At 36.3% G+C, this 144,179-nt stretch overlaps 1 protein-coding gene and 1 pseudogene across 2 annotated transcripts; one reads left to right on the forward strand and one right to left on the reverse strand.

The window, feature by feature from the left end:
* Positions 1 to 11,620: 11,620 nt before the first annotated feature.
* Positions 11,621 to 97,038, forward strand: UGT8 (UDP glycosyltransferase 8). Of its 2 annotated transcripts, none has more exons than XM_025385461.1 (6): positions 11,621 to 12,274; positions 39,836 to 40,659; positions 81,654 to 81,796; positions 83,317 to 83,393; positions 85,982 to 86,201; positions 94,751 to 97,038. In XM_025385461.1, exons 2-6 carry the CDS (start codon positions 39,838 to 39,840, stop codon positions 95,112 to 95,114), a joined length of 1,626 nt encoding a protein of 541 aa, XP_025241246.1. In that variant the 5' UTR covers positions 11,621 to 12,274; positions 39,836 to 39,837; the 3' UTR covers positions 95,115 to 97,038. The 2 variants fall into 2 exon arrangements, with proteins under 2 accessions (XP_025241246.1, XP_025241245.1); XM_025385460.1 differs by having other exon boundaries at positions 11,621 to 12,192.
* Positions 97,039 to 134,651: 37,613 nt separating this feature from the next.
* LOC112625414 lies at positions 134,652 to 136,020 on the reverse strand (annotated as a pseudogene).
* Positions 136,021 to 144,179: the final 8,159 nt, after the last annotated feature.

Here is a 144,179-nt window from a genome sequence, read left to right on the forward strand (position 1 = left end):
AAATTATTCCCTCTAATTGAATTTTCCTTCTTTTTTTGACTTATAGAACTTTTATTCATCCTTCAAAACACTGTTCCAGTGTCAATTATTTGTGAAGTCTTCTGAAACTTTCTCACACAATTATCTTACTTCCTCTGTATTACTTCCATGCTTTCATCATCTTCTATTTTTACATGTATAATATATTTACCCTTATTTCCCACAATTCTGAGTTCCTTGGGGATCAGAGGATCATGACACATTCATATTTGTGGCTGGACTATCTAGCAGGGCCTACACCTATAGGTGCTCAACTGTTTATTCATTTGGATTGAAACAGTATGAAAAGTACAATTTAACAAAGCAATACATTTCAAGTTTAATATATAGAAGGTACTTTTAAAATTGTAATATTATGTATTTTACAGTAGTAGGTTTATTCACTTGATTTATAAAATTGTCCAAGAAGTATTACTAATACATTATTTTATTCTCAGACAAAATATCCTTTAGTTCTTGAAGAACTAAAAAACTTACCTGTTCTTCATGCTCTGGTCAAGTACAATCTTTCCCAATATCCTTTGTCTAACAAGTCTAGCTAATATTAATCTCACCTTCTCTTCTTTCTTACTACTTGTTTTTATTACATGTTTGACAGTTGATTACATTTAATTACAGTATGATTATATACTTATATTTTTTTCAAAATATTTGTAAGATACTTCTTTCCCCAGCTTGTTAAGGGCAGAATCAATGAAATAATTTTTGTTGGGGGTTAAGGGAGCAAATTCTCTACAGTGTTTATTAAAATTGAGCATAAATTGGGTGTTTAACAAACATTTGCTAGACGGATGAATGCAGTACAGCTAGTGAGATGAATAAAATGAATGTAAGAACTGTTTTAAAGAAACACTAGGTTACTTACTATAATAAAAGGCAAAGTATTAGAAGAACTTGGTCTTGTCGGAACACTGTATGAAAAATCAGTACTGCAGTCAAAAAAAGGTAGCAAGAAAGCTTAAAAAAAGGACATTTTCCATTATGCTGTGCTGCCTCCAGTAATAGAAAAATCCCCATATAAATCTGCCAGTAAATATAACAACCCCAACAAAACTTAGAAAGCTGGATAACTTTCTCCATCACCAGTTAGAGTTGTAGATAGAGAATGCTGTTAACATGTATTGAGCACTACTAGGTGCCAAGGGGCTATGTCCTGCTTTATGAAGTAGGCATTATTATAATATTCATTTCACAGATAAAGAAATCAAAACACAGAGAAGTTAGGTAACATGGCAAAAAATCACACAGCTAACAAATTGTGAGGCAGAAGTTCAATTTGTTGCGGGACAATCAGAGACCAGAGAGACCAAAAAAGTTTCAGGAGAGTCTATTAAGGTCATCACCAGCCCAGCCAGACATATGTCCAGAAAGTCCAAGCCCCAAACAAACGGCTTTTCCTACTTTTAAACATCTTAAGGTGGGAACTACGTGAGTCGGGAAGCAAGTTACAGAAGTGAGAAACAAAGGCAGTTAATCAAGCATTACAACATTTTTTACGTCTTGAGAAAGACATGTCTCGCAACCTAAACTTAACGGTCTTGTGACCCTGCAGCCATTCAGGAGCTCACTGGCCTGTAATAAACTTGAAGAATTTGGAGTTGGGGAGTATAGATAAGGTCCACTGTCAACAGAGACAAGACAGCCTGTTAATACTCTCTTTTGAGTGTAAGGCCGGGGATGGGGGGATGGTGTCACACTTTGCAGCAACTTTAAGAGGATTTTAAAATATCTGTTACTACTACTATTAGTTTATAGTTGATTTCATTAATTCCTTTTTCATTCTCCCCTTTTGGTGCTCAACACAAATGTAGCTTTTCCATTGTCATCAAGTAGTAATTTGTTAGATTAAGTTTTCCACAAACTCCTCCTTCTGAAGCTAAAAGATAATCCGGTGCTAACCTGTTCTGATAAATGATATCTCTCATCTGGATCACCTGTAGGGCTAGCAAGTCCAAGGCTCGGACTGTTTCATTGACAATAATTTCCAGAACTGCTGGCAACCTTATGATGTGGTTTAACATACAAATAGGTGTACGGTATCCTCATAACACATCCTGGGCCCAGGTGGCAGGTCCATAGTATTTGATAATTCTTTCAGGAGAGCATTCATTATTTTTCCAGTTCCCCATTTCAATGTCCTTTTTAATGTTAGTATTTATTTTTTCCACAGTGCTTATTTTTGTAAACACATTTCTTCTGACTCTTTTTCTGCCTTCATCATAGACTGGACAGCTTAGATTTTCCCCTTGCTGCAGTGGGAGTAGGAAAAGGATGGCTGTATTTTTCCTAATACACATGCCCCTGTCCATTTATTGGGTAGTAATTGATAAGCCTTCGCTCCACAGATCCAATATAACCCTGCAGGTGCTCTCCAAACAGTTGGAGGATCTAATTGGTACCATGATTGATTTAGTGTTGGGAACTGCAAAAAGGGATTAAAATTTGATACAGAGGAATTGTCTGTAAAGCTTCTCCATTGTGTTCTGTTCTTGGATTCTTCAAAATATTGTTGACCTAGGCAAGTTGTTTCCCCTGCCTGGTTCTGAAAGGCCTTGTCCCAGTGGGTGATACAGTATTTTGTGATGATGGGGTTCCTTAATAGCCAAACACTTGGATTTGCATTGAAATTTGTAACAAATTCAGGAAAGGTAAAATTGTCTTGTGGCATCAATTCTCTGACATCCCAGGGCCAATGATCTCCCATATTAGTACCTCCATATACATAACATGAAGTAACTCCTAAATTATTAGCAATACTTTTGGCTAGCTGGGCAAGCAGATTTTCAGCTAATATAGGAGGAATTTGAATTTCTGATACTTCAGGATTAAAGTGTTCATTGAAAGATTTATAAAACCTCAACTGTTGTATTGGACTAACTTGAATTTGGGTCCTTTGGATTTTCTTTGGGTTGACTAGAGGAATACCAAGTCCTAGGAGAGCTCCCGCCTGATCAAAAGTTAGTAACCCTTTATGCCCTTCAGTCCAGAAAGGCATATTTGGCTTTAGTATTGTCAGATTGAGTGGGTTGCACATTCCAGTCGTGTACCCTATATTCGCCTCTTGGCTGGCAAATAGAGCAACGCTTCCTGTGTATAGGTGCTGATTAAATTCATGTGTGGTCCACTGATTATCACGATCAGCAGTCTTTTTTGGACTCTCCTATTATGGCCTTGGCGGCTCTGCTGCTGACTTTTTCTTGTCCTAGATTTTTACAGATAGTCCCAATATTATTTAGTTTTGAGATGTGCAGCTTGGCAGGCATCAAAATGCATGAAGATAGTCTCTTTATGTAAATAAGGGAATAATTCCATTTTGTTTACAAGTTTACTGACCCCAGTTTCTGTGGGGTTTGTGTATGGTGGCATTAGGGGTTTGCCAATTTGGACTTCAAACCAGAAGTCATAGGACAAGAACTCTGGGTCATAACATACTTTGGGCTGCCCGTTTCCAGGATCACAGACTGAGTAACTAGTCTGGTTATAGACACAAGTTTCTGTATGAGTCCCTGTACACTCATAGTAGGTCTGGTATAACAGAGTTTTAGTCACACCTTTTCTGGACCAGGCTTCTATCATACAGTGATGACAGTCATCCTGCTCCCCTTTTATAACCATAGGTGAAAGTGTCAGTGGCTTCAATATTGCTAATATGATTAAACTTATACTATGCATGGGCACCCTTCTGGGCAACAAGCTTGGCAGCATTTGCAAAGATAACATGACAGCAAAATAATCAGTACAAGTAGGAGTATAACTATGTTTGTAAATTCAATCCACATTTACTTATCTATCATTGACTTCCTCAGGCTTTGGCCGTGAGTAGACCAGTCAGCTTCCGGTTGTGTGACTAGAGCAGGGCTTGATGTTTTCTCAAGCTTCAGTTGTGCGTGGACCAACCAGCTTCTGGTGTGATTGGAGCAGGGCAGCTGTCCTTGTTAGCTGTGGCTTGGTTTCACTACAAAATCAGCTGTGTCGGGTGGTCTGGATTTTGTTGACTGGTCCACTGGTCCCAGGCAGTGGCTGCTGCTGGTTTCAGCTGGCTATGATGAACCCAAAGTGTGACACCTGCAACTTTAACATCAGTGGTGGTAGACAAGATCACAAAATGGGGACTATCCCATAAAGGCCCTAAAGTGGTTAGGTTTCATCATTTGACCTAGACAGAATCTTCAGGTTGGAAGGGATGTACTGCATCTGTGAGGCTAACAGGTATTCTTTTTCTTACCCACCCTTGTATTTCCTGCATGGCATCACCTAAGGCTTGCATTTTCCTTCTTAAGGTTAATTCCCCAATTTCTTTTTTTCTTTTCTTTTCTTTCTTTTTTTTTTTTGAGACAGAGTCTCGCTTTAATCACCTTTTATCTGAGTTATGATTGTGGGTGGTCGGCCAAATACTATCTCATAGGGTGAATACCCAGTTAATTTAGTAGGGATGCACCTGACTCAGAGAAGGACCATGGGCAGCACCTGATCCCACCTTAGATAAGTTTCTTGGCAAAACTTCTTTAACAGCTGTTTGAATGTCCGGTTCATTTTTTCAACTTTTCCAGAACTCTGTGGGCGATAAGCTGTATGCAGTTTCCATTTGATTTTTAACATCTGCATTAGCTGTTGTACTATTTTCTGCCACAAATCCTGGGCCATTGTCAGATTCTAAAGTTAGACATAGTCCAAATCTAGGAATAATATCCTTTAGTAAGATCCTGGTTACTTCCTGAGCTTTCTCTGTCCTGGTGGGAAATGCCTCAACCTATCCTGAGAAAGTACAGACAAACATTAGCATGTACCGGTAGCCTCCAGCTCGAGGCAGCTCGGTAAAGTCCACAAGCAGGTTTTCACAAGGTGTAGCTTCAGTTTCTTGAATCCCTGGGGGCTGTGTTGGCCCCTGCTGTGGCTCACAAATGGTTCAAGTGATGGCCAGTTAGACGTGGCACATAGAAATGCCATCCTACAAGAGTCTGTAATGCAGTTTTCCCCATATGCGATCCCTGATGAAACTGCCTTATGAACTGGGGTCGGGGTGTTGGGGGCTTCTATTGCTTCTGGGATGGCTAGCCTCCCATCGGAGAACTTCTACAAACCTCCTTTCTGGTAACTTCCACTCTCCTGCTCAAGCCACTAACTTCCACTCTGCTGCTCAAACCAAGCCTTTTCATTAGAGGAGTAGTTAGGGAGTTCTGTAAGGGGAGCTCCAGTAAAGGCATGGTAAGGGTTTCCTCTTCTTTCTTAGTTACCTCTGTCATTGCAGCTCTTTTGGCTTCTCTGTCCATCTTTCTGTTTCCTCTAGCCTTATCACCTCCTTCTGTTTGATGCCCTTTGCAATAGATGACTGCTACTTCTTTTGGAGCCCTTACGGCTTCTAAGAGCTGCTCTATTTCCTTTTGATTTTTCATTCCCTTTCCTTCAGTAGTTAATAACCCTCTTTCCTTATATATGGCTCCATGGGCATGCAAAGTAGCAAAAACATATCTTGAGTCAGTATAGATGTTTACTGATTGTCCTTTTGCCAAGAGCAATGCTCTAGTGAGAGTTATTAGCTCAGCAATTTGGGTCAAAGTTCTGACTAGCAGAGGGTGGGCTTCAGATACTGAATTCAGTGTTACCACTGCATATCCAGCTCATATGACACCTTCAGATATGAAGCTGTTCCCAGCAGTAAAGTATTTGACATCTGAGTCTTTTAAGGGCTGGTCGTTTAAGTCTTTTCAGCTTGAGAAAACTCATCCACCATTTCCACACAACTGTCATACCCTGGGCCAAACAACGGGGACTTTCCATGCTCTGCCCATTCTATTGGCAGCAGTGTGGCTGGATTTAGAGTATTCACAATATCCAAGGTTATGCACGGGTTTTCACACAAAAGCCCTTGATATCTTAACATCCTAGGATTAGAAAACCAGTAATGTCCCCCCTGCTCCATCAGGGTGACGACCATGTGGGGCACCCGAATTATCAACCTTTGTCCTAATTTGAGCTTGTTAGCATCTTCTGCTAACAGGGCAGTGGCTGCCAATGCCTTGAAACAGGGTGGCCATCCCATAGCCACCAAGTCTAGTTAATTGGACTAATAAGCCATGTGCCAATACCATGACCCTAGTATTTGTACCAAGATTCCTTTACTTTCATGAACATACAGGTAAAAAGGCTTTGTCATGTCTGGCAGTCCTAATGTCGGGGCCTGGATCAAAGTCTTCTTGATTTCTTTGAAGGCCATGTCCTGCTCTTTTCCCCATAGGAGAGGTTCCTTTTGCCCTTCTTTGTGGCTTCATATAATGGCTTAGCCATGAGCAAGAAATTTAGGGTCCAAATGCAGAAGAACCCTGCTGCCTCTAGGAACTTTGTTATCTGGCGCAGGGCGGTTGGAGTAGGAAGCGCACAAACAGCCTGCTTTCATTCATCACCGAGCCATCTTTTCCCTTGGCTTATACAGAAGCCTAAATACTGGACACTTTTAAAGCAGATTTGAGCCTTTTTTCCTGACACTTTATATCCTGCCGTCCACAGCAGGCCCAGAAGGTTGTGGGTTTTTCCCAGGTGCAGTAGCCCTTGGCCGGTGGCTTTCTTATACTATGGTCCTGACCATTTTCCTTATTCTCCTTACATTCATCCTTTCAGAGTCCTTTCCTTTTGCACCATGCACATTAATCTTTTTCTAGCCTCGGCCAGCTCTTATATCCCTGTCCAGACTGGCCTTTATCACGAATGCACCCACACCTCCTTGCAAAGTAAGTTTCCCTTCCTGTGCAGGCTGCTGCTAGCAAATCTGCCTTTCCTTAAGCTTCCAATTAGCTTCCTTCTTTGCCTCCTGATCTCTTTGCCTCCAGATCTCGGTTAATGTACACCTTCGCAGCCAGTTTAATAAGTGAGTAGCACTCACACCTGTGGAGCTTCTAATTTCTGCAATTTATGCCTGGTGTTTCCCTGGGCCTGCCCTACAAATGCCATATTTACCATGTACTGTTTTTCAGCAGCCTCAGGGTCAAATGGCATATAAAGCCGATAAGCCTCGCAGAGTCTCTTCACTGGGACTTTCATCTGGCCTCTGGCTGACCTCAGACCTTTCTGATATTGGTGGCCTTTTCCCCTCCAGCCTTTATTCCATTTAGGAGTGACTCTCAATACTGCTGCAAACTTTGTAGCCCTTGAGCCTGGTTAGGGTCCCAGCCTGGGTCAGCCTCTATCAGGAGTACTCGTTGGGCATACTGCTTGATATCTCCTGTGCCTGCAGGCGCATTGTTCTCCAGCCTCTGGAAAGCGGCTTGTATAACTCTTCGGTGCTCTACCGTATTAAATAATGACAGAGTTGTTTGCAATCAGCCCAGGTAGGATTGTGAGTTAGGAAAATGGGCTGCATTAGATCTATAAGAGCCTGAGGCTTTTCTGTACAGGAGGGAGTATGTTGTCTCCAATTTCAGAGATCAGTAGTAGAGAAGGGCTGATAAACGAAGAGCCATTCTCCCCCTTGGACTTTATTCTGTGCATTCAAATAAATGTGTCCCCATGTTTCTCAGAGGGGCATCTGCATTGCTCGGGCACGACCCGACCTAAGGTGGCCAACCTCATCCCCCTGGAATTCCTCCTTTGGCTTTTCAGGCAATGGCTCTGACTTCTCTCTGTGTGGTGTTGCCTGAGGGATGCTTTCTTCTGAGTCTGAACCTCCGGAGGCAGCTGGGGCAGCCTCCTGTCTAAGCCTTGCCAGGGATGGATAAATTGGTGCATAGGGGGGTGGACTTTCCAAGTCTTCAGGTGGGGCCTGTAGGACAGGTTTTTTCTGCTTTTCCTGTGACTCCTTTTCTTTTCTGATGCCTTGCAGTCTTTTTCTATGGTTCCTGGTTTTGTCCAGGCCATTAGAGTCTTACAGTAGGCCTCAAAGCAGGTCTGCAGCCACTGAGGGTGGGTCTGAATTACATTTAACCAGGAGTCTATATACAGGAACTGATCTGGGTGCCTGAGCTGTTCTCCAAGCCCGGTGACCACCTGAAACACTCGGCCAATTATCTCCTTGTCTATTGTCCCCTCGGCTGGCCACCCTACGTTAAAAGACAGCTAGCTGGTTTATCTCACAAAGGGTTCTTGGTTTCTGTGGAGTTAGCTTAACACTGTAATCACCATTAAAACCTTTTTAAAAGTTTTTCAGCATGCACTCCAGTGGAGTAGGCTTTGATGCTTTTCCTCCCATTTCCTCCCTCATGGCATGCCTTCACTCTCACTTTCACTCTTGGATCCACCAGACTGGGTCCTATCACGGGAGATTCGGATGCTGCTTAGCCAGGAAAGTGCCTTAATTCCTGTTACAGCTAACTGCAGCCATGGCGGATACTGCTTAGCCAGGAGAGTGCCTTAATTCCTGTTACAGCTAGCTGCAGCCAGAGCTGGTCCTATGGGCTGTATGCAGTGTTCTAGGTCTGGTTTTTCCCACACTTGCCTCAGAGCACACAGTCCACGCTAGGAAATCTGTGCCTCCCCACGTCATGCCCTGCGTTGGTCTCTCCCGAGTGTCTCTTTCACACACTTTCACACACCTCCCCTGTCCCTGGACTGGTTTTCCTTTCTGACCAACTTGCGAGCCCCACCCACATTTGATGTCGGTTAGGGTATGAATTTCGTCTGAATCAATGGGACTCTCCCATTGTCCCAGTCCCCTTGGGTCAGACTAGTCATCATGCCCTGGGAGGTGATCAGGCTCCCCTTCTGTCCTTATGGGACGGGTCTTGCATTAGGACCCAAACCTTAACGTGGTTCAGATGTCTGCGCACTGCTCCCGTGACTGTCCTGCAACCCTTTCCACCGGTTCCATTTGTGCTGTTGGGGGAAGGCCCCAGAATGTGGGAGGGCAGTTCTCTTTCCGGACTGAAACTCTCGTGGGGGCACCAAGGACCCCAGATTTCCTGTGTCCTGGGGCTCTAGTCTACAGGCAAAGGAGAGAAAATCTGCCGTCTCCAATCCCAGACGAGCTCCCAGAAATGTTACAGACAATCAAAGACTGGAGAGACTGAAAACGGTTCAGGAGAGTCTGTTAAGGTGATTACTGGCCCAGCTGGACATATGTCCAGAAAGTCTGAGCTCCGAACAAAGGGTTTTTCTTACTTTTAAACATCTTAAGGCAGGAACTACGTGAGGCAGGAAGCAAGTTACAAAAGCGAGAAACAAAGGCAGTTAATCAAGCATTACAACTTTTCTTACATCTTGAGAAAAACATATCTTGCAACCCAAACTTATCAGTCTTATGACTGCAGCCGTGCAGGAGTTTGCTGGCCTATAATAAACTTGAGGAATTTGGAGTTGGGGAGTATAGTTTAGGTCCACTGTCCACAGAGACAAGACAGGCTGTTAATATTCTCCTTTAACTTGAGTGTAAGAGGGGGTGGTCACACTTTGCAGCAACTTTAAGAGGATTTAAAAATTTCTATTACTACTACTATTAGTTTGTAGTTGATTTCATTAATTCCTTCTTCAAATTCTAGGGAGTCTGATCCCAGAGTTAATGGTGAATGATTACAAAGCTTATATAATATCTCGCATATGGTTGTTTATATTTTCCAATAAAGTTATATGCGGTGAATGATTATAACAAGTATTTCTGGGGGAAAAAAAACAATTGAGAATACTGATATATAGGGTCCATATAAATAATGAGAGAATTTTAATAGCATACTCTACATTGGCTGAAACTTTCTCACTACAGCCTATGCTGTCCCATTCAACATTCTATAAACTAAAGATGACAGGGAGACTCTTGTTTAATCTGTATGGGAACTTGAAGGATGCATTAAATATGAAAAATATGCAGCCTTCCTTAAAGACAAGTAGTAAATGTTTCCATTATTCATTTATTCTACTACTTAATCAATAATGTTAACAATTAAAGGTGGGAGCATTAAAAAAAGGAAAAGTGGAGTGAGGCAGTGAAGTGAATCTCACTGATTTCTTGCTTTTATCATTTCAAACTCCAAAAGTGTATTTCAACTATTCATACGATGATTGACTAAACTTGTTTTACCTTATTGAACACCCTTACTGTGTAGAGCTGTGAGAAATTCAATAATCATTATTTAATGTGGACAACAACAGATAGATCAGAGAAACAACAAACATGGACATATCTACACATAATATACACTCCTTTTCTATCCAAAAATCTGACAAAAACCTTACACAATGATCAGTTAACACCATTTTAAGGACAAGGATGTGGCGAAACAATTTTAAAGATTTTTGTAAAATAAAAGAAAAAAGTTGTTTTAATTGCTAATGATCAAGTTTTAACCAAGAATTTACATATGCATCATCAAAACAGTAGCTTGAAACTGAAGTTTGATCCTTGAGAAATAAAGCTTTTAAAGTACATGTCTAAATTCTCTTTTCTTTATTATGTTACATTTCATTTACTTTAGGTTTTCTAGTGCAATTTAAATAAGAAATAAATAGAGAATATGGTAATCTCCTTAGATCAGGTACAAAGGCTGTGAAAATATTCTCTGCATTTTGCACAGGGAATATGTTCAAATTTCTAATCTGCAAAGAAAAGTGCATTATCTTTTTTGAAATGGCATTTGAAGATCTCTCCATCAGTGAACATTCTTGGGCATATGGATTTTATAATAACAGCAGTGTATATTGGTTTTTTTATTTATCACTAACTGATAACATATACAGTAAAATATAATTTCCGTTTTCTTATCTAAGGGCAGAAAATCCCAATCTATTTCTGAATCTCACTTTTGAACAAGGAAAGAACGACCCAACATGGCATTTTTGATTTCCAACGTTTAAACACATAACGTTTGTGTGCTGTGGCAGCATCTTAGCTTCTGGAATTTACGCTCGACATGAAACATAAACAATAAACAATTCAGTTCACGTTATAATAACGTTATATATAATATAAATTATATATATTATATATAACGTTATATATAATATAAAAATTATATATATTATATATAATATCTCACACACGCACACTCTTAGACTTTCTCAGTGTTCATGAAACTCACAATCTACCTCAGGCGCTCAAAGGCGCTCAAAGGTCTGAGGCGCCACAGAGAGGCTGCTCCAGCAAGCCTTGGGCACAGTTGCTTGCTGGACAAGACGCCAACTTGGCAAGGTTATGCCTCTGGCAAAGGCAGATTCGTCAGAATAAAGTCGCCACAGGCTCAACCAGGCAAAGCATGAATGGCCCTTTCAGCAGGAGCCTGAGACGAGGGATGTTATTCTGTCCAGCAACCCTATTTACTTTTTTTCGGTATCCCCAAACTCCCGTTTTTTAAGGCTTTCCGCTTCAAGAGAGCCAGAATTGAAGCCTGGGTTGGCGGCAGTGCAGGTACCTGCTCACCTAAGCATCACCCTCTTCATTTTCCAGACTCCTCCATCCGCTTGTCCAAGTATAACTTTTGAATAGATTCAGCAGGAGTGAGGCAGGAAAGGTAGGAAGGTGAGAAAACGCGCGATATCAACTCGCAAAGCTCACTGAACTGCCTTGATGATAAAAGGCGGGCACGGGGACTACGTGGGTGGTGGCGGAAAGGGCGCGGGACACGCCTCGCAGAGAGAGAACAGTGGGCGGGGCCACGTGCCGGTATCAGAGTTCGCAACTCGAGCGCCCAGTGGGCTAGCTAAAAGTCCCAGCCTGCAAGCCAACCGCGCTCAGCGGGCGACTGGCCGGATCCCAGCGCTCTGCCCCTCGCCCAGCCTGCGAGCGCGTGGTACGAAAGCGCGTCTGCATCCATGCCCCAGCCGGGGGAGCTGGAGGCGCTCGCAGTCCGAGGCGAGTGATGCTAGGCTGAGCGCGTGGCGGCCCGTGTCGTGCCCCGCTGAGCCAAGTGCGGAAGGACAGCGGCGCGCTTCAACTCTGCTCGCCGCGCGTAGGGCGGGGCGCGGCTGGGGGGCGGGGGGCCTGGCCGCCCGCGGGGAGCTGTGGACGAGCAGGCGCGCTGCGGACCCGAGGGAGGACACGGTTAAAGCATTGCTATCAACTGTGAACCCAGAGAGTCCTCCTTAGTGAACACGCTAACTCGGAAGCCTCCCTTACGCCCCCGAACCACCGAAGGCGGCGACACCTGATTCAGCGCACAAACACGGGTCCCTTCTGTCCCGGATACAATTACGCGGCAGAGACACACTCAAACTCGCGCGGGGCAGCCAAGAGACGAGGTGAGCGGAGGGAACACGCCGTTCCAGCGGGCGGAAGAGGGGCGGGCTGGGTGGAGGAGAGGGGCGTTGTTTGCTCCCTGAGGTGAGTGCCGGGCGAATGGCTGCTATCCAGGGCGGGGGGTGGGGGGGTAGGAATTAGAAAGCACAGATGGGGTTGGGCTGAGGAAGTTAGGAGTGGATAGAGGGGGCTGACGGGGTAGGGAGAAAGGCTAGGGGTTGAGGGGATGTGAAGGAGATCTTTTTAAGCTGGCCCCTGTTAGCGCCCGCAATCCTGTTTCTCCCATATGGCATCCGTTTGAGGGTTCTCTCGCGTATGTGCGTTCAAGGCAGAGGGAGGGTATAACAGGGAGGCGATTCGGCCGAGGGCCTTGTACTTGACCCCTGAAGGGATGGGCACCGCGGCGCCCAGAGGCCGGAGCCAGCTGCCACGGCAGGGATAGAGATGGGGGACCAGGAAGAGCTTCGGAACCTCTTCAACTCCCCCTTACTCTTCCCCCTAAGGAGGAACAAGAGCGGGAGTGTTGGGGGTGGTGAATGTCTCAGGGCTGTACAAGCTCGGTGAGACCTTTCGGGGCCCGCCGTTTCCGCGTGCCCTCGCGACCCTCGACAATGGACAGTGTACAGTGGTGGCAGGGTTTCACGGGTCCCCGCGCCGATCTGGGAGTGGTACCGGGTGCCCTTGTATTAGAGAAGCCTGTGTGGGCCCCTGGGATTAGAGAAGAGGTGAGCGCCTGCGGGCGGGGAGAGAAGGACGCGCTGCTGGCAAAAAGAAGGGCGCCTTCCACGGACTGGAGGAGCGGCGAGGGAGCTTGGGATGTGTGTTTTGGATTTGAAGGAGGCAAACCGCATCGGAGAGTGCAAGTAGATGCAGTGCGTCGGGGCGGAAGGACAATCCGAGGAGGCGGGCCGGGTACCCACTCTCTATATGCAAACTCGCTGGTTTAATTGAGGATTTATAAAATTGAGTACGGTAAACGTGCCATTGTGCAGCACTCCCTTAGGAAAGGAATAGCCTTTGTACCTGTACCGCGAGTTCCCATCACCTTTCAGCATCTAGGCGGGGAGAGGAGAGAGGGTAGAGAACTTCTGAGAGCGTCCTGAGAACTAATGTGAATGGCTGGATTGCGCTAACTAGGCGTTCTCAGCGGAGAATGTCGCCAAGGGAAGGAGTGGGTGGCTGTATCAAACCAGGCGTGCTCTGGAGAATCACCTTTATTATGAGCCAGTGTTAACAGTGACGATAGAGTCTTTTATTTCTGGTGGGTCCTATTGGTAAAAATTAGAAAAAAAACCCACACTACTCCAAATACTCCAAAAATCTTCAGTCCCCTCAGGCTGTTACCTTGTACTACCAGTTCTTCAGGATCAGTATCGTGAATGTTAGCAATTTGGCTAGATGCCAAATCGTTGTTATAATTTCTGATAATTTCACGTTCAAAAACGTCTATATTCATTCAGAATTGGCGTGCTTCTGACGTATCCCCAGAAAAAAATTTGGAGGAAGGACAGACAGTGTCTTTTTTTCTGTTCTTTTTAAAAAACGTTTATTTTAGGTTTTGGGGTTGTTACATAGGTAAACACATGTCACGGGGGTTTGTTGTACACATTATTTCATCACTCAGTTATTAAGCCCAGTACCCAATAGTTACCTTTTTTTTTTTTTGAGACGTTGTCTCGCTCTGTCGCCCAGGCTGGAGTGCAGTGGCCGGATCTCAGCTCACTGCAAGCTCCGCCTCCCGGGTTTACGCCATTCTCCTGCCTCAGCCTCCCGAGTAGCTGGGACTACAGGCGCCTGTCACCTCGCCCGGCTAGTTTTTTTTTTTTTTTTTGTATTTTTTAGTAGAGACGGAGTTTCACCGTGTTAGCCAGGATGGTCTTGATCTCCTGACCTCGTGATCCGCCCGTCCCGGCCTCCCAAAGTGCTGGGATTACAGGCTTGAGCCACCGCGCCCGACCCCAATAGTTATCTTTAACCAATATTTTAATAGTGTTAAGAGTAACCGCACTTTGTCCCCAGGAGATTTTAAAGAGTCATGCATCTCAATGTTATATAGCAAAGGAGACCAGAAGTTTGTGTTAATTGAATTAAATCTTAGCCAGCTTAGTTTTCTCCTATAGAAACTATCTCTTGGTGTTTTGAGGTTTTGCTTTAGGAATGTGTCTGTGTTCAGCAACTATTCTAGATAATGCCACGTAAGAACACTCTAGTATTGTATTATTTGCCTGCCACCTACAAGGTTAAGTTGACATCTAGTGTTGTGTGTCTTAGTATTATACGAGTCTTTATAAACTACAGTAAATCATAGTGCCCCGATATTTAGTAAAAGCTTGATTCTCCATTAGGAGGTTGGGCATAACTGAGCCAAAACTATACTTCTGCCTTTTTCCAGGCAATACTACTATACAGATTCAAACTCTTTTTAAATCTAAGATTTCTGGTCCAGGACTGTGCTTGTTGTATTTAAGCTTGGTATGCATCTTAGAATAAATAAACCAATGTAGTAAATAAAGATGCTTATCACAATTTTTTTTGGATAAAAACTACTTTTTGTTTAAAGATTTTGACAGTTTACATTTCCCAATAATTTAAATTAAAACATTTTATTGCACCTTATGAACAACTGTCAGTTTCATTACCGTTTAAACATTGCTGAAAATCCCACCTTCAATCCTCAAATCCTTTTTAAAATCATGCTCCTGTTTATCAAGTAATATCAATTTGTTGCTTTTTAATTCATGCTAGGATTTTCCAACATACACCTGGGAATTTCTAAGATACACTTGGAGAGTGAGAACTTTTGATTATTTATGCAAAGTATCCCATTTATTTGACATCATCTGCAATGGTACTTATTTACATAAGCACATTTTCTAGGTAGCTGACTCTTCACACCATTAATTACTGAAACTTAAAAAAAAAAAATGAGCCATTGTAACCCACAAGCAATTTCTAAATCTTACTGTCTTCCTTGTTCCCTTGGAGAATATTGGATGTAAGTTATTCTTTCTTTTTGGGTTGTCTTTATGAATTCATAAAGAATTGAATAGTGCTATTCGCTGAGGTGTATAGAGCTGTTTTTGTTTATAGTAAATGGTCTCAGCCTGCTGGGTTGAAATACTAGAATGGAGACAGAAGTACCATTCTTCTTTTTATGTTTTTTTTTCTGGGTCCTCTTTCTGTTATCGGCTATCACTTTCTGCTGCTGTCAGACCGTGAGCGGGCCCTGCTGCTATATTATCTGTTGTCTTTTGTTTTCCATTAAATGATGTGGGCTATTGCCTGAGTATAAATCCTGTAAACTTTGTGACAGATACTTTCTGTTTACGTGCTTTATTTGTGGTTTGAACTGAGAACTGAAATGTTTAGGTTTCCAGAAGGGTGGCCTCTATATAAAAGGTTTTAATGTATTTTTTATAGAAAAATTTGTGTATGAGATCTTTAGGAGGGTGTCTTAATTTCAGACAGTTAAGTCTTCTGGAAAAGCTTGGTGTTTCTGAGAAACTGAAGCAGCCCTTAAAAAAGGTTTACTTTTTTATGATAGGCCCAGATTGTCTTTGTTTAGGAATATGTACACTAGGATATTTTACATATTACTTTCTGCCATTGAAACTTACTAACCATAATGTAGTGTAGTTAATATTTTTCTACCCTGGAAGTCCGGAATAAGAAGTATTATTTGACAACCCTGCTACTTGAGGCTACGTTAATTATTTAAATATTATTTTGCAAATGTACTTATGGAGGAGGTACATAATAAATATGATTAAAATGATTTAATTTGGTCTTGAAAACAGCGGTAATCATATCTCCTTAAACTGAAGCATTTCATAAACATTCATTCTTTTATTCAACAAATATTTGTTGAAAGTATACTATGTGCCGAGCACTGTGCTCTGGGGATGTGCATACAGTTAAGGCCCGGGGAGGGCTCTAGGCTTAAAAGGGGGAGATAAGAAGGAAACAGGCTATTTTCAATATCTGCAGTATAGTGCTGACTGTTCTGTAAGTGCCATGATAGAGATATACACACAGTACCCTGAGCAGAAAGTTGGAAGTGGTCAATTCTGTGTGGGAATGGGAGATTTGAGGGTTTCTTAGAGGGTGACATAAAAAATGAATCACTGGAGGCAGGAGCAAGATCGTGGAGGGCTGTTTGCCATCCTCAGGAGTATGAACTATTTTCAGTTCAAGGTTGTTTTAAACTAAGGAGTGATGTGATGAGAAAACAGCTCTTAGAGCAATCTAGAAGGAGGGATCTGAGGAACGTGAGATTTGAATGGTAGTTTAGAAGGTATTGCGGTGGCCTTGGTGAGAGAGTTTGAGGTCCTTGTACCAAAGTGTTTGCAGTGGGATGAAGAAAAGGGTTTGGTTACAATTATATTCAGGTGGTAGAACCTCTAAGATTAGGTGACCGATTTGGTGGAGGATTGCGAGTGGGTGGTATAGGAGGATGGGATAGGAACTTAAAAGGAGATCCAGATTTGAGAGCAAGCGTGATAGTTCAGTTTTAGACATGTGGAACATGAAGTGCTTATAGAAAATCGAACTAGAGATGTGTGTCCAATGAATCATTGCATGTGAGTTCTGAGCAGCGAGGTTCTGGGCTAAATAGGCAGGTAGATAAATGGTGGGTAGATAAAAGGATAGACACACAGAAACATTTAGGATTTTTCAGTGTATAGGTAATTATAAACCATGAAAGTTGATAGGTTTTCCAGGGCAAGTACCAAAAGTTAATAGGGAAACAGAGGCCTGGGGAGATCCTAAAATTTAATAGTTAGGTAGAGAAATAGGGAGCAATAAAGAAAAATGAGAAGGTACAGAACAAGAGGCAAGAGGAGAATTAGGGGGGTGTAACTTTTAAAAGCAGCTGAAAAATGAGAAAATTTCAGAAAGTGAGAAGGTCAGGTACTGAAATGAGGGGTATTAGACAGTCTCGGTTCCCACCCCGTCCCAAGCCCCGAATAGCTCTGTGACCTTGAGCTCACAATTTAGTTTCATTTCCTCATTTTCCAAATGGGGTGAGAAGCACCTACATTATAGGGCTACTGCAAGGAGGATCGGATGAGATAAAAGCTGTCAAGCACAATGCCTGGGAGGTTACTGGTTTGTGTTTAACAAATGCTAACTGTTTTATGGAAACCAGGACTTGAATTTGTGTTTAGAAGGTCCGTAGTCATTTTTGCTTTCACAAGTACTCGCTCTCAGAATTCACGGAGATTGATTGAAAATATGTGTTTAAGATGAAAACTTGATCATACTTTAAACTTTTTTAAAGCCAGTAGAATAGCAGCCATTGAAAATTTTGAAGGGAGCAGATGGAGTCAATTGAACAAAATCCTTGAAGAGAGAGTGGAAATTGCCTCAAGAGCGTTGCAGAGATGTTGGGTTTCTCAGGACAATCCATGCTTCCACCAGTCTGGAGGATCTGGTGGTATATACATTGTGTTTATAAAGCACCCGGTAATTAAACCTACAGGTTTCTAATGTCCTGTTTAAAGTACTCTTAGTATTTTAAGTGTGTTCTAGTTCCTTAGGTAATCTATAAGGACGTTGATTATTCATTTTAGTAGTAGCTGAAAACAAACTCAGAAAACAATACAGATGATTTCAAAATTTAACAAAATGTAATTTAATATTTGATGATTCCTAAGAAACTTCTATACCTCATAGGTCTTAAAAATCAACATGTGAAAAATAATTATTAGCCTGTGTGATAGGGGAAGGACTGATTTGTAGAGGTTTGTTTGCCTTTTTTTTTGTCAAATTTAGATTACTGTGGTAATATTTAAATATACCTACTTTTTTCCTAGGATTTTCTGTTTGAATGAAGTGATGCTTTATATTAGAAATAAACATTTTAAATTAGATTTCTATTTTAATATGTATATAATTTTATTACTCTGTAATTAGTGCATGATTTGAGAAAATGTTTACATCTTTGCACTGGTGTGGGAATCAACAATTGAACATACTGTTTACTAATAGGTCATAAGCCATATTATAAATAATTGTTGTCTCATTACATATTTGTTGAACAAAACAAAATTAGATGTTCCATATTTTTAAGATGAAATGAATTTTTTATCTGTAGTTTTAATATTTGATTATATTCTTTACCTGAAAATCGCTAGCCACACTCTTTGTTATCAGCACCTCTCTATTTTACAGTTGCGTTTCGGTGCTTTTATTTTTTCCCCCACTGTGCTTAGTCCTTCATGATTTATGGTCCTGTTATTTGTAAAGCATAGTAATCTGAGCAGGTGATTTTCAGTTTAGGATTTCTTCTAGTTCCATGTTATATATTCACCAACTCAGTTTTAGACTGTATATTGCCATGCTCAGCACTCCCTTACAGAGATAACAGATACCAAGTTGAAATTGACTTATACAGAATGCCACACTTAGGTAAGCATTTAGGAGTGCGTAGCCAAAATAAAAATAGTACCTTTGGTTTATGAATGGCAGGGTATCTAGGACAGTGTAGTTCGTATTCTCTGAATGGACATTCGTGTAAATATTAAAACATTTAGATTACATGGAAAGATGCATAGTAGGAACATTTCAGAAATAGTTTGCTTGTAGCGTTGTACTATGTATCTGAATTGTTAATTTGGAGTAATCACTGTATTGATTTTATTTTGAAGGTATAATCTATTTCCATTGACTTGACGTAAGTAACAGAAATGCATCTGCAAGGAGTCCAGTTTATTAAAGACATTTACATTCATACCTGATTTGGTAAATATTTGCTTGATTTGAGAATATTATATAACAAAATATTTGTGAAATCATTTTGTGCTTTTTAATTGTTTTGAAGAAATTTAATATTCAAAATACTTCAAGACACCAAATCATGACTTTTTAGTTATTACATTAGCTATAACTTGCTTTAATAAGTAAAAACTATGGGGCTAATTTTCTTCCAAGTGAAACATTAAGTTTAAATGAATTTACAAAGTAGAATCAAGTGCGTAAACATGCTGTATGTTCTCTAATAGGTTCCTGAAAAGCTGTATATAAATTCAACTTTTATAAATTGAGTCATATTTATAGAATTTAAGAAAATAGGGCAAACATTTAACATTTCTTAAATGTTAAGTGATGGGCATACAGATGTTTGTTATGTTAATCTTTATATTTTTCTGTATGTTAGAAATAGTTTACAGAAAAAAAATTGTGGATAGTGACATTAAAGCACATTATATATTAAATATACCCAGGGACTTTGCTATTTAGAGGAATAGCAACATACAATTTACCATAGAAAAAAATCCTATTTTGATTATTAATACCTGTTTTGCAAATTCAAATTTTTTAATGGGCTTAATTAAGCAGACACACACACACACACAACAACGACAACAACAAACTTGGACACACTTCTATAACACATCTTGAATATAGTCTCATCTGTTGGAATTTGTTAAACTTCTACACTTAAGTCTTAATCTGATTCTGCCTCATTCTCATAATATCCATTATTCAGAGGCATCAACAGGAAGAATTAAATTTTAATTTAAAAAATTGTTTTTACTAGCAACGGAATGAGTGATTCAGTGGTGGTGTCTTCCTGCTTTGAGAGAGCTGTTCTAAGACTAGGCCGTTAGTGCTCCGCAGCAGGCTCTTCCTCTGGGTTCTTTTCATGAAGAAGGCCCTTGTGTTTTACATAGATTTTGCATTTGTGCTGCTGTCCCTATTGAGTTGTTCTCACCAAGCCAATCTGGGGAGCAGCTCTTAGGGGAAAACTAGTCAAACAGGTTTACCTGTCTATTCAAAAGGAGGGAAAAATGGTGAAATGTATGGATAAAGGCCAAGAATAAAACTGTTTTAAGGAATGTTCATGCTGATCACTGACTTTATTTTCTCCTGTTTTGAAAATACTTTGTAGACATTTGTGAGAATGTATCTTAATGGAGATAAAGTGAGAGTCAGAGAAACTGTAAGGGGAAGTAAGTTAGAAGCAGGGGATAAGGACAAGATGGGGAGAAGGAAGGGAAAAATATTGGAGAAAAAAAAAACTCAAGAAGAAAAGAATAGTGTTTCAGTGTCATATTTGGGCTTTATGTAAACTGAGTGTGTTATAGCAGGAAACCATGGTATTGATCTGAGAATGAATTTAATTAAAACTGACAAAACCCCCCACATGCCTGTGGTCCTCAACATCCAAAATAGGGAACACCTTGCCAAGGCAGGGCTGAAGTTTGCTAGGAATATTGGTGGGAAACTGTTACAGTTAACCATCTCTGACACTAATCTTATATTAGAGATACTACTTGGTTTCCCCTAGTAAAGTGTTAGATTCATACAGCATTATTGTAGTTTGCAAATCTCTTACACATATATTTCTACTGTTTAGTCTTCATTCTGCTCCTGGAGCATTGCCCTATACGTAGTAGCATTTTACAGCTCATAACTTGATAGAGTCCCAAGTAACCGTTTGAGTCAAAATGACAATCTAGTCCGGGGAATTTGATGTTAAAACTAAAGCTTCTTGCCTAGAGCAAGTTCTTGAACTACAGCTCACCACCTGCCTCGTGTTCTGGGGATACTGAACCTTGATCCCACTGAAATTACCTTTAAGTAATTTCACTGTAGTCCTCAGTAATCTCCTCCTCTGCTCCATGCTTCTTTCCTGCTCCTTGAGAGTCCCTTCCCCTTTCTCATCTGTAATGGTGAGACTCCTCATCTGATCTTTGGTTGTGCCTCTTCTTCCTTCCTGGCATTTTTAATAACATCTTTTGTCCCAGCACCTCTCCTCTTCTCTGATCTCAGTCTTTTGGTGTAGTTCTTGATGCTCATAGACTGGATTTTTACTTATATATAGATGATTCACAAATCCGTACTTCTAATTGTGATTTCTTCTATACTCTCAAGAGCTTAGAGTTCCCAGCTCAACTTCCTAACTCAGATCTGACATCCCCATTTGTCTCAGTCTTCAAAGACAGATTTTGGTGTTGTGGAATTCACTCTTTTTTACCCTTTATAGCTAATCTATTCCTAATTTGATCGCTATGTCCTTCATGAAGACCTTCTTCCCATGCCTGAGACTTTCCATTCACCTCCTGATGTCTTGGTGTAGTTCTGCATCACTTCTTCACCGTTGGTGTTAAATGACTGTTTTTCACCATTACCTTGACCTTCCATCACCTCCCACTGCCCATAACCATCAGTCACTTGTCCTTACTGACCCACTTGCCTTCGAGTGTGATTTGACTATGCGTTTATTTTCACATGGAGATCTAAAACTTTTAGCCTGGCTTTCGAGGCTTTCTATTGTCTAGCTGCTTTCTGATCAGACTTATTTATTTTCTCATACTCCTCAATAGGATTCTATTCTATTTACCCACTGGGGCATTCATTTCAGGATATCCCCCCTCTTGAGATGTCCTGCCTTTTTTTTCTTCTGCACTTCTAAATTCTCACCCAAGGTTTTGACACTCAAGTCCCACCTTAGACTGTGGCTTCCCAGTCTCTGTCACTTTTCTGTGACTTTGATTTGTACATATATTCATGTTAACAATTAGGTTTCATTCTGCCTCTAAGGAGAGTATGAACTCTTAGAGGGTGCACTCTCTTGTCTCCTCATGCACCTTGGACAAACACTATTGATCAGAGATAAGATTTTCAGACATGGTTGAATGGTATCTTTAGTTTGTCAAAAAACATATTTTCATTAAAAAAATAAATGAGTCACAATTTAAAAACTAAAGGTAGGTGATTTCAAACCCCTCATTTGTAGTGAAAGGGGCAAAGTCTTTATGGGGTGGTTGTCTCGCATTACACAGCTAGTTCAATTATTCGCTGGCAGAGTCGGAACTAGCATTCAGATTTTCTAGGTCCTAATCCAGCATCTTCTATCTGTACCATATAAACATTCTCCAAAATTGTCACTGCCATATGTCAGATAATAGTTTGGCTTTTAAAATTTTAGTATCATTTTGGCACAAATATAGCATGTCAATGTTTAAGTATATTTATCTAATTTTCACAAGACAATGGCAATGATACGCAAAAGACTTTCTCTGGACTTGCCTCATTGTGGTGAATATCTGTTATAATCATAGATACTTAGAAGACACAAAACTGTACATTCTTACCTGTTAGTAAAGGAACATTAGATAAATTCATTCTGTTTTTCTGCAGAAACTACCAACATTTTTCCACTTCTGGGGACTAATAAAACTGCTGTTTTTTATCTAATACTCAACCTATCTAATACAACCTTGTCCTAGTGATGATGGTAGAATTTTATAAAATAGGGAAGTTTGTTATTTGTTCACCTGTGAAGATGTTCAAATAATTGAATAGGAAACTACCTAGAATTTTGTTTCTTGCTCCAATTTGCTTGTTTATATTTGGCCAGTTTTGTCCTGAAAACATGTTTGATACATTACATGAAAATTTATTTTGTGACTCTTAATAATGTTAAAAATACATTTAAACTAGTGATAGTAAAGAAAGGATATCTTCATTAGTGGCGGAAAGAATCCCATGATCTTTTGTGATTCTACAACATTACTGTAGCCTTAAGAATCTCTAGTAATCTTGTGTTGAAAGCTGTTTCTCCTACATGTGAATATGTTTCATTGCAGGAGAAGATGAAAATTTGATCTGGATATTCACCAGATTCACTTGCTGTATTCTAATTAAAATCCCAATAAAAGAGAATTATGAAGAGTACTGACAAACATTTTAAAACATCAATCATTGTTTTTGTATTTTTTTAAAAGAAAATGTATACATGTTAGACTGTAAAGCCTCAGATAATCTCAGTTGTATGATTTATGAAACTTTTCTCACTTGTGTAAAGGTGGGATCAGAATCAAAACAAAGAATTTCCATATTGTTTGCTGAATGTTTATCACATGATGCAGATGCGTGGAGATAACTGTACCAGGCTAGTCTTGGGGAATTGTAGAAATAGAAACCCATATCTTATTCTTTAGGATACACATATATATGGATATAAATACGTATATGTATATACACATAGATATTAGAAGACACAAAACTATACATTCTTACCTGTATAATCATAGATACTTAGAAGACACATATTTACATATATAGATATATATATATACACATATATATATTTTAAAATGAGGTATGTGATCAAGACATAAGTGTTTTAATACCACTGTTTTCTTTATTAAAAAGGAAAATTGCATTTTTTAAAAATTACAAACTTTTATCCTTATTGTCTAAATTTGGTTTCTGGAACAGAAACATCAGTGTTACCTGGTAACTTGTTAGAAATGGAAATTCTTGGACTCATCCCAGATCTGTAAAATCAGAAACCATGAGGGCAGGCCCCACAGTGTGTGTTTTAACAAGCCCCTCAGGTGATTGTGAGGCGTGCTGAAGTTTTAGACCCACTTATAGATATCTCGTCAATTCACTTTTCTCACAAAACGAAAAAATTCTGATCATCTTAAGGACAAAAGAAAAATTAAGTTTAGATTTTAAAATGCTTTCCGGGTTAGTTTTATAAACTAAACTCGTATCTTATTTTACTTACTAATTGGTTATTGAGGCATCAACAAATATTTTTAGTTGAGATAAACCTATACATTTCTCAGTTTATTAAAAAAAAAAAAACAGGATTGAATTAGTTGTTTATTTTGGTATACTTTGCTATGACATTGTGTAAGTGTAGCCTAGATTTTCTTAATTTTTAATCACAGGGAATAAAGGGGAAGAGGATTGAAAAAAGTCCAAAACCCTTAGTCCTAGGCCTCATCCCCAGAAATTCTTATTTGATTGAACTTCGTTGTAGATGGCAGGTTTTCAGGCATCTCTATTTTTCCAAAGCTTCCCAGGTGATTATTATGTGCAGTTGGACTATAGCCATATGTTCAAAGATTGGCGCATCTACCACATATCGGTTCATTTAAAAAATTGCCCATTAGATCTATTAGGTTATTTTATTATTTTAAGCAAATTGTCCTTTCATGTATGTTTAATTTAAAAATATTCTTTTCCAGTAGGTTATTGGTATTGTTGATTTGCTTAACCATGTTATTGATCATTTCATTACTCTTTATTCAGCCTCATGGTTTTGCTGTAAATCCTTGCTTATTCAAAATGCACTCCAAGCACCAGTAGTCCCATATCACTAGAGAGCTTGTTTCATAAATAGGTATGATGGGGCCCCACCCTACATGTACTGAATCACAATTTATATTTTAATAGTATCCCTATAAAGTGTGTCTTACATTAATGATTCTCTATAACTTAAAATTTAAAATCAAGGTAAATTATTTTTCCTTTCATTTTGTTTCTTAGAATTTATTGATTTGACCTTAACTACTTTTGATGAACCAAAGATATCAATCTCATTAAACCTATTATTAAACCCTTTTTTTCCCAGTAAGTTTTAGAATAGTAAGGAATATTTTAAATTAATTTCATAGCCCCACCAGACAGGTGAAGAAAATTAGGGACCTAAATTAAATGACTTGGCCTAAATGACAAAGGCTACTGATTTGCGGATCCATAGATGCATGCTGCAATCATTTTATTTTTCTTTTCATTATATGTCACTTAAAATGATATCTTTATAATTTAAACTAATTGAACTGTGAGCTAACTGAAAAGATAGTCTTAGGTTACCAAGTACCATATATGTCCAAAAAACCCCAACATTTTATATATGCATTAGCAATTATTTTAATTATCTAAATCGATCTTGATAATACTTTACTAACACACTACTTCAAATTAGTTTAGAATTTAATTAATTAAGTAATAATGGGGAAGTTGACTATTAAACAAAATAAAAATGAAAGGAACTACTATATGTCTTTACTACTTATTAAGTACTAAAACTATTCATGTGCTCCTGAGAGACTGCTGGTACTTTGTATACAGAAATTTAAACAGAAAGTTGTTTGGAATTGTTTATTCTGAGTTCCTGGGAATCTGGGGCTGTGTGCATTATGCTTTTCTAAATTCCCAAGATAATTGAGCTTTAATTCAGGTCTTGATAGTTGGATCCACATTACTTTCATTGTATTAGCTATATTTCTCTTATTGCACATAAGTAGCGAGTAGTAGATCCTTATCTGTCAATCCAGTGGAGAATTGCACAAATATCCCCAGCTGCTTACTAAATATGCAGATTCTTGGGTTTTTCCCTAGACTCCATAACAGCTTATTTGCTGAGGTGACTTTGGAACCTGTATTTTTAGTAAGTACTTGAAGTGATTCTTCTGGATGCCAGAATTTGAAAACAACTTCATTATGTGATTATATGTTTGTGTTCTAAATAGTTAAATTTAATCACCATCATCAAGCATTAATTGGATACATACTATGTACAAGGTACTGAGTGCAGTCTGTTGATATTCGTATTATCTTATTTTTATTTTCTCACTATATTTTTGTTTTTATCTTACCTTCCTGTTTAGTGCTTGCAGAGAAACTCCCCAGGTGGGCCTAAGCCAGCTATCACTGATAAGCGAATAGGGTTGAGTTTCTCATTACAGCTTCACCACCTGTACTGTAGGTGTCTGAAAAGAGATAACTGCAGATACTTGTGTTGAAGGAAGTGTTAAGTGCACCTAGCTTGGAATGGTACAACAGCAACAACAACTTTCTTTATAACCTCTCCTTCATAAGAAGTTCTTTTGTATTCCTCTTGGCACTTATGAATGTTCCAGGTGCAAAATTGAATTTTTTGAGTGGTATTCCTAATGGTCTCTTCCGTTCAGTATTTCATGTGTGTAAAGAAAGGTCTGTCTCTGTAATACTTGTAGAGATTTCTATTCATCTTATTTTTCATAAGATGACATACTAGTGTAAGGAATGGAATAGTAATACAATATTTTTCATTATGCTCTTTTAAAATATTGCTTTTGTTATCAGGCAAAGCAATATTTTAAAAGCAAAAGTGATAGTGTTAGAATTTTTTACCAAAAACTTCTGACAGGGAACTTTGGATTAATTTATTTCATTAAGTTTGTGAAATGGAACCAAATTCCTTTTTCCTTTGCATTCAGCATTTTTCAGTTCTATTTCTGCAGTTAAGCTGTGGGCTTCTATACACATAAATTTCTTTACTTTTTCTGATGGAATGAAAAATATTTAGTAATGTGGAGGGTTTTGAAAATCTAGAGCTACCTATATTTATTAACTACTGACAGCCAAACTGAGTTCTGTCAGTGTGAGGTTTTTACCCAGATTGTACTCTCAAGGTGCCCGACCTTTTTTTTGTTTGTTTGTTTGTTTGTTTGTTGTTTGGGCAGGAGGCACTTTTAACCAACAACAGGTGGCCTCAATTTTCTGAATTATTTCTTCTCCTACCTGAAATCAACATGTTCCCATTCTACAATGTTATTTTAAGAGATTCTTTGCTTTTAGTAGTTTACTTGCTAATAGTCACCATAAGTAACTTAAGATTAACAAGAATTGCCTACAGATGAAAGATACATGTTTAAAACCTGGGCTATTTAACAACCAAGTAGATATAAAGCTGGATTTTTCCGCAGTTGGTCCACAGTTAACAATTTTTTTTTAAGCTTTCTTTTCTTTCTCCCTTCACGTAGTGGGATATGAGTACATTAGTTTACTAGATACTAGATCTTGGTCAAGTTTTCATCCTCTCAGTCTTATTATCTGTAAAGTGGGGGCCACTTTCTTGCCTTCATGTGATCTCAGTATGAAGTGAGTTAATGTTTAGAAAGCTGGTAATGCAGGGAAGGCATGTAGCAATTAAAAACATCTGCTGTTTATTGATACTTGTATGTTAAGTCAAAGCTATAGGGTGACCAGCTTGTCCCCGTGTGCCCAAGACTTTCCCAGTTTTAGCACTGAAAGTCCCACATCCTGGGAAACTACCCCCCCCCCCCCACCCCCAGTTCTAGGCAAACCAGGATCCTGAGTTCCCCTAGGGCTTCAGTGACTTAGAAAAGGTAGCTCAGTTACTTCACACACAATAATTTGGGCATAAGCAGGCAGGGCTGGTTTTATGGTTTCACAGTCTCAGGACCCAAGTGTCTTTGTTGTTAAACCTTTTCTGGTTTATAATTCTGTCTGTATGGTCCAGGATGTTAATCATTACCATGTCTCATTCCAGCTGGCAGGCAAGTGAAAAGTGAAACTCCAAGGGCATACATTAGAAATTGCACATAGCAATTCTGCTTCCATTTCACTCTCATTGAGTAGAACTTATTTATGTAACTAAAACCAGCTATTACAGAGGTAGAGAAAAATTGTCTTTTGCCTTTTTGGCTTAAGCCAAACTAAAGTAGGGTGGATTCCATTACTGGAAGAAACAACAAAGGCCACAGCTGTCTTTCATGTGCCTATGCCTAGCATCTAAATTTTAGTTTCCTTTCATACTTTTTGTTATTACTAAAGGTAAAGGCAGTTCTCTTGGTCATTTATAACACTACTGTGAATGTGTAAAATGAAAGACCCCAGATTCAAGGAAAAGCTGTAGTGAAATCAGTACTTTTATTTGCTACTTTCTTCTTCCACCTGTAGTACACATTAGCCCAGAAATTTTCTCTGTAGTTGAGTTATGTAAATAACTTTAGTACCTCAAGCAAAAGCTTTTGATTCAGAATTTTGTTCAAAAGTAAGAAAATTCATATAATTAGAAGGTTCATTTATTTACAATTAAAGAAAAAAGTGGGGCTGATAGTGGAGATGCATGTGGTTCATCTATATATCCTGTTTCAAAATAATAATTGCAGTCATTTACTCAGTAAATAAATGTTGAGTGCTTACTACTTAGTTAGGCAATGAGAATAAAGCAATTACCAAGTTTAACTAAAATCCCTACCTTTATGGAGCTTAAGTCATACTAGGGAAAGGCAGAAAAAAATATTTTTAAAATAAAATTTATGTTTATTTAAAAGCACCAGTAATGATACTCAATGAATATTTATTTAACTGAATCCATATTTATTTATTTTTATTTTGCTGGATGGCATTTTCCAAGGCTTACTTGTAGGAGGTGCTTTGAAGAGAGATGAGGTTTCTCTTACAATATTCTATATAGTACAAAGTTTGACCTCTTGTGGCAATTGATTGGTGCATTTGCTCACATTATTGCAGTCTACATAATAGTAAATGCCAGGGAAACTTAAAAGTACTGAGAACCTCAGCCCTTTCAGATTACATCATCTGCTTTAAACTAAATCACCCCCTTCATTTTTCTAAATATAATTCACCATATATAGAAATGATTTTATATTTTCCATAAGCACTTATTTTGTTTTTCCTTTAATGCAAAGATACTTTGATTAATTCTTGTTTAAAATAATGAATTGCTGAGACGCTGGGATGATAGACTCTCAAAAATCAACTTATTTCATGTAGTTTATGTGCTTGTCATTTTTTTCTTATATGGTTCAATGGTTCATCCACATTAATGCTTTCCAGTTCAGAGTTATTAACAATGAGCAGCTCTTAAATTGCAGAAACGAGAGGAATGATTCTTTCAAGTGGTAGAAAAAGGTGATTCCCCACTTTTTTTAAAATAGCAAGGGTGGAGGATGGGAGGTGGGGGAGTTGACTACTCGGCTTAATACCTAGGTGATGAAATAATCTGTACAACAAATCCCCGTGACACAAGTTTACCTATGTAACAAACCTGCATATGTACCCCTGAACTTAAGAGTTAAAAATAAAAATACAAAATAAAGAGAGTTACTGTATTCCAAAAAAAGAAAGTAATGTTACCGGAGTCACATATGGTATTAAACTCTGGTATTTTAGCTTTAGTCTCTTTGGAAAAATGGGAAATACAGGGGCTTTATAAAAGTCTATTTTCATCTTTAAAATATATCAATAGTATATTAGGGTGTTCCTTTATCAAATTTCAGCATATATGAACCATTGATACCTAGGCACAGGAGCATTGTAGCTAATCTAACTTGTTTTCTGGAGCACTAATGGTTTAAAACCTTTCCTTTAGGCCACGCGTGGTGGCTCATGCCTGTAATCTCAGCACTTTGGGAGGCTGAGGCAGGGAGATCACAAGGTCAGGAGTTCGAGACCAGCCTGGCTAACATGGTGAAACCCTGTCTCCACTAAAAAAAAATACAAAAATTAGTTGAGCATGGTGGTGTGCACCTGTAATCCCAGCTACTTAGGAAGCTGAGGCAGGCAGGAGAATTGCTTGAACCCGGGAGGTGAAGGTTGTAGTGAGCCGAGATTGTGCCATTGTACTCCAGCTTGGGTGACAGAGCAAGACTCCGTCTCAAACAAAACAAACAAACAAAGAAACCCTTCCTTTGGCCTTGGAGAAATCACTTTTACAGATGAACATTTTGAATGTACGACATTTAAGTATAGTACCACCAGTATCCTGATATTCTTACTGTTTTGCCCAAATTAATTCATACTGAAATGTTAAATGGCTTCCCTATGGTGAGTGGTAGACATACCTATTAAAATACTTTTGGCGTTCTGTCTTGAAAGCAAGCATAGAAATAATTTTTAATAGGAAGAAAAAAGGGGGCCGGGCGCGGTGGCTCAAGCCTGTAATCCCAGCACTTTGGGAGGCCAAGACGGGCGGATCATGAGCTCAGGAGATCGAGACCATCCTGGCTAACACAGTGAAACCCCGTCTCTACTAAAAAATACAAAAAACTAGCCGGGCGAGGTGGCGGGCGCCTGCAGTCCCTGCGACTTGGGAGGTTGAGGCAGGAGAATGGCGCAAACCCGGGAGGCGGGGCTTGCAGTGAGCTGAGATCCGGCCACTGCACTCCAGCCTGGGCGACAGCGCGAGACTCCCTCTCAAACAAACAAAAAAAAAAAAGAAAAAAGAAAAAAGGGTAGACTGATATGCAGCTTGTGTATAGTCTTCAAATTTGTGTACATTCTTTGAATTTTGGATTTTCTTCAAGATTCTGGCAGTATATTACTCCACTGCCAGAATCTTGTAGTCAAGTAGTAGTAGTATCCCAGAAGCCAAGAGAGAATTTAGAGGAAGAGAGAATCACTAGTGGCTAGTGTTAAAGGGAAGTCCGAACAGATAAGTGGAAAATGGGCATTTGTGTGAATATTGGGAAGCGTTAGTGCTCTTAACAATAAGAATTTGGTTAGAATTGTGGAGGATTCAAAGGCTGACTGTAAACATTTGAGGAGTAAGTGGAGACCAGCAAATAGAGAGTGATGTTTTAAGATGCTTAACTCCAAAGGGAGGATGAGAGTAAGGCTCCAGCTCCAGGGATGTGCCAGCTGATAGCTGTTATAAGAATTATCTACTTTTGGTAGAAATCTTTGAAACTCCTGAAAAACGTAAGAAAAGGAAAGAAAATTGATCAAGTCCACAACCTTAAACTGTTATCAGTTTCATCTTTACTTCGTTGTCATTATAATCTCTTTATATATACAATATGTATATATCATATACATAATTTTATTTCTGATCTTAGTGTTATGTTACAAGTATTTTCTGATATTAAAATTATTTTCAAACATGATTTTTGATAGTTCTATGATTTTCCGTCATGAAAAAATATACTGTAATTAAATTAATCTACTGCTGGCTTTATAGTGATTTCTGGCTGTTTGCTGTTGGCTATGAATGCAATGGACATTTTTGTACATAAGTATTGGTATTTCTGTAGTGTTATAAAATAATATATCAGTTGCATTTCAGAACATTTACACGAGTTTACATTTTCACCAACAACTTTTTTTTTTTTTTTTTTCCTCCCTTGAGACAGAGTCTCGCTCTGTCGCCCAGGCTGGAGTGCAGTGACCGATCTCAGCTCACTGCAAGCTCCGCCTCCCGGGTTCACGCCATTCTCCGGCCTCAGCCTCCCGAGTAGCTGGGTCTACAGGCGCCCGCCACCTCGCCCAGCTAGTTTTTTGTATTTTTAGTAGAGACGGGGTTTCACTGTGTTAGCCAGGATGGTCTCGCTCTCCTGACCTCGTGATCCGCCGGTCTCGGCCTTCCAAAGTGCTAGGATTACAGGCTTGAGCCACCGCACCTGGCCTCACCAACTTCTTAAGACTACACTGTGCCTTTGCAAGAGTTGAGCATTATCACTAAAAATAACATCCTTGCTGGTTTTATAAGAGACAAGTCTAATTTGTTCATTTGTTCAATCATTCCACTGTAACCCTGTCAATGCCTGATACCACTTCTCAGAACTAGTGTGTATTTATTTTCTTTTATATTCTTCACTCAAATTTGCAATGGAGCTTTGGGGGAAAAGGAAAGGAAACACCTTTTTTAATCTGCCGTTTTAAACTGGAAACCTCTGACTGCTCCAGATGTTCTAAACATTCCATAAATATTAATGAGTATGCAATTAAAACTATTATTTGTAAAAGCGATTGTTTTCTTTGCTTTATTCTTAATTTTTTTCTCTTTCCAGATAATTCTTTAAAACTAAACATTTTTAATGGATTTATCTAAAAAACTTTTAACACTATGCTATTCAATTTACTTTAAGGAAAGTTTAAGGTAAAACATGTAGTGATTTTATGTTTCAAATATAAAGCAAATTTTTAACACTGTCGAATAAGTTATTCTTTCCTCACCTATTTGTGGTACTTCCTTCATCATATATTATGTTTATATTTATTCAGGGAATTCCAATAGGCTTCCTACACTGATCCATTGATTTCATGTAGAATTTTTGGACTAGTTCCAGTTTTTAATTACTGGGTTTTAAAAATATGTTTTAAGATTTAGATGAATATTCCAAATCATTACTGTTTCTTTTTAAAAAATGTATTCTCTCGTTTTTATATTTTTCCAGTGAACATAGGTATAATTTTGATTAAATTCCGAACAAAACACAACAAATCATCCAGTAGGATCTGAAAGAAACCCATCAGTCTATTTATAACATGGGAAAGATGAACTATTTTAGAATATTTTCTTTCATGAAAACAAAAGTGTTTCTATACATTTAGAAAATATTCCTGTGTATCTATCTTCAGGGGAAGTCTGGCCATGTTATAGCCAACAAATAGTCTATATTGGTAATGTAAAAGGTATGTTGTACCCTTTATTGTTATTGTGAATGAGGTATTTTTTATCATATGTTACTTTAAAATAGTATTTTTATTTCAATAAGAGTAACGCATGCCCACTGTGAATTCCTTTGTGAATACATAGAAGGAAAAAGTTAAAACCCTTGTAATTCACACTATCCAGAGAAAAATCATACTATTTTGGCAAGTACTATTCCCATATATGTACACATGTATATATTTTGCAAAGTGCTACATGATATGTATAATGTTTAGTATCCTAATTTTCAGTCAACATTAAATCTTGAATATGTTATGCCGTATTCTTTTTATAAGATTATTTTAGTGGCTGCATTATATGAATGAATGACAATCTATTTAATCAATCCCAGTTGTTGAGAATTTAACATATCTTCAAGATTTGCAGATGGTAATAATCCTCTCCTGCACTAAATGAATTCAGGAGAATACTTAAGGAAGTTAATTATCTATTATGTATGTTGCAGGTTGTATTTCTAGGATATCATTTGTCATTATATTTGTTTATGGTGCATTTGATATGTCTTCATATTTTATTTGTATTGCTTAGTTTTCTTTCTATTGAATATTTTTCAGGTTGCTTTAATATAAATAATGTAGGCTGTTATAATAACATAATTATATTAAAATGTAAGATAATTATATTACCTTTTCTAATTATAATAAATTATATAATGAAAATAAGATACTTATATAATTATATAAAACTCCAAGATAAATATTATGGGCTGCTTGCATGAAAGCCTTTTAAAACAATTAATTAATTTTAATTTTAGAGCAGTTTTTGGTTCACAGAAAAATTGAGTAGAAAATACAGAGATTTTCCAAGTACTCCCTTTTTTCACATGCACAAACTCCTGCAATATGGATATTCTGCACTGGAGTGGTACATTTATTACAGTCAATGAACCTACACTGACCCATTGTTATCATCCAAAGTCCATAGTTTATATTAGGGTCCGTTCTTGGTGTTGTACATTTAATGGGGTTGGATGCATGTATAATGACATATATCCACCATTATAGTATCATACATAGCAGTTTCACTGCCCTAAAAAATCCTCTGTGCTTTTCTGTGTGTCTCTCCCTTACCCGCTAACCCTTGGCAACCACTAATCTTGTTGTGAGCTCTATATTTTTGCCTTTTCCAGAATGTCTTCATAGTTGGAATCATATATTAGGTTGGTGTAAAATTATATATTAGATTGGGCAAAAAGCATTAAAAGTAATGGCAAAAACTACAATTACTTTTGTGCCAACATAATAGTATGTAGCTATTTCGGATTGACTTCTTTTACTTAGTAATATGCATTTAAGGTTCCTCCATGTCTTTTCATGGCTTAATAGCCCATTTCATTTTTAGCGCTAAACATAATCTATTGTCTGCTATACCAGTTTATTAATTCATTCACCTACTTGGTTGTTTCCAAGTTTTGTCAATTTGGTAATGCTGCTATAAATATCTGTGTGCAGGTTTTAATGTGGACATTTTTTATCTTCTTTGGGTAAATACCGAGGAGCATGATTGTAGGAGTGTGATAAGAATATGTTTAGTTTTGTATGACAACCACACTGTCTTCCAAAGTGGCTGTACCATTTTGCATTTCCACTAACAATGAATGAGAGTTCCTGTTGCTCCACATCCTTGTCAGCAATATGTCAGCTTTCTGGATTTTGACCATTTTAATGGTGTATAATGGTATTTCATAGTTGTAATTTGCATTTCTTTAATGAGGTATGTTATAGAGCATATCCTTATTTGCCACCTGTCTACATTTTGTGGTGTGGTGTCAGTGAAGGCCTTTGATCCATTTTTTAAAAATTGGGTTTTTAAAAAATTGTTGAGTTTTAAGAGCTCTTCGTGTATTTTGGATAACACTCCTTTATCAGACATACCTTTTTCCAAATAACTTCTCCTAATCTGTGGCTTGTCTTCTCCTTCTCTTGATGTCCCTACATTTTTAATGTATTCAAGTCTGTCAGTGTCTACATTTAGATTGTTGTTTGAGATTTAGATTTAGAAAACTCTTCCCTGCTTAAGTACTACACATTTTCACTAACTTTTCTATTATTTTGTAGATTTATTTATTTATTTTATTTAACTCTTGAACTGGTCTGAAATTTGTTTTGTTTCATGGTTTGAAATAAGTTCCTAACTTCTTTTCAAAGTTTTAAAAAGTGAGCAATCCAGTTATTGGAATGATTTGCTCATTCTCCACTGATTTGAAATGTCAATGTTTACTGTAATATATATTCATGTACAATACATACTATATGCAAACATCACAAACATATGTACATATTTGGGGCCTTCTTTTTGGCATTGGTCCAACTTTCTTCTTCTACCATCACTAGATTATTTTGATTTAACCTTATTTTAATGTAACATTGTAGTATATTTTAGTAACTGAAAATGCAAGCCTACTGATTATTCCTCAGTTTCCCATGTTTTCTTGCTTGTTTACAATTTCCTTTTTCAGATAGACTTGAGAATCATTTTGTTACCTTTGAAGGGATTTGTTACTAGGAGTTCATGATAGTTTTAGGTCTGTACTATATTTGAGAACATTTTATGTCTATATTATACACAGTTCTTAGTCATGTTTTCTTTGGTTTCTCAGAAGTTTTATAATTCTTACATAGTAAGTTACTGAACAAGTTCAAAATAACGAATGATTAAATAATGAGTATAATATTGATTCCCTTTAACATTCTTTGTATTTCCTTCTGAACAAACGTGTAAACTTTAGGTGCAGAAAACAGTTACACTGTTGATGAAATTCAGCATTTATTTCTGTATTTTAAAGAGTTCTTGGTCATCATTTTGAAAATATTTGTTAAAACTAGCTAAAGACTACAGACTGGATAGCTTTTCTAATAATTTTCATCAATAGGAAAAAAGAAATACGTCTCATTCTTCAATACTTTAAAATGGCTTTTTCCAGTGTGCTCCTTCTTTGCAATCAATATTTTTCTGCATTCTTTAAAAGACAAGAGAATTTGATTATAAAAGAAATGGGCTGACTAGGCATGATTTTTTTGGTCTTGAAAGCTTAAAATGTAAAATTGGCAAAAAAATTTTTACGTTTTATAATACTTGAAAAATAAGTACCTCTTTGCTCTACAAGTAGAATGAATAGGGGAAGAGTTTAAGCCCGTTTGTTTAAATATTATTGCAAAGAGCTCTATTTGTAGAAGCAAATTATAGGCAGATTACCAGGTTCTTATAAATACAACTTGTACATGGACATTCTGCAAACCCAGCTGTCACGTTTTTCTTGCAACTCCTTTTGCAAAAGCAGACTAAAATGTTTTAAAATATGAAAAATCTTTTCTTTTCAAAGCAAGAAAATAATTTACTGCTCTCTTACATAATGTATTTATAAAGTTTTTCCAGATAAACTAATCAAATAAATTAGAACAATGTGGCAACATTACAGATTTAATTTGTTAGCTGCATTCCTTCTGATGTTACCATGAGAGAATGTTACTGATGATTCAGGGCTATTTCTGATCTGTATGTTGGTGCTATCCCCAGTGATGGTGGACTTATCTTTGCCTTACCTGATCACAAATTATGTTGGGGAAAATAAAGATTTAATATTTCTTTCAATAGAAAAAGAATTTGGTTTTGCTTGTTTAAGAGCGATGAGAAAATGATGGAATGTTGACTGTGTTTGGCACACAGGACATGGACCTTCATGGAAGTCCTTGCTCTGCATGGCATCTGTCAGCTTTTCATCTTTCATTCTTCTTCTTCACTTTTGTTGCTGAGCCTACCTGTACAAACTTGCACTTTCATTTGCTAATATAAATTCAATTTTATTTTACCATTTTAGAGACTACTAATGATTAAATGTAGAAGGAGAGGGTGCACATGTTTTTATGTGAAGTGTTAAAAAAGATAAATTTATACCACTGTAATGTGCAACTTTTATGAAAAGAGAAATTGGTTAAACTGCTAGGTTGAATGAGAGACTTCATCTATTGGACTATTTTTTTTTTAATCCAGGCATATGGTCTTTAGTAACAGCTTGTAATTTGTTAAAACATTAATTTGGGGGTTTTCCGTATTTTCAGTTGCCCATGTACACAGTCATTATATTAAAAAAGAAATCTGTTCTACAACAACAACAACAACAACAACATCACCACATTAAAATACTGATAAATACTTCCTTAATTTTTTTATAGTCTCAAACCAAATAGAACATTCAGATTCTTAATTAAAATCAACAGCTAACATTTTTATATTTAAGAAATGGATATAGAAGGTCTTTTTATTTTGGTAATATTTTTCAAATGGCTATATAGTAGGTACTTTTGTTTATTTTCTTTATTTTCTCTCTCTTTCCAATAGAATGCAAGCTTCATAAAAATAAAGATTTCTGTCATTTGGGGTATTATTTTTGAATAACTCCCAGTGTCTTTCTGAAAAATAAATAGATTAACATATAAATACTTATTTCTGGTGATCAAAGCTGTTGGGGGAGGCATATGTGGTAACTGGGAATCTTGACCTTTTTTACTAGTTTGCCTTGTTAATTCTTTAGAGTTTCCTGTGAAGAAAATCTTTTAATACTCAGTAAGTCTTGTTTCCTGATTTCTTATCTTTACACCTCCTTTATTTCTTATTACATTGAGAAGTATGTTAAATAATAAAAATAATAGGGGAAATTTTCAGTTGTCACTAGCCTTCAGGTTTGACAAGCATTGGTAAGAGTAGATTCATGCTTTAGTTGATTGCTTGGCTGTTACTACACTTAAAATCTCATTCAACCTTTAAAGTCTCATTCAACCCTGTCCTGGTGTTATTATGCAAAAAACTATAGACATAGCGTTTTTTAACCTTCTATTAAAAAAATCCATATTGTTGGCATTTTAAATGTCAAGTGCTACCATAAGTCATATATTGAAAATGATGGGTCATAATTAAACTGTAAACATTTTTGTGTGGCATCAGGTACTTCGGTACCAATGTATGAATCAATGAATGCTTATTTGGTTATTTTGATGAACAGATATTGTAAGTGCTTATATTTTGGTAAGAAATTATGGTACGGTATCCTACCTTGTAAGTGAAACCCCTAACTGTAAAGGTTTTAAAAGCAAAATATTAAAATTAGGATGTGATACAATAATTATGTCAGCAAATCATGTTTTCAGTAGACATAGTCAAGTAATTATAGACTAGCAAGAATCTCAGTGTTTGTTGCTAGTTGTGTTAGTCATTCTGTACAGTGGTATTTATGAGATTAAAGTGCTGTTTAATTTTGTGTTTTAACAGTAGAATGTCATGCTTGTGTAAATGATAGCTGTCTCTTGGTAATCAGTATTGTTAAATGAAGATGTATGAAAAACTAGTAGGTATGATTTTTAGATGGTATTTTGTCACATGAGTATTCGTATTTCTGAACAGTAACTTTTAGAATCTGTATACTTTAAAACTTTATTCTAGTATGGTAGCCACTAGCAACATATAGCAAAACTACATAATATTTGTTTCAGTTCCTCAGTCATACCAGCCACATTTTCAACTGTTCAGTAGCCACACATGGATAGGGGATACTATAGTGGACAGTGAGGACATAGAACATATTTGACATTACAGAAAGTTCTCTTTGACAGTGCTATTCTAAAATATAAGCAGTTGTTCATTAAAAAATTATGCAATTTCTTTTTACTTTTTAGTAATTACTGAAATAAAATATTAAAAAGGAAGAATTAAACAAAAACACAGTGAAAGGATTTGTTCTCTATGATCATTTTTGTTTTAAGTTACTTATGATAGATTAAGTAGTTTTAACTGTAGCTGAACAGAGTATGCCTGTGGTCTGCTCAGCTAGATCCAGAACCCAGTGGGGAGAGCAGTTTTCTACCATTGTTCCGTCATCAAGTAGTCTCCCCTCCAATATGCAAGAAGTGACAGCAGTGAGCAGTAGCTGCTGGAACACCTACCTGTATTGGCATTAGTCTCATCCCTGGAGTTGATAATATTTCCTTGTAAAATCTCTCATTTTTCCTTCTTCAGATTTTTGAGAAGGCAACATTGGAGAGATACATAGGTGAGGCAGTACAGTAGAATAAAGATTTGGAAGGTTTTTCTAAGATAGGCCCCTTAATTTTCTTTCTTTACTGATCTTGTAATTGTAGAGTAAACTTACTATAGAATCAGTATCTTCTCCAAAGTTAATTATTTTTAAGCCCTTATAATAATGTAAGTGACATTTATATTATATGTTTGTAATATGCATTACTTTTACTTATTCTTAATGGTATAATTTCAACTTTCAAATAGTTTGAAACTTTCCTTAGAGTAGGAGAGGAAAAAAACATCTGGATATATATGTATTTTAGAGTTCACACTTGTTATTGGAAGAATCCATTAGTTGCCTGCTATTGGTTTATTTAGGTTGCTTGCAGTGTTTGAATGTTGAGAAGGTATAGTTTTTAAAATTGCATTTAGATGGTAGGAATTATACAAATAGGAGGGTTAATGTATTTTAAGGGGTAAAAATAGATATCAGTTTGGTGATGTGTGTATAAATCTAATTTGAGTTTTTTGAAATGTGTCCAGTTGGCTTGAGTGATTGTTTAGATCTATTTGGGAGTCTAATTTAGAGTCTAAGAATTAATTATATTGAATAGGTTAGTGGGTGTATTTGCACACTCTATGGTCCCCATATATAGTATATTTATCTCTAAAAACAATAGAAGACAACTTTATTACACATATCTATTAACATGAAAAAGTAGGAGAAGTACCAGCCCTCAAGTGTACAGGCATCATCTGACTTGACATTTGCACCTGAGTTAAAGGTACAACATAGCAAGTGTGATCTGAGAGATAATCATTCATCAGTCCTTTTTAAATAAGTATTTACTGAGATCTATTAACCCTCTTGAGTTTTTCTATTATAAGTTTCTCTTTTACATAATGCCCTGAAATGTATCAGCAAATTGACCTAGATTACATAAATAGAGATTGCTAGGATACATAAATATAGATTGCTACCTAAATACTTATGGTATTTAGGTAAAGGGAAAATATATGTTAAAGATCATTTTTTTTTTCTGGAAAAAAGTCTTTTCTGCAGAATCACCAAACTACCATTCAAAATAATTATTTTCTAAAACAATCTTTCTTTGGTATGCTTTGATTATAACTGCAAATGTAACTGTTTAATTAAAATGATTTAAATAAGAGGCACATGCTCATATACCTGGAAATTAAAAAGGTCAGCTCTTCTTCCTGGGATTAACAATGACATTCAGTTAGAAGATGAACAGATGTTCCATAGATATTTCATAGATCTCCTTCCAAAAAGATATATTATGTGTTATTCAACCTTATCAAAATGTTATTTCAAATGTTTGAAAATAGTTAACTAATGCAGTTTTCTTCCCAAATAGATCCATTTTTAATATATTTCAGTTTATGTCAACTTTGCTTTCAATTCTATACTTAAACATAATTGATCTTTCAAAAATAAGGCGGTAATTAGAACAATTGTCAGGATAATTTTTAATAGTGAATTTTTTTTAGACAAAGTATTAGATCAGATGTTTTTGGGGAAAAATGCTTTGTGACTGCTTGTTTTGAATGGTGAGCATTGTATTTTGTTTTAAGTTGTTTTCTGGTTGTTGTTACAGCTATGAAGTCTTACACTCCATATTTCATGCTCCTGTGGAGTGCTGTTGGGATAGTGAAGGCTGCCAAAATCATCATCGTGCCGCCAATTATGTTTGAAAGCCATATGTACATTTTCAAGACGCTAGCCTCAGCCTTGCACGAGAGAGGCCACCATACAGTGTTCCTCCTCTCTGAAGGCAGAGACATCGCCCCATCTAATCATTACAGCCTGCAGCGCTACCCAGGGATCTTTAACAGTACCACCTCAGATGCTTTCCTACAGTCCAAGATGCGGAATATTTTCTCTGGGAGATTGACAGCAATTGAACTGTTTGACATACTGGATCACTATACTAAGAACTGTGACATGATGGTTGGCAACCATGCCCTGATCCAGGGTCTGAAGAAAGAAAAGTTTGACCTGCTGCTGGTGGACCCTAATGATATGTGTGGATTTGTGATAGCTCATCTTTTAGGAGTTAAATATGCTGTATTTTCCACTGGCCTTTGGTATCCTGCTGAAGTGGGTGCTCCTGCTCCATTAGCATACGTCCCAGAGTTTAACTCACTCCTCACAGACCGCATGAACTTGCTGCAAAGGATGAAAAATACCGGTGTTTACCTCATTTCCAGATTAGGGGTCAGCTTTTTGGTTCTTCCCAAATACGAAAGGATAATGCAGAAGTACAACCTGCTGCCGGAGAAGTCCATGTATGATTTGGTTCATGGGTCCAGCCTGTGGATGCTGTGTACTGATGTAGCACTGGAATTCCCAAGACCCACTCTGCCTAATGTTGTTTATGTAGGAGGAATCCTAACCAAACCGGCCAGCCCACTACCAGAAGTAGGTTTGCTGAATTCCTTGGTAATTCTTCTTTAATGTAAAAGTAAATTTTGACTTTTGGAAGTGATACGATTTGTTATTGTATATATACAGTACTCTAAAAGGTGATTAGGACATGGGGCCTCCAAAGTCCCTTTATTTGGGTCCACCACTTGCCTGGGAAACATTTCTGCTTCGAATGAGCATTTCTGTAATACTGAAGAGACCGCTCTGCCATATAGTCAATAGACTGGCTGGGAAGTAGTTTTCTGATTAAGTAATAATTATAGTATGTGAGGAGAATATAGTGAATTGGTTAGTTTTAATGAGTATAAGTGATTTTTACCTTTAATTACACACAAAATCCCCTCGGTTCTACCCCAAATAGCACAATTACAGGTATATATGTTTAGCTTCGGTTTAGTGAACTCAAGTAAATATAAAACAAGTGAATAGAGGTTCTTCTCTGGGAGGTTATTACCACTAGTTTATGTCCAGTAATGAAAGTGAGGTGGTAACTTCCATCAAAGTAGGGAGTCGGTTAACTTAAGCTAGTAAGTACATGTAATGGTTTTGAGGAAAGCATGCAATTTCATTTTAATGATGGAATCAATGGAACTTTAAGAAACTCTGTTCTCTATGTCAAACTTAAATTCTTTTTATTGGTTGAGCCATCAGTAAATCCCTTGGTATTCTGTTCACCATCCTTGTTTTTTATTAAGTATCCCACACTAGCAGAAGCCATACACATACCTATTGTTGTAGTGAGTTTTCTAACCTCAGATTGAATCTCTCAATTTAACCTCAACATCAAATCCCATTTACTAGGAAGTGTAGGGCTTGTTGCAGGACTTTCTCTATTCAAACTACTTTTAATCCTACCTCTGGAAATAGCCACTCAAAACAATTTTGCTAAATTGTTGATTTCTAACTCTGGTACTACATACTAAAAGTTCTGTCAGGGCCTCGGTGAAGAGTAAATCCAGATTTTCTAATATAGATGAGGACAGTCACATGACTGAATTTTGTCATGAGGCAATAAGGTGATTAGAAATATACAACCTGTAGGCTTTTCTAATATGGCCATTAGAGTTATATTTAATAAATAATATATTGATATAGTTCATGTAACATGGAAACATAGAAATGGCCTGTACACCCACAACATTTCAAATATATGCAGCCACTGTAGGCTATGAGGGCACACGTGTTCTCTCTGACGTCAACTGTAAAGGATAGGGATTAATCTCAGCTTATCTTAGCCATTCATGAATTTATCCAAGCTCGTTTTGAATCCTCAAACCTTCTCTGTCAGAGTCACCTTCCTAAAGGTAGCTAACATCAGATTTTAGAAGCAGCTTCTGAAAAATTTGGTAATCAGGTGTGTCTTTTCCTTAACTGAGTCATTTAAAATGTTGCACAAATCTTCCTTGTTCTCTCTAGGTCGTCATCTTTTCCCAACTAAAACACTACCCTTCTGCCAGCTCCCTTTGGTTTTCATCTGGGTGCTATCTCTCTTCTTCAGTCAGTTGATTGAAGAAGTATATGATGAAAAGGAGCCAGACATGGTGGCTCATGCCTGTAATCCCAGCACTTTGGGAGGCCAAGGCAGGAGGATCACTGGAGTCCAGGAATTTGAGACCAGCCTCAACAACATAGTGAAACCTTGTCTCTACAAAAAATAAAAATTAGCTGGGTATGGTGACACATGTCGGTAGTCCCAGCTACTCAAGAGGCAGAGGTGGGAGGATCACTTGAGTTCAGGAGGTCGAGGCTACAGTGAGCTGAGATCACACCACTAGACTCCAGCCTAGTTGTCAGAGTAAGACCCTGTAAAAAAAAAAAAAAAAAAAAAAGAATGTCCTGATTGCCTTTTCTTTCCTTCCAGTTCCTGCTGTACATTTGTCTCGAGTTGCAGCAACTTGAATGACGCAGTATAAGTATAGGAAAATATGTTTTATTTTCAATACTCTACCTTTCAAAAAGATGCATAGCATGTGGGAATTTTTTTTTTCTACCATCCAAGCATTTTTTTCTCTCGTGGATTCCTCTGCACACAGATTTTCTTACTAGTGTCACTATTTTGTTTTACATGAAAAGCATCTTTTTAGTGGTTTTTGGTGCTCGACATAAGGTATTACTCAAAATATCCTTTAATTTGCCATAATTTCTCATTTGACATTGGCTTGACTTTCTTTGTGGACTTCTTTCTTGTTTTTCCTCTGGGCTATTTGTGGTGGTTCTTTTGAAATGCGTTTTTCATTTACTAAGTTTGCTTTGTGCCATTTAGTTTGGTTGCACGCACAGACATGGCATGTGTGCATGTGTTATATATAGTATGTGGACATAGATACGTGTATTATTATTACAGGAAGTCTTTTAGGTTATCATTGTGAAGAACTGTTTTCATTTCAGAATGTTATTTATAGTTTTTGAGCAGAGAGTATTTTGAAGAATGATGTGCAGTACTCTTTCGGGTATTCCTTATTCTGGTGTGGTTTTATGTGCTTATGAACGTGTGTTCCCAGTGAGATTTTTCTACTAGATTTATTTGAAATAATAAACTGTACCTTTTCATTCTAAAAGTTATTGAGTTTCTCAAATGCCTGTATTATTTACAGGGCATTGTTGTGACAACAACACAGGAGGGCCCAAAAAGTAGCTGCATAGAACACATGATTCACATATAGCAGCTTAATTGTTAATTGCCTTGGTATCTTACACTGAGCATAGATTAGGTTTTCCAGATGTCTGTAAATGATTGGACAGTGGGACTGAATTTCACAACCTGGGATGAAAGGGTGGAGAAAATTTATAATGGACATTTTAAATAAGCTTTCACAATGTTTGATCCTAAGGAAATCCTGTAGAGAGCATATAGTTTGGCTCCATTCATTTTATTTATTCTTTCCTTTAAAGTAGGTAGAATAGAGATAGTGAATAGTTCATCCATTTTTCACATAGTAGGTACAAAGACTTCATCAAAGACCACACAGATAGTCTGTGGCAAAGTCAGGTGTAATGTGGGTTCTTTTGCTGTTTATTAGGTGTTTTTCCAAGGTGATTGCATCTGTTGTCACTCATTTTAGTCATTTACTTATAATTTTGTATAAAACCATGCAGAGACAGCAGTTTTTTGAATCTTATTTGTTTTATATCTCTCAAAGATTGTCAGTGCTTAATACTCAAGTCAAATGAAACCATATGGACTCTTAATTATGCTTCAGAGATTTGATAAACTAAATCAGCCTAAATTCAAATGCTTTTGATTACAAAATGTTGTGTCAGTGTAGAGTGAAGAAATTGTGTGCCTTGATAGTAGAAATCATTTTAAAATGCATTTTAGAAATGTGCCTGGGAAAACAACTTATCATCTACTACCTGGCTGCCTCTAATAGGAGTCTTTAAACCATGTGGACTAAGGGGAAGAATTCTGGGTTGGATCACATTCATATAGTGGTTTACCTACTCTATCATTGCAGGCCAGTAGACAACATGGACAAAGATCAAAAAATAAAAATGCTTTGATCAAGAAGGAGGTCTGTAGACAGGCCCCTATTTGAATAGATTCTTTTTTTTTTTCTTTTGAGATGGAATCTCTCACTCTTATCACCCAGGCTGGAATGCAGTGGCATGATCTCGGCTCACTACAACCTCTGCCCACCATGTTCAAGTGATTCTCCTGCCTCAGCCTCTAAGGTAGCTGGGACTACAAGCAGGTGCCACCATACCCAGCTAATTTTTCATATTTTTAGTAGAGATGGGGTTTCACCATGTTAGCCAGGGTGGTCTCGATCTCGTGACTTTGTGATCTACCCGCCTCGGCCTCCCAAAGTGCTGAGATTACAGGCCTGAGCCACTACTCCTGGCCACATAGATCCTTTAAATATTAAATGTGAATGAAATAATGACACCTAATGAGGAAGTTATTTTAATTTTTATTAATTTTATTAGCAGATAATCCACCAAAGAATAGTACATGCTTACTTAGGGAATCTAATAGTTATTAAAAAGTAAATGTTTCAGTGATACTTTTTAGATGATTTCCCATTGGCTGAAACGGCCTAGGCTGCCAGGCAATTACTCTCTGCCATTTTTCAACTTCTACAGCCCTGAACTCTCGTAGCACCTGATCGCACTTTAACTACTGTTTGTTATTGTTGTACTGTTTTTGTTGTTGTTGTTTATTTGTTTTACATGGCTCTCTTAACTAGAATGTGAGTACCTCAGAAGGTTGATACTCTATAACCTGAGTGCCTGAAAAATGGTTGGTACTCAATAAAAGTTTAATATTTAATGAACTGTATCAAATAGAAATAGTTGCCAAAAATAGGTGATAGAGTTAGTGCAATAATATTAATATTAAAACTATCATCTGTTTGTTCCAAATTTGTGTCTGTATACTGTCCCAGCCATTAAGCAACCCAAAAATCCGTGCTAAGTTGTTGGTTTTCTAATTTTTTTTAAATTTTTTGAGATGGAGTCTCACTCTGTCACCCAGGCTGAAGAGCAGTGGCATGATCTCCACTCACTGCAGCCTCTACCTCTTGGGTTCAAGCAATTCTCCTGCCTCACCCAAGTAGCTGGGGTTACAGGTGTGTGTCACCACACCTAGTTAATTTTTATATTTTTAGTAGAGACAGGGTTTCGGTATGTTGGCCAGCTAGTCTTGAACTCCTGACCTCAAGTGATCCGGCCACTTTGGCTTATCAAAGTGCTGAGATTACAGGTATCAGCCACTGCCTCAGCTGGTAGTAAGTTATTTTAATGAATTAGAATAGCCACTCTAATATTAGTGAGAAAAGAAGATAACCATACATTACCCAATTGTAAACTAAAGTAGTCTTTTCTGTCTTCCAAATATGTGTATAAACAGGGACAGTATTGAAAGTCAAGCCAGCTATTGCCATCTTGGAAGATGATTTGAGGCAGCATGGCACTCATTTGATGCTCTTCAGAGATGCTATATTTCCACATTAGGAGTATTAAGGGCATCTTAATTTCACCAGTTGTGGAGACATTTTTATTTAAGGAAGCATAGTCTTGGGGAGACATAAGAGATAAACAGATAAGAAAACACATGGGACCAAGGACTGGACCAGGAGATATTCACTGTTTGTCATTTTGTCATTTCCTGGAAGTCCCTCAGAGAATGATCTTGGGGACAATGAGAGATTGAGCAACAGAGTCGTCAGATTAGCCACTTGTGAGCAGGTGAGTTTATGAGAAGAAAAATGAAACGAAGAAACAAAATAGTGACTTTCCATACTTGATATTCCTTGATGAACATAGAAGCCATTACTTCTTATTACATATGGTGATTGAAAGCTGATTTCACCATTAATGAATGAAGTCTCTAGGCTTGTATATGGGACTAGGGTCCTTGGGGCTTAAAGACTTGAATCAGGTTTGCAGCAGCTGTGGAAAATTAAGGCCATTTTATTAATAATTACATATGCAATTTGTTATCTTATGAAATTTAAAGCTGGAGATGTAAAGCTTCATCTGTATAGTAGTACTATGTTATGTTGTTAGCTATGTGGGGGTCAGAAAATTGAAGGTGACAATGTCTAGAAGAAACTAATAATTTCATTCCAGTTACTAATTCTGAGTTCAGAAACGATAGTACTTTCTGTTTATTTGTTAGATGGCTCTCTTAACTAGAATGTGAGTACCTCAGAAGGTTGATACTCTATAGCCTGAATGCCTGAAAAATGGTTGGCACTCAGTAAAAGTTTAATATTTAATGAACTGTTAAATGATAGTTTGGCAGAAAAAATAAATTCTCTAAGGGAACTCATTAATGTAAAATGTTTTTGCAGAAGCTTTATAGGTTAATCATGTATTTTGTTATTATTTTGTAGTAAGAAACCAAATTACCTTTCTAAAGAAATCTATCCAGGAAGTAAATAAATCAAGCACCGTTGAAACTATCAATGACTTAACTGTTGAGTTCACTGATACAGAAATTTTCTAAGCAGCATTGTAGCTTTTAGTAGCTTATCATCTGCTTCTATAAGCATATGGGCTTATAAGGATTTCCTGATATGATAGGAGATCCAATATATGAACGGAATCAAACAAACTTGTTTTGAATTGATATTGCAAGATCTGACATGATTTTAACCCCAGCACACATTAAGTTTTTAAGCTTTAATAAGCCCTAAAGAATTGTTCATTTAGGTGTTAAGTCAAACACTGGCAATATTTTTAAGGGAAATATTTTTAACTGATCATTTTTAGAAATGACAGTTTTCTCAATTAAATTCTGTTGACACCAGTTTTGGGGGATGATATTCTTCATAAATACTCTTATTCTAAGCCAAACAGGTCTATTTATGAAATTTAAATTTCTACTGCCAAAGGGTTTATCAGATCTATTTCTGAGCTCAGATTTTGACAGGATGTTGTAAGCAAGAGCTTGTGACAAATCAGTGGCACTGAAGACAAACTACCTATTTTCTGGCTTTGTTTATGAAAAATTTTATCTCACTTTTCCAGGTATTGTTCTTTGTTGTACAAAATACCAAAGTGGAAAAACATGGACTTTTTTAGTCAAATGGCCCTGACTTTTAGTCTTATCTTCATATGACTCTTTTGGATAAAGGAGTCAGCCTAATTAAAATGATGATAGGATGTCAGTACTTACTTCAGAGGACTTTTGGTATATGAGAGCCACGACAGTACCTGGTGGTGGCAGTTATTACTCTCATTATTGCTGTAATAACCCTTGTAACTTACAGTGAGCCAAGAGTATGGAATCACTGATCACTTCTTATTTTCCACATGCTGAAGAGAAGAATGGTTCTCAGGGGAGTGGATGGAGCATCTATGGTTTCACCTCTCTTCATTCGGGCAGTTGACACTGGTACTTCTGTTTCCATCTTGGGGATTTTTTTTTCTTTCTTCCATTCTTTTTCTCACTGAAGTAAAAGGAAGATGACAATTGTGTGACATACGTGGTTCTTAGATCACCTGGAGTTTCTTAAGAAATGAACAGAAATTGATAGATATGCCTTCTCTAGGGTAGAAAGAAGAATTAAGGGAGGAGCTTCATCAGAATGCTGGCTTCTTTACATAGGACACTGTTGTTTTTCAACAGAAGCCCCCTATTCTGCTGGCTCCACACCTATCCATTCTCCTGACTCTGTGATTCTCATTTTTGAGTGAGTTTAGGGGAAAACTCTAGGCAAATAAATGATTGCCTTCCTTCTAGCCCAGCATTACACTGAATCTCCTCCACACTCAGACCCTGAAGAACTAGACTCAGTAACCTAGAAATGCCAAAAAAGGCTTAGTAGTTTCTTCTAAGATCTAAGGTTCAGACTCAGCAACCAACCCCAATATTTATACTAACTTCTTCCTATATTATTTATTAGGTTGGTACAAAAGTAATTGTGGTTTTTGTCATTAAAAGTAATATCCCAGCAGGGCTCGGTGGCTCACGCCTATATTTCCAGCACTTTGGGAGGCTGGGGCAGGCGGATCACCTGAGATCAGGAGTTGTAGACCAGCCTGGCCAACATGATGAAACCCTTTCTCTAGTAAAAATACAAAAAAAAATAGCAGGGCGTTGTTGTGCAGCATGCCTCTAGTGCCAGCTACTTGGGAGGCTGAAACAGGAGAATTGCTAGAACCCGTGAGGTGGAGGTCACAGTGAGCTGAGATTGTGCCACTGCACTCTAGCCTGGGCAACAGAGTGAGACTCCGTCTCAACAAAAACAACAACAAAATAAAAGTAATGTCCCATTGTATTCTTTGTATTCTCCTTCACTCTCCTCAGTATTGTTTAGATCAGAATTCCATGAAATTCTTGTCAGTACATGATGGTAGGCCACTTAGTAGATCTGGGGTGGGTCTAATCATTTGTACCATGTTACTTGGTAATGCTGATACTGTTGGTCAGAGGACCAGCCACTGTTTGAGAACCATTAATTTAAACTCACACAATCCATGTGATCCATAAATTTTAACAGCATTATGTAATGCATTTTGTATGAGAATCATTTTTCTGGTAATTAAATATTTTCTCTGTTTTAGAAAGTTATTTTTAGTGTAAATTGCACCCAAACAAATGGGTATGTATCTAGATTTCAAGAACTAGAAAAGCCCTGGATTACATCATAGATCTGAACAGCTCATTACCTTACAGTTCCATTTTGTGAAACTAAGATGATGTTGTTGAATGATCAATTCTTGCTTTAAGATATAGATCTAAATAAAATGGCCATGTACAGCCATGTCAATAATAGGTAAGGGCCTCAGAACTAATAACTTTCAACTCTTTTCCCTGTTTTAATTCATCTTCACCATTCGCTTTTGGCCTTCTGTCAGGGTATATTTTTGTAAAGCAGCATTTATTGCTATTTGTAGGAACCATTTTTAGAAGAAGATTCAAGAATTCTGATTAATATAAACAAAGAGTTAATTAGTTGGTTAACAGAGCATCCATTCTAGAAAGAGCTGTGAGAGATGAAAATGCTATTATATAGGAGAGAGAAAAAGAGACAGACAAGCATGTCTTCCTTTGTCCTAAAACTTCAAAGAAGTTCCTATAAAAGTGGTCATTTACATATAGTATTTCATAAGGGTGGCCTTTGACCAGGTAGATTTTCAGAAAAATTATGGTGTTCAAATGCAGGAGGGGAAACTTAAGACCATGAGGTGGATCCTGGCTTCCCTGGATTTTCTTCCGCTTTTTTTCCTCCCTGGATATGTGATAGAGTAAAAATAAACTTTACAAAGTAAGCTGACTTGGTACACACAATGAAGTGTACTTCATTGAATATAGTAACTACTTAATAAATTTCTATTCAGTTGTTTTATGCTGAATTAGATTTAGAGAAAAGGTCTTCTTATAGCATTTAAAAAGATTTGATTTGCACAGATCTTTAAGGAAAACATTAGGTTCTAAGGAATTTTAAATCTTTCAGAAACAAATAATGGAGGAAGCAATACTCTTTGAGAGGAGGCATCTCAGGTCAGTCAACTTTTATGTCCCACCCATTTGCATACCTATTACTACAGTGCTTACATAGTATAGGTTTTAATGCATATGTTTTGAATTAATGTAATCCAAAGTTGCAAAAGCCAATGCAGTTGCCTAATTTATTTTGCAAAAATGGAATAAAAGTTTTGTTACACTATAAATTTCCAGACTTTGTATCAGTGAAAAGCAACTTAATTGGCTTGGTAAATATTGTTAAAACCTTGAGGCTAACTAAATTCCTCCACTAGTGTTTTCAGGCCATGATGAGAAACAGATAAACAGACTTGACTTTTTTTCACTACAAAGTCCTCTTAGAACTTTTTCACATGTGTAACATTGAAAAGGTTTTACAAACCACAAAGAGATAGCCACACTTAAAAAGGATAGATGGCCATTTAGTTATGCATTCATTGCAGATTTATTGGGTACCTAATATGTGCCAGGCACTGAGCTAGCAAAGTTAAGTGAAATTGATAGTTTTCTTGTGTTGCTTCTAGTCTAATAGGGGAAATAATAAAGATGTAAACAAATTAATATGATGCATATTTCCAAAGCTAAAGTGCTGTAACAGAAGCCAAAAGAATGCAGCGATAGAAAATAAGTAGTCTTCTCAGGTGATCAGAGTAATGCCTCCTGAGAAGGTGGAGACAGCCGATGGAAGGAGAGTATTCCAGGAAACCAACACCCATCCCAAAGTGGGAAAGACTTTACATTTTGAAGAACTGAGAAAGATCAGTGGGGATTGAGAAGCTGATGGCATGGAGCTAGGGTAGAGTGACTGCGGTGACCTTAGAGAGATGAACAGAGATGATATCATGCAAAGCCTTGTGTGCTGTCCAAGGTTTGAATTTCCTTCTGAGGCTGTAGATGGGCTTTAATATGATTGGATTTACTTTTAGAAAGGATCACTCTGGGCCAGGTGTGGTGGCTCACACATGTAATCTTAACACTTTGGGAAGCCAAAGTGGGCAGATGAAGAAGTCAGGAGTTTGAGACCAGCCTGACCAACATGGTGAAACCCCATGTCTACTAAAAATACAAAAATTAGCCAAGCATGGTGGTGGGTGCCTGTAATCCCAGCTACTCGGGAGGCTGAGGCAGGAGAATCGCTTGAAGCCAGGAGGCAGAGGTTGCAGTGAGCCCAGATGTTGCCACTGCATTCCAGCCTGGAGGACATAGTGAGACTCTGTCTAAAAAAAAAAAGGATCAGGGTTGCTTTGTGGAAAAAGAACAATGAAAGGGGAAGAGAGGAGACAGGCAGGATCAATTGGGTGAATGTCGCAGTAGCTCAGAGGTGTATTGATGGCTGCAGAGATGGTGAGAAGTGGTATAATTCCAAGTATATTTGGGAGGTAGAATTGAATGGGGTGAAGTTGAGTGACGGGCGGTTCTAAAAAACCCAGTTTTCTTGCTTGAGCAACTGGTGGATGGCATTTCCTTAATGCAAAAGAGTAAGGGATGAAGAAGTTATTTAGAAAAATACATTGTTTAGCTGGGGGCATATTGAATTTGAAAAACTTGTGGGTATATGAGTGGATTCAAATGTCAAATTGATGTTTGAACATGTGAGCATGGAGTTGATAGGAAAGGTGAATGCCGGGTATTCAGTTGTGAGAGTTACCTTCCAAAAGATTATAGGAAAGCCATGGAAATAAATGCAGTGGCTGATAGACTCTCCAAGGAAGAGGAGGAAGAGGAGTCTCCAAGAATTCTGAGAAGTCATGACTAGGAAAGGATAAAGGGTAACTAGAAAAAGTGGTATCATAGGTCCATCCATTATCAGTGTTGGTGAATTGGATGTTTCCATGAGTTAGGTGGGTATGTATACCTGTGGTCTTAGTCACTGGACAACCTCAGTTGTTGCTAAGTAGATATATAGTAATAAATGACTAAACTTATACTCTTCTTTAACAATCCACTTACATTTGTGGCATCAGACCATTGGTAGAGGTGACAGAGTACTCACTGGGAACCAGGTGAATATCTAGTCCTTGGCAAGATCACTTTATCTTTCTTTATCACAAAATTGTGAGTGGGTCAGTGATAGGGCTTAGACGGTCTTTAAAGTGTCTTCCACTTCAGTAATGGTGTGAAAGAGAACATTTTGAGCCTTATACATATATTAAAATACAGACTTCTATTCTTAAAATGTTCTTATTTCTAGTACAGTTGGCAGATCTCTGATAATTCATAAAGATGGAATCTTGCAGAGGATGGACAAGCGAGAGGCATAGAAAAGAATCAATTTTACAATTTGTGTATTAGTGAAGCTGTGATTTTATTTTAGTAAACCATGATCAATAATTAGAAATAGCCTTAAGACAAGTAATATTTGTTTTTTAAAAACCAATGATTAAAAATTCAAGCCACCATTACTTGAGGTCAGGAGTTTGAGACCAGCCTGGCCATCATGATGAAACCCCATCTCTACTCAAAATACAAAAATTAGCCGAGCATGGTGGCACACACCTGTAATACCAGCTACTGAGGAGGCTGAGGCAGGAGAATCACTTGAAGCCCGGAGGCGGAGATTGCAGTGAGCTGAGATCATGCCACTGCACTCCAGCCTGGGTGACAGAGTGAGATTCTGTCTCAAAAAAAAAATAAATAAATAAATTCAAGCCACCATATTATTTGATTTTGTACAATACAGAAAGTACATTTTCCCCCCAAGGAATAAAATTGAATTACCATTTTTATTGAAAGACTTTTTTTCTTCAACTATAATTTTAAAGAGAATTTTGAAACACATCAAGCGGTATACATAATATTCTTACCTTTTAAAAATTATACCTTTCAGCTTTTTGTGATAGAGAATTTGTGGAAAAGATTTTGTAAAATATTTCTTTAGAAACATTTTAAGGAAAAAATTGAAATTGTAGAAAAATGCTTCAAGCTGTGGCAAATTTATTTTGGTAAAGTTCAAATGCTTTCCCACCTCATAAAAAACATCCAGTTATTTCAGTTAAGTTTTAAGTAACTTGCTTTGTAAATAAAACTTCAAATGAGGCTTGTTTACCAGATCTTTACGAATTTAAAAAGCAGAAATTTATTCTGATGTATAATTTGAGTCAGTTTCCTGTTATGAAGACAGAATTTGTTTCCAATTTTTAGAAGCATTAGATGTTACAAGAAGAAATAATGTAAAAATGAAAAGATAAGTTATTTATGCACTAGATTGTATACAACTTTTCATATGAATACAAAAAAGCTCATTTTTCAGAACATATGGGATTCTGATAATGTTTTGATATGGATGGTATAGTTTATCCCTCTAGACTTGCTTAGTAATAACTTTAGTCTTTTAAAATTATAGTTTACTGGAAATCAATGTAATATGTTCTATATGTGATTTCAACTGAATACATTATTTAAGCTAAGCTTATTTTCCCTCTAGTCCACATAACTTTTTAACAGAAATGACAAATAATACATAGATATCAGCTTTATTCACGTATTGTATACAATCAGTGCTTATGTTGATTACTTCTTTCAGCTGAATAGGGAATAAGGCCTCAAAAGGTTTATATCCAGTATTTGAGTACTTTTGTTATTCTCTTTAAAAAGTCAGTATTAGGCACTACTGGTTACTACCAGCTGAAGCCTTACACAGCTGTGTATTTAGCATTTAATCATGCTAAGAATTGCTAATTAGAAAATCAAACCGGACAAAGCGTACCCAGTGGAGTTGATACAATACCATTTCTGTTTGAGAACCATAAATAAATAATCTTTAAGCATTAGTATTTCATTAATAACCATTTGTGCTGAATGTGTAAAGCACGCAATATTTAACAAAATGTTTTAACTCACTAGAAATAATTTCTTGATATCCTTTTACAGAAATCTGTGATGTCTGTAAAATATGGCCAACCTTATCAAAATTAAGTTTCTATTTAGCCTTTGATTTCTCTATTTTTCACTTTCTTCTATTCTGCTCCATTTCAGCATTCTGTTGCCCCCTCTGCCTTCCCCCAAACTTCCCGCTGCCCTCTCCTCTCTGCTTTGTTTTACCCCACATTGGAACCCTGTGGCCAGAAACCAGCTGTAGCATCCTCATTTAGCCTTATTGTAGCTCAGGCTCCAAAATTCCCTTCTCTGTCTCTCTCTCTCTCTCTCTTTCTCTGTCTCTCTCTGTCTTTTTATTTTCTTAAATTTAAACTACTTTGTTTCTAAACCTCAGATACACTTAGCTGCAGCAAAGAATGAGGGCAAAGACGTTCATTCAGCACTATATGTTAATGACTGATAGCAATTTAACGTATTACCTTTCAAGGAGTAGTGAATATTTTATACTGAAATTGGAGGTCTAGTGACAGTGAGGCATTAGTCAGAAGAATCAATACCAGCAGCATAATCTGGTTAGTAAAAGTCAGAGAGGTGATGGTTCCAGAGGATTAAGAGGACACAATATGAATGCCCCTAATACCAGTTTTATGGTTCACTCCTACAGGTGATTATGGCTCAGACTTAGAGGAAAGAGGTAAGGCAGCATTTTCAGCTGCATCTGACTTCTCACAGTCATTGTGAGTTCACAGGTAATAGTGAATGCTACAATGCCTGGCACGTTGCTTAACATCCTCCTGTAGGTTTAATTATGTCTTTTCTGGTTTGAGAATAAAATAGGCCGGACACATCCCATGTTGCTGTTTAGACTGTACATATTTTGTTGAGTGTGTGTTCTTGTTTAGAAATATACATTTTGGGAAGTAACAAAGTTGCGATTTCCTGAAATTCAGTAAGTACACACTTCGTTTTAGCCTTTGTAGACTAGCTCTGTTTCGCTGATTATTATTTTCAAACCTGTCCATGTGGTAACAGAAGAGTTCTGGGATTCAAGTGATTGGAGTTTGAGTCTCATGTCAGCCACTGACTGACTTTGGCATCGTGGAACTTGTCACCTGAACTTTCCAGATGCAGCTTTCTTATTGTAAAACGAGATAAGTAATATTTTTGTCCATATCAAAACATTGAAGATCAATTGAAATAATATTTGTAAGTATCTATAAATTACAGAGCATTGCTACAAAGGCCAAGGGCTTATTGCAGCATTATGTAGGAACTCTATATGATGAATTTTTAAAAATATAACACATCATTTTCTAAAATGAACTGCATTTTTAAGAGAACATTTAATGGAAAACCAAAGATCTAGGTGTCATTTCTTCTGTTAACTCCAGTAATAAACAGACTTTTTCTGGAAGTGTCATTTACCTGAATGACACCAAGAGCTAGAAAGAAAGTCACAAAGACATTTGAGAGACCAAAATCAATGCCAAATGTCCAGGAACTAACATTGACTTGACTCACAGTAGCTGCCCTTAGGTCTTCATCAGACAGAGTTAATTTATTCCAATTATATACCTGCTAAACAGCTTGGTTATTTTATTTCCAAGCCTATGAAGGTTAAAAACAGCAAGTACATTTTGAGGCAGGCATGCTGAAAGCAATGAATACTGACAATTTAATAACCTGACAGAACAGAGAGATCCATCATGATAGGCCCAGTTTATTCATTTGCAAAATAAAGAGTTTGGGCTAAACTAACCTTCAGAATCACAGGCTAAAATATGTAACCTCATACATGTTTTCTACCAGATTAATATATTTTAAACCTCTGGCAGATTTTTTGAAATTAACTTTACCATAGAATGCATATATGATATACATTTAGAATGACATGTGGTGCTTGTTTTATTTACTTAAAGCAGCAAAAAATACCCTTTTATCATTATGATCAGACCAAAAAATGACACTTAAAAATAGTAAATCATGTATTCATTTAAATCCAGTGACTGTGTTAGCTCCTGAGAAGACAGGATTTAGCAGAATGCACTTGATTTTTGCCCTCATTAAACTACTAATCCCATTACTCAACATTTAGAAGTGCTGTGAAGGAAAGCATAGGGTGCTGAAGAGTATGACATTAGGGCCTGGGAGTAACAAACAGGGTCATTATGAGCTTTTTACATGAGAGTTCCAAGGGTGTTCCTCTGTAGTTTTTCCATCCCTGACTTCTGGATCTGTGCTAAGAAAATGCTTACTAGGTAACTGACAACAAGACCCCCTGGAGAACCCAGTAACTAAAGCTCCTTGACAGGAGTAGGAAGAAAAACTCCAGACGAGGCAAATTTTAGGAGCATTAATCCGTCCTCCCTCCCTCTGTTTTCCTTGCTCATTTCATTTCTTTCCATAGTAAGTTATTGAAGGTCACCACATGAAAGACACTGTGCACTGTCTCACTTGTAAACTCATCTCCTGTGACAGAGAGCAAGGACCTCCTTCCTCCTATCATGAGTGACATTTTAGGTCATTCTGATCTTTGATTATGCTGAATGTTCTCTGCTTTATTGGAAAGTTTAATTCCTCCCACTGGCTACTTGTTTGGGTGATAAATTTCCTACATCATTTTGTGATTCCACGAAGTTTTGTAGGTCTGCTGTGGCCCATTGGTACTTGGGCCTGACTGGTATTTTTACATATCTCTTACTGCAGAAGATTTTCTAGCTTCCATTCCAAGCTCACTGAGGATTTCTCACAGATTTTCCTATTATGGTGGGGATCTTAGCAGAGAATATTACTTTATCCTTGTAAAAGAAAATGCCCAGCCCTTTATACCTATATTGTTGGCTTATTCTATTACTTATTGGAAAATATTTATTGAGTGCCTATCAACTGCAGGGGACTCCATTAGATGGTGGAGATACAAAATAAAATGCCATAGCCTTGAAAGCCCTCAAAGATCTTCCAGGCAATCTGTAAGTTTTCTTTTCTTTTCTTTTTTTTTTGAGATGGAGTCTCGCTCTGTCACCCAGGCTGGAGTGCAGCAGCGCGATCTCGGCCCACTGCAAGCTCCACCTCCCGGGTTCACGCCATTCTCCTGCCTTAGCCTCCCGAGTAGCTGGGACTACAGGTGCCTGACACCATGCCCGGCTAATTTTTTTTTGTATTTTTAGTAAAGATGGGGTTTCACCATGTTAGCCAGGATGGTCTCGATCTCCTGACCTCGTGATCCGTCCGCCTTGGCCTCCCAAAGTGCTGGGATTACAATCTGTAAGTTTTCTAGCTCACTGTGATTCCAATGTCCTTTCCATTTGTGAAAGAACACCCAAATGGAAATAAAGAATAGCAGTCTCTGGCTCTCTTCCATACTCATTATCAGACTCCATTCACTCATTTCATTCATTCATCAGTTCTCTCAGCGAATATGTATTCAGTATGAGGACCTATTCCAGTCAGATACTCGAAGAACCTGCCATTACAAGCCTCATCTTCTAGGTGTTCTGATGTCCCTGGTTCTCTTGTTTAACATAAGGACATTCACATTCCCATTAAACCTAGGCATAAGTTGAGGCCAAAAGTTGGAATGGGATTATGTATCTAGAAAGTGGTGCCATGAAAGGCAGCTTTGCTGGCCTTTAATTTGGAATGAATATGTGTTTTGTAATCTTTCCCATTACTTTGCTTTGCCTTTTCTTCTTTTATTGTCTCTTTACTTTTCCATAACAACTGAGCAGGGTGCCTTTTGGAAACCATCTTTGAGATGACCTAAGGAGGCTGATTGGTACTAGAATGAGTACAGGTTTTACACACAAGGCAAACCTGTGTTGTAATCCTGGGTTTACTATTACTAGTTGTAAGTCATTGGGAAAGTGATTTAATTTCTCAAAACCTCAACTTATCCATGAAATGAGAAAAATTGTTCTTTTGTAAAACAATAAACAAAATAAATTGTGTTAAGTACTTGGCACACAGTCAACCTACTTCTCCTTAGTTGCCTACCATTGTCTTCCTGAAACAGAGCTTGCCTGGAGGAGAAGGGGATCACATGAAAGCAATGAACTGGAATCAGGATGATGGATGCCTTATTGGGTGCATGAAACATCAATTGTTGACTTCAGTTTAGTGTCATATTTAATGCATTTCCCTTTTTACTGTTAAGATTTTATAGATTGATAGTTTTCATGTAAAAATATGTTTTTCAGAAGAGAAAAGTTTCTCAGGTTTCTACTTATATTTTTCAGGAGGAATACATTTATAGCTATTGACTCAAGTAGGCCCTAGCTGACATCCAAAATAAAATAGGCGATTTTTAAGTGTTAAAGTTAAAAAATACATATGATGTACCCTAAGGTAGCTGGATTTTATTTAATTCAAAGACGTATGCTAGGAAATCTCCCCAAAGGACATGTATTAGTTCATTTTCACACTGCTGATAAAGACATACCTGAGACTAGGCTGTTTACAAAGGAAAGTGGTTTAATGGAGGACCAACGGTTCCACGTGGCTGGGGAAGCCTCACAACCGTGGTGGAAGGCAAGGAAGAGCAAGTCACATCTTACGTGAATGGTGGCAGGCATAGAGAGAGATTGTGCAGAAAAACTCCTGTTTTAAAAATCATCAGATCTTGTGAGACTTATTTACTATCATGAGAACAGCACGGGAAAGACTTGTCCCCATGATTCAATTACGTCCCACCGGGTCCTTCCCATAAGACATGAGAATTCAAGATGAGATTTGGGTGGGGACACAGCCAAACCATATCAGGACCTATCTTAGGAAATGTCACCAAAAGGACAGGCTGGTCTGATCTTTGTGGCATTTTAGTCATTGTTATCTGTCATAGAGTATTTCTGTGGAGAAGTTCTACTAAACTTTTGAATATGCTGTGTTCAAAAAAACCTGGCAGGCAATATCTAAATTTAATAGTTAAAATTAATAGCCTTCAGAAAAGCTAAAGCTAAAGTCTGAATTAATAATTTGTAATGAATCTTTATAATTTGATAATCATTTGCTGCTAAAAGAACCACAAAAGCTCTACTGTTGGTAGCATTACTATCTTTATAGACAAGGTTACCCTAAAATAACAGCATCATTAGGAGCTTCCTCCTTCCCTTTCATCTATGGGAGAAATCTCTCCCTCTTTGTTCGCTTCCACTTTGTTTTTATTCCCACAATCAGAGCAATACTTGGAATTTTGATTATATTAAATTTGAGTTTGGTAACTGCCCTGAATGAGCCAATCATAGACTCCAATTCATGGACGCTGTAAGAGAGTTATTTCATAATTTAAAATGTTAGACCTAGAAAGTTTTCATAATATGTTAGTTTAAAAAAAACTGTGGTGTCTGTAAACCCTAATGGATGCTAGACACAGGTTTATTCATATACATTTATCTGGCAAGGATTACAGTGATATGAAGACCTCTAGTCTATTGATGATATTTATTGATTCATAAAATGAGAAATTTACCATTGTAGTAAAGTGACTGTAGTAACCCATGTAGTAAACCTCAGTAGTAAACTGGAGAAAAACGAGAGAGAAAAATGGAACAGAAAAAAAAAATATTAGATTTTTGGAACCTGAAATAGAAACAAACTTGAATAAATTATAAGATCAAAATATTTTTATTGCCTGAATTAATCTTCTCATTTCCTTTTACACTTTGACAGACAAAGGAAAAGTTGGTAAACGTTATATTTTTTCATATATCTCTGTACTGAAAATAAAATCAATGTGACTGATAGTTTTAAAAGTGAATTTGAGATGTTACAAGTTGACATTCAATAGTTTTTAAGTTGGAAATTTACATTAAAGGGATATAAATAAATATCAATAAAAAGAAGAAAGGGGGCTTATTATCCTAAAGTAGTTGAGATGGGAATTAGTGCTACCTAGATGCTTGAGTAACAGCCTCCTTTTGTTAAAATTGTTAACAGGACCCTTTTGTATGTAATAGAATTGTAAGGTCAGATGCAGCAACGTGTGGCTGAAAGATCATGAACTTTTTCAATGTATATTAACCTGTGTTCACTTTTTGTTTTTTAAGCGATTTGTATCTTTGAGATAGTGGGACTTTCTGAGTCTTCTCTTCTCATTTTTAAGGGAAATGATCTATTTTATAGTGATGTTTTGCAGTTTAAATGGGATAATAAAGTGAGTAAAGCACCATTTTCTGCCATGCTCAACACATATTAGGCCCTCAATGAGCAATAGCTATTTCTTAGTTCGTAGCAAGATTAACATGCGATTTCAATTTTGGGGGGTAGAGTTTTCTTGATGTATTCGTCCAATATGAGACTGCTTAGATAAACCTGATATTTTTTTACCAACTTCTCAGGCTGTGACTATTTTGCTTGAATTCTCCTCCTATATTTTCACTTGAATGAGCAGCTGTATATTGAATCACCCAGCATGGACAGCTGAATAAACTAGCACTCATCACTGCAGTAAATAAAAGCTCATTTTATTTATTTCGTCTTTCTCTTTTGTAGCTGTTTTAGTTTGTAAGTAATAGGATTTGTTTGCTTATCATTTGGCTTTCTTTTGGTATATGAGAAAAATGTATTTCAAAAAAATTGTTGTTTTAAAGGCCCTTAAGGGGAAAGTGATAGAAAATAAATAGGGTGGAATTGTTTAATGATAATATTTTAGAAAAATTCTTTTTAATGCAGAATATGGTATTTTTATTTTGTGAATTATTATCCATGGGTCTCTGAGATCAGCTATGTGATCTCTGATTAGTGTCATACCTCAATCAGAACAAAATTAGAAACAACTACTCCTTTAAAGGATTATTTTTGTCCACAATGAGAAATAGCTTTTTTTAGATATTTGAAAGAAGAACAGAGGCTTTTTTGGTTCTTATTATTTTAATGTTTTTTAGTTTGTATAATTGTAGGTGAAGGTCCAAGGTAAAAAAAAAAAAAAAAAAAAAAAAAAAAAAAAAAAAAAAAAAAAAGAAAGTAGTGCCCAGGACTTAAGATGCGCAGTCACATACTCTCTGACTTTTTTGTTTATATTAAGTTATAAAAACAGTGTCTGGATGCGGGTCAATGGCAGTGGTTTCTAGGTAATTAGGCACTCATATTCAGGAGAACAGAAAGAAATACTATAAACAGAAGTTTAAATTTTAATAGTTACACAGGTTTGGGGAATGATAATGCACCCCATTAAGCCACTTGAATTATAGTTGGGATACTTAGGCAGGAATAGAAATATCCTTTAAAAAATACCACTGAGCCATATAGTAACCGGGAGAAGTTGTTATTGTTTTGTACTTTTCCATTTGGTACTGATAAAGAGCAACTTGTGGGGATTAGAAAAAATATTATATTATCACATTTTTCTGAGTGAAGCTAATGCTAGTTAGCCTTTAAATAACTTCAGGGCATTGTTTTAGATCATATTTCACAAACAAAAGATAAATCACTCCAACTGTATTTCCTTCTGATAGTGCTGAGCATAGTATATATTTGGCATTATACACAGTAGGCACTCAGTGAATCTGTTGGACAAATAAATGCATTTGTAATTTTTATGTCAGTTTCTCAGGTGGTGGAAAAACTAAGACTTTAAGCATATTACATAAAAGTTAGAGAAAGGAATCACTTTGGCTGACATAGGCATTATTTTTTAAATATTCTATTTAGATCTCTTAAAATGCACAATACATCAAAAATGAAATACACATTTCTCAAACTCTCAGTGCTTCTTTCTTTCTGGTCTCAACAAATACTGGTCGTTCCTCCTTAGAAATGTCATCTGTATTTTTCTGTTCCATTTTATTTCCACTCTCATTTTCTGGAAATTGCTGTGAGCTCACATGTGAACAATTGCAGTGCCTACTAACCTGTTTTCCAGGTTTTACCCTTCAGCCACGGTGCCTTTCTTCTCTGAATCTAATCTACACTGAAAACAATGACTGAATAATCTGCAGATAACACAGCACTTGTTATGTCATTTCTCTCTTGAGAAATATTCTTTTGGGACCCCATGTGTAAATAATGTTAAACACAGCCTGAATTCCCCCTCAAAGTTTCTTTATATATTTCAAACCTTGAAGATGGTTAGGAAGTGTGTCTGTCTGTGAATTGCATGTGTAGAGTGTTATAATTTATTATAGCAGAAGAATATAGTAGAATTAATTATAATAGAAGAAGCTGAAAGTAGCTTTAAGGAGCTAATAACCAGATGAGGAATATCAGATACTGGCAGTCAGACCTACCTGTTCATTGGTATACTTCTCATTTTATGCCTCACAGTTATTCACTTCAGGTAAACTGATCTGTTTCCCATTTTTAACATCACTTAATTTGGAAAGCTTCCTGGACCCTTTGATTTTGTTGTTGTTGTTGTTGTTTTTGGTTTTGGGTTTTTTTTCTGAATCCTATAACCTATTTTAGCATATCACATTGAATTGCAATGATTATTTTACTCGCCTTTCCCTCCTTGGACTGGGATGAGTTCATGGCCCCTCATTTAGACCTCTTGAGGTAGGCACTTATTTTATCATCTTTGTCTCCCTGAGCCTGGTATATTATAGTCCTTTCATAAACATACACTGAATGGATGAATTAATACAATTTATAATTTGTGATCTGTGCATTTTCAAGCCTTTTGCCGCCTAAAATGTTCTATCCCTTGGTTTATGCCTATTAAAATCCCACCTATCCTTCATCTCTTTCAGTTAATGCTTATTGAGTGCCTCGTATCTGCAGGGTGTGTTGAGCATGGAGTTGTCAACATGCATCTCTGCATGGTCCCTCTACAGCTGAAAGTGGTCCACTTGTCTCTTAAGTTATAATTCTTAGGCACTACTTTCACATGTAGTTATACATTCAAATCTTTGTGTCTTAATATTCCTAATCTGGGTATTAGCTCCTTGAAGCTACTTTCAGCTTCTTCGACTGTAATTAATTCTACTATATTCTTATACTACAATTAATTATAACACTCTACATATGCAATTCACAGACAGACTTCCTAACCATCTTCAAGGTTTGAAAAATATAAGGAAACTTTGAGGGGGAATTCAGGCTGTGTTTATGGTGAAGAACATTCAATGAGCAAAAAAATTAACAAATCCAAATATTGGTTAAAAGTTGTTAGCAAGCCATGGGAAAATTTCTTGAATGAGGATAAGCATCAAGAGTTTCACTACCAGGTTCCCTTTGAAACAATCCCAGTGTTGATTGGTTGGTGAGTGCTTACCATGAGGAGGTGTAGTGTTGAGTTCTTTATATGCATTATTTCATTTTATCCTGATAATATCCTGTGAAGTGTAAGAAGTATTGACAACCTCATTTTCCTTATCAGGTAAGAGAAGATGAGTAACTTCATTCAAGTCACATAGCAAGATATCAAGCTCAGGTCTTTTTGAATGCCTGTATTTCTAACCACTGTTTTTGGACACTATAGAGTTAATTTGGCTTTAAAACAGACTAAACCATTAAAACAAAAGTATTGGAAGATGAGTAGTATTTTCCTGTTTTCTGGATCTCTCAAAAACAGCATGATTATTTTTTTTTTCATCATGCCATATTACATGTAATATTTTTGTGCTTATATGTCACATTGTTAGAAAAAGACCACAAACGGTAACTGTGTACTAAAATTTCTAATATTTTATACAAGATGAAAAGAGAAACAGAGACAATAAGGAAAATTCTCTTATGGTCATCATAGAAAAACCTGCTTATACTAAAGAAGTGGTCATCGAATATATACCAATGACCTTAAGGTGACTTGTCATCTGGGAAACGACAGTTTCACAAAGGCTAGATTTGTTAGATTTGTGCCTTGATATGACACACATATACGGCTTCTATTTATCTGAGTTGTATAGGGATAGATTAGTGAAATAGGGAGATTTTACACATTTCAGGATACTGTTGATTTAGCAAATGTTTATTGAGTGCACACTATGAGATAGAGCTTGTCTAGGTTGGAGGGACAGAAGAGAGAATGAAACAATAATGTACATTTTTAAGCGGGAAGTCAGATGTAAGCAATTAAATAGATACTGCACAGAGACACAGTATCTTTTTCCATATTATGTAGTATATGTAATAAGAAATACTGCAGAGTATCTATTTATTGATCTTTCAAAGTGAATTAGCTCAGGGGATATACTTAAATATACTGTTTTGCAAGACTTACATGTGATATGATAATTAAATAAAAACTTCCAGAGGATTGATTAGTAACAAAACAAAAGTGCCTTTCAGGGAAGAAAAAAATTATACATTTACTTTCATTGCTAATTAAAAGAACCCTGAATCAGATATCCTTATTTGAACAAAAGAGCAACATTAGCTATTTATTTGTTTGAAATTCACTGTGGAAAAAAGCTGCTAATTTAAGGTATATCAGATGAACACACATATATATATATATCTATATACACATACATATATCTGTGTGTGTATATATATATAATATGCATAATAAAACACTTCAGCCTCAATGTCATAGAAACAATGTGATAAATAGTGAAGTTGTCATCATTATGATAATAATCATCAAGAGTATCATGGACGTAATTTCTGTTTTAATGAAAAAATTATTTTCCAGAAGTAGCATTTCACAACTGGGGTTTCATAGGAGAATTAAACTCTGCAAAAACCGATCTGAATGACTGTTTTCTCAGTTCTCCTAAAGATGACACAGAGGTAGTACCATTTCCAGATGCATTCAAGAGAAGTTAATTCATTGAACACAATGGACACCTTGGATAGGGCATTAGGTCTAATTCGCTCACAAAACCAGAGATGAGAAAGCATCTTGGCTAGTCTCTTGAAATAGATTTCCATGCTATGTGATGCTGATAATTCATGAATATGATGTAGTGTTTTTTGATATGCCTAGAAATGACAATATTTTTTGTTTCAATTTGGTCAAATTGTTGAGGCCACTGCCACCTTCATGTTGGAGTCACAGTATTGCAGAAATGCACTTCCACAATCATTGGGGACAGGCTTTTGTGAAGTTTCAGAGATTGAGACAGAACTAAATCTTTTGGAATTCAGAACCATGACTATTCATGTAGGGAAAGAAGCGTGTTACCATCACTGGGATTTAGTCTGAACTCTTCATTCTAAAGCAGTTTGATTCTGTTTGTAGAAGTATACGCAACTAGAAACAGATTGACAATTTCAGTGTTAAATAATTTATTCTTTTTAGAAAGTCATATTGACACCTGTAGAGATTTTATAAAATATATCAACTGTAGCTTTAATTTGTAAGTAGTCTCCAGTGGTATTGCCTGAGATGTTACAAAAGATGTCAACTGCTTCCTTCCTGAGGGTCTATAGTAATAATTTCTGATTTTCTTTTATGTCATTACTTACAATGACAGTTAAATAATAATAGCCAATGCTCATTGAATGCATACTAGTTACCATTCTAAACTATTTACATGAATTAGCTTTTTTTTTTTTTTTTTTTTTTTTATTAAAGTCTCACTCTGTTGTCCAGGCTGGAGTGCAGTGGCGCTATCTCAGCCCACTGCAACCTCAGTCTCCCAGCTTCAAGCAATTCTCCTACCTCAGCCTCCTGAGTAGCTGGGACTACTCAGCTGCCCCCATGCCAAGCTAATTTTTTTTGTATTTGTAGTAGAGGTAGGGTTTCACCACATTGGCCAGACTGGTGTCGAACTCTTGACCTCAAATGATCCACCCACCGCAGCCTCCCAAAGTGTTGGGATTACAGGCATGAGTCACCAGAATTAGCTCTTTCGAGCCTCATAACATCCCTAGAAGGTAAGGACTGCTTGTATCTCCATTTTCAGTTGAGGAACATGAGGTCGAAGGAGGCTAAGTGACCCTAGGGTACTGGAATTTGCGAATATTACACAGCCAGTGAGGGGCAGAAGACAGAATTTGAACTCAGACTGCTGGCTCTTAGGCATCACCATGCCTCTGTCCCTTATATCCTTTTATTATGTTGTCCTTGTTCTTGATTGTTAATTGACAGAACTGTGGAAGACATTTTATGAACATAGATAGATATTCCAGTTCATGGACAATGTAGTGTTCTTGCTTATTTTTATGGTTAGTTGATATGAATTCAGTGTAGTGTTTACCAGAGAGATTTTCTTATTTCCTGAAGACTCTAAAACCCACTTAATTCAACCCACCTTCTGAGGTCTTTTGCCTAGTTGACTTTTCAAATCTATAATAAAAGATTCCTTGTTTTGATTCCCTTTATTTCTCTTCATTGTGTAGGATAGAATGCCATTCCAACATGTTTGAGCTTACTCCGAGCAGATCAGTATGTGATAACATTTATGTGCTTTATTAATACTCAAAAGCATATGAGAAATGGAGAGTATGCACTTCTTGTCTGTGGTGAAGAAGGAAGGGTTGTAAATGGTGTGAGCATGAGCATGTATATTCAGTAGTATCATTAATATGTGATGTCAGACACACAGAAAATCTATTATTTATTTACTTTTTCAGTCAAATCAGATTCAGGATACTTAATAAATGGTGTTTAGGCTGTATTATAATAGTTTTGGGGAAAGGCATTATTTTTTAAATCTTGCCATTATGGCACAAATATTAGATTTGGTGTATATATGATTTATTTCAATTTTGTCATGGATTATAATTAAATAAGAATATATTTATGAAGAACAAGCTGTTTACATATTTTTAAAACTTCAGTTGCAGAGTTTAGGGTAGATTAATGCCTTTGCAATAAAACACACTCTTTTAAAGGAAGGAAAAGAATGACCAGAAACTACAAAGTGTTTACCAGTTGCAAAATTGATTAAGATTTCTTTATGTATATCATTGTTTGTCCCTTCCTTCAAATATATAGGGGAAGAAAAAGAAATATAACTTTGGGGAATATAATACAACATAATTTCTTACTATTGAGCAAATTTATAAAAACTTATAAATTGCTTCAATTTATTAACTTTATCCTTCAGAGGGACTTTAAATAGCCTAGATTATTTCATAGAGTATAAGACCATGCTGATATTTTAGGATGGAGGGCACTGAACTACAGCATAGAACTGGAGCTTAATTCTAACTCTGCTTCTGATTACTTCCTAGCACTTAATACTTGCTTCAATTTCTTCAACTGGAAAATAAATTACTACCACAATATAATTTTAGCTTTTCTTTAAAATTAACGATGCTGGGGATAATATTGGATTGCATATTGGATATGCAATTTCTGATCCCTAGGGTACTAGAGGTGCCAATGTAGTGTGGGTAGAGTATTCTAGTTTTAAAGCAACTCAAATGACACAGAAATTAGTATTATACTAATAATTTACATTACAGTGCTTCTCAAACCTTCACACCAGAGAGGAATCAGTGTGCCTATCTGAGTGATACTGGGCTAGCCTTATTTATAGTCAATCAGAAGTGTGAACATTTATTGATTTATTTGAAGTCTCCTGTTTTGTATTCTTCTTTGTGGTTGCATCAATTAGGATTATGTTTTAACACACATAATTGAAAAAAAAGTAAGTAGCTATACACAGTGGAAGTTTATTTTTGTGTCACATAAATGAAGTTCTGAGATAAGCAGTCCAGGGTGATATGACAATGCTGAGAATCAGTAGGGACCCAGGCTCCTTCAACACTCTGCTTTACTGTCCCCTGTGCCACACTCAACCCCACAGTCAAGATGGCTGCTGTGTTCTAGCCATCAGATGGTGCATTTTTGTTACATCTCATTGGCCAGAACATTGACTAGTCATGTGTCCACACTTACCTTCAGCTAAGACTAGAAAATGTAGCCTTTAGCTGACTGCAGTATGCCCAGCTAAAAGTTGGAAGTTGTTACTAGGGAAGTGGAGGAAGTGTCTTCCACAATGACCTATCTGTGTTTGTTTTATTAGTTAAAAAAAAAAAACCTTAAACTTTATGAATTAAAATTAAAATTTCATCTTATGTCTTTATAGTATTAATTCTTTATTATGCTTTGTTGTTTTTCCACTTTGAGAAATACTGATTTATATATGATTATTTAAATTCAATAAACATTGATATAAAATTATATGTGACCTGCTAATTAAAAGCAGCAATGTTTTGGATCAGTGGGTTTTTTAATCACTTTCATTGGTATGCAGAGATTTTACCCAACCTGAGCTCACATAGCGATTCTGCAGTTGCCCTGAGGACTTGAAGTGTATTAGGATCATTGATTCTCCTCTCCTCAGGTGCTAAATCTTTTGCAGTGGCTCCAGCTTGGAGATCTTTTCCTAGCATCTTATCTGCATGTTATCCTCCTGGAACGTTTTGCAAATAGCAGTTGTTAAAGAATTTTTCCACATTTGTATCTATTTAACCCATTTATACCGGAGGTTGCAATTTTTGGAATTTTTGCATGAGTGGAAAATCAGACCTTGGTGATGACTTGAGCAGTAGGACATAAATAACTCCCACATGCTAAGCATTCCAATAATGGAACACTAGCCATAAGTGGATGTGAGCTGTTTTTTAAAACCTCATATCTTCTGAAGCAGTCTATTACTACAACTAACAAATATATTAATTTGTCAATTTTTATTTAAAGTGTAATATATGTATTCTTATATTTTATGAGATACTTAGTCCAATATTATGACTATGATTTCCCATTCCTTAGAAAGAATTGTTTTCCTGGGGATGTTTCTGACTTTTGGTCATTGGTTTTTTATCTATTTTGTGGCATATTCAGTTTATTAGAATCAGGCTTCAGGTTACAGGAATCCAGAATGAACTCATAAATTCAGGGCTTTGTTAAAAAAACAACAACAACAAAAGAAAACAAAAAAACAAACAAACACCTTTCCACCTACTCTTTCACTGATATATTCCTTTCTTGCTTTTTCATACAAAGGTTTTGCTTCTGCAGGTATGCAAGTTTTTTCCTATCCTGCAACACCTTTTTTTTTTTCATAGAACATGTCATTTCCTTTGCCCAAAACGTCCTCTTTCATCCTACCATTTCCTGTGTCTAATATAGACTTCCCTACCTGAAACTCGCCTTTTCAAAAACTCCTTACTTGATTGATCCTGGAAAGATCTGATCTCTACTTTACTTAGCATTCCTTCTTTACTTGTGTTCTCCAATTGCCTAATCTTAGACTCAGATTTTTAGAACTTGACAAGGTATTTGAGATCTTTGCCAGCACAGGTTTTCGTTGTAGCTGTTAATTTAGCAGGGAAAAATTACTTCCCCATTTTTTTCAATTTTCATTCTAGTGAGTAGTATCTCTTACCAAGTTTCCTGTGAAGTTACATAGTAAAATAAACTACACCAAGAAAATATGCAAAGAGTTTGACTTGAAAAGACTTGACAAATTACGATTGGCTCTTTCCATTTTTCCACAATGGGGAATACTTCAAGTACTTCAAGTGTTCTTTTCTAGAAATTATTACTTAAGCTTTTTTCTTTAGACATGTTTCTCTTTTATAAATATAGAAGTCTCACATCTCATTTTAATTTTATGTGAAATTTAAGGCAATTTCAAGATTAAAAGCAAGAACAAACTAGTTTTCCTTATATACACCACTTCTGCCCTCTTGCTGAAATACACTGATATGGGTTTTCCTCCTGCCCTCTCTGTTACAAACATATCTTAGATTCATACGCTGTTTAACATGCTCACTGTTAAGCATATGCAGAGAGTCTGCCATTCTCTGACACCCAGGATTAGAAGCACATTAATTTGTGGTACCCAGGACCTTAAGGTATCTTCCAAATGTCTTTTGAAGTAATCATCAATCCAAAATATACCTGAAATACTGAAGTGTAACTTTGTCCTAAATTATCATGTATAGCAATAACATTTTGGGAAAATGTGCATAGATTTCTGAAAAGATTTACAAATGAATTATTGAATAAACTCTTACAAGTTGATGAATTTCTTATGGATTTGATTTAGCAAACAATGAAAATTAAATATAAGCTATCAGATGACTATTGAGTGTACACAAATTATGGGCAATACACTATTTGGATGCCTTGAAATTAAAGGAATTTATAGTCTGCAAAAAAAGATGACATATGTATACAAATAATTTTATCACATGTGCAAATATGAACAGAACCAAAGAAGCTATAAAGTACTTTCAAATAAGATAAATTCTTAAATTTGGCATAATTAGACATGAATTGATACAGTAAGTGGCATTTCAATTGACCTGGAAGGCTCTGTTGAAGGTAGCATTTGAGCTGAGCTTGAAGGACTTGTTGAATTTCAGTAGATGGAAGTACTTCTAACAAACGGAATCAGAGTGAACAAACTCATCAGAGTGGTCGGGGTGGGATAAGTTAAGGGAATGTAGAACAGTGTAGTGTTGGTCAGAGTAGAAAGTTAGAAACAGAAGGACCTTGGACGTCAGCTGGTAGTTGGACCAATGAAAATTTCAAGCTTTTTCTCATGGGTATTTTTTTTTTGAGTAGCTAGTGTAGAGAACTTGAGCATTGGCATTGAACGGAGAGTATTTTAATAGGACTTTTAAACTAAACTGGTTGGCATTGGGAAGTGAACTTTTATGAGAGGGACTAGGAGTTAAGATAAAAAGAAACTGGTGAGAAAGTACATTTTGTGCTGCTTATTCGAAGATATACTTCTATTACAGACTTCTCTGTGAGAATAGTGATAAATTGTATTAATGGAAAGAAGTCATGATATTGAAGGATTAGAAGAGCACATAAATCCAAATTTTAGTTCCACAGAATTGGCTCTATAGAATATAATGAGATGAAGGAGTGCTCTTGGCAGGTCAGCTGCTTTAGGGGAGGCTGAGGGTCATAGCAACCCCAAATAGCTCTGTTTGATAACTGATGTTTATTCTAACGTTGGAGTCTTTGCTGGGTCCAATTAGGATTTTTATCTTATTCTGATCTTATTGTTTATGCAGGCAAAGAATAAGATTTATTTTTAAATTGTTTTTATATGAGGTAGTACATGGGAGAGTACACAGTCTAGCAGTCACTGTACCATGGCTCTACATGTTTCTGCCCAAGGTACAAAAGCTTTCCCTGAGATGACCAAGTCACTCATCCTGGGATTAATGCACCATTGCCTATACCCTTCTGGATCATTGACTTTGTTGCAAACGAGTTTACTTCCTGAATAGTTGTAGAAATAGATTATGAAACGTGGGGAGTGAGATGGAGGAGAAGGGGTGATCAGTTCCTAGTTTTCTAGTCTATATAGTCACTTACCCCATAAAAGTTAAAAGACTTCTCTTTCCTTGAACATATATGCTGTTCATGCTCATAAGATAGAAACACTAGAGCTAATGGAAATATCCATGAGGTCATAGTCATAGGATATGACCTTATTGCATATTGTAGTCTTTGTCTAGCTTTATACATACTACATTAGGCATTTGAGAGAAGCTGACTCAAGTATACTTTGATATTGTCATTGACCTGGAAGGATCTACTTGAGTGTTTTACCCTGGAAATTATGTGAACTTGACCTGTTTTAGCCAAGTCCTGCACTTACTGTTTCTCTATACAGATGCATAATTTAGAGATGCTAAATATCAATATTACATTAGAAAAAGAGAAATTTTCATTAAGAATGGATTCTTTAGTTGCCAATGAATTTTTGGCATAATTTAACTGATTATAAATGTATTTCTAATTGGTTTGGAAATGTTGGTGTGCAACCTTTAATTGCCTAACACTAAACTGTTCCTTTAGAAATTCAACTCTGAAATCAAGATAAAACTGGGCTATAATTTACAGAGATTTAATGTAAGTGCATTTTTGGAAAGTTTATTATTTATTTTCAGGCTCTTTATTTCCCCAGTCTTCAGTTAGGAAATAGGGCAGAGGCAGTATTAATATGCTGTTAATAAAGCTCATGAATCTGAAATGGACTATGAACTTCTGAGGAGGAAACTATATCTTGCTCTCTTATATTCCTGGCACCTGGTGCCTGGCACATAGAAGGTGACCAGTAAAAGTTTGTTAACTGATATTGAATTATTGATTAAATGAATATGCATGCAGGTTAAACAAGATCTGCACTGCTCTCTGTCTTTGTTGGTAGTATCAGTGGACTTCAAAAGGGAATATAGCTACCAGAATTATTTTGGAAATATACTCAATAAGTATTACATTTTCTTTGTTGAAGTGTTGTTGAGGACCATAGGTTATTGGATTAGAAATAGGTTATTTGCTATTATTGGGCCTCAACTTTATCCACTCTCATATTTTCTTAGAAGAGATAACTGAATGGGTTTAAAGTCACAAAGTAGGTATTCAGTTATGTTCTATTCTCCCTGATCTTTATGAGAAAAAAAAATGTTAGGGACCTCGTGTGGATCTCTTAGTGCTGTTTTTCAGATCCATTTATGACTCTTGAGAAAGAAACCAAATGAAGATGCATTGAGACATTTCAGTCCCTAGAGCTGTAAAATCTACCCTGGTGACGTTTAAGCAATCATCTATTATACCTACTAGAGGTGAGGAATTCAGACAGAATAGCAGGAACTACTTTTCCGTGCTCTATACTGTCTGGGGAATCAGCTAGAACATTTGAGAGCTAGAGGCTGGAATCATCCTGAGGCTTGTTCATTCTCATGTTTGGCAGTTAAGATTAGCTGTTGGCTGAGACCTTAGTTGAGCTATTAGTTGTAACACCTACTCTTGTCTTCATGTTGCTTTCTTTACTGATATAGCATGGTGGTTGGAAAGGAAAGGTGAGTGTTGCAAGAGAGAGAAGTAGATGTCAAGTGTATCTTTTGTTATGATCTAACCTAAGAAGTCACATAGGATTATTTCTTCTGTAATCAATTGAACAGAGAAGTTGTGAGTCAACCAAGGCTTAGCTGCCCAAGTTTATACAGTGTGGACATAGCACCTCTTGATGGGGACATTCTGAAAGCACATGTGGGACTGGAAATACTACTTTAGCTGTTCATGGGAACATACAGTCTGACACATAATATAATTCCTATGTCTTTTTCTATGGCTTTATAATTTTCAAGTATGACTAATAATTTATATTTCCCTACGTTGTTTTTACCAAATAGACCACTTACCAATTCCCGGTATCTAGGTTTTTTGTTTGTTTGTTTGTTTGTTTGTTTGAAGTAACTTGCAGCTCATTATGTTATCCAGATGCTGAAATTGATGGAGGGAAGTTTAAATTTAAAAATAAAAATTAATCTATTATCTAGATTTTTCCACAATAAACTTTTATTTATTTAGTTTGCATCATCCAGAATCCTGGGATATTTGTTTTTGTTTGTTTTGTGTGTTTTTTCTCTAAAACAGTTTATTTGGAAATAGCAAGGGTCTGCAATGCTGGATATGCATGCTGTTGCAGACCATGGATGCATCTGAGGGGTCTGAAGTAAGGGGAAGCTTTTAAAGACAAAAGGAAGTCCACATAAGTTGTTTTGAAACAAAGGTTATTGATTCCAGGGGCTTATTCTAGGTGGTGGCATTTGTTACTTGATGGTAATGCTTGTTGATAGTAAACCATGTTTCTCATGTGGAATTGTTAAATTGAAAGCTGTATTCTTTTTATTTAATTTTTCTTTTGTAATATAACAATCCCCCAATACATTATTTTTAAAACAATATTAAGTCTACAGGAAATTTGCAAACTCAGTTCAAAGTTCTTTTTCAGCAGAACCATCTGACAATAAGATTTCTATATGATACCCTGTCACCCTCCAAAACATTGATATACATTTTGTGCACTTGAGGACATTTTTCTACATAATCGCAATACAAACCATCAAAATAAGGAAATGAACAATGATATATTACTACCATCTAAGTCTTACACCTCAATGAAATTTTGTAAGATCCCCTAATAATGTCCTTAATAAGGAAAGGATCCAGTTTAGAATTATCTGTGGCTTTTATTTGCTATGTGTCTTTAGGCTCCTTCTTCTTGAACATTTATTCAGTGTTTCTTTGATTCTCATTATTGTGATGTTGTTGAAGGATATCGGCCTGTTGTATAGAATGTCCCTCAATTTGGGTTTATCATATGTTCCTCGTAGTTGGATTCAGGTTATGCATCCTTACAGGAATATCACAGAAGGGGTGCTATATTCTGCATATGGCATCTGATTAGCTGGTACATGATTTTGATTTGCTTCGTTATTGATGATGTCCACTTTGATCATTTGATTAAGGCGTTACGTACAAGACTTCTTCACTGTCACATTACTGATTTTATCTTGGTAATCAGAATTGGAAGCTATGTAAATATTTCTCATCAATCTCTGTCTTTATGGCGTAATACTGATTATCATGAAAAAAATGTTGGTTGTTTTCTTTTTGCTTTTTTTTTCTGGAAAGAAGGAAGGCAGACAGATTAGCTAGCAAGTCTACCTTTCTTTTGTTTATGTAGGTCACATAATTTAGTAGCTAAGCTTGATTTTTAAAAGGAGACATTTCTTTAAAGTGCTCAATTGTTTTAATTTCTAGGGAAAAGACAGTGTTATGTATCCAATTAACTGAACAGCAAAATAAAGCAGTGTACTTATTGTTTATCCTTTCAAAGATTTAGATTACTGTTAGCTTTCTTGATTTATTAAAAGAAATAAGTGTTGAGCATCTACTACATCTCACACCTAGGAGAACAAAAGTCTTGTGCATAAACTCACATGCTACAAGTGTGGTAGGTGCCCTGTTGAAAGAACAGGTCACACAGGGGAGAACAATAGAGGAGATACTTTGTTGCGATCTTGGTAAATAATTCTGATGTGCTGGGGCGGGGGAAGTTTCAGGTACCCAATGGCAGGCTGCATTTGGGGGAATGAAGAGTAGATAAAATATTGGTACCTGATGAGTGTGAGGCCAGGTTTCAATACTTTATCTGCTCTTCATTTTCCCATATCTACTTACTTTAGGTATGGACTCATTAAAAAATATAAACTCTCTGAAGACAGAACATTTGTTTATTTATGTTTTGATATGTCCCAAGTGTCAGATATGGCACATAGCAGCTGGTCATGGCTATCAAATAATCATTTATCAAATAGTGACCCAGCAAATTAGGTGGGTTTCCGAGTCCATTCATCAGTTTTCTTTTGTAACATAAGAAAGATTTAGATGTCATTTCTGTAGTGATTTTTTTTTTTTTTTTCTGGTGAGAGTTTCACCTCCGTTTATTATTTCTGTCTTTTTTTTTTCTATCTCATGGTTACTTTCCATATTTCCTCAGTACCTTGCCATCATCATATCCTCAGGATGTCCCTGCTGCTTGTGTTCAGCTCCTTGAAGGTCTTAAGAACCTTGAAAATTTAGCTTTTCAAAGTCAACTCAGGGTTTCAAATTTTGCTTACTTATTTTAATTGTAACTGTACTGGCAAAATTAATCAAGCTCACAATGAAGAAAAACCGATACTGCAGAATCTCAGTGGAAATGAATACACCCTTCTGGTTGCTTATTTCATTCTCCTGAATTTTCACTGCGTTAAAGGGATCTTTTGAGATTTAAAAAATAGAACCATTGCCTTGACATTGATCTTTATCACTTTTGTAGGATAATTGTAGTTTATACCCTTCTAGATGATCTGGGAAATCATTTGAGTTTTCTGAAAAACGGAAAACTATATTTGATGCTGCATGTAAACACTTTTTGTACTACTTCTTATTTATGTATTTTAAACAGCTTTATTCTGAAAAATCTAAAACATAGTGAACAAATATAACTGAGAAAAAATATCTTGTTGCAAAATGAACTTTTTTTTCCTTTTCTCAATGTGTTTATCATTTCAGTCCATAATCTGTGTATTACTTATCAGATATCATGGCCAGGGAAAAGAACAGCATAATTTTTAGTTGACAAAGCACTTTTATATATTTAATCTCATTTAATCTCTGCAGTGTCCTTGTAAAGTATCGTAAGTATCTTTAGAGATGAGGAAGCTGGGCCTCAGAGAGAACAGGTGGCATAATTAAGATCATACAGCAAATTGTGGAATTGGGGTTTGAAGCAAGCCTCTTGCCAAACAAATCAGAGAAAACAATGATTGGTGCATTTTTATTTTGAATGGTGACCTTTATATTGTAAGTGCTTTTTGTTTTGTTTTGTTTAATCTTGGTTACCTATATTAGCAGTAGTCAGAGATCACATTTGATATCCCAAGATTTTTTTAAAAAGCATTTTATATCAAAATGTTCACTATCATTTTACCTACTAAATTTAGCAGAATGAAATTCTTTGCAACCCACCTGACTAAAGCAGAACATTCTTTATATCAGAAACATTAAATGGGAAAAGAGGCCTATTGATGTTGGTGTTGAGAATAAGAAAAGGAACTCCAACACCCCCCCCCCCCCCCCCATCTCCCATTATCATCTCTGTGTAGGATTCTCTCACAGTCCAGGCATTCTTTTCCTCAGAATGGATGGGGCCAACAAAGGATGCAGTGTTATAGGTTTCTCCACTGTGCTGGCCCCTTCTCAAGGCTCCCATTCTTGGGGGAGAGAAAGGAGTGGGTTTGGGTTGCAGGCTGGTATCAGGAGAGATCTGGAGTGCAAACATGACAGCCTGGTGTGTCCCCACACCTCAGACCTGTTATCCTCTCTAGAGGTCTGAAAGACTCTGATGTCCTCATAATCCAGGATAGCAAGGATGGAGGTGGGCTTGCACCGTTCAACTTGTAATTATTCTTGCATTGTTTCTGAAGCTCATTTTTAAGAAGCTACTTATGATTTTCTTGCATTGGGATATGTTTTACATTGACCACAATGAGTAAAAAATTTTTGTTTATTTTTGGATAGGGGGATGAGTGTGTATATATATACACACACACACACACACACACATATATATATTTTTTTGGGGGAGGGGGGGCAGAGTCTGGTTCTGTTGCCCAGGCTGGAGTGCAGTGGCCAGATTTCAGTTCACTGCAAACTCCGCCTCCTGGGTTTACGCCATTTTCCTGCCTCAGCTTCCCGAGTAGCTGGGACTACAGGCGCCTGCCACCTCGCCTGGCTAGTTTTCTGTATTTTTTAGTAGAGACGGGGTTTCACCGTATTAGCCAGAATGGTTTCGATCTCCTGACCTCGTGATCCGCCCGTCTCGGCCTCCCAAAGTGCTGGGATTACAGAGTATATTTTTAAGAAGGCATTACCCAATGATTGTCTTCTCTAAAAGTTTCAAGATCTTACTTTCCACTTCTTTGAATATTTTTTCACCATCTTCCATTCTTTGATGTCCCTAATATCAAAACATTACCTGAAAATAATGAAAATTTTATATTTTGGGAGTAGTTGCTCCCCGAGTCTCACTCTGGTACGTTGCTTAGCTTCTATTCTGCCCCGTTTCCAGCCTCACAGAGCTAGGCTGTTTTACCGGCTTATGCTGGACAGCACCACATGAAGGGACATGGGAGGACAACACACCCCTCACTGCTTCATTCTTCCTGTGGTCCAGTCAAGGCATTTGGTATATAATTACTCTAGGATAAGAAATCTGGCAATACTAGAAACAAATCAGTGTCTATCCAGATCATGATCATTAAAATAAATGCAAATACTTAACATATAGCATCTGATTATGGGGAATAGAATGTATATTAATCTATATTTCCTTATTATGCTAACTTTTCCCATAAAAGACTTAAAACAGATGACTTAATCCTACAAGAAGATAAAATGATTATTTTTATTGTGAGGTTGTCTTTTCAAAAACATAGACTTTATAGCTAAGTATAGGTAGACATCTGTTACTCAAGTTGCATAGGAATGGAATTATTCATTCTAATGTAGCGAGGAGAGCGCCTGTGAGTGTTGCTGATTTCCGGTTCAGTATTTGGTCCCTTATTGTGATCATTTTCTTTTCAATTTGAAAATGTCACTTTTTCCCCTTGGTGTAGGTTCCCCTATACCCATATAGGTAGTCGGGGTTTGGGCATGTAAGCAGGTTGAGCCCAGACATTGCTCCTTTCCTGTCCTGCCATCTAGTGGAGAAACGTGCATGCAGTGCTGGCCTACTGTAAAAGATGATGCAATTTCTAAATTCCTGTATTGAGTGAAATGGAAGGCTTATTCTGTACCTTATACACAAATATTCATAACTTAAGAAGTAGTGGTACTGGTAGTAAATGATCATTGATGAGTTAACAAAAAAGATGAGTCCTTAAAAAATATACTAAGTATAAGAGTAACTAACAGAATCCCCAAAATGAAAAGTAATAAAATCTAACATTCCAAATATAAAAATGTAAAATAAAATTCTTGGCACTGGCACAGAGATGGATAGATCATTGGAACAGAATAGAATTCAGAAACAGACTGTGAGGGTGGCATTTCAAATAATTGAGATGATGAGATATTAAATAACTAATGTTGAGAAGACTGGCTAACAATTTGGTTAAAAATAAAGATGGATGTCATTGTTATTCTTTCCTTCAAAATAAATGCTCATTGTTTAAAAGATTAAAACGTTAAAGAAATTATACTGTAAAATTATGAAAAGAAAATATGGACCATTTAAAAGATAATCTTGAAGTGGAAAAGGCTTGCTAATAACAGTAAACCCAGAGGCCATTTAAGAAAAGACATTTATCCTTCCAGCAAACAAACAAAAACAGTTACAAGAAAATTACAAAACAATAATACTTAAAGGGTAAATTCTAGGTTCTATTCCTTAAAATGAATTAAATATTAATGACATATTACATATCGACAGAGCACTATATAGACAATATGAAAACAATTTGAATTTGTTTCTCTGATTAGTCATGTGAAACAAAGGTTCTTTTAATGTTTATACCATTTAGTTTTCTTCTGTGAATTGGGTGCTTTCTGGTTTTCTGGTGTTTGTGGTTTCATTCCCCCTATTTTATTTTAGTATTAGTCCTTTATTATGTGTATTGTAAATATTTCTGTCAGACTATTAATTATTTTGTTGATTTTTAAAATGTCTTTTTTAAATTATAAGCCAATTTAACTTATAATCCCTCTTTGACTGCTACTAGAGGAGGGATAGAACCTCGCATTTTTTTCTTCAGTCGATAGCTGATTGTCTCTGTCATCATGTTCCATTGTCCCCATTTATTCAGGTTTCCTTCCTTCTTTGTCCTTTAGTAAAGTTTTCATGTTTTCTTCATGTATATTTGGTATATTTCTGTTAGGTTTATTCTTAGGTCTTTATGGATTTTGTTGCTATTATAAAAGAATTCTTTAGTCCAGTTTTAAAATTTGGTATTTGACCAGGAGCAGAAGTTATTTGACCAGGAACAGAAGTACTTTTACTTCTAAAAATGTTACATTTCTGGAGTTAGGATTTATGTGTGTGTGTGTGTGTGTGTGTGTGTGTGTGTGTGTGTATGTGTGTGTGTGTGTGTGTGTGTGTGTGTGTGTTGAACACATTTACCATGAAGTTTGTTTTCTAAGAGCTGTTATTAAACAAATTTGCCTTTTATAACTGGGTCTTAAATTCCAAAATTCCTGTATTTTTATATATGGCTAAGATATCCTGAGGCCTCCCAACCCACCAGAAGATATCAGTATACTTTTCGTGAAGTTCCAATTTCAAAGTTTTGCCGTGAGCAGCAAATTTAAAATCGCTTCCACATCTGGCTCTTGCATTTGTTCATGACTCCAGAATCACCTGCTTGCCAACTGAATCCAAAACCCAGCCCCTTCAATGTTCTCATAGAGCATCCATCACACCAAATGTTCTGTGAATTTAGGCTGAAGATTAGAAATCATGGGGAGGGGTTACATCGAGGGACAGTAAGGCATCCAGTTGTTCACTGTCTCTGTTCTGGCCTTTTTCCTCCAACTCAGGAAATACGAGTTTGCATGTCACCTTGGTTCCCACTCTTCCTTCTAAGCCAAGTGGAATATTGTCTTCTAAAAGTATTGAGTTTTTTTTCCTGAAGGAAACATGATGAACATAAATTTTTCTACTATTTTACATATCAGTAAAGGCTTATATTTGGTACTTACATATACCGTATGTATTCATACGATTTTACTGTGTAGCATTTATATTGATTTTAAGTACATCTAGCTTAGGACTGTACATAAAATTTTAAATCATTCTGCTCTTGTTTATTACTTTCAATCTATGGATAACACTTAAATTTTCAGCATCTTACATATTCTTGGTAAATGTAACAATATAAAAGTTTTAATTCAAAATTGATATAGTCTGTATTTCTTTTATATACATATGTTCTTTGACTTACAGTGGGATTCTGTCCGGATATCATAAGTTGAAAATATTTTAAGTCAAAATGTGTTTAATACACCTAACATACCGACGTCATAGCCTAGCCTACGTTAAATGTGCTCAGAACACTTCCATTAGCCTACACTTGGACAAAATCATCTGCCAAGACAGTACACAGTTGTGTGTTGGCCATTCACCCTCATGATTGCATTACTAAGAGCTACAGCTCACTGTCACTGTTCAGGCATATGACCAGCCTTAGAAAAGATCAAAATTCAAAATTTGAAGTACAGTCTCTACTGAAGGAGTATAGCTTTCACAGTATCATAAAGTCAAGGATTATCTGTATTTATAAATAGAGCTTCCTGGAAAATACAATGTTTTGGTAAGATTTTCTTCCCTACCAAATAATTTTTTTTTTTTTTTTTTGAGACGGAGTCTCGCTTTGTCGCCCAGGCTGGAGTGCAGTGGCCGGATCTCAGCTCACTGCAAGCTCCGCCTCCCGGGTTCCCGCCATTCTCCTGCCTCAGCCTCCCGAGTAGCTGGGACTACAGGCGCCCACAACCGCGCCCGGCTAATTTTTTGTATTTTTAGTAGAGACGAGGTTTCACGGTGGTCTCGATCTCCTGACCTTGTGATCCGCCCGCCTCGGCCTCCCAAAGTGCTGGGATTACAGGCGTGAGCCACCGCGCCCGGCCCCCTACCAAATAATTGTAGACTATTTTACTCATTCAGTAGCTAGAAGGATGTACCTCCTTTCTGTCATCACTCTGGGTCATGCAGTGACATTCTTCGCTAATTTTTTGGGGACATAAAATGTGGTCAATCACTTGCTGAGTACAATAGAGAATACAAATTTCTTTAGGTGATAAAATGAATAGAAAAGGGAAAGGAAGGAAAACTTAGGCTTAATGTTCCATTAAATAATTAATTAAGCTGTGCAGTGATGCCATTGTGACGATGCTTTTTTTTTTTTTTTTTTGAGACAGAATCTCACTCTGTCGCTCAGGCTGGAGTGCAGTGGCACAATCTTGGCTCACTGCAAGCTCCACCTCCCTGGTTCTCCTGCCTTAGCCTCCCCAGTAGCTGGGACTACAGGCACCTGCCACCATGCCCAGCTATTTTTTGTTTGTTTGTTTGTTTGTTTTTATTTTTAGTAGAGATGGGGTTTCACCGTGTTAGCCAGGATTGTCTCCATCTCCTGACCTCGTGATGCGCCTGCCTTGGCCTCCCAAAGTGCTGGGATTACAGGCGTGAGCCACCATGCCTGGCCGTGATGATACTTCTTATTGTGCAGTACTCCTTAGCTACAAATAAGGTTATGCTACAAAGTGGTGCGAAATGCAGAAGCATGGCTGACACAACCATGGCAATAACTCATTCTTCCTGAGTGAGAGACCTGCGGGGTCTATGATGTATAACTGTGGCAGCTCACTCTGCACATTATGAACACAGAATGGGTCAGGCTTCTGCTTTCGTGACTTGGCATAGGACTCATCAGTAGACAGCAAGTGTATCATTCTTACAATGGAATTAATGTGTTCCTCAACGAGCCCTGGCTCTATTAGTTTTCCTATGGGAAACTAAAGCTGGGTGTCTTTGGCAAGGATTTATTCAAAGGGATGACATCATTAAAAACAAGCTTGTGCCTATACAATAAAATGAAGTAAGGGTGGTATTTCTTAAAATGAACTGATTTGATTTTCAATGCAAATCAATCATACTGGCAGAAATTTGTAAACGATGCATTAACAAATTTTTGCCAGTATGATTGATTTTTCATATGTTTAATCCACATCTTTTGCTTGTGTCTGCATACAGATTTTTTTCTGACCATGTATCATCATTTCCAATTTTTGCCCTTTTTCTGAGATTTTAAGCCTTTAGCTACTTATTTTTTAAGTTATTTTTGTTGTGGTTTATATGTCCTCATTTCGGTTAGCATTATCAGATGAAATGTTGTAAACAAAAGCAGTTATTTAGAAGAAAATATATCCTTTACTTTCTAATTGTTTAAGAAAATTACTTTAAAAGTTTCTTTTTTTAACTGGGCTGTTAATAACACCAATTACAAACTAGATTGGTCTTCGTAAAACTTACTGCCGTGTTTTGATTTACAGGATCTCCAAAGATGGGTAAATGGTGCTAATGAACATGGCTTTGTCTTGGTGTCTTTTGGAGCTGGTGTCAAGTATCTCTCAGAAGACATTGCTAACAAACTTGCAGGAGCTCTGGGGAGATTGCCTCAAAAAGTGATTTGGAGGTAAGGTAATAATGTAGATTGTTTCTTTGTTATTGACATTCAATATCTCCTTGTTTAGCCCACAGGTCCCAGTAAAGCACAGCACATTGTTTCTCTGGCAAGATTAGCAAGATGCCCTTGACTTTCATTTGTTTCTTAGCATATTGAAATTTAGGGATTAATTCATAAGGCTCTATGATGGATAAAGAAACCTCTCACCTATAGGACAGAAAGAAGATATTATTCAGAATGACTTTTCCGTGTGTCAGATGAATATTTACGTTTCCCTCAGAGTTCCACCCTCGTTTACTCTTTTATTATTTATTATGATTTTAAAAGTTAGTTTTAATTGCATGCTTTTTTACATACTCCTTCAAATCAGTTTTGAAATGAGGAAGAAAATGATGGATTAACAAATACCTAAAATACCATGGACTCTTTTTGGCTCCCACTTTGTCTCCTTTACATATATTTTTGATTTATTTTATTTAACAAACTTGACCTTTAAAAACACAATCACTTACCATTTAACACAGTTTAAGACAGAACCATAGATTGACCACAGCTTCTTTTGGAAGGCATTGCCAACACATGACTGTCTTTGGAATTTCCAACCCAATGTTGAAAACTCAGACACGAACACTTTATTTAGCATGTATTTATTGAGCACATACTACCACTGTTGAACTCTAGGGATACAACATTGGTCCCATAGTTACTACCATGAGTAGAAGAAAGTGCCCCTTAAGCCATTGCAATTAGGCTTTTAGTAATAGAGATTTTCCCTTTATAACAAATGAGTAAGGGTTAGCTCCCCCTGCTGAGCTATGCAGTGACATTTATTTTATTCTAACTCTTCAGGACTTTTCCCTTCAGATCCGGTCCCATTGGGTTTCCTCTATTAGGCTTAACCCCAGAAAGTACTTCTGCTTCATTTAGGACAGTTTATGTCTACTCCGTTCAGACTCTTTTGTCACCCTCTTAGTTGTTAAGCATATTTATGTTTTATCTTTTAACATAAGGCAGAAAACACTCTAATAATATGTGCTTTGCCTCACAAAACTTTTATTTCTGGTGAAGCTAAAGAAGAGGACGTTCTGATTTCTTTCAACACTTGTGCCTTCCCTCAGGCTTGGGTTGTTAAGGATTAGGGATATGGACTGCCATAGCAGTGGCAGCCCTCCCTGCCCCTTCTTGTTCCAGCTTCTGACTGTTTGTGGGGAATGACTTCTAGTGTAGGTTTATTTGGTTGTTTTTTTGTTTTTTTTTTTCCCTATCTCTGTATGTGTATAGGTATGAGGAGCCAATGGAAAATAGATCTCTATGTAAGCCAATTATTTCTTGTTTTTCCTCCATCCAGTAAAAGTTTTTTAAAAGAAACGTAATCAAATATTTGTTGTTACCAAAGCATGGTTTCATTCTTAAGAATATCAACAAAAGATCATCAAACATTTATTTTAAATCTCATACTTTAATCAGAGAGCACATACTATGAGTAAGGTTTGATTTTTAAAAGATTAATTTTCTGGTGTACATTTTAGGTTTTCAGGACCCAAACCAAAGAATCTAGGAAACAACACTAAACTCATAGAATGGTTACCACAGAATGACCTGCTTGGTAAGTAAATGATTTGTGGTTACTTACTTGGCTGTTAGGTTTTAATTACATAAATGTGATTTTTTTTTTTTTTTTTTTACTTGAGAGGTTCATACGGTATGTGTGTAGTAAATGTTAGAGTTGTATGTTTTTTATCCAGTATTTCAAGTCTTAAATTTGAGGTCAAAATTTTAAACCTTTATTTACTAGAAAAGAGTGTGTAAAATGTAAACATTTGGGCATCTATATTAAAATTTTTAGACCAGTCTCCAATTTTAATTATCTGGAAACTATGTACTTAATAAACTATATAAATTAGTAGTGAATAAGATTATACCTAATTAGAGTAATCAGGTGAAAGTACAACAGTTAAAACAATAAGAATATAGATTTAGGTTACAGATTTATTACAGATGGTCTGAGAACCAAGAGAAATTAGAAGTTATTCATTTGTCTGAAACCAAAAAGAAGTGGAAGACAAGAGGAACAGTCAATTTATTTTAACTTTAATTAGATTATCTGCTCTGTTTAGTCCTAAATCACTGGGTAGTTTTGAAGAACTTTATATTATTTAATCTTGGGGATTCTGATTCTCAAAATTAAAATAGTAATTATTATATGCATGTCTTTTAAGTGTGTTTGAATCTAGATAATTTAACTCTGTGTTCAACAAGCACAGATAATAATAATGCAAATTTTTATTCATTAAATTTTTAGAAAAAGTTAATGCCGTAGTATCCTTGAATATATTATTGATGACAAAAATTATAAAAATGGGATTGATTTTGAAAATATTGACCACCATTTTTTCCATAATACACCTAACGTTATGTAAAAGTGGCTTTAATTTTAACTTATACTTTTAAGACATCGAAACTATATTTTAATACAGCTATAGTGATTCTCCTAAAAAGCAGCAAATTAAATTGTATAACTAAAAACCAGTAAAGAATTTTATTTATGTATATAATTTCTTTTCATTTAGCTTATTATAATGCTATTCTATAAATGCTAAAACTGAAGAAAAAAGAATACAAGGCAATTTACCTTTCTTGATACTTGTATTTTTTTATTTTTAAGTCTTTAATGGCTTTACTATTATGACTTAGATTCCTTAGAAGATAAGAAAGAAGCAGGAAATTTAAATAAGATAACCTGGCTATCAGCTACCTCAGTGCGACAGTGTGACACTGTTATGTATGAACATCTAAACTTTTATTGTGTGTGGGTTTTATGTTTGTTTGTTTGTTTTTCTTTTTCTTTTTTTTTTTTTTTGGACCGTGAGGCTCTACTACAAGGTCCATGCCTGAACACCCTCCTCAAGTCCATAGCTGCTCTAGGCTTCTCAATGTCAGCTCTCTTTTTCAAGATTAGTATCGTTTTTAACAATAGGTACGATCCTTGTAAGTCCTCTAATAGCTTCTAACTATGATCAAAAGATTCTTCCAGGATGAGAAGTAGGAACTAAATCAATGTCTTTCCCCTCCCCTCGTAGCCAGCTCTTCCTCTTTACACAGCAGCTCGGCTTTATTTTTTACTGTTGGGCTTGGTGGTTGGTTTTGTTCAAAGAGAGGGGTCTTTGCTAAAAATAAAGATTGAAATCCACTTCTAGGGCAGATCCTTTAGTTGGACCTAAGAGTCAGAGAAGCCACCTGTGGGTAAGGGCTATAGACACTGACTAACCGGTTCCACTGGACTTCAGGATGGAAGAACTCCGGGAGCACCATTGAGACCATGGTTCCCACATACAGTAATTTTGTACCTGGCACATGTATATTTTAAAAGATCAACATTTCAGCTAGGTATAATTTCTTTCTGGCCAATAACATATATCTTAGGTACAATGTTTTTTGTTTTGTTTTGTTTTGTTTTTACAACTCTTATGCCAAACTTTTGATCTCTTTTATGGAAATGTAGGCCATTTACCAGGAGAACAAATCTAAGTTTTGAATTTCCACATTAATTTTGACAAATTATCTCTTTTATTCCTATAACAACTAGACATTATGTGATGTCTCATGTCTTACAAATGATTATAAATGTTTATCTCTACATGATTGAGCACATAAATGTAAAATTAAACCCTAAAATTGTGAAATACTAATGCTGATAGAACTTGAATGTTGTAAATAGTGATTATAACATTTCTTTTTGGAGAAGCAGACAAACTCTTCATTGACTTCTGGAATCCAGCCTTTCTTTACATTTGTTTAAAAAAGTGTTTTTGACTTTAACGTTGATAAACATTTGAGTAGCCAGAAAGTAGATGTCTATGTTTTCACTCTGGTATTTGGCATTTCTTGCTTTCATTGGCTTCCTAATAATTATTGGCCATTTAAATATGTTAGTCATGCAGTGTTTGTGTTAAAAATAGTAATGTACATTTCAACTACCTAAAAATGGCTTTTAATTGATGTATCAAAATCTGACAATTATGTATGTAACAAATATGTTAATTGGTGTAGAACAGGAATCAGTGAAATTACACTTTAGGAATCCTTTATCTGAAATGCATGTTTACTGTGGTGTCAATTTTAATACATTTCTGGGAAAATCTCTTCTGTAGAGTAATACTGTTGTAAGTTGTTTTCTTTTTCATCTTTCTTCAGGGCATTCAAAGATTAAAGCCTTCCTGAGCCATGGTGGCTTGAACAGTATTTTTGAAACTATGTATCATGGTGTGCCTGTAGTGGGAATTCCACTCTTTGGAGACCATTATGATACTATGACTAGAGTACAGGCAAAAGGAATGGGAATATTACTAGAATGGAAGACAGTTACTGAGAAAGAGCTGTATGAAGCACTGGTGAAGGTTATCAATAATCCCAGGTAAGGTTTTGAGAGGTGACAACGTGCTAGCAGCCCTCACTCGCTCTGGGCACTTCTTGGGCCTCGGTGTCTGCTCTGGCTGAAGCACTCTAGGAGCCCTTAAGCCCTCTGCTGTGCTGTGGAGGCCCCTCTCTGGGGCTGGCCAAGGCAGGAGCGGACTCCCTCTGCTCGCGGGGAGGTGCTGAGGGAGAGGTGCGGGCGGGAGCCCGGGCTGCACAGGGCGCTCCCGGGGCTGGCCCCAGGCTCCGCAGCCAGGCCTGCTGGGCTTGATCCGGAGATGAGCTCCCTCTGGGCTGCCGGAGTACCCGCAATGTCCCGCAGCGAGTGCCAGTGAGAAGTCAAGCCGTCTGGGCTTCTGGGTCAGGTGGGGACTTAGGAGAACTTTCCTGTCTAGCCAAAGGATTATAAACGCACCAGTCAGGACTCTTTGTCTAGCTAAAGGTTTTTAAACGCATCAATCAGCCCCCTGTTGAAACGGACCAATCAGCTCTCTGTAAAGTCGACCAATCAACAGGATGTGGGCGGAATCAGATAAGGGAATAAAAGCAGGCTGCCCAAGCCAACTGCGGCAACCCGCTTGGGTCCCTTTGCTGTGTGTGTAAGGTCTGTTCTTTAGCTCTTCACACTAAATCTTGCTGCTGCTCACTCTTTGGGTCCGCGCCACCTTTATGAGCTGTAACACTCACCGGGAAGGTTTGCAGCTTCGCCCCTGAAACCAGCGAGACCACGAACACACAGGGAGGGACGAACAGCTCTGGACGAGAGGAACGAACAACTCCGGACGCGCCACCTTTGTGAACTGTAACACTCGCCGCAAAGGTCTGCAGCTTCACTCCTGAGGCCAGGGAGACCACGAACCCACCGGAAGGAATGAACAACTCCAGAGGTGCTGCCTTTAAAGAGCTGTAACACCGAGAAGGTCTGCAGCTTACTCCTGAAGTCAGCGAGACCACAAATCCACCAGAAGGAAGAAACTCTGGACACATCTGAACATCCAAAGGAACAAACTTCGGACACACCATGTTTAAGAACTGTAACACTCACAGCGAGGGTCCATGGCTTCTTTCTTGAAGTCAGCGAGACCAAGAACCCACCAATTCCGGACACAGTTTCAATTAACATTAAAGCTGATGAATATACACACCACAGTATATTGTCAGTAGCCAATTATTTTCAATAGATTGTCAATAAATTATGAAGTTATGGAAATATCCTTTAGATTCCTGTGATAATGCTTTATGCATGTTTTCTATAATTTAGAAAATAAAAACAGCAGTCATTTGACCAGCCATGTTGACACCAGATAATATTCTACCAGGATCTTCCAAACTGAGGGAGAAACTGCAATGTGAACAATCTTTGGATATCTACATTGTGTCAAATGTTATGTGCTTATTTCATTTTCATATTTATAACAGCTATGTATCACAGTTTTTATTATCCACATTATATAGGCAAGGCACTTGATATTCAGAGAACTTAAGTAATTTGGCTTACAACAGCAATCATAGTCGAAATTAGAAGCCAGGACTGTCTGATTACCAAGACAGTGCTCTTTGTACTGCATGGTAAGCCTGGTGTTGCTGGGTTTCCCTAGCACTGAGTATTAAAGAAATGCGGAGATTTATTTACACAGGTGAATGATGAAGCAGAATCTTTATGTTTGCTTTTAAATTCTTGATAGGTCCTGAGTTAAGTTAGTTCACAAATGAGTCTCAAAGGGTGAAGAATTGGCCTGTGTAGTTTTAAAACAAAGTAGCAGTTTTCTTCATTTGTAGACATGATGTTTAATTTATCTTGCATTTCCAATAGCATTAAAGATTAAAGATTAGAAGAGTATAAGCTTTTTCTTTTTATGCCCAGGGGATATGGCTTAAGATTGGCTTGAGAAACACTGCCACATTCTAAGGAACAACCAATAATAAGAAAAATTATTTCATGTAAAAGGATTATGCTTGCATATAAAATGCCAAATTCAACTGAAGTTCATTATACTGCCTTTATGTGAGCTCAGAGGTGACCTTCATACTCTGGACTCTGAAAGGATCCAGTGCCGGATACAGCTCTGCCGTTGGAAGCAGTGTGTTCCATAACTAGGGTTGCCTAAGTAGATCCCTTCTTCTGTTATCTATAGTTTTTCTTTAAAGGCGTGCTTTTCAAAACATGATATTCTTTCATGTGTATATATATATGCACACACATATACATCACATATGTATCATATGTATGTGTGTACGTATGTGTGTGTGTGTATACATGTAGCCTTTCAGGAAAGTTTGTAAAATACAGCACTAAGTAGAATTATGGGGAAACAGTTGCAGAACTGCTGAGATTGGGTCGGTTAAAAAGGAAAGAGCAAAAATCTAGGTTTTTCACAGGTAGTTAGTCCAGCTGTGTTTTGTGAGGCATGAACCAAGCTGAATCAGAGCAAGAACAGGTTACGATCCTAGGTCACATGGCAGTTCCAGCTATAGAATATTGGAGAGATGTAAGTGCTTGATTTAAGCATTATTCTATGCCATGAATAAATTTATATCATTCCCAAAAGTATGCATATCAGATAATGCGTTAATCTTACGTAACTTGAAAACCTTAAATATTTAACCGAAAGGATTTTGTACATAGAAAGATGTCTTAGTCAATGTAAAAATGCCAGTGATTTCTGTAGCATGTCCTTTGCTAAAAGTCATTATATAAACTGAAGTCATTTGTCTGTCTTTGTTTCAAATGTGATAATATTCCACATTTAACAGGTGATAATTATTGAAAATATTAGTTTGCCTCACTAATATTGTGTCCGAGATATTCTAGTTTAAACCAAGTAACTAATACTGTAAAAGAAGATTCCTTTTATGAAGCCAGCATTATCCTGATCCCAAAACTGGAAAGACACAACAACAACAACAACAAAAAGAAAACTTCAGGCCAATATCTCTGATGAACATCAATGTGAAAATCTTCAATAAAATCCTGGCAAACTGAATCCAACAGCACGAGGCGGGCAGATCATGAGGTCAGGAGATCAAGACCATCCTGGCTAACATGGTGAAACCCCCGTCTCTACTAAAAATACAAAAAATTAACTGGGTGTGGTGGTGGGCACCTGTAGTCCCAGCTACTCAGGAGGCTGAGGCAGGAGAATGGCGTGAACCTGGGAGGCAGAGCTTGCGGTGAGCTGAGATTACACCACTGCACTCCAGCCTGGACGACAGAGCAAGACTCCGTCTTCAAAAAAAAAGCTTATCCACTATGATCAAGTTGGCTTTATCCCTGGGATGCAAGGCTGGTTCAACATATATAAATCTATAAAGGTAATCTATCACATAACCAGAACCAAAGACAAAAAACCACATGAATATCTCAATAGACACAGAAAAGCCTTTGATAAAATTCAGTACCCCTTCATGTAAAAAACTCTTAATAAACTAGGTATTGATGGAACTTATCTCAAAATAATAAGAGGTATTTATGACAGATCTACAGCCAATATCATACTGAATGGGCAAAAGCTGGAAGCATTCCCTTTGGAAACCAGCACAAGACAAAGATGCCCTCTGTCACCACTCCTATTCAACATAGTTTTGGAAATTCTGGCCAAGGCAATCAAGCAAGAGAAAGAAATAGGGAGGATTCAAATAGGAAGAGAGGAAGTCAAATTGTCTCTGTTTGCAGATGACATGATTTTATATTTAGAAAACCCCATCGTCTCAGCCCCCAAATTTATTGAACTGAAAGGAACTTCAGCAAAGTCTTAGAATACAAAATCCCTGTGCAAAAATCACAAGCATTCCTTTACACCAACAATAGGCAAACAGAGAGCCAAATCATGAATGAACTCCCATTCAGCAATCACTACAAATAGAATAAAATACCTAGGAATACAGCTATCCAGGAATGTGAAAGACCTCTTCAAAGAGAACTACAAATCACTGCTCAAGGAAATAAACGAGGACACAAACAGATTGAAAATAATCCATCTTCATGAATAGGAAAAATGAATACTGTGAAAATGGCTATACTGCCCAAAGTAATTTATAGATTCAATGCTATTCCCATCAAACTACCATTTACATTATTTACAGAATTAGAAAAAGCTATTTAAATTTCATATGGAATCAAAGAAGACCCCATATAGTCAAGAAAATCCTAAGCAAAAACAACCAAAAAAAAACCCAAGCCAAAACAAAACAAAACAAAAAAAACAAAGCTGGAGGCATTACGCTACCTGACTTCAAACTATACTACAAGGTTGCAGTAACTAAAATAGCATGGCACTGGTACCGAAACAGATATATAGACCAATGGAGCAGAACAGAGACCTCAAAAACTACACCACACATCTACAACCATCTAATCTACAAACTTGCCAAAAACAAGCAATGGGGAAAGCATCTCCTATTCAGTAAATGGTGCTGAGAAAACTGGCTAGCCATATGCAGAAAACTGAAACTGGACCCCTTCCTTACATCTTATACAAAAATTAACTCAAGATGGATTAAAGACTTAAATGTAAAACCCAAAACCATAAAAACCCTAGAAGACAACTTAAGCAATACCATTCAGGACATAGGCATGGGCAAAGACTTCATGACTAAAACACCAAAAGCAATGGCAACAAAAGCCCAAATTGACAAATGGAATTTCATTAAACTAAAGCTTCTGTACAGCAAAAGAAACTGTCATCAGGGTGAACAAGCAACCTACAGAATGGAAGAAAATTTTTGCAATCTACCCATCTGACAAAGGTCTAATATCCAGAATTTACAAGGAACTTAAACATATTTACAAGACGAAGACAACCCCATCAAAAAATGGGCAAAGGATATGAACAGAGGCTTCTCAAAAGAAGACACTTTTGTGGCCAAAAAACGTGTAAAAAAGCTCAACATCACTGATCATCAGAGAAATGCAAATCAAAACCACAGTGAGATACCATCTCACGCCCAGTCGGAATGGCGATTATTAAAAAGTCAGGAAACAATAGGTGCTGGTGAGACTGCGGAGAAATAGGAACGCTTTACACTGTTGGTGGGAATGTAAATTAGTTTAACCATTGTGGGAGACAGTATGACAATTCCTCAGGGATCTAGAACCAGAAATACCATTTGACCCAGCAATCCCAGTACTGGGTATATACTCAAAGGAATATAAATCATTCAGCTATAAAGACACAAGCACACATATGTTTATTGCAGTCCAATTATAATAGCAAAGACATAGAACCAACCCAAATGCCCATCAGTGATAGACTGGATAAAGAAAATGTGGTACATATACACCATGGAATACTATACAGCATTAAAAAGGAAAGAGGTAATGTCCTTTCCAGGGACATGGATGAAGCTGGAAGTCATCCTCAGCACATAACACAGGAACAGAAAACCAAATACCGTATGTTCTCACTTGTAAGTGGGAGTTGAACAATGAAAACATATGGACACAGAGAGGGGGAAGAACACACACCAGGACCTGTTGAGGGTGGAGGGTGAGGGGAGGGAACTTAGTGGATGGGTCAGTAGGTGCGGCAAACCACCATGGCACATGTATACCTATGTAAAAAACCTGCACATTCTGCACACGTATTCCATTTTCTTTTTTTTAGAAGAAATAACGACAACAACAAAAACCCCAAAAAGTATTCCTTTTTAAAAAATTCACAACTTAAGTAAAATTACACATCTTACATCTCTGCTTCCTAATGCTTTGGATTCATTTAATAAAAGCCTATTGCTTTTTTGTTCATTTGTTTGAGAGGATTATTTTGAATCTGAAGCTTTTATTATTACAAAATAAATTAGAGAGTAAGATGGAGAGTTGATGATTATTAACTTAGCACATATCCAACCTGTGGTCAACTTTTAATAGAAAATATTTATACTTTTGTAAAATTTAATGTACATGTGAGCCCCTTACAAGGTAATTGTTTTATTAAAAGGGGCTTTATCTAAGAGATCCCTTGGAATAACATAGAGCTGTCTGGAGTGACCATTTTAATCACACCATTTTTTTTTTTTGCAATATTCATATACTTACTGGAAGGAATTTTGAGTTGTAAAATAAACTGTGTTCATAGGACAATGCCACTACACTAAATTTGAGGCCAGTTTCAGCATGGAAAATACCTGTCCCTCAAAAATTTATCTGTGAATTCTCCAATATTCCTTTCCAGTTGATCTATGGACCTCCTCTAAACAGAATAGTCATACAAAATGAAATCGGTTAGTAAGCAATCCAGCCTTATGAATCTACTCCTAGGTGGGACTAAGAGTCTGACTGATGAAAGTCCCTGTTCAGATAAGCTGAGTCAGATGTCAAGAGCTTTTCTGGTAATTAGTGACCTAGGACGAAGTAAACATATTGGAGTTCCATATGAGTTAATAATTTATTCAAGAGTGCAAGAAATCAGATTTCCCATTAAAGCATCTGTTTAATCTGTTTAATCATCACTAGAGAAAGGGTTATATACACAGTGACATTAAGGTACCTGAAGACTTAAGATTGTTTTTATCCTCCTTTTCCATCTTTGTTAAAATAGAAGGTTGGATTTTATTTTCTAAGATGTCACGTTTCATTTTTGTATTTTAAAGATACTCCTTTGCCCTATAAGCATTTTCTCATAAAATGGAGTAGTAGAAACTTTCTAGTTTCCCTTTTGCCATCAGTTAGAAATTATGATAAATTACAAAGCACGTGAGGATAGGCTTTTAATATTTGGTGAGGTTTTTATACTTTTTAATACAACTAGATTTATTATCTGGTCATAATTTTCTTCTGAGGCATTGATGAGAGAGAAAAGGTGCCTGTTAATTACATATTCTTATGTAATAACGTTAATTTGCTTTTTCTTTCACTCCTAACAACATTCTGTTCACTGCCTCTCAAATTTGTTTGCATAATTGTTAAAACTTAATGTTTAGGTCTAGAGTGAAATCATAAAAAATAAAGGCTCATCAAATCAACTCAAATATCTGAGTAGATTTTTCATTAGGCTTTGTAATCTCATAGCTCCATCCTCACATTTCTAGTGGCTCTCTCGGCCTTTCCTTTCATTATAGCCCAAACTGTAATCATTTACAGCAGCATGTCCTGTGTTCTGTGTTACTGTGTTCTGTTAATTAACTCTGCCATGTGAGTCATTCAAGCTGGAAACATTGCAGTTACATATGATCTCTCTCTTTCCCTTCACATTTAATCCACACTCTTATTAACTCCTGCAAACTCTTCTACTACACCATTTCCCTTTATCTGTCTAATTCCACCACCATTTATTTAGTCAGTCTCTCATTGGCCATTTTTGAGGTCTTTTTAATGGACTCTCCATCACGAATATCTTCCCTCTGCTTTAACAGCCAGTCTCCCTGATCTAATGGCTCCTTGGTTCTAAGAAAGAAGCTATTATATCTTGTCATTCAGAACACCCATGGGGAAGACTCATCTTCTTCCAATCTAATTTCTAACTTAACTTCATACTTTTTCCAAATGAATTTGTTCTGGGTGTATTCTTACTCCCCCACTTTTATGATTTAGTTTACACTCTTCTCTTGGCTTTATCAAGTCTTCACATGTGTCCAATCTTTTGTTCCTCTATAATGCACAACTCAGTAGTGCTGTATCCTCCATGATAGATTTTGTATCTCTGGAGGTGGAAATTATTTCTTATGTCTAAACAATACAAACTTCAGTCATGAATTCATGCAAGAGGGCTTTAGCTGTTTGTCAAAGACTGGCACACAAATATGCAGTCACATGATTTTAGATTAAAATAAAATGCTTATATTTTACTACTTTGTGATTCCCCATTTTCCTTGGTCTTTCAATCATTTAAGAGGGTGTCTTCTTTATATATATATACATGCATACATTACCTGTATATGAATACTGCATATAACATCAAATCTGACTTCATGGTGTTTCTCAACTCTTTATTATCTCTTTAATAATGTATCATCACCCCATATTTAATGTTATTTTAAATTAAGACAAAATTAAATATTATTGTTTAAAAAAGTGGTAGAATGAAGTTCTGTATCTTTTTCTCCATCTTTCTTTCAGAATCTAATAAATTTAGTTTCCATCTTGGTTGAGACTTGTTGATTTATATTATTTAAAAGTATGTAGAGAGAAGAACTACATGTAATGTTGTGTGGAAACAGCAAAGGGTTTGGAGGCAAGAAATTCTGGGTCTCAACTTTGTAACATAATCAAGTTGCTTAGTGTCTCTGATTTTCACTTTTCTCACCAATTTAAAATATATTTGATTGGGTTAACATAAGATAATGTGCTTAAAGCACTTAACACAGTGCTTGCTTTGTAACATAATCAAGTTACTCAGTCTCTCTGATTTTCACTTTTCTCACCAATTTAAAATATATTTTATTGGTTTAACATAAGATAATGTGCTTAAAGCACTTAACACAGTGTTTGTACATGCAAAGTACTTACTAAAGAATAGTAGTATAGTTTTTATTATTTCCCCCTTTTATGTGAAGATATGCATAAATATAGAACTTTATTATTAACCTCTTCATTCTGTGTTCTCCTCTCCATAGCTACCGTCAGAGGGCCCAGAAGCTTTCGGAAATTCACAAGGATCAACCTGGTCACCCTGTCAATCGAACTATCTATTGGATAGATTATATTATTCGTCACAATGGAGCCCATCACCTACGTGCCGCTGTCCATCAAATCTCTTTTTGTCAGTATTTTTTACTGGATATTGCCTTTGTGCTTTTGCTTGGTGCTGCCTTGTTTTACTTTCTCTTGTCTTGGGTGACAAAATTTATCTACAGAAAAATCAAAAGTCTGTGGTCTAGAAATAAGCATAGCACAGTTAATGGACATTACCACAATGGAATCCTCAATGGCAAGTACAAAAGAAATGGCCATATTAAACATGAAAAGAAAGTGAAATGAGCCAACAGCCCAGGTGATAGAAATAAATTGGTTCACTCATTGAATTTTTATTGCTATTTAATCTAACAGCTACTAAAAGTAAAACAGTAAACAATTCTAACATGCCCTTATGAGATCTACTAATGAAATTCTGTGGAATTAAGATGGCTGTAAAAAGCACAAACCTAAAATGCAAAAATGTATTTTATTCAAATACTGATGTAGAGAGTTTTGGCACTGAACCTTTTAGAAGCCTTAATTATTTAAATCAATTAAGTGACTGTGTCAGATCTTAGTTTTAAATCTTCATATGTGTGTGTCCTGGATCAGGAATGGTTGCATTTTTCTTAATAAGGTTGTGTGTGTGTGTGTGTGTGTGTGTGTCTGTGTGTGTGTGTCTCCTAATTAAGAGAATTTTTACTGGCTGCTTGTTACATTTGTTGAGGGTACAACACACTCAAGAAAAAAGTAAAAGGATAGTCAGGATCCAGATGTTTCTTTTCTACCATTTAATATGTGTGAACTCAGAACACCACTATGAAAGAACACTTTCCCCCAAAACTGGATGCAGAGGAAGAAAAAAAAAAAGGAAATGGCACAGTTTTTTTGTAATTTTTGTTTTATTTTTGTTGTTGTTGTTGTTTTCCTTGTTTTTATTTTCTGATAGAGTATGTCCACTTCTGGGGGAAAAACATGTAATTAAGTAAATGTATACATTGGTTTTCACATTTTACTTTTGTTTTCCCACTACCAATAATTTTCCTCTGGAAGAATTTTATAGTTTTTTTCTATTTAATTTTAATGAGTAACAATATGTTAAATGCATAATTAAGACAAAGCAATGAAATTCTGACTTTATTCAAAGTACTGAAGATTATTGCTTCCAGGGCATTTTTAAACAGCACCACTGTATTGTTGAATGTTTATGTAACTGTTTGATGGCTTTTCTATAATGTAACTTTTGAATGTTCAGGTGTTACATTTCCAAAGTTTTACTTTTAAAAAACCATCTTCTGATCCCTTTTATTGTCCAGGCCACACAAGCTATATTACATAGGTGCCAACATTTAATTCCTTTAAATGAAACATTTGCAGTTTTCCATATTGGTACCTGCTTTGTCTGGAGACGTCTGAGATCTTGTTAACAAATCAGACTTTACACTATATACAGATGTGACAGATAAATTGAACCACTTTTTTGTGAAAATGAATTCCTATCATCCTCCTCATTCCCTCAGCCCTCACCTCAGCAGCCTTTTCCGATCATTGTGGCTGACATGGAGCAGTGACAGTATTCATTTGAGAACAGGGATGCAAGTCACAGACATCATAAAATCAGGGCCTCCCTGCTGAAGCATTCACTAGTTGGCAACTATGAATTTCTTTCATGTCATTCTGTTTACTTAGCACTTGCACTACCCTTGTTGGTTGAGTGTATGCTTTATTTGTTTGTAGTTTGAAATCCCACATCCGATAGCTGAGAGTAGGCAAATACAACATTTACCTAATGTTACTCACTAACATGGAAGAGTTGTGAAAATTCTACAGTGCTGTAAATCCTTGGCATACACTATGACAAACAACTTCATTACTCTCCCACCAGGAGCTGCTCTCCTGCACTTAGAAATAATGTCACAAGTAGTTTTCTAATGCACAATGCAGACAAATGTACTGCTCTCTGAATACTTGAAGAAATGGTATTACACATACATAGAAACCGATTAGTTATACCTTTTCACAATCTTATTACGATGTTGCCGTTAAAAGGGAAAAAAGACACAGGCAATGAATGGTGGGACAGTAAGAGGACTTAGAGTGTATGAATGAGTTGATTTTACTTTTTTGGAATTGGATTAAGTTGACAATAGGCACTGATTGGATGATTAAGCATAAGTTAATCTCCACTGTGATAAAAACTTAAATAATAAACATGATTTAAAATAGAGAAGTGTTGTTGGAATAAAATTTTTATTCAGATTTCATAATATTATATATATTCATTTTAAACATGTTTCTAAGACAGGTCTCCCAGCTTTTGTATGTATTTATGAGTGTGCAAACAATGTATTAAATGTGAGACTTTTTTTTTTTAATTGTTAAACAGAGGGATTTACCTTACAAGGACATGGACATGGATCTTAAAATTCTGTTCCAGAAGTAAGAATGTTTAGTGTAGGTATTTACTGATCATTGTTGGTTTTTATTTTTTCTAGCAAGATTATTGTTAGATAGTTTTGGTAAATAGGGTGATTTTTAAATTTTCCACACTTGGGCTAGATTGTATAATAAAGTAAAGTTTTCAAGAAAGTATTTATTCATTTATTATTTAGAAAGAGTTTCTGCAACTATTAAAATATTCCCATAGCTGGTTATCATCATATCAAACACAAATGAGAATTAAGACATTTTTCCTCTATAGTAGCAACTTCTGTTATCCCTCCACATAGACCATAGGGGCAGGATTTGGGTGTCCAGGGTTGAAAAGAGCTAATGTTTGGGTTAAAGTAATAGTTTATGATTGAAGCTAGAGATTCTCTTCAAAACTCAGCTTCTCTCTCAGTCCCAAATACTGCTAAAACTGAACAACTCCACTTCAAAAATAAAAGGTTTATAAATGAAAGAACCAAAATAAGTTGAAGAAAAACCTCAAGGGATAATCCAGCAATCTGTTTTACTGATAGTATAATTCATATTTCATTCTAGCTTCTAAGTAATTCAACCAGCTTATAAATATAAAATCACATTAGAGAATGGTTATTTGCAATCAATATAATCAAAAACGTCTGAAATAGAAAAATTTTACATTTCATATGATGAGGTTTGAGAATTATAGGAGTTCTATTATTGAAACTTCTCTAAAATGTGCATTAAAGAGCTGCTTATCATGCTTCTGAGATGGTAACATTTTAGCCAGCTTTTGAAGACATGCATTTTATGTGAAGATACTATTGATATTTTTGACAGCAAAAACATTTTTCCAACAAATTTAATTAGAAGGGTCTTAGATATCCACACAATTAAAGTATTTATATTGCCGTTTTTCTGCAAGTCCTACAGAGTGTTAAAAATCCCCGATCACTTGGGTGTTTGGGTTGCTGAGTTGGGGTTAGCAAGGCAGGAAAGGTGTATTGGTACCAAGACGCCTAGCTTTTAAAATATGGAAACCAAAGGCACACAATACTTACATGACTCATACCTTCACTTTTGGGTAAGGCAGACATGATGTAAGAGATAATTCATTTATATTGTATCCTGCAAGACTAGTGATCTTCCTTATTATAAATAAAACCAGCAGATTATTTTCAATAGAGTAATATAGAATCCAACATTAATCTCAGGTAATACATTATCTCAGGTTTTTCATTTATTAACCAGGAAAACCTGAAGTTCTTGCTGAATTTTATAGAATTAAAAGTATTTTATTTCTGTTAGTTTCTATCTACAATTAGTTTTAACTTTTCAGTAACCCTATATTGTGCAGTGATTATTCCATATTCCTGACAGCAGAGGTGACTTCAGTTCCACTGTGCCAATTTAATAGTTACTTACTTACTTAATGTATTTGGAGACAGAACCTCCCTCAGTAGCCCAGGCTGGAGTGCAGTGTCGCAATCCCAGCTCACTGCAACCTCCGCCTCCCGGGTTCAAGCAATTCTCCTGCCTCAGTCTCCCGACTAGCTGGGATTACAGGCATGCACTACTATGCCCGGGTAATTGTCGTATTTTTAGTAGAGACGGGGTTTTGCCATGTGGGCTAGGCTCTTCTCCAACTCTTGGCCTCAAGTAATCCATCCGCCTCGGCCTTCCGAAGTGCTGGGATGAGATGTGTGAGCCACTGCGCCCGGCCAATACCTATATTTTTAAAAAGATAATATCTACTAAGCCACGAGGCTTAGTCGTAGTATTAAGATATTTTCATTGAAGTCAAAAATAACTAAAAAGCAGTGCAGAGAGAAAAGTTTTGTTGAGATTCGTTATACAAATAGGTAATATTTTAATCGAGGGATCTATTACTCTTACTTAGCATAACACTGCAGTAGAGTATCTAATGTGTTTGAAAAGATGAATTTCATATGTTCATGCTAATTTTGCTTTAGTTACCCTTGTAGAACTTTGGCTGAAGGCCATGAATATTCTTTACTTTTAGCAGAAAATGAAAACTTTTGAATGTAAATGCATTCGATAAATTGCATAACATTAAACTTCAAATTAGCAAGGATGTATATCTCTGGGTAACTTATTTTGTCTATAAAAGGAACTGGCAGAGACGAGGCATCCAGAAAAGCCCAACGCTATGATATATTAAAGATTCTCAATTCTGCTTCCAATCTTGATTCTGCCCTCCACGTATAATGAGAGGTTCAACTTATGAGTAAGAAGGCAGGGCAAGAGTACCTAAAATACCAATGTGAACAATTAAGTTTGAGTCATCAGAAAAAACAAATGCTAAAGACATATATTAGGTTGAACAAAAATATGTATTATTAATACCATTTACATATATTTATGTGTGTGGCGTTTACACTATCCTCGCAATTCTTTAGAAATTTGATTTTTAAAAAATTTAAAATGCTCTCTCAATTTTTTTAAAAGAATGACAGTATTATGAAATTTTTGAAGTCTTTTAAGAAACAAAAACTATCTTTTTAAAACTAAATAAAATTCAAAAGGACTAGCAAGTTTTAGATTGGCCAGATCTACCCCTGTAACACTTCTTGCTAAAATATTAGGAATAAATAGGAAGAAATTGTTACAAAATAAAATCAAGTCACTGCTTTGATGTATTCTTCTTTCTTGTACTTCCATCTTCTAACTCTAAAATGGAAAACATTTTGAGATTTACAAATTTAAACCACACTTAGATTATAGTATATATAACATTTCTTCTCATTTGCAATCTCAAAAGATGAAGGCAGGAAAGAAATTTACTTTGGGTACCTCTGAATAAATTTTATGAATCCAAGAGAATGGATACACCAGTTGCACCATTTGAGAAAGCGCAATTAATTTTGAATTTGAATATGCCATACTCCAGGTCCAGATTTCATCCTATTGACATGACACAACCTTCCTTACCTGTTCTCTCCCATCTTCATGCTTCTAAGCTTTCAGTTTCCTCTCTTGGGTTTTCTATTACCCTTAGGTATTTTCCAAGCTGCCCTATCCTTTTCAGGTTTATGGTGCATAGATTGTGCCTGTCTATCTAATGTGTATCTAATGATTTTTTTTTTTTTTTTTTTGAGACAGAGTCTTACTCTGTTACCCAGGCTGGAGGGCACAATCTCGGCTCACTGCAGCCTCCTCCCTGCAGGTTCAAGCAATTTACCTGCCTCAGCCTCATGAGTAGCTGGGACTACAGACGTGCACCACCACACCCCAGCTAATTTTTGTATTTTTAGTAGAGATGGGGTTTCACCATGTTGGCCAGGCCCAGGCTCTTCTCAAATTCCTCACCTCCAGTGATCTACCCACCTCAGCCTCCCAAAGTGCTGGGATTACAACTGTGAGCCACCATGCCCAGCCAGATGCTTTTGTTTTTTAACAATGAGGAAATACAATAAACTCAAACATTGTAATTTACAAAGGTAAGCTAAGAAAATATCTAGCATTTTTTTTTAAAGTTTTATCTGTACTAGATTAATGCCTTTTAGGATGTAAGATCAAAAACAATGGATGTGCATATGGTGCTTCTTATGGGTATTGGGAGGAGGGCTACCACTGAATGAGTTTGCACTCTCTCAGGGCACTGCACAACATTCTGGATGTGGCACTGAATGAACCATTTGGGGCATAGCTCAATGATCACTATCAAGCCACATATACTCTTCTTATCCCCAACTTGGTCAGCTAAAATTTTTAGACAATTGCCTTGTACAAATAGAGACGTTGGCTTTCCCCTGTGGAAGCCTGTCTAAAACATCCATTCTTGGTGCTCCTAACAGGATCCTTTTGTACCAGAAAAGAGTGCTGTCTCTGATTCTATAAATCTCACTTGACATCACTCATATCCCCAGTGTTAAAATGTGCTAGAACTGCAGCCATCTGTCCGCTGGAGCATGAGAAAAGCCCAAGACAGATAGGTGGCAGGTATTAAAAAATGTATCTTAAGTTAGGATTGCAGCAGTAATTGTCTTTCCTATAACAATGAGCAGAAAGGTGTGGATAGCAAAGGCAAGGACAACCTGGGAAGGAAGCAGCAGTGAGTGGTTACAGATCAAAAACTACCTCAGAATTCCTCTCATACTTTTCAAAATGGATTTTTATTCCACCTGGTATATTTAAGTGATATTCTGGAGAAGCTTATCTGAATTGGATAGGTAGGTCCCCCAACTATGCAATCTATATTTTGGAATGGTCATCCATCTTTTTTTTTAAATTATTATTTCATCAGAGATAAGGTGGGAAGGAGCACAAATCAAGCAAAGATCTTTAAAGGTCTTGAATGTAAGGCCCAAAGATGTCAGTGGAATTTGGCAAGTGCAAGACTTTGGCAATATCTAGGCATCTATAGGCATATGGACCATATTATGTCATACATGTTCTAGTGATGCAAATTTCAACATGAATGGGTGTCCTACCTGAGAATGTGGCCATACCACTGGGAATGTAGGTGGCATCAACTCACATGTTTGTGCATATCAAGACAGAAGGTGCAGAACATCTCTCTGCTGGCTATCATTTCTTATATCAGAGGTAAATGACAGAAATTTAACTAATTTTTTTTGTTCTCCAATCATAAATACATTTAGCGTTAGGTGACATGGAATTGCATTTTATAGTCGTGTGTTCTGTTCATCTACCAGCTTTCAGATGCCAGGTCTAGTATGTTTGCTCTTCCTCACTGGTTAAGAAACTGCCCATAGATATACACAGTAAATCTGTTCAAATTACACAAAAAATTCTGTGAAAACTAAATAGAAAAGAAGCAGATGGGGGAAATAGTACAATTTAAAAAGGTATTTTAGATTCCTTAAAATTTCATGCAAGTTATGTTGCTTTAATTTCTTATTTCTGTTGCTTTAATTTCTTATTTCTGTTAAATGAGTAGTAGCCTTACATCACCACTTTAGAATACTCAGGCTTTAAAGTTTAACAGTATTGGTTGGACGCGGTGGCTCACGCCTGTAATCCCAGTACTTTGGGAGGCCGAGGTGGGCAGAACGTGAGGTCAGGAGATCGAGACCATCCTGGCTAACATGGTGAAACCCCGTCTCTACTAAAAAAAAATACAAAAAGAAATTAGTTGGGTGTGGTGGCAGGTGCCTGTAGTCCCAGCTACTTGGGAGGCTGAGGTGGGAGAATGACATGTACCTAGGAGGTGGAGTTTGCGGTGAGCTGAGATCGCACCACTGCACTCCAGCCTGGGCAACAGAGCAAGACTCTGTCTCAAAAAAAAAAAAAAAAAAAAAAAGTTTAACAGTATTAAGAGTGTCATCCTAAAATCTTATTATCAAGTACAAAAGGAGACTAAATAATATGCCTTTCCATAGCCTGCAAATAACCCATTTATTTGTGCAATTAAGCAATGACTGTCAGTTTTTTAAACTCTAATTTTCCTTGTGTATGGCTTGAGATGCTATGTTTATTGCTACTTTTCAGGTTTTTCTGTAAACTTTTGTTTTAGATTTCAATTATAAACTAATAACTGAAAATGTGGGTTACCTGTTAATTTTGGGCTGTAATACAGAACACTGTTCAAGACTACTTGTCACTTGACCATTATTGATATTCCGGCCCTTGAATCCTCTTACCAGTCAGCCCAAATGCTCTTATTAGTTACAGGTAGGAGCACATCTTGTTATTATCAGCATCAGATAGCTCCAGTTGTTCTTGTTCTGGTGTCTCTGCTCCTAGAAGGCTCTGGATTTCATTGTAAGTTAGATATCCATTTGCTTTGTTGTCAGCCTATGGAAAAAGACTTGACGGTCTATGAAAATAAAAAGTTTGCTATATTTCAACTCAAATTTTCAATGTTAACCCAAACATCTACACCTTTAAGAACAGCATTTTGTCCTCCTGGGGCTGGTCTTCTTTCTGGTCCTCAAACATTCCTAGATCATTCTTTGCTTCCACCTTGACTTTCATTGCACATCCCTTTACCACTTCAGTTGTTCCTTTCCTTTCTTTCAACATCCAGTTTACCTCTTTTCTTCATTCTACTTGAATTATCTGATAATTTACTTCAATAATTTTTCTTCTGTGATCTGTATTCTCATGATGTTTTATATCTAATCATAAACTAGTGTTTTCGTTTTCTGTTTGCCTCATTCCTTAACATAAGCACTATAATGGAATATTCTTCTTTGCTGGTAGTGTAGTTTTTTTATATATTCGTTGCATCTTCTTTCTCTCCTAAAACTGTTATAAAAAACTTCCATCTGGCTACATTTTAATGGCCTTTTTATCACAGTCTTTACACTTCCCTTGTTTACATTCATTTGCTACCTTCTGTCTAATATTTCTTAATATTATATCAAAAGATGCCTACTTATGTTGCTAAAAATTCTGAACATACTGATATTTCTTACACTCGTAAGTTAGTAAAATTTATTAATTTATACAAAATCATATGTTTCTTCATTTATAACACCACCAAATACTATTCCTTTGTCAGTATTCTTACTATTCTCTTGATCTCACTGCTCTAAGTACTGCCTTTATTAAAACACAAACAAACATTGTTTTCTGTTTCCAAAGTGCCAGGCTCTGTATGTGATACTGGAAATACAGGGATGAAGAAGTGATAGTTTCTGACCTCCAGGGGACAAAACCAGCAAGTAAGCAGTTTCAATAAGCAAAGGAATGTATTTTGTAATATGGGTACAGACAATGTACTATTGAAACAGAGGAGAGTGAGAGAAGTTTCCACGTGGGGATTGTTTCAGTTGAGTCAAAAAGAAAAAATAGAAGCTCACCAGGTAAACAAATAGATAGAGGTAATTTTGGAAGGCATGACCCTATGGTCAAAGGCATTGAGTTATGGAAGAGTGTGGCACATTGGGGAACTGCAGGTAGTTTGCTCTGCTAGGAGTATACATGATGAACAGATGTGACCACTATGCTAAACAAAAACAAACAAACCAACAAAAAACTTTTCTAACTGACCTCAGTCTTACTTTTGGCTCTTTAGTTTATTACTGTAACACAATCTGCTTTGCATTAGCTATTCAGTAACTTTCCCCAAGATACCTGTTTGTGTTCCTGAATGTTCGATACCTGGTCATATGGCACAACTTTCAAAACAGCTGGTGTTAAGCTTCTTGTGTTACAGATGATTTGATGTAATGTAAAGGCTCTCTATTCAAGCTAAATTGTAGATAGACAAAAGGATAGCACTCAAGCTTACTTGTGCTTGGCTTAGGAAATCTGTCAAACAGTTTTAGTGTGTACAGCTTCTTCTTAGCTAGTTTGCAGAAGAGAAACGAGAATTTTTTCATCTTAAAATATGAAAAGGAATATGATCTGGTAATAAAAGAATCCAGCAATTGCAACAATTTATAAAACATTTTTTACTTAACATAGTAAATAAATATAAATGACTAGGAGTACTGACTGACAGCGTGTTCAAGATAATAGTGACAGGCCGGGTGCAGTGGTTCACACCTGTAATCCCAGCACTTTGGGAGGTCAAAGTGGGCTGATCACCTGAGGTGAGGAGTTCAAGACAAGCCTGGCCAACATGGTGAAACCCCGTCTGTACTAAAAAGGCAAAATTAGCCGGGTATGGCAGTGGGTGCCTGTGATCCCAGCTACTTGGGAGGCTGAGACAGGAGAATCGCTTGAACCTGGGAGGCAGAGGTTGCGGTGAGCTGGGATCGTGTCACTGCACTCCAGCCTGGGCAACAAAGTGAGAGTCTATCTCAAAAAGAAAAAAAAAAAAAAAGAAAAATAAATAACAGTGACAGAGTAAGTATAATATTACAATTATCTAGGCAGTCATGAATTACATAGGTGTGCATGACATGGGTTACTATATAATGTTGAGTCTTTGGTATAGAAAGAGAAATTACTACATTAAGAAGTTACTATATAAGAAATATAATAACCAAATGTCATATATTATATTTTTTAGGGATTTTAACTGCAGCCACACACATTATTCAATTAGCACTTGCTTCTTCCTGCAATTTTTGGTTTTGCTTGAGTAGTTATTACTCTATTTTTATTAATCTCCATTTTGCAAAATTATACATGCCAAATACCAAACCCACATCCCAGAATTATAACAAATTTGGTTTCTAAAGCTTCCCAGATGTTTAAAACGAAAGGGATATGTAAACCAAACTTCTGTATGACTGAAGGAACTGAGAGCAATAATGAAGTGTGGTAAAATAAGTAATTTTGACTATTAATTTAATAGCTCTCTTCTCAGATTCAATATATTTTCTCTGTCAACAGGTAAAGAACACAGACTGTAAAGTAATAGAATTAGGAAAAGTTTCAGGTTTGTGTGTGGAGCTCCTGCAGATACAGTACCTTCTAACCCCTTTAACAAAGATTTGATTAGATTATTCTAGCTCATTGAATCTATTATATCCTAGGAGCTGGCAATAACCAATACTCCTCCTCCTTAGGGATGAAAGAAAATGATTTTTCTTCCTTTATGCTGATTCGTTTTGGAGAGAAAGTGGGAAAAGGAGGCCAGGAAAGCAAACAGCCTTGAATTTTCTTCCACTAGAGGCAGATGATGGTATAATCAAATAAATTAAAATCTGCAAACATAGAATTTTTTAAAATCCATATTCAAAAAATGTTTCCATATTAAGCCCAGAGCTACATTTATAGGCAGATTAAAACAATAAGATTTAACTGTCTGATAGGCAACACAAGATGAAGTGGGAGAATTTAGATTGGTTCCATGCCTCTACAATGAAAAGTCATTTAGATGTCAACTCTAAGAGAACATTTGTTACATCCCGTATTGTTTCTCCCTCTAGGACTTTTGCTGAAGTTCTTTTGTCCAAGAGGGAATCAAAAGCTCCTTCCCTTCAAATCCTGTGAACCATTTTCTTCTAAAAACAAAAGTAAGAAATACAAACTACTGTATGCAAATATTTAAATTAAAAAACAAAGTTATCACTGACTTATTTTATACTTGCTTTAGAGAACTTAAGCTCAATCATTTGCATAGGGTGTTCTATGATGGGTGACTATTTCATGCTCAGGATGCCTGCTCCTTGGTCAACATTTATTGAAGGTCACAATGTAATACATTTTTCTGTTTAAGGAGGCTGGACTAGTGGCCTTGAAAGTCCTTCCAACACTGGGTGGGCCATCTGACAAATTAATAGCAGATTCCCTTGGTTTTGTCCAAGCCTTTGACTTTTTCCTTCCCTCTTCAGTGAGCAACTCCATTCCAAACCTGGGGCTTTGCATCACCCAGGGTCTCCCCACTTCTGAAATACTCTGCTCTTAAGATTTCCCCTCTGTTCTTAGCCTCTTAATATCCCAGTTCCCATTCCCATTATTCTCTATTGGTGTTCAGCTCATAACTGCTCCTTTTTTCCCTGTCAATCTAAAAGATTCCTCCTGGATACATTCTATTTAATAATCACTCTGGGCCTTTGATCTCTAACTTAAATAATTCTATTGTCTACACCCACAAAACTTGACTCTACTTTCCTGCTACACTCACAAAGCAAAAGTCTAATCCTGGATAAACCCAACCACCTGTGTTCTCCATTCCTGTACCTGGACTCAAGAAATTTTACAGAAATCAAATAGCCACGTGGATTGGTGCTACTAAAATTGAAATCCCACAGATCAAGGTCCTCATCTTAGTTGAACTGTCAATGATACCTGCACACCATTTTATATTTCCATTTTGACTCCCTCTCTTATTATCCATAGCTATTTCAAACCTTCACCATTTTCCCCTCAGTTTTTTTTTTTTTAAATTTGCCAATTTACCTCCATTGATTTCAGCAGATTATCTTTTTCTACTTACTGAAAGAAGTAATTCCCAAAGCAAGTGTTTCTTCATCTTGCTGCCACTTCTAACTTATTTGTGTCCATACCCCTATTTTTCTTATTTTCTATAGTTTCAGTGAAAAAAAATATAGCAAAAAGTTAACGACACACACACTTTCTCTTCTAGTGCCTAAATCTAATCTCATTTTTCAGATTCTACTCTGCAGTTCTTTGTCAAGCTATCCAAGTGAAAATATCTAGGAGACATTTTTATATACAAATCTGGAACTCAAAAAAGCAAGCCTGGTTGGAGATTCATGTTTGAAATTCAGCAGCAAATAAAGATGAATTAAAACTGTAGCAGAAGAACAGTGGCTGGCACATATAATACACTGAATAATATCAGTCTATTCTTGTCTCTGTTTCCCTAATCTCATCCTCTTCCTCATTTCCTCTCTTAAATAGTGACACCAGAATTAATACCACCACTCAAGCCAATAAATCCTTGTGTCACCTTAGATGCCTTCCACACCCACCATCTTCAACCAGTAACAAAGTTTTGTTAGTTTACCTCCCTGGTCTCTTTTGAGTATCTGCTCTATTGCCGTTGCCTTCATGCAGCTGGTTAGCGTGTTTTTCCTGGCTTATTGCCACGGTTCCCTAAGTATTTGCTCTGCTTCCAGGCTGTCTTTCCTGCAACCTATTTTCCTTCCACTTACTGAATTATCTGTGTACACATGCAAATGTGGTCATTCTATTTATAATTACTCAAGGTTTTTAAGTAGTTCCCTAGTCACAGTAAGATAAAACCTACACTGGCACATAACACCCTTCGTTATTTGGTGCTTAATTGCATCTCTAAACTCATTTCTTTTTACTTTCTACACTTCCTACCTGCTCGATATAGTCATTTGCAATTTCTCATATGTATTATGCTATTTTTAATAAACATAAGCTTTAGTATCTCTGCTTCTTTCTTGAGTTCCCACTACGTACCATCTTTTTCCTCTCCTCTTCCCACTTCTCTCCACACCCTTTCCTTGACCAAATGTTTCCTCTTAAAATCATAACCCTAATATTATCTTTTAGAGAAAGACTTCTCAGTCTGAGTTATTCTCCCTGCTCCCAAATTTTCTTCTGGTTTTCTGTGCTCATGGCTCCTTATTATAATTGCTCACATATTAGTTTCTCCACTGCAGAAACCATGTCAGTGACTTTTTAATTTTCATTCCCAGCACCTAGTAGAGACCTAAGACATGGGAAGCACACATAAAATGTTTGCTGAATGAACTGAAGAAGCATTTTGGTTCATTATTTATCCTATTGCTTCTATATCTGTATATGTTAGAATTTAGGATGAGAATTTGTGGTAGAAGTAAAGCTAAATTTGTGTAAGATGAGACAAAATATATTTACCTGTAACTCTTGGCCACTCTGACTCAAATAAGACCCCCTTGCTAGCTTTCTCTGAGTACTAAGCATATACATATATTTCCCCCCTCCCCTTCTGGGCTTTAAATTCTTCCACATCAGGAACCACATCGGTCAGGCTCAGTGACCTATCCTCAGTGTCTGGCACAGGATATTTTCAATAGAGGTTGTGAGATTTACTAAGTAATTGATTATCTTCTGGAGAAAGTCTAGTGGAATAATTGTTCTCGATCCTTCATAGGCAAACTTGTTTCTGAATATTTGTTAAGTAGTGCCTTTCTTTCTTGTTGCCCTTACAAATTAAAGCATAAATTCACTAATTTTATATGACATATATAACCTATGTGTTAAAATATATGGGATGTGAATTCGAGCTCAACAAGGATGTTATTTTAAAAAACCAAACCAGAAACACATACAAATATGTTATTTTAATGCAGTAGAGAAAGCTCAAAATAATAACTTGTATCCCTGTCAAAAGCAGGCAACATACAGTCATATAGTAATTATATAATAGTATTTGATAATATTTAAAGGATAAATATTATTTAGAATAAGGCAAGTCATGTGGAGACACTACTTTATACTTATTACATTATTTTCAGATGATATGCTTGGACATTCCACTTTGTTATTAAATCATGAAACTTACCTGTAAGATTCTTTATGAATGAAACAATTATCTTGTATTTCTCTTTCAATATTGCAGAATCTGTCTTTAGTATCTTTTGATGCTGGTCCTGGAACAGCTTTTACAAAGAAAACAACACAATCAGTAATCCTGGTCTAAGAGATGTGAGAAAATGAATAGTCACATTCTTGGTATAGTATGTCCATGCAAACAATTGTAGGTCTAAATTATCACTTTATAGTCATCTCACCAAGTAATCTGGAACAGAATGTTTAATTCCATGCTCTTTCTGTTGTAAACACAATTAAAAACCTACCTATTTTCACATGTTAATGTTTCATTTTCTTCTCTCTTCTTGCTTAGTGTTTGTCTGTGTATGTTATTTAGACTCCTCAGCAGGATAATACATTTATTTGTTCATTCAGAGAAACATGTACTGAGCACCCACTCTGTGCTAGGCACAGGACTATGTGTTGTGGGAGACCAAGCTGAAAAAGACATGGTCTTTGGCACAAAGACCCTACTGTCTAATGATAAGTATGACAACAAGAGGTTTTTGAAGGTGTGATGTGTGAAAAATGCCCAGGCTGAGATTTCTAGTACAAATAATATTCTCAAAGGTTGTTTAATCCAACTCTTTGATAAAAGAGCCATGGTAACAATGAAAAACATAAAAATAATTACTTTAAGTGCTCAAGAAATCAAACAACAGGTAATCATTTGAGAACCCTAAGATAAATTTTGACTAAATATAAAATACCATGTGGCGTGAAGGAAATGGAAGGCCAGAAGAATGGAAGACCCCCTGGAGTTTTAAGAGTGGTAGAGAATTAGAAAGAACAATTTGCTGTGGTTCATTTCATGTAATATGAGTTAAAATTGAAATCCCAGACTTTGCTAAGTACAACACTATTCTATCACCAGACTTTGGGAGAGTCATGGCTCTATAAGCATCATACATACAAAATGTATTTTTTCCTGCTCAGAATCAGGTAGTGAAGACAAGAAAATCTTGCTTTAGTTCAGCAAAGGCACACTTCTAGATGGTATATATTGGGTTAATCACTGCACTAACTCCCAGGTGTGGTTCTTCATCAAAATTCCCTGGGAAAACTCAGCTATCTGCCTACTGCACACTGCACCAGAACAGCTGAATATTGCTAGAGAACACCACAGTGCTGACTGGTTTTCTCATTATACCTGTGACTGCAATCTTAAATGGCCTCTCAACACTGCTATCCATCTCTTTACCCTTTTTTAATAGATTTTATATTTTTAAATTATCTTCATTAATTCATTAATCTTTTTTTAAATTGTTGTTGTTGAGACAGAGTCTTACTCTGTCACCCAGGCTGGAATAAAGTGGTCCAGTCATAGTACACTGCAGCCTTAACCTCCTGATCTCAAGTGATCCTCCTGTTTCAGCCTCCTGAATAGCTGGTACTACCAGCATGTGTCGCCATGCCCAACTTCTTCTTTTTTTAACCATTTTTAGAGATGAGGGTCTCATGTTGCTTAGGCTGATCTTAAACTGCTGTCCTCAAGCAATTCTTCCACCTCAGCCTCACAAAGTGCTGAGATAACAGGTGTGAGCCACTGCACCCAACCTTTTCCATTAATCTTTCTGTACTCTTCCCTCTCATACTCAAATGATGACCATCATATTACTTTCAGACAATAGAAATAGTCATGAAAATCCTCATATACTCACCATCAAACCTACCCACCTTTCCTGCTTCAGTATCTGTATTCTTTTTGCCCAGATTCCTGTTAAAATACACAATCTCAGTACCCACAAAAAGTTAGTTCCTCTCCATTTATAGTTTGGATCACATTCTGGTTTTTCAAGGTTTTGCTACAGTAATTAATCACTATTTTTCCTATGTAATTTATTTCCATATATAGAATAATAGCCAGAAGAATAAAAATATTTCTTGGTATCTCTCATATCTTGAAAACAAATTATTAATATAGTGTCTCCTTCCAACAAATTTATGTTTTCTCTTTCTCTTTTATAGCAAACTTCTCAGAAAGGTACTACTATTTTTTATAAAGCACACTTTTGTGGAACTCTCACATTCATCCTATTGAGCCTGTTTTTTTCTGAAATCACCAATGTCCTCTCTCTTACCAAATAAAACATTCACTTTTATGTCTTTAATCTTAGTCAAGCTCAACCTTGCAGCATATTTGACATAGTTTCCTCTTTCTTAAAATGCTTTTCTTAATTTTTCTGTCTTTGACTCCTCTTCTACAAAAGGAGATAAGTACCTATGTTTACCTACATCATGTGGCTGTTGTGAGGATGGAAGAGTTAATACTACTACATAAACAGTATTAAATGTACCTAGCGCATGATATTTCTCAAAAAATGAAAGCTGTTACTGTTTTTAAAAGCGGTACTCTCCTGTTCCCCCTCCTATTTCAATGACTGTTTCGGTTTTGATTTCTCGCTGTGACTCTGCTGCCTGACCTATAAATAAAGCAGGACTCAGGGCTGGGCCCTCTTCTCTTGGCTGTCTTAATTTCCTCCCCGTATAATCTCATAGAGCCTCATGTCTTTGATTATTATATGGACATTAACATCCCAAATTTATATCTCTACCTCTCATCTATCTCTCAAGCTCGCAACTTGACTACTTGTCATCTCTATTTTAAGTCTAATAAGGATTTTAACTTTAAAATACCATAATAGAATCCATAATTTCCCCCAAGATTTTTCCATGTTGTAAATGATACCAATATTTATCCAGTTACTTATACACTTCGACTGCTGTATTTTTCTCAGTCGTCACATACAATAAAATATTTAGGTCCTGTTGGTTTTACCACTATAAGTTTTCCTAAAACACTTCATCTCTTGCCACCCCCAGTGATGCTCATCTCTTGCCTGGCCTACTGCACAAAGCTCCTGGAGGATCTCCCACCTTCTATCCTTGGCTTTCTAATATTAAGTTTCTACTCAACAACCAGAGCCCTCTTCAAAAACCATATAACCTGTCATTTCACTTCCCTCTCAAAACGCTTGGGTTTTCTAAGCATCCCACCGAGGCCTACTGGTGTCTACCTGTTCTTGCCACTGCCTGTATTTTCAATCTGATATTCTACCACATTTCTCTTTACTCACTAAACTTCAGCCTTACTGCACCTTTTTTCTTTCTCAAATATGTGGAGCCAGTTTCCTTTGAGGGGCCTTTGCAGTGCTGTTCACTTTTCCTGGAATACGTTTTCTTCAGATTTTCATGTGGATGCCCTTTCTTCTCCTTCAAGCCTGTCTAAATGCCTTTTCAGAGAAGCCTTTCCTGATTAACCAACTTAAATTGGCCTTCTCCAGTGGTTTATGATTGGATCGCCGTTTCTTAATAACTCTCACTATTACCTAAAAGCATGTTACTTTTGTATTTCTTTCTTTACTTTTTTTATGTTTACTTCTCTCAATGAGAAGGCAATCTCCATGAAGGCAGAGATCTTCTCTGAATGCTGAGTCCTCAGTGACCAGAGCAATGCCTGGCACATGGTACTTGTTAAATAAATATTGTTGAATAAGTAAATGTTTAAGAAGAGATATTCCCAATAAAGTGTGAGAGCAACCCAGGGCAATTCATATATCCTCTTAGTTGGTAAAACTGAATTTTATAGATATCCTTTCCTTAAATATAAGTTAACAATATAAAAGCATGACAATTTCTGTCAACCCCTACATTTTCTCAACATGGACTTGAATACTATAAAATATTGGGGTTAAAAGGAACATGGAATATCATATTAAAGTTTCTAAGAAAGGTTTGTTAAAAACAGTAACTTATTTTCTCAATTTATCTCAGGTTGCTGTGACTAGTTGGTCAACTGTCTTATTTTCTTCACTCCTGAATTGTTTATAATAATCTCTGCTTACCTGCAAGTATAAGCTGCAAAAATAAGGTATGTCCCTATGTTAAAATTTGCCAATATATTACTATCATTAGTATTTCAAATGGCATAGGTATTACTTGCAGAATTAGATTAGTATAGAAAAAGCCAGAGTCTCTCTTCTCATGAAACTGCCACGTATTATTCATGCATTTATTCATTTCTTCAACAGATACATACAGAATATCTAATGTGTGCCAGGAAATATACCTGAAGATATGCAGTGACCTAAATATATACCATGACCACCCTTTTCTGAATATCATACTAAAGCAAATTATGAGTATAACCAATGATCAACCTATCAGAAATATCATAATTTTGAGTCGGCATTATATATGACAGCCTTGGAATATATGATTTCTTTTATTTTTCTTGGAAGGATTGAGTTAGTGATTGAGTATATGAATTTAAATGTTCCATCCTGGTCATAGTCCACGTATTCTCCAAAACATAGAGATAAAGTTGGGAAATTTGCAATAAAAACATCATTCAGGTCCTAGAAAGCAAAGTATAATTAATGAGTGTTCAAAAGAAGAATAAAAATGCTTAATCAAAATGGTTCCAATTATATTACATTTTATCTTGAAAAAAAAAGATACTACAAAGCACATTTAGGGAAAATATTTAATACTCAAAGTGATATTTGATAGCACATTATAAAGAAAAAGTCTATATTGAAGAGAATGTATTAATTATTTATTCTATTATGAATTTTCCCTTCCTGATCTCTTTCAGTTTGGAAGTATGCCAATTCAGATGAACATCAACCTACTTACTCTACCCAATAAAAATAGATTATTAGGCCGGGTGCGGTGGCTCAAGCCTGTAATCCCAGCACTTTGGGAGGCCGAGATGGGTGGATCACGAGGTCAGGAGATCGAGACCATCCTGGCTAACCCCATGAAACCCCGTCTCTACTAAAAAATACAAAAAACTATCCGGGCGAGGTGGCGGGCGCCTGTAGTCCCAGCTACTTGGGAGGCTGAGGCAGGAGAACGGCATGAACCCGGGAGGCGGAGCTTGCAGTGAGCCGAGATCTGGCCACTGCACTCCAACCTGGGCGACAGAGCGAGACTCCGTCTCAAAAACAAAACAAAACAAAACAAAACAACAAAACAGATTATTAGATTGGGTTTTTCAGATAAAATTATACTTATTGCATGAAAGTTTGCTTTTTAAAGGAATTCTACCACAAAACTATATGAAGCAAATTATTTCATTATTATTTCCTGTGGGAATAAATATAAAGAATGAAAAGTGTATATTAAAATTATTTAGACTAATTAAACATGTAAAATCAATTATCAGATTCTCCATCTTGGGGCTGATGATAATAGTTACAAATGATATGAAGAGTTTCAACTGCTAATAGTGTTATAATCCTCCGAACTGGTGAGTTATCTTAGAGTGAAAGAGGACAACTTGTACTTATTTTCCAATAAAAATAGCAGAGAAATTACATGCATATATATTTCTGATAAATATATATATATAAATTATATAAAAATTACTCTCACACTGGCAATGCCTACTAATTAGATCTATTAGGAGTTTTGAAATGATAAAGTAACTTCTCTATTAACATACATTTGGGATATTTTTATTTATTTTTAAGATATTGCTGCATATGGAAACTCATTATGTAAACATTGAGGAATTAGACTATTTTACTAAAATTATCGTTTCCTGATTATGCTGAGAAATAGAATAATTTTTCCGGCAGAGGTCAAATGGCCAAAAGCTGGATGGCTGGTGGATGTTTTGATGAACAGATCTTTGATGACATCTAGTGGTGAAATGTAGATTTATTTATTCACTGTTTTCAAAGTTTTAATATGTCAATGTATATATCTTGACAGACATTGAGATAAGTTGGATATTGAATAAAATGGAAAAATTTGGTAATTTTTGTCTTCAGCAAAAAATACCTTAAAATGGTTAAGAACAAAGGAGTAGGCAGAAAAGAGCTAAACAACCTTTAGTAAATATTTTTACATTTTAATTCTGAGAAATTTGTGTAGAGAATAAAATTTAAAACTGTAGCTTATATTATAAACATATTTCTTCGTGCAATTATGTTTAGCTGATGTGAGTATGCTCCATTTTTGTGTATAAGCACCACACTTGTTCTGATTAGGTGAATTTCAGTCATATATGAACTTTTAAGAAAATTTAAAAGAAAGCCAGGAGACCACCTGTGTATATATTTTCCATTTATGATAATTTATTATTATTTATATTTTTAAATGACTGAATAGATACATCCTTATACTTAGTAGCAGCAAATTTTGTTGACCTATGCTTATTTTATATGTGTTTCAAGCAAACTAACATCACAAGCAATGAAGTCTAATTTTTGCTAGGTTTTCAGGAGCAAAATTATCTACACTTTTAACAAATCAACTCAGACCTTTAGTGAGCATGTTTCAGCAGCACAAACGTGCTGGAGACTGTCAAAGCTTGTCTTCAGACATATATATATATATGCAGAAATTGGGACAAATTATTTGACATCATTAAGCCTGAAATTTATTTTCAGAATGAATACATTGGATTAAACTCCAGGTTCTCTTTGAATCCAAACATTGTTTGATTTTTTATATGACCATCTATATGCTTTACTTACTCTTTGGAACAAAATTCTACCAAGCAGTAGGGGGAAAATGTCACAATTATATTTCTAAGACTCTGTTTACAAATTACAAGTGAAATTGGAATTATGTTAATTATCCAGTTAATTCAATTAGTGTTTAAATCCAGACTCAATTTGTCATAGCCTCATTTACCTACATTATTGTCTATATTGATTAAATTAAATGTTTAGCCTACACTTTGCTATGTTGACTTGTAAACTGACAGAGAAATAAGAGAGTACATAATAATGTAAACTAGTATAGTTTCTCAGGGGAAATATGTTTTCTTTATATTAGATAAGCTCTATTGTGTTAATCTCACTGTAAATGAGCAACAAAATATTTGACATACATTATCAAAATGTTATAGTCAGTTATTTTTATTAATTCAAAAAATATTTACTGAATACTGACTATGTGCTCAGCATAAAATTTTATATTGATAAAATTTGTTTTGTGGTATCTTTTCCCCAGCAGTCTCCAGCACGTTTGTGCCACTGAAGCATGCTCACTAAAGGTCTGAGTTGATTTGTTAAAAGTATAGATAATTTTGCTCCTGAAAACCTAGCAAAACTCAGACTTCATTGTTTGTGATGTTATTTTGCTTGAAACACATATTAAATAAGCCTAGGTCAACAAAATTTGCTGCTACTAATTATAAAGACATGGCTATTCCATCATTTAAAAATAGAAATAATGATAGATTATCATAAATGGAAAATATATACACAAGTTTTCTCTTTCATTTCATTTAAATTTTCTTATATATTTCCAAATATATTTCCATATATTACTATATGTATATATTTACTATATATTACTATATATGTTACCATATATTACTATGTATATTACCATATATTACTATATGTAATATATTTTCATATATTACTGAAATTCACCTAATCAGAACAAGTGTGGTATTTATACACAGAAATGGAGCATAATCACATCAGCGAAACACAATTGTTTACTGTTTTGAAAACATGCTTTCAGGAATATCTTTGTGTTTGTTAATTCTGCAATATTCACTTTGTTTTATTAGGATAGAGTCCTAGAACTGAAAATGAATTGATAAAAGTATAAGAATACTTTACAGCTTTTGGTAGGCATTGCCAAACTGCTTTCCAAAAAGACTTAATAGTTTGCAATATCACTAGTACTTGTTTTTCTACCATGTATCATTATTAGGAAGTAAACTTGTTTTTTCTTGTTTTGCTTGTTTGCTAAGTGAAGTTTATATCTCATTTTGATTTGAATTTTCATTTCTTTAATAGAAAAAGGTATCTGTATGTGTTTTCCATTGCTATTTAAAATTTCTGTTGCTATTTAAAATATATAAGGATGTATATACACTTTGAAAATTTTGGCAGATATATCTCCTACTGTATTATTTACCTTTTACTGTTTTTGCATAATATTTTTTTTCTTATCTATCTTTTCCTTTATGAGATCTCCCCTTGTTTTCAAATGTAGAAAGGCACCACTGTCTCTTCCAGGATATTGTAAATATTTGGGTCTAGTTTCTTTTAGTTGTATGCTATTTCATTTTTAAAACTTTACCTTTTAATTCACTTACATTTACTTGTGTTTGATGTAAAATATTTACCTGAATTAATTTGCTCCCAAATTTTAAATAATTATCCCAGTACTGCTTATTATGTAACGCTTTCTTCACTCTATCATGGTGATATTTTCTTTGTCACATAAAGTTTTATGTTCAGCAGGACCCTTATCTTGTTTAGGGCAACATTTTTCTTCTTGGTTAGGTTTTACACTTTTTCATGCTTTCCCCATCCTGACTTTGATGAATATTAGTTGAATGAGTGGCTATAATTTTTAATATGTTTTATCACCTGATAAACTAATTGACATTCAGACCTCTTGTCATCAAGTTTAGATGTCTGCTTTTTTTTTTTAAATTTACTTACTCCTTTTCTCATTTCAATGTAATTGTGTTCAAATCTCTCCTAAATATGTTTGATCTCAGTTGTATCATGCAAGGACGTCTGAAAATCCAGCTTCACTTTTACAATGCAGCACTTTTTCCAAGTACATATTTTGTGAGGCTTTTTTTTTTTTTTTTATCAATTAGCAACTAGACACTGACTCAGGAACAAAAGCAACAAAAAAAATATTCAATGAAATGGCCTTAATGGATGGCCAATCTAAGCAGGAAGTCTTCCTTTTTCTGTTTAGTCCACTGATCCTTTTTTTCTACAATGGAATAAGGATGATTTCAAGTTACTCTTATGCTGTTTCATGGATTATTCTGGGCTGTTTATGGATGAATACAAGGTAACCATTCAGTGGAGCAACACTGTTGTTGTCTTAAAACATAAAAGAACAATGCAAGGACAACTGACCTTGGTACCCTAGTATTCTATCTTGAACATATATTTGGTATTCGCAGCCTCAGTCTGAAGTATACATTTGAAAAGTGAGACAGAAAAGACAAGTGAATATAAACTCAGTTATAAATACTCCTTATATCATTAAACATAGACTATTTGGAAACATTCCCAGGATATAAGCAGTGATTTATTTGTTTGGGGAGGTAGACATGGAAATTCTTCCCCTTCTCACTAAACAATATCATTCAAATTCTTCATGTTCAGTAAGTTCTAAGCACTGGGGAATGCATTTTCCTTCCTATAACTCAATGTGGTTTGCATTAGTCCTTAATAAATATATTATGATATGCTATATACCTCTGTTTGCAGTTTTGCAAATCATTATGTAACTTCCTGCCAACCACCTCCAAAATGTACAAATAGGCTATTGCACACAAGGTGAGTAACTGTGTATCTTTCAAAATTGAATTATTATCCTTTTAAAAAATTAATCACCCTCACTTGTACACCAACCTAGAGAGAGTACTGACCTACTGTAAGCAGTTTTGAAGGTTATTCAAAGTGGTAGTGACATTTTCAAGTTGTTTTTCAAATGCATTCATTTTTGAACCAACAGGACTTTGTAGCTGCTGAAAGAAAATATCACAAAGTCATATACATCAGGCAGCAACAATGATATAACTAATTGAGTTGTAGGTAAAATTATGTAAAACAGCTTGACTTTTGAGTTCGTCAGTAAGGTATCCAGTTCTTTTTTTTTTTTCAAAGTAAAGCTGGCAGCGGTATTTTAGTGGTGCAATACTGACATCCAATGGAGAGACAAATTAAATTTTGTTTATTTCCTTTGAAGAGCTATAAAAGAGTTATTATTTATGCTGTTTCTAAGAGATCTTCCACATTGAAAAATCCATTCAATTTTAAGCCATGTAAATTTGTATCTCTGTATCGTCTCTTCAAAACAGTATTATAATTTTCAACATAGTTGTATAAATATGTCAAAACTTTTCAGTTGTAATCTTTTTCTTGTGGTTGCTTGCTTGGTTGCAGGTTTCTCCCTGAAAGAAAATACTTGTTTCTTAGTTCATCAGGATATAATCACTAAGTAAATAAATATCATTTGCTTATACATAACTATATTTAGGATCTTAAAATGAACATAAAATTATGTTGTTCACAGTAAAGAGAACCATTTATTGCAGATTTTTCCCCAAAATATTTTAGAGCTTAGCTGAGTCGACGTTTGGTTAATCTTCTAATATAGCATAATTAGATGTGTTTTAACACTTAACAGAATCTTAAAGAGCTATTAGTGCTGGTATAGTAAATCATAGCCAGTGTAAATGAATGTTTCTAAAAAGCCATTAATGTCAGTGGAAATTAGAACCTCAGGCCTGTAGCTTTTCTGTCAGCAGAAGACAATGTGTATTCTGCCCAGGAAGATTAACTACTGCATTCTTATTCAAAACCCAAATAAGTTTGATCATTTAGACTGAGCCATATTGAAAAAATTTGAAAAGGGACCAGGATAGACACCTTTGTGTGTGTGTGTATGTGTGTGCACCTCTATGTGTGTTTTCCTACTCAGCATACCTCCTCATTCTTTTGACAATGAAGCCCCTCCTTATTGGGGGATTCTATGTAGTTTGGGTGGGTTAAATTCTTTCCCCCAGTGACAGAGATTTGCACATGAACCAGGACTGGTTAGTCTGAGTAATTCATCTCCTGCCCACAGTGACAAGTGCAGGGATCAGAACACAAACCACGCAGGAGCTACTTTTTCAGATTCTTCTAGGATTGCTAAACTTATAGGACAGGAGCTTCAGACTCAATGGCTCTGGTTCCCTGGATCCAGCTGCACCTGCAACAAGATACTGGCTTTATTAGGTACATGAGTTAATCCATTCATTTGTATACTTAAGTTAGCTTAAGATAGGCTTATGATTATTGTTGTTGTTATTATTATGATTCTTGTTTATAACGGAAACAAATCTGAGCAATGCCGTGAACACAATACTGGTGACTGGTATTAAAATTTTGAAATAAATTATAATATAATTATCTACAACAATAGATTTATGCTATCAGAATATATCTCTATTTCACAGAGTCATTGCACTAAGAGGTTAAATCAAGTGAAACTTCCCTGTTAACTATGAAGGGAAAAAATAGTTTTAATAAAAAGTTTAAAAATCACTAAAAATAGAAAGCACTAAACTATTGATAGGGTAGAATAAATAAATAATTTTCTTACTAATAAATTCAGTGATCTGGAACAAATCACTTTCTTACATTTTTAATGTCCTTACATGTTTGATGAAGGAGTTAAACTCCATAACATAAATCTAGCTCATACTGAATGCCTGACTATTATAACGGCAGAAAGACTGTATCTTCCAATGTCAGATAGTCTCCAACACAAAGCGAATCAGGAAAAATACAAAAATGAAAATAAAAAACAGAAATCACTAACATAAAACTGGAACCAAAATGTATGTATGAGGCTTTATACCCCTAGAAAATCTGTTTAAACTTTTGTTTTCTTTTTACAAAAACATCTACACCAAAGAGTTTATTCATTTTTTCTTAATTTTGCCTTTTGCTTTTCAAACAACGTTTTGGGTTTTATGAAGTTTAGGAATATGAATTTGTCTTTTTTCCCTAAAATATAAGAGAATCTTGCATACACTGGTATGTGGACAATCAGATTAACTGCAATTTTTCATGTATTCAGCAACTTAATTAATCAACGCATAGTTATTGAATAACTACGGTGTGCTAAACACTTGGCAAGAGTATTCTTCTATTATTTTGAAAAACAAAAAATATTGACACTGACCTATTTGAGACAGAACCGATGAAGGGGTTCGGGTGGTTTTAAGCGTAATTTTAATTAGCACATTTTTTCACAGTCTTGGGTCTCTCTGTATACAGATTTGAACTGAGAAAGACAGGGACGGGGCACAGAAAATACTAAGAGGGACAGGTGCTTTCAGGTCATATTTGAGATTTACTGCTACTCTTCAGTGAAGACCACTGAAAACTCTAGGAACTTGAGGTAGATTCTCTTCTTTCACCACTATAGAGAGTCAATAACCTAAACTCATTTTGTCTGTTCAATATCCCAGGAAACTAGCAAATTTTTGTTTAGTATTTGTTTTTGACAAACATTTGGCAGCTGAAAAACTTCCGACCAGATTAGTAAGCTCTGAAGAAAGATGAAAACTGGGAGCAACCACTCAGGGTCTGATTAAATGTAAAAATGTACATGTTTACTATGTAATTCAGTTACAAATAGTTTTGTAGGAAAAAAACCCAAACTTAATGGCTACATCTAGTTAGGAAGACAGATAAAGATGCCTGTCATCCAAACATGAACTTGGTGAGTAAGCTGTTGAAGCTCAGATACAAATTCAAGCAGGAGTGATTTAATTTTCTCAGTATAACATACCTTGCCAGATTCTTGGCTACACCCTGATTGTTACCTACATAGTAGCAGAGTTGAAATAATAAGATTGAGTCAAATAGCGTTTCATATGTGGGGCGTGGGGGAGATGCTGGTGGTGCTGGTGTTCTTTCTTTAATGACTATTTAAGGATGTTTCATAAGTGTGTTGCTTCTATCACTATTTTTCTTATTTGGTATAACTCGGAATGTAATTCCTCCTAGTTTTTTAAAAGGTAGCTCTTTATTTCACACAAGTTATGGATCCATTAAGATTTCAATGTAAAATGTACGCTATTTTCTTGCTTAGTAAACCTCTGGATATCTCAGGCCAACATTTTGTAGGAATGATAGGCTGTGTGTATGTATTGCTATTCCAGGACTAACCTCTGTTACATTTTATATCACTTTATCGCCAAACATTTCCATAGTAATCCAAGACTATAGCCTTCATTGATGTTTTTTCAACCTTTAAATCTGTAGATAAAGATTATTAAAGATTATATCTCACTGATTAATATCAACTTATTAACTACTGATTGACACTATCAACTGATTTACATTGTAATACAGTACTACTAAGGAAATCAAAGTCAGTCAGAATAGCCTATTAATATCTTCCAGAGGAAAGAAAATAGAGATGTATCCTGGTCAGTTTCTCTCCCTCTTCCCCTCTTTTTGACACACTCCACAAATATTTTTACATCTTTAGATGAATATCCCCAGATAAAGATAATTGAAAGATAAGCATTTTCTTGCATGAAAATGAATTAGTTTTATTATCAGATTAGAATAGAACTTAAGAGAAAGTTGCTCCAACTACCTGTTTCCTGGCAGAAAGAGGAACTACAATTAAAATATTCCAAAATGAAAATTATCATATCAGGCAAGATTTTTATTTAATTCTTAGCAGACAGCAGTTATGATCTGGAGATTCATATTGTACTATTCATGGCTTATTGGGCGTTTTTATATGATTTAAGTTGCAGTCATGCTTCATAGCTTGGAACTGTGAAGGCTTGTTTGCCTACCTGTTGCTATGTAAGAGCACACTTGGAATTGCTGCTCGATAATAACTTTATTCTTACCAATGGCTATTACCTGGCTCACCTTAGAGGTGAGCAGTGCCCCCTAGTCAGCTACATACCCTTTTCAGGATTCTTAACTTTTGCAAGAGGATGGCAGCCTACTCCCAGCAAAACTGCCTGTTGAAGCATAGAGCACTGCGCTCAACTCCTACAGTAAAAGCGACTATATGCAAGGTCCTTCCTGTGAATATACTCTTGACCTTGCTATCTGTCAATAGCTTCCAAAAACTTGGCTGAGATAAACAGCAGTTATCGAAGACTGCATAAAGATTGTATCATCCATTCTTTCAACTAAATCTGTATTTTTCAATTTTTTTTTTTAAAGTAGCAGAACCTTTTTATCAAATGGGACTTTTCACACAGTCCAGTAAATAAAATGGATTTAAAGAAGACTTTACCCCCAGGGACGCCTGTTGAACCCTGTTGTCTTTAGTGGAACCCACAGCTGTGCAGTGAACAATCTGAAAACCATTGCTGTAATTGAGGTTGCAAGCCCAAAGGCCTTTAGGGGCCCACTCAAGCAAAGGTAAATGAGTCTGTATTTGTATACATATATGTAGACATAGACATAGACATATACACACAAAATATGTATCAAGAGCATGAATAATTCCCAAGGGCATTTATCAACTGTGATTTGTTTGTTTGTAAAACCCTGTGCTGGCCACACAAGGCACATGTGCCCTTCTTATTTTATCCTTTGCGCCCTAGTTTCCACACCCAGATACTCTAAAATCTATCTTCAAATAGCCACATTATCAGCAAATTATGCCATGAAACTGTATTGTATTATATATAACTGTAGCACATCATTTATTTTGCTTGATTGCATTTGGCATATTGTTATGAGCATGACTTACTTTATAGGAGAGAGCATCATGTTAAATTTATTATAAGGATATTTAGAACAGTATTTCTCAGAGACTGATAAATGTACCTTTGTATTGGAATCCTCTGGAATGCACATTCCTTGGCCTTATCTCAAACTTACTAAAGCATAATTTCTGGTAGTGAAGCCTGGAATTCTATACATAAAATTATTTGATTAATGCAGAGGAAATTTAAATAAATATAACTAAGTGACAGAAACCAATCTGAAAAGACTACGTAATGTATGATTTCAGCTGTATGACATTCTGGAAAAAGTAAAATGGACATTCTGCTCCATTTTATTGTGGGCCTAAAACTGATCTAAAAAATGTTTATTAATGCAAAAAGGTAGATGATTATTATGAACAATGAAGTTTGAATATCACTGGTCCAAAGGATCTTTTCTATTTATTAACCTGTGTCCTCAGAATCAATAGAAACTATTCTCTGAGTCATTTTGGAAACAGTGATAATTAGGATTTTACTAAACATTTTTTCTTGGCTTTCAGAATGCTGTGAATTTTGTAACTAGTGGTACTTTCTTCTTTGTGTGATTTGCTGATAAACTTAGAACCAAATTTATGATGTTTATTTCACAAGTATAAACCACTTCAAGGCCTTAAATTATCTTGCCAAACTCACTATTGGTTCTACTTTATTTTTCTATTACTATATTTCCTTCATTTATTTTTCTTCAATTATTTAAATTTGCCATATCTTGACAGAATATATTTTTGCTTCTGTATAAGATATTTTAAACACTGTCACATTGGACAATAAATTTTTCTGAGGTATTATTTCCATTTTTATAACGGAAATATTATTACCCAACAAATAAGTTTGTTGGATAATTCAATGTGTTAGTGCATATAAAATACTTACCAGAGTGCCTGGCACATAATAAGCACTCAATAACTGCTACTTAGTAATTTTTTTTTAATAACTGGAATAATATATGCCAATATAAGTGTTAAAGTAAATCATCAGTTATATTTCAGAACTTGATAGCTTTATTCTTCATTTTCTAATTTCATTTTTATTTGCTTAATTATCGTGAAATAAATTACATGCAACATTACATTTTATCTCTAAGTACTTCCAATGTGCATCTTTACAAAAATAAGAACACATACATCTAAAATAATATTATCACATCTGAAAATAATAATTTATTGATGTCATCCAATACTCTATCCACTCGTAAATTTTGCCAGTTATCCCCAAAATGTCTTCTCTAATGCGTTTGTCCAATGAACAATTTTAAGTAGAAAAACAATTACTGGGTTGCTCTCTATATAATCTGAACGTTATTTGGCCATTTCTAAGTAATTAATTTTATGCAGTTGGCTAGTAGAAGAGGACAAATGTTAGACAAATGGAAAGGGCAAGGAAAAGACCTGGCCAGAGCAGACTGTTCCATGTGAATAAACAGCCAGAGCATGCTGTTCATGCCCATTGGTATTTTTGCAGTGGACCATAATGTCACAGGATAGCGAGTCATACTTTTAAAATTCATTTCAGCAAATAATAACACAATGGTCAATAACCTGGGAATTGACAGTATAGAACAGAGAATCCACGACTGTCTCCATAGAAAGAAGCTGATCTGATAAATTATGCATACTATTGTATAACTGGATAGTTTTGCCTTTCAATTCATGAAGTTCCAGTGTACTGGACATATTCAGGTTGTAAACACATTCAAATAGACAGGATACTTCCTATGCGGTGAAAATAGAAGAGCACTGAAAGCTTAAAGCATAGATTTTTTTTCTTTTCTTTTTTTTTCTTTGGACGGAGTTTCGCTCTTGTCACGCAGGCTGGAGTGCAGTGGCAGATCTCAGCTCACTGCAATCTCTGCCTCCTGGGTTCAAGCGATTCTTCTGCCTCAGTCTCCCGAGTAGCTGGGATTACAGGCGCATGCCACCACAGCTGGCTATTTTTTGTATTTTTAGTAGAGACAGGGTTTCTCCATGTTGGTCAGACTGGTCTCGAACTCCTGACCTCAGGTGATCCTCCTGCCTTGGCCTCCCAAAGTGCTGGAATTACAGGTGTGAGCCACTGCACTGGGCTGAAAGCATAGATTTCTTTAGTGAATTTACTAAAATTTTCTCTGAAGTGGCCATCTAAAAAGGAATTAAATACCAGAAAGATCCACTGATGTACAGGAATAAAATTTTAGTAAAGTAAATATAGTTCAAATCTTAGATTTTAGAAAATGATGCGGCAGGGGCTATTTTTTTGTTTCTCAAAATGAGCACTAGTTGCCTTGATTTTTGAGCTGTTGACATATATTTCCACCACTTGTGGCTTTCTACTTTGCGAGAAATTCACAGCAATCAGAGAAAAGATAAACAAGAATAAAACTGAGCTTTTTTTTTTAAGTTTTCTTTAGTCTGAGGTTTTCCAAATGTTTGCGCTAGTCTATCAGTTGGAGTGAATTCCAAAAAGCATCCGATCTTTGAAGTTAAAACTAAATTTGTTAGTATTGTCTCTTTCCCTTTTTCAATTCCCATCAAACATATACACAATAACACATACACAGTCCTTGTATAATATATTTTAGAAGTAATTTGATGACTTTAATAATTATTGGCATGATTTATGCTACCTCATGAAGCAATTCACTTATTTAGAAGTTGGGGAGCTGCAATCAAGTCACGTATTTTAATATATTTATTCCTTCTCAGTGTGCTTCCTTGTCTTGATGGAAAATGTTTTCTTATTCTAAATATTTGGAGTGATCTTATTCATTATATTTCAACTATGTTAGGTTTTCTTGCTCAGGAAATACAATTAATTCAAGTTATTCAAGAAACATAATTGAGCATCTGCTATGTATCAGACTTTTTTTTTTAGGCACTAGGAATAGAGTATTAAACACGACAGAGAAACATATATATCCTCATGGGCCTTGCATTCTAGAAGGAAGAGAGAGAAAATAACCCAAAGAAACAAATACTACGCTATGTATGTAAAGTGAGGAGAAGGCTAAGTGAGTTCTGGTGAGGTGGGGATGGGGAGAGGAGTCACAAATATAAACTGGGTATATAGAAAAGACTCTTATTCTGCCAGGTGCTAGGTAGATGCAGCTGAATTCACTACAGGAGGGGGAAGTTTATAATGCTTTGTACAAAGACTCAAATGGGTTAGACTTGGCTTTAGGGAAGCAGTCAAAATCATTGACTTTGACTTTAATGGAGTAGAATGAGAAGCCAGTTGATGGCTGCCAAACCTTGGACACTTAGTTGGTTACTGCCATGTCCAAGCAAACTCTGACCAGGGGGATTGCAGTAGAAGTAAAGGAGAAATGGTCACAATCTGAACATATTTTGAAAGTAGAAACACAGAATATGGATATTAACAAAAGAGAAGAATTGATATTACCACACATAGTTTTGGCAAAGAAACCATGAGAGTGGAGTTACTATTGAGATGCGATATGTAAAGAGCTCAAAAGAAACATATTTGGGGTGTGTGTGCATGTACGTATGTGCTTGTATCAAGGAAAGGGAGAGTCAAGAGGAATATTTTGTTTGAAATGAGTATTAAAAATCCAAATTGTGATGTTGTGTAAACAGTCTTGAATATAAGAGGCTGGAGTTCAGGGGAGAGCTCCTGGGTAGACACAAAAATTTGAAAATTTTCAGCTTGGTGTCTTAAGCTATGAGATTGGATGAGATCACTAAGAGAGTGAGCATGAATAGAGAAGAAGTCCCTTGAGTTTGATATGAGACACTACACTCAAGAGATTAGGAATATGAAAACAACAAAGGAGACAGAGAGGGAGTTCTCCCTGAGATAAGAGGAATACCAGAAAAAGATAGTGACCTGGAATCCAAGTGAAAAAATTACTTTAAAGAAGAAAGATGTATCTGAAGAATCAAATGCTATTAATAGGTCAAACAAAATGAGGGTTGATAACTATCTTTGGACTTTGGAATACAGGGCCATTGGTGACTTAACAAAACCTGTTTTTTAGTGTTTGAGGAAAATTTGGGAATGGCATGAGTTCAAGAAAGAATGCAGGAGGGATTTGACATAAGACATAGAGGACGATGATTGTAGGCAAGACTTTTGAGAAGTTTAGCTAAGAGAAAGGACATGGGAGGCCTTGGATAAGGCTGTAGGGCAAGTAAATATTTTTAATTTTTAATACAGAAGAAATGATATTATGTTCATATATGAAGTGAAATGGTTGTAGATAATGAAAATTAAGACTTGAGAGAGACAGGAGAACCTGATTGATATCCTTGAGTGGGTTAAAGAAGACAAGGCATAGAGTACAAGTGATACATGTGGCTTCAGCTAAAAGCACAGTCATACCCTCCATAACAGTAGGAGAAAAAACACAAGGCACACGTGGGAAAGTGGGAGAGTGTGGATGTGACCTTCAGATTGTTTCCTTTTATTTAATGAAACAAGGTCATTGACCTAATGTAATGGGGGAATTGGTGTGGGAGTTTCAAGGAGAAATAGATATAAAGTAGTTATTCAGAATGTGGATTAGTGTATGAATTAGGGAAATACAGTATTTTAGCTGCGCAGTATTGAAGACTCACTTGATGAAAGACAAATGAATTTAAGGTGATTGTGTTCTGCATAATCACTGTCATTGTCACATTCTATCATGTGAGTGCAGACTTAGAGTGGGCTGAGAGATAGTGTTTTCAGTTTTACTGAGTGAGGTATCACAAAGCAACGGAGTCGGGTTATCATAATGTCTGGCCATAGAATCTAAGCTGCTGAATTGCATGAATAAAATGAAGTCCTCATGAAAGTGAGGGACAGTAAAAATGTGGTAATATCAAAGTATTGTTTTTCTGGGATTAAAGGAGTTTTGAGTTGGGATGTCTGTTAGTTTCCTATTGCTTGTGTAGCAAGTTACCACAAATGTAATAGTTTATAAAAATACAAATTTATTATTTTACAATCCTGGATGTCAGAGCCCCAAAATGTGTCCCACTGGCCTAAAATCAAGGTGATGATAAAGTTGAGTTTCTTTCTGAAAGCTCTAGGGAAAAAATATATTTTTGTTCTTTTTCCAGTTTCTAGTGGTTTCCCCCATTCCCTGTTCATGGCCCCCTTTCATCTTCAAAGCCAGCAATGTCTGTTCACATCGTTCTCTGGTTCTTACTTTTCTGTCTTCCTCATTTAGGTCTCTTGTGATTACAATGAGCCCATCCGGATATTCCAGGGTAATCTTCATATTTTAAGATTTGCTTATTAGTAAACTTATTTCTGTCTAATATGCAAATTTCCCTTTGTCATGTAACATGGGAATTAGGTCATTGACATCTTTGGGGGTCATTATTCTGCCCAACACAAGATATTGAAAATAGTAAGCAGTAATTATGAGAGGAGATGAGAGAAAATGTATATATGCATATATGTATACAGAGAAAATGTATATAGAAAGAAGTTGTTGAAGAATAGGAAGCTTGAAATTGAAATTGTTATTTTGTAGTGGGTCTAGAGATTGATTATGGGAATGAACCAACTCCAAAGGAAGAGAGTAGTATAAAGAACTGACAGACCTCAGTTTTGAAATTATCATTTTGAAAGGATAATTATAAAGCCCATACCATTACTTTAAAAATCAACATCAAGGATCTAGAACCAGAAATACCATTTGACCCAGCAATCACATTACTGGGTATATACCTAAAGGATTATAAATCATTCTACTATAAGGACACATGCACACATAGGTTTATTGCAGCACTGTTCATAATAGTAAAGATTTCGAATGAATCCAGACGCCCATCAATGATAGGCTGGTTAAAGAAAATGTGGCACCTATACGCCATGGAATACTATGCAGCTATAAAAAATGTTGAATTCATGTCCTCTACGGGGACATGGATGAAGCTGGAAACCATCATTCTCAGCAAACTAACACAGGAACAGAAAACCAAACACCACATGTTCTCACTCATAAGTGGGAGTTGAACAATGAGAACACATGGACACAGGGAGGGGAACATCACGCATTGGGGCCTGTTGGGGGATGGGGGTCAAGGGTAGGGATAGCACTAGGAGAAATACCTAACGTAGATGACGGGTTGATGGGTGCAGCAAACCACCATGGCACGTTTATACCTATGTAACAAACCTGCATATTCTACACATGTATCCCAGAACTTAATGCATAATAAAAGAAATCAACATAAGAGGGTTTTAGGGATCCAAGAGATAAAATATTTAATCAATGAGGAGTCCTGACCCACTGTGGCAGATTTTATTATTGTTTAGTAAATATTAGACTTTGCCATGTCACTTTCTTTGGCCAATGGAATATAGTGATCAGTGAAAATATGCCAGTTCTGACCAGAGGCTTTAAAGGCTATTACAGGATTTAGCCAGTCCTCTTGAGCTCCTACTGACCTCTGTTGTTAGAACTGCATGCTGGGACGGTGACTGCTCATCCAGCCGGGGATTTGGAATGTGAAGACACGTGAAGCATATCTGAAACTAATCTACAACCTGGTTCTAAGCCCCCTTGAGCTTAGCTCATTTCAGTCCAGCTAAAACCAATCCACAGACCAGTAGGTGGAACATAAATGATTGTTTTTGTAAACTGTTAAGTTTTGAGATTGTTTGTTATGCAGCATTATGAAGCAAAAGCTGCTTAATACATCACATAACAGTAGATGGCAGTAATAAGCAGGGCTAGTAGTGAACTACTTTGAAGATACGGAATTTAAAGTTTTCTATTTTTTCTTTCAGGGAAGAGGGAGGGAAATGATCTGGAATCCACTGTGAGAAACAAGGACACTTACTTTATTTACTGGTCCAAGAACTGTGAGCGGCAAATCAGAATTTACTTTAGGGGTTTCAAGGAAAATGAGGTTCACAGAAGGCATCTGCATTTTTATTAAAGCAAGAAGGTGAAGGGACAATTTGGAGACATTGAGGATATGGGAGAATTCGCTAACAATCTTCCTTAAATTCCATAGCATCGTAGAAAAATTTCCACTATGACTTCTTTCTTATTTTAAGATCTTTTTCTTTTCAGCTCAATAAATAATGCTTCTGCTCCTCACTTTCCTTTTTCCTAAGCAAGAGACTAGAGACATTCTTAATTCTACCCTCCCCATTGCCTCTCATACTCAATAGATGCCCAGGCTTTCTCTATTATGCTTTCAAGTTATGTCCCAAATGGGTTGCTGTTTTTTTCTATCCTCACACTGCTGGCCTAGTACATACTCTCTACTTTACTTGCATGAGATGCTGAAACAATTTTAAAAGGCTTTTATGTTTCTAGTATCACCTCTAATTAATCTGCTTATCTATTGAAAAAAACATGGATTCTGGAGTCAGATATTTCTCAGTTGGCATATCAGCTTTGAAACTTATTGTGAGATAAAAGATAAAGCTTTATGAACTTTCCTCACTAGTCAAAATGGGACACAATAAAATTATCTAATTTATAACGTTGCTGCTGGAGTTAAATGAAATAAAACCTAGGTAATTTTTGACACTACATAATGTCCAATTAATGTTAGTTTCCTTCTTTCTCTTACATTTCTAGAGCTGTAGTTTATTTTATTTTATTTTTTCATATAAACTCTTTTATTATTATTATTATCATTATTATTATTATTACTATTATTATTATTATGCTCTAAGTTCTAGGGTACATGTGCACAACGTGCAGGTTTGTTACATATGTATACATGTGCCATGTTGGTGTGCTGCACCCATTAACTCATCATTTACATTAGGTATATCTCCTAAGGCTAGCCCTCCCCGCTTCCCCCACCCCATGACAGGCCCCGGTGTGTGACATTCTCTTTCCCGTGTCCAAGTGTTCTCATTGTTCAATTCCCACCTATAAGTGAGAACATGTGGTGTTTGGTTTTCTGTCCTTGTGACAGCTTGCTCAGAATGATGGTTTCCAGCTTCATCCATGTCCCTATAAAGGACATGAACTCATCCTTTTTTATGGCTGCATAGTATTCTATGGTGTATATATGCCACATTTTCTTAATCTAGTCTATCATTGATGGACATTTGGGTTGGTCCCAAGTCTTTGCTATTGTGAATAGTGCCACAATAAACATACGTGTGCATGTGTCTTTATAGCAGCATGATTTATAATCCTTTGGGTATATACTCAGTAATGGGATAGCTGGGTCAAATGGTATTTCTAGTTCCACATCCTTGAAGAATCGCCACACTGTCTTCCACAGTGGTTGAACTAGTTTACACACCCACCAACAGTGTAAAAGTGTTCCTATTTCTCCACATCCTCTCCAGCACCTGTTGTTTCCTGACTTTTTAATGATCGCCATTCTAACTGGTGTGAGATGGTATCTCATTGTGGTTTTGATTTGTAGTTCTCTGATGGCCAGTGATGATGAGCATTTTTTCATGTGTTTGTTGGCTGCATAAATGTCTTCTTTTGAGAAGTGTCTGTTCATATCTTTCCCACTACCTGACTTCAAACTATGCTATAAGGCTACAGTATCCAAAACAGCATGGTACTGCTACCAAAACAGAGATATAGACCAATGGAACAGAACAGTGCCCTCAGAAATAATACCACACATCTACAGCCATCTGATCTTTGACAAACCTGACAAAAACAGGAAATGGGGAAAGGATTCCCTATTTAATAAATGGTGCTGGGAAAACTGGCTAGCCATGTGTAGAAAGCTGAAACTGGATCCCTTCCTTACACCTTATACAAAAATTAATTCAAGATGGATTAAAGACTTAAATGTCGGACCTAAAACCATAAAACCCTAGAAGAAAACCTAGGCAATACCATTCAGGACATAGGCATGGGCAAGGACTTCATGTCTAAAACACCAAATGTAATGGCAATAAAAGCCAAAATTGACAAATAGGATTTAAGTAAACTAAAGAGCTTCGGCACTGCAGAAGAAACTACCATCAGAGTGAACAGGCAACCTACAGAAGGGGAGAAAATTTTTGCAATCTACCCATCTGACAAAGGGCTAATATCCAGAATCTACAAAGAATTTAAACAAATGTACAAGAAAAAATCAAACAACTTCATCAAAAAATGGGCGAAGGATATGAACTGTAGCTTAATAATGAAAATTTGATTGCGTCATTCTATTGTGAACAAAAGAGATCTCAAAAACATTCTGTTACTATAGAATGGAAAGCAAATTCTCTACCATGGCATAAAAGGCTTTCAATGGCTTGACTTTTTTTTTTTTTAATCTCTTTCCACTCTTGGGCACAGCTGATGGATCTGAATTATAGTAGTAACTCCATTGGTGCAAAACCCACAAGGCTCAATTTCTAAGTAGTACAGCATCCTGGAAATGAGCTAATGCAGACATTGCCAGTTGCTCACCACAAATCCATTTTCTTTTTTGTTGTGGCAGAAACTTGTCAACTGTAAACAATATCTGTGTAATCTTTCTCCATATACCCATTTACACTGTATGATCTAATCCTCTGTATTAAGTGGGGCTATGTTTCTGAGTGCTGGGTAGCAGAACATACACAGATGTGATATGTGCCATTTCCATGCCTAGTCATTAAAGCTCGACTTACTTCTCCACACTCCTTTTCTTTCCTGGCAGCCAGATGTGAACAATACAATATCTGCAGGCCAAATATGAACAATACAATGGAGGATTCTGAGCCTCTGAGAGATGATAGAGCCATGATATCACAGGCATTTGGATCCCTAAATTATTATAGGAAGCAGCTCCCCACCCTCAATTTCCACTGTACTGTGATGTAAACAAGAATGATGTCTTGTATGTGTGTGATAATCCATTGAGATTTTATTGTTAATTCTAATAACTTTTAGCCTGCCTGATTAACAGAGATATCGAGAGGTGTTGCTGCTGCAATAAAACCTAAAGAATGTGTCATTGGCTGAGTGGTTGGGCAAAGAGCTGCAAAGAAGCAGATATAAAAGACTGGCAGTTGAGATCCATTCTTTACTATGGCAAAATATTTGGTAAAAACAAAATATGATAACTGGAAAGGCAGACCACAAGCATACACAAATAACTATGAAAAGAGGTTGAAAAACAGAACATTACTCATGAGTATAGGTTGCTATTGGATGAGTTTGGAAAGGCATTGCAAGAAAGAAATCGCAAGAAATAAGTGGTTTATTTGCAGCAAAAAAGGAACAGGAGGAATTTAGAGGCTTTTCTAAGGTGGGAAAGCCAATTGATTCTGAACTCCAAAATAAGAGACATAAAAGATGAGACTGAGAAAATGACTTTGAACAGTGAATACTCAGTGAGACTTTTCAGTTGAAGTGTTTTACTCAGCCATATTTTAGAAAGTCAAATTAAAGGTACGTTTCCATGCAGGTCTATCCGGCTGTCGTCATGATACCCTATCAAGTTGAAAGAAGAGGTTTGAGGATGAGCAAGCAGAGATAAAACTAGGTCTAGGAAAATACTTAAAGTGTGGTTACTTAAAGTGTCATATGAAAGTGACTTGAAGCAAGTAAATCAGAAACCCACTAAAGTTTTGAGGGACTTCTGTTGCCAATGAGACAATGTCAAAGAAAAAAAAAAAAAAACAAAAAAACCTTTGAATGTTCAAGCTATTAAACACATTTCAGTTCATCAAGCTTTCTCCAGAAGTAAATGAACTGTAAAGACTGAGCATTCCCAAAGGATGGCAGCATCCCCAGTGGAGAATGATGGGAAATGAAGGGTTACTTCCAGAAAACAGAGTCAGTGTCTAATTTGGAAACTCTACCAAGTGTCAGGACAATAACCTTCATTCACCAAGCTGGCCCAACAGGATTTCATAGTCACTACAGCCAAATGACTACTTCCATTCTGCCATTCTTCAAATGGGCATGGTTATTGTTGTTATTCTGCTCTGATCTACTCTGTGTATATATATATAACACACATATACTTTTTGGTGAAAAAGCGGATCAAATAAATACGACTTATAGTTCATGTATCACTACCAGACATGGCATTTGTGCTTGAGGACTGCATATCTCCTAAAGGTTCTAGACTCTGAGCTAGAGGCAGAGACTGGATGAGACATTGGCTGTCTCTTTTATGGAAGTGGTAAGGGTGTTCCATGTGTGGAAAACGAAAGTCAAAGACTGGCTTGTACACAAATATCTATTTTAATTTGCAAATAACTAGACATTACTTTCCAGCTTCTTTTATTTTTTTAAGAAAAATAGAGCTTTATTAATTAGAAAGACAACAGTACACCATTTAGCCCATGATAAAGGTATTCATTAAAAAGTGGAGATATTTTTATCCTCAGATAATCATCATGTAGAGTCTCTCTTAGTCTCTCATTCTGCTTCATTCTCTTTGTGTCATTTTAGTATGCATATCTCTTGGGTACTCTGTACATTTTTTCTTCTCTGTATACATCTGTGCCATGGCTTCTGGTGTCATTTCTTCTACTACACTCTTCACTGGGACTTGATTGTGGCTGTTTTCTTATCTCTCTTTGCTTATAGCTACAGAACTTCTGCCTTGGCTTCCCCCGCTCCTCTCTTCTCTGCCATGGTTTCTGCCGCTCCCCTCCTTTCTTTCAGAGCTTCTCTTCTCTGGGCTATGATTATGGCTTCTGGACTTTCTGTCAGAATCAGAATGGCTTCATTTGCTATTCTCCCTAGAACTCTCGTGTTTTAAGAACTCAGGCCTTTCCTTGGCTTTTTTCCTGGTTAAGGTAACTGCTAGAAAGTTCTTCACAAAGTTTTCTCTTTTCAGGCTTGTCCTGCTCTTCAGAATCACTGTTGTTATGCCCTGAGCTCTTGTTTTTCTTTCTTTTCTTCTTTTCAATATATTTTTTTCTTTAGTGTCACTCTCACTCTACTGCTTTCTGAAGTTTCAGTAGGAGAAGAGGAGGAGTAGGAGGAAGAGGAGGATGAGGAAGAAGAAGAGGACTTGTTTTTATGTTTTTTGTGTGTACTTCTGCTCTTCTGAAACTTTTTCTTTTTTCTATCTCTTTTCTTTTTCTTTGTTCTTCTCCAGTTTATCTTATTTCCTGAGAAGTTTCTGTTTTTGTTTGGTTGTTAATAACTTTAAAAATTCAACTTCTGGATCTTCTTCAGCCCCACTTACAGCAAACTCCTGTGATGGATCATTTGTGGTCAAGTTTCTCCACAGCACATTTCATTTCAGGGCAAATCCACTGTTTCTCATTTCCTCCATTGGCTCCGAAGTGTGCATTGATGACCTGAGCCATCACTGGGAACTGAACTTGCATTGATTCCAGAAAGACCCAACTAAGGATATTCTTGATCGGTGTTGACATGACCCCATTTGTAACATTTAATGCCCCTCACATTTCAAAACTGAATACCAAAGGGTTGATCTCTGGTGTGCATGTCATCTTTGGCATATTTTTCTTGTGGGGCTCCTTTCTGCCATTCAAATTTGTATTCAGTCTCTCCTCTGTTTCTTCTTTCTCTTTGTCTACTTTACTTTTTTAACTCCTGGTGGGGCTTCATACATGAAATTAAGGCCATTCTTTACACATTCATATCCCATAACCAAGCTATTATCATATGATTCTTGTTCTTAAGATATTGTTGCATTAATTCTTCTTGTTTCTTCTTACCATATGATATTTTCTATTCTGTCATCTATATTTTTTGATATTAGATTTGGAGGTGGGATGGAAGTCCTTCTTGCACATGAAGTTGGTGAAGAATTTCCCCATCTTGGAGCTGGAGCTGGGGAAAACAGAGGCTAATGGTCATATGACTAAGTTCTGCTCACAGGATGTGATTGGAGGGGTTGTCTACAACTTTCAGGCCTGGTCCCTCAAATAATTCTCTCTCTCTTTGTCTTCTGGCCACTGTAGAGGATCATGAAGAAGCTTTGAGGTCCTAGAATATTGTTGAAGCGTCATATGGAAAAAAAAAAAGCTGATCCTTAAATGACTGCAAACAACAAAGCCTCTTTGACAACTTTCACTGTAGTGACATAAGCAAGAAGGAAAGATTACTGTGAAAAATCACCAAGAGGTTTTTTTTTTTTTTTCACAGTAGTTAAGCTGCATTATAGTTCTCAGCCTCCCCTAGAAGTTTACTTTTAGACTGCATTTTTTGTTTGACACTTACTCAATATATATTTCATTCCTACAAAAACATTTCAGTAACTTTGGTCACAAGAGACTGTATCTCAGTACAACTTACTATGTTCATTTGTAAACCATGTATTGTCTACTCTGTGTGAGTAATCGTGGCCATATGACTGAGTTCTGGCTGGTGGAATATAAATAGGCATTTAGTGTTCCATTTCTGGGCTAGTAGATATGACCCTTTAAGATATCTTGCCCCTTCTGTCGGGCGGATGTGGAAAGCAACCATACCATGAGACACAGAAAAACCCACGAAAAAAGGAGCCTAATTCCAAATCATTGAGTGGAAAAAAGCCACCATTTTATGTAAGTGAGAAGTGAATTTCTGTTTTTACTTATATGCATATCTATTTTTAAAATTTTTAAATTTTTAATTTTTAAATTTATTTTAATTGATTGATTTATTTATTTTCGGAGACAGGGTCTGGCTCTGCCACCCGGGCTGGAGTGAAGTGGCATGATCTTGGCTCACTGCAACCTCTGCCTCCCAGGCTCAAGCCATCCTTCCACCTCAGCCTCCCAAGTAGCTGGAACTACAGGCATGTACCACCGTGCTTGGCTAATTTTGTGGAGATGGGGTTTCCCTTTGTTGCCCAAGCTGGTCTTGAACTCCTGAGCTCTAGCAATTCTCCTGCCTCAGCCTCCCAAAGTGTTAGAATTACAGGCATGAGCCACTGTGCCTGGCCACATTTCTAAACCTTCTTGTAACAGCACTCAGCATTTACCCTAAATAATAAATGGGCCATATTCCTTTATATCTCTATTGCTTCCATATAGTCAGTTTGGAACACCCTTTCAGAAGAAGACTTCTTCTTCTGAAAACTCCTATTTAACCTTCAAAAACTCACCTCAAATGTCAACTACTCACTGAGATTTTCTCTATTCTTAGGCAGTTATTTATTCCCTTTCCCAGAATAACTAAAAATTTCATGTATCCCTATGTATTTCTATTATTCAATTATGATTGATTTGCACAATTGAGGATTTGCACAATTTTCCCTTCTTGACAGTTAAATCATAGAGAGCAGGAATTTACTTTGTATTTCCTTATATCTAACATGCCTCACACAGAATAGACAATACATGGTATCCAAATGAACAAAATAAATTGTATTGAGATAATACTCTCATGTGATCAAAGTTACTGAAATATTTCATAAGAAGTATATATATATTGAATAAGAGTCAAACAAAAATAGAGTCTAAAAGTAAACCTTGTTAAAACAGATTCAGCTTTAGAACAAATAGAACTCATTATCTATCTGTTTCAGTATATGGAAATTCTAATAATGTCATGACCCTGATAGAAGAAGACAGAAAATGCTATAATGGAGATTTTTCTTCCCACTCACCTCAGGTTAGGAAGAGACTTTAATTATTTCTACACCAATCCATCAATTATTCACAAACTTGATGATCTGAGTGCTATCTCCATTCCGTCAGAGTAGAGTTTCAGGCTTCCCTAGGCTTTTGCTGGGTGTAGGTTGTTAAAATGTAGTCAATTTAGTCTTTTGTAGTTTCTCGATATTTTTCTCAAGGTCTTCTATGGCTGCATAGAAATCTTTGTTTCCACAGATGAATTCCAAATGTGAGAGAAAATCATTTGGAAAAATGTAATTATGTTTTATTTCAGATCCAATATCAACAGCGGAACACAACTTATACCAAAAGCTTCATTTCCACTGGGTTGGTTCATGTATGACTCACTTGTATGATTTTTAAGAATCTTCTATTTTAAAATCTATCATAATAGTTAACAAAACTGAAAATCAAGAATATGAATCAGATGTATTGCAGTAACTGAATTCTCAACAGGTTTTATTTTTATTGTACCACATTGTGTAGATGCAGTGACAGAAACATAGCTTTAAAGTAAATAGCTCATTTTCTTTGTATTGCAAATGCCTTAAAGATAATATTGTTATCAGATCAATTCTGTCTACGCATCTGAATCTATTTCTGGATAATATGATCAGAAATAATTACAAAAAGACAACCAGAGTGGACCACAATGCTATGAGTTTATCATTTAAGGCCCCTATATGTTCCTGTTTTCATTTTTTTTTTGTACACACTTTCTTAATATATGGAACAGAACTCTTACTAAGTGTTCCATTTTAGATTACCTTTAAATGACAGCTGTCATTTGTTTCTGTATTTGGGAAGATCCATAAGCTAATAGATATCTGACAATAGACCTAGTTGCCTCTATCCTTTGCACCTACGATTAAATTCTTATAAGCTATAAGTTCCAAATTTTACATGGTTATTTGAAATGTCAGCATTTTAAGCAAACATAAACTTAAATCTGAGAGATTAGCTCAGCTAAGCCATATACTTACAGCTAAGCCATATACTTACTGCAATACAACCATAAAACACACACCTGGAATTACAGTTTCCCAGCATCTACTATTGCCTATTGCCAGTAATTGAATATGTAGAAAATATCAGCAGCACTGAGGTGAAAGAGTACAATGCTTGGTATCAAATCCATCTGATGCTAATACATGAGAAGTCTTTACTTTCCCTCCCAACCACACCTTTTTAAAAAGATTAAAAAAAATGATTAGAAAAAACAAATCAGCCTCAGTTGCTTTATGTTTGTTCCTATTCTAAATATTACTACTCTGGGGAAGCTATACCATAACACACAAATGTAAAAACATAAGGATAGCCATGGAAGAGTCATAAGGTTATTATTATTGTTTGAAATGTTAAAAATTTAAAAGCTGATAAAACAGATATCACAGTAATACTCAGCAGTCAACATAAAGCATACTATTTCTGGCTCAATAGGGTCAATGCACTAACGCTGCTGGATGTTGAGTAGCATCCTCTATATTTTACATCAGGTAAAATAGAAAAAAGTTAGATCATTTTCCTACTTCTAAGTGGAACAGCAAAGAATCATTATAAAGTCTCTGACACAAAATAATAGTTCAAATAGGTGAAGGTTGGTATTAAATTTCACAGCCTGATTTTCACATTCTTGTTTAAGCCTTAGTTACTTGTTGTACTCAAGTTTTCAAACTATTTTAATTCATGATCTTTTCTATTACAGCATTTCCAGACTTCCCCTAAAATCTTGCCTTGTCAATCTGATACAGAAACTAAAAGCTACAAACTTAACAATTATTAAACTCAACTCTTTAAAACCATCTTTCCCCCAAAAGGATCTGACCTGCAACTGATCCACATTCTGTTGGTCAGTAATACCACCTTTTGCTCAGGAACCCAAGCCATACCTGAATCACTCTTCCTTTCTTATTCCTCTCTATTTGCTTCAGCTAGTAAGTCCTAAAGCCTTGTCTGTCTCCTAAAAATCTCTTATATAAGTTTCTTTCATCTTGTTCTATCAGTGGTTTTATTCACGATCTTGTTACCTTTTTTCTAGAACTAGCCTCCTAACTAGGCTTACTATATTTAGTATCTCTCTAATTTTACCTCTTTTCTTCCCCCAAACTTGTGTTTCTGAAAATAATTTGACCTTTTCACTATTCTGTTTGAAAAGCTCCATTAAATCCTTATTATATACAGGATAGCATAACAATTTCTGAACTTGACTCATGAGATCTTTCATAAGGAAGCTCCATGTTACTTTTCTTATACTTCATTTTCTTAGTCTCTTTAGGCTGCCATAAAATTACCATAGACTAGCTAGCTTATACACAACAGAAAATTATTTCTCACAGTGCTAGACTGAGAAGTCCAAGATCAAGTCTCCAACATACTGAGTGTCTAGTGGGGGCTCACTTCCTTTTTCTTTTTCTTTTTTTTTTTTTTTTTTTTTTTTTTTTTTTTTTTTTTAGTAGAGACGGGGTTTCAACGTGTTAGCCAGGATGGTCTCGATCTCCTGACCTCGTGATCTGCCCATCTTGGCCTCCCATAGTGCTGGGATTACAGGCGTGAGCCACCGCGCCCGGCCACTTCCTTTTTCATAGAAGGCCATCTTCTCATTATAACTTCACATGGAGGAAGGGGCAAGGGAGTTCTCTAGGGTCTCTTTTATAAGGTCCCAAATCTCATTTATGAGGTCTCCATCCTCATGACCAAATCACCTCCCAGAGTCCCATATGCAAATACCACCACATTGAGGACTATATTTCAACATATGAAATTTGGAGGGACACAAACAAACCTCTTTTCTATAGCACGCAGCCTTTCATTATCTTATATTCCAGCCATACTGTATCACCAGTATTCCCAGAAATTACCAAGTTTATCCATACATTTGATAATCTTCTTGGAATAAGAGACTAAAGAAGTATAGCTCAGTGTTAAGGACCACTAGTTTTGGAATGAATTCAAATGGAGGCCTTGAGTCTCTGCTTTGCAATTTGCTAGTGGTGAGACCTGGTCAAGTTACCTGAAATAATGAAGCCCCAAGTTCCAGTTTCAATTATATCACTATTTTCAGGATTGATATGAAGATTATCTACTATCTATCTATCTATCTATCTATGTGATTATCTATATATAAATATGATATTCACACAATAACTGGAAAATACTAAATAATATATGGTACTTATTTAACTGTGGCTATGACTGTTACTACTATAACTATTTCGGCTACTGCTGTAGTTCTTTTTGTGCTTAGTTGCTACATGTTTTGAAATTCTCAGTAATAAATATTTGTTTTTCTGAAAGTGTACTTGGTTACTAGAAACAACTGAAAATGATTGAGGCTACTTTATTTTTAAATGGGTGATAAATTTTATAATATTATTTTGATCTAAAATGAGATTTAATTGTGAAAAAATATCCTGATAAGCCAGGTTGGATGAGTAACTTTGAAAACAACTTCAGCAGATCATTTTAAAAATATTTAGAGAAATGTCAACATTTTGATGCACTTGTATGATTAGGATGAATATTAATTATCCAAACACTTTTCGGAATGAAAGAGGGATTAATAATTACTATGCAGAAACAATAGGAATAAATAAGAGTAGTTGCTGGAAAAGCTCCCTCTGCCCCCCAAGTTAGCTCAATTTATTTTTATCTTGAGTGAGATTGCAAAACGTTGAATGTAGAGAGATCTAACATTAAAATAAACCCTGAAGTCAGTTGCTGTCCTTTAGATAAAACTAAACTTACTTTTGCTAGATATTATGATATATGTGACAAATATAACCAGAATATTAAAACCATAATTATCAATTGTTTATTCATACAGAATTTAATTTTAATGAGGTAGAAGAGTAGTTTGGATATTTTTAAAGTGTGGACAGGACAAAGCTGGTCATATGTAAGTTATAACACACCCAGCTGCCAAAAAGTCCTTTAGGCTTTTGAGACAATAAAGAAATTTCAGGGTTACCTTTAATATTTGTGTGAAGATAAGAAGATGCATGTCAAGTTAGAGTTACTGAGTGTTCTTCGGAGGAAATGAGATGATGACTATTAAAAACTGAATAAGCATAGTGTTAAAAGGTTGTCATCACTGTTGGGGAGAATTCAAAACAGAATCCTCTTTTCTCTTTGACATCTAGTTTCGTTTGTATTTTATAACTTTTTACAAGAAAAGTGACATAAAATTTTTTTTCTCTGTTTGCTTAGTTGGCATTCAGTAGTCTACACATCAACAGGAAAGAAAAAATGCAAGAAAAGTCGTTTATCTGCTAAAGAAACACACTCCTGATAGTATTCACCTGCTAAAAATCTCACATGCATTTTAATAAGGTGGGGGTAGTAAATCTCCTATGTTTTTATCACCAACTTTATTGCACACTCATTAGGTGTGCACTATGTGTAGAATACTCCACTAAGCACTGAGATTTCAAAAATTTGCAGAGCTTCTTCACAGAAGATATTGGGCAGTAACTTTAGATGCTATGAAATATGACTATGCTTATCCAGCTATAGAGAACAGCTTCATGAAAGAAAAACTCAATCTGTTTTGCCTGAGTTAATAGACTCTTCCAGTGTTTGTACATGGATTATTTTTCTTATAAATTTTTTCTGCATTTTTCGTGTTGTAATCCCTAAACCCTATGTCTAGACCACAATCCTGTACCTTCGGTTTATGTTACTTTGCCCTGACATTTTAAACTAGATTCTGACTTTATGTTGCAGTTGACATACAAACTCAATACTGTTTGAAGAATATCCCATATGCCCTCTGGATTTCACTTATAATTCACTTGGAGAGGGGAACTGGCATTTCTAGAAATGCTACAACACAGAGACATAGAATTTCACAAAAACGAACTATAAGATTAGAAACTGGGAAAGGACCAAGATAGTAGATTAGAGGTTCTTAATATGCCTCAGTCACCTGGAAATAGCAAGATAGTAAATAAAGATCCACTCTGTAGGCTTTAATTCAAGAAGGAAATGAGAATCTACTGGAAGATGAAACAACATCCCAGATTCTGGGGAGAAGAATACCGGCAAACAGGCCTAGTGATGGTGTCCAGCTGATAAAAGTCAGTGAAGTCCCAGTGCATGAGAGAGGCAGAAAGACTCCATCTATGACTCACCTTTGCACTGTGGAACCAGGCAACCCAGGACAAGGGAGAGCACTTTGTTTTCCCTAAGCTCTGGAACTAACATGGAGAGAGGCTTAGAGACACTGTGAGGGAAAGACCCTGGGAAAAGCTGCAGGCATTTTCCCAGACTCAAACTGGGAGCAGGATACCAGTTTTTAATCCAGGTGCATACAAAGTCAGCTATTCTTTGGTAACCTGGCAGTGTGGCCATGAAAGCATTTTAAGCTCAGGGCAGACATTGAAGTGCCTGCTCTGGAATGGGGTAGGGTCCTCCAAAGCCAGAACAGTGGAAAGCGCCTCAGCAGTAGATACTGGAATTGTGCTCGCCTCTGCTGCAAGCTTGCAGCAGGAAGTGAGAAGCTATAGCTGCAGTTTCTCCTGGGCAGTTGCAGCCAGCAGCTTGTTGACTCATAACTAGACTGTTTGTGCCATTGCTGGATGTTCTAATCTGCTCCCTGAGATCACGGTGCAGTGGGACACTCTCCACTCCATACCCAAGCAGATCTTCAGGCATTCAGATTACCTGTTCACCTGGCTGAGCAGCTTGAGTAGCCCTATCTCTCCTGTGCAGAGATCTTGGTGCAGCAGGGCCTACTCCACTCCACAACCAGACAGCTCTCCAGGCACTTGGAGCATCTGTTTGTATGGTCAACAGCCTGAGTTGCCCCACCTTTCCTGGACATAAATCCTTGTATAGTGGGACCCTCTCCAGTTCACACTAAGGCAGGTTTCTAGGCAGTCAGAGCCCCAGCTCTCTTGGATCAGCAGCATGAACAGCCTTCCCCTCCTGTATGGAGACCCTGTTGCAAGGGGTCACTATTTACTACATGTCCAGACATACCTCCAGGCATTCAGAGCACCTGCTTACCTGGTTTAGCAGCCTGGGTCACCTAACTTTCCCTGTGCAGAGATCTTGGTACAGCATTGCCCTCTCTGCTCCAGGTACAGGCAGATCTCCAGGCATCCGTAGGACCCATTCTCCTGGATTAGGAATTTAGGCCACTCCCCATCCCTACACAGAAAACTTGAAGCAGGAGGTTTCCCAGCTCTACACCTAGGCACACTTCTGGGTACTTGGTGGCCCTCTACTGGATTCTCCCTCAGCATTGGTGCCTGTGCCTGCCACTGGAGGACCTCTAGCTGGGCCTACCAGATCCAACCCTGTCCACTGTGACCCCAGTGCCCCTGGGACTGAGCAAGGAGCTCGGACCTGTGTGCATTCCATGAATCATTCTATTG

The sequence above is a fragment of the Theropithecus gelada genome, chromosome 5 (assembly GCF_003255815.1).
Source record: "Theropithecus gelada isolate Dixy chromosome 5, Tgel_1.0, whole genome shotgun sequence".
In the NCBI taxonomy this organism is placed as follows: domain Eukaryota; kingdom Metazoa; phylum Chordata; class Mammalia; order Primates; family Cercopithecidae; genus Theropithecus; species Theropithecus gelada.

What these genes read in the sequence shown, in the direction of transcription:
- UGT8 (XM_025385461.1), top strand. Translation starts at nt 39,838, where the DNA reads ATGAAGTCTTACACTCCATATTTCATGCTCCTGTGGAGTGCTGTTGGG. An exon ending in CCTCAAAAAGTGATTTGGAG is followed by an intron (nt 81,797 to 83,316) that starts GTAAGGTAATAA and finishes TGTACATTTTAG; the next exon opens with GTTTTCAGGACCCAAACCAA. An exon ending in AAGGTTATCAATAATCCCAG is followed by an intron (nt 86,202 to 94,750) that starts GTAAGGTTTTGA and finishes TCCTCTCCATAG; the next exon opens with CTACCGTCAGAGGGCCCAGA.